Source organism: Parasteatoda tepidariorum, chromosome 2 (genome assembly GCF_982258835.1).
Source record: "Parasteatoda tepidariorum strain Cologne lab strain chromosome 2, Ptep-v5.0, whole genome shotgun sequence".
Taxonomy (NCBI): Eukaryota; Metazoa; Arthropoda; class Arachnida; order Araneae; family Theridiidae; genus Parasteatoda; species Parasteatoda tepidariorum.
Window position 1 is genome coordinate 78901238 of NC_141756.1, and position 144179 is coordinate 79045416.

Consider the following 144179-nt stretch of genomic DNA (forward strand, 5'->3'; position numbering starts at 1 on the left):
CACGACCGAGTTATTGGGCCTTTCTTTTTTACAGAAAAGACGGTCTCATCAGTTTTATACTTAAACATGTTGGAAAACTTCGTATTTCCACAACTGGAAGAGCTTCGCCACATGTCTTTGTGCGACAAGATGGTGCACCACCTCATTGGGGTATCATCGCTCGTAGTTCTTTGAATGACCATTTTCCAGGAAGATGGATTGGGCGAGAAGCTCCAATTCCTTGGTCACCCAGATCACCTGATATAACGCCGCTGGACTTTTTTCTTTGGGGATTTATAAAGGACAACGCTTACAGGAGGATCGTGTCGAACATTGGTGACCTAAAAGCCAGAATTACAACCGCAATAGCCTCTGTGGATGCCGACATGTTCGCCGCTACCTGGCGTGAAATTCACTATCGACTTGATATTCTCCGTGCGACGAAGGGGGCACACATAGAAGTTCATTGACAAGGGTCATGAAACTTTTTGAGTCTATCTAACCATTTATGTTATTAATTTTAATGTATCTTTATTATTTTATGAGTTATTAAACATCAAAATGGGTCCGGAACTTTATAAACACCCTGTATTTAGAACTTGTAAGCGACAGCTACTCTTTCGTATGTGCGTACATTTGTTTTGCTACCCAAAATCTATAAGACTCAGGAACTTGAAAATATGAAGATGTGTAGGAAAATATATAAGGAGTACGATGGAAAGAAAAAAAATTAAGAATCAATTATTAGTTCGGGAACTATCAACTTGTAAACTTATGGTAAAAAATAACACGTGGGACGTCCTTTAGTCCTCAGAAAGGAATTCACAGGTAGGTACCTTATTTATGTCGCAACTAGAGCTGCAAAATGTGCTATTGGCGACTGTCTGGGAAACATCAGTATATTTTTAAAACTAAACTAACTCAGTGGCGCGACAGCCCATTAAGAGGGCCAAGGCCGACTGTGCCCACCTCAGTTTTCTTGACCTTGGGCTCTGGGGTGCGGGAGCATATGTTCCGGTCAGGTGGTCAGCCGAACGCGGAACCCCCAGTGTTAGTTCCCAAGCATGTTCCAAGTACTCATTTTATCGACCCACTGAAGGGATGAAAGGCTGAGTCGGCCTTGCCCGGCCCAAGGATCGAACCAAGGACCTGTGGCACGGCAGCGCGAAGCGCTACCACTCAGCCACCGGCGTATATTTTTATCCGTATATTTTTTATTTATTCAAATATAAAAGTATTATATATCTTTTCATTTAAGACAGTATATTTAAAATAAATAATAATAAATTAAATTTTACTTTATTTTATTAAATTAGAACTTAAACATAAGCATAAAATTTTGATAAAATTTGAAAAATCATTGTTTTTCCTAATTTATTTTCAAAAAATCCATTTTAAGGGGACCCCAAGCCATGGTCTAATGGGTAATCCAGCCCTGGTGGCTTCCCTGCTTTGGCAGCTCGACGACCTGAGCACGAAGTCGATCGCACGATTGTTGTAGTTAATTTACGTCGCACTAGAGCTGCACGATGGGCTATTGGCGACGGTCTGGGAAACACCCCTGAGGATGATCCGAAGATATGCCATCACAATTTTAATCCTCTGCAGAGGGGATGGCACCCCCGCTTCGGTAGCCCGACGACCTGCACGCGAAGTCGAGCACTTAACGGTAGAACAATTTAACAAGGACCGATACTGCGTATCCTCGGTCCCTACGCAGACTGATCAAAGTGGTCACCCACCCGCAGCCTGTGATGCTTGACTTCGGTGTTCTACTGGGAACCGTGTCCTTACGATCAGTTCACAGCGGGACAAAGGAATTAACAGGCAAATCAAAGGATTGAATACGTAATGCCTAATGCGAGATGACTTTGTAATCTAATCATTGGATTTTCACGTACTAAGATGCGATCTTAATTATTCGTGGAAATAGCCTTAAATATGCTAAAATATTTCCGCAGGCGATATTTTAAGTTACGAAATATACTTTCTCTGAACAAACATGCTTTCGTTCAGACGAATTTAAATTATTGAACCTCAAAATATGGAGGCAATCTCTATCTGGAAAATGTCCCAGTTAACTGAGGACATTTTCAGGCTCGGAAAATCTTTCGAGCTTCGGAATTAAGTTTCGAGAAAAAGATTTTTTTGCACTGATACTGATTTATTTTTTTAATTTCGTAACTTAATGGAGATAGTCTGAAAAGGTATTTGCAAGCCAGCTACGATGATCTTGGGTTCTTAAAGCATTACAAACGCATTCAACAAATTATATTTAATTGAATTTTATAACAGTCGTTCAACAGCCAACCCAATTTTGGGTATAGGACTTTTAATGTTCAACTCCGTATCCTTGTAATTTTGGACCAATCCAGAAGACAAGGAAACTCCTGCACCAGCACCCCAGACGTATGATTTGTTATGGAACATGGAGGACTTAGTGACTCGACAGATTTAACGTGCATAGTCTTCGGAAGGTGGGGATCGAACCCAAGACCTCTAAGATATGGGCCCAGTGCCCTAGCAACCAGACTATCCCGTCGCTCAAATTATATTTAAGAACAAAAGCAAGGAATGATGTTCATGGTACAGTGCCATAGAGGAAACAGAATGCAAATAATCCTTTTACATTACTGCACACAGAGCCATCTGTTGGATTTTAGAAATTATTATTATTGTCATTGAGAAATATTATTAACACCTGCTGTGCTGCGTTATGGTAATTCTTACTACAGTGACGGAATAGCATGCACCTAAAATTTTTAAATGTGGTGGATATTTAAATCATTATTCGTAGGATATAATTTCTAAATTTCAATATTCATTCGAAACTACCATTTTTTATCCTTATCAATAATGTATATTTCCTATGAAACTTTTCTCAGCAATTTCAAAAATTCACTACGAGAAACCACAGTTAGAATATTTTGTTAATTTTAATCCCTTTTGATTGGCTTTTTATTTTTATTGGCTACAACATTTTGACATTTCTTAATTGATTTTGTTTGGTGTGAAAAACTTGGTTTCACTCTTCTATAGTAATAAAGCCCACTTTTACATTAATTTACTTTCCTAGCTGTGTCCAAAATAAAAATATTCCTGTTGTATACCATTGAAAAAACAGTTATTCACATTTTCCTAAAGAATTAGGCTTTAAACTCTGCACAATTTACAATCAACTGAATAATATTAATTATTGTCCTACACTAAGCTCCAGAATGGGAAGAGAATTCCCGATTGGATCAAAATCAAGTTATCATTTAAAACTCAAGTTGCAAATAATAATTAAAACAGTCTGTATAAATTTAGACGTAAAGAAAATAAAGCCTACTTCACTTTTTAAGCTTTTCATCAAGGCATCTACAGATTATTGTACTAAAACGATGCATGAAAAACATTGTCTAATTCACTATTTCCGCCATCTATAGTCTCCGAATGGTTTATTTATTTTCACACATATATTATGCAAGCTTGCGTGCTCATTACAAAGTAGGACTTGTGAAGAAAGTTTAAGAACATACATCCCTGTTTACGCTGCACAGGGTTTGGCGGAGTTACGCGGTCTCCCGAACGGCTTTGGCAAAATTCAGAAATAACAGAGAATAAAGTATACGCACCGGCTCACGACGGAATTCGAACCCTCTACCTCTCAACCTATCCTATAACATCACTTTCTGCTGACTTACAGACAGTGCCCGATTTTGAATTACTTAAGCTCAGTTAAGCACTTGTTTGTGTTAAGGCTCTATAAGCGATAACAAGACACCAACTTTATTTCACTATCGTAGTGAGGAGGATGTCTTTCAGCCATCCTGGATGGTCTTCCACAAGCTCTGTTGGCATATGATACTGATACTTAGGTAGCGAATATTTATTTTTAGAATTGCTGGAAGTTTGTAATAGTTATTCATGATTGTTACATCTTGTTAACTTGGGACGGTTTTTCGAAGGCTCTATCGTTGCTTTTTGTTATTGTCGTTAATTTACGTCGCACTAGAGCTGCACAATGGGCTATTGGCGACGGTCTGGGAAGCATCCCGGAGGATGATCCGAAGACATGCCATCACAATTTTGATCCTCTGCGAAGGGGATGGCACCCCCGCTTCGGTAGCCCGACGACCTGCGCGCGAAGTCGAGCACATTACGGTAGCACAGTTTAACGAGGACCAATACTGCACACCCTCGGTCCCTACGCAGACTGATCCAAGTGGTCACCCACCCGCACACTGACCGTAGCCAGTGATGCTTGACTTCGGTGATCTGCTGGGAACCGTGTCTTAACGATCAGTCCACTGCGGGACGTTGCTTTTTGAGAATAATATGTTACTTTCAGAACTGCTGCAAGTTTCTCATGTCATGTAGGTCAAGTTGAGCGTACTTTTAGCTAGCGCCCGGTATGTTTATTATGAAAATGATTCAAAACATTAATATGGAGAAAAGCCAGAGTATTAAAAAAATGAAAAACATCTGCGGTCTTTTCAATATTCAAAAACTTACTCCAATGCTCATAAAAACATGCAAAAAATGAAAATAAAGCATTGTTTTTGATAATTTTCATCTTGGTAAGAAAAATGTCGCCAAACTGGCGATTTAAAAAAAAGTTTAATAACCTTTAAAAAAATAATAAGTTATTTGTCCGTTCTTAAGCACAGATAATTATTTAAAGCAAAATGGCATACATAGTTTAAAATTATAGATTTGCTTCAAGTAAAAGGCATTTAAACTGTGTTTTTTGTTTTAATTTTCGTTAGCAAAACAGCTTTGAAAAAAATCATCTTAACCTTACAGAATAGCTATGTGAAGAAAAGAAAATTTTGTGGAAATGAAAAGTTTGAAATAAATTTTTTTAACAATTTAAAAGTTACTCCAAGAAGAAAGCAGTCCTCAGTCAACACCTCCTAGATAAGAGCAGGCCTCAGCACGGGTTACCGTAAATATCCTTAAGTAGTCCAAACTTAATGACATATTTCGTATTTTCAACCCCTGCGCAGCTTAGTACCCCGAACGTAATGACATCATTCTTATTTTTCATCTACTGCGCAGTTATTTTCGTTAGATCGGACTACTAAATTGATCCGTGTTGAGGCCTTTCTTCTTCTAGGAGTTGTTGCCTCAGCACGGATCAATGTAGTTCAAAGTAACGGACATAAACTGCACAGTGGAGGTTAATAAGTCGTTCGGACTACTAAGCTGTGCAGTGGGGAAAAATAGGAAACATGTCACTACGTTTGTACTACTAAAGGATAAAATTACTTGTTTATGGTAACCCGTGCCGAGGCTTTCTCTCTTCTAGGAGGTATTGCTCCATCACTGCATTGATTGGGAAATATGTGAAAGTGGAAAATTATTCTTTGATTTTTTGCATCTCAAGAAGGAAGGATATCGCCAAATTGGCAATTTTTTAAATATTGAAGTCAAAACAATTAATATAAGCCGTGGACTATTAGAGTTTTTATTTTGTTATATTTATCTCCCATAAAAATATCTTGCAGTTTCCCGGCAACGTGCAGAAAGAGAGTGTAAGAGTTGGGGAAATTTAATAACTTATGTTTATACACGTAAAACATTGTTTCCAGCGTAGTTTTTCACGCTAAATGGAATGAAACTAGCAGATTGGTCATATGGGCTCTATGCACAAACAATACAGTTTTGTGACAGTACCAATTCATGCACATGATAATGCTATCTAGACAAATGAAATAAAGTTACTTTAGGTACAAGTAAAAAGTATTACTTTTGGTACTAAAACCTAACAGATCATCTCATGGTTAGTCACATTTGATGGAGCGTAAATAATTACAATATAAACAATACCTCTTAAATCGAAATATTAGTGTTTAAGTTTATCCCCATTTTCTTAGAATTAATTTAAAAAATTGCCTTTTAATTTAGCATATCAAATTCATTTGCACAATCTATTTTATATAAAATTTTGAAACATCGTAATTCATATTTCCACAGAAATTATAAGCCATTTATTATTTCTTTTAAATAAAAATGAAAATAATTGTAACTATTAATTTCTGTTAGTGACATGAAGGATTTGGGCTAAATTATAAACACACTTTTTGGGTGATTAATTATCATTTTATTTCAGAACGCATCACAACTTAAATTACACAAAATACAGACAAAATTTTAAGAAAATAAAAACTTTGGTATCCAAGCAACAAATATATTTTTCTTTTAAATTAGCTATGGAATGTCACTTAATAAAGAGAGAAAAAATTATTCAATTAAAAATATAATATATATAATCACAATTGAGATGGAATATACGTACATGTTTTTTTAAAAGAGCACAGCTACCTGTGTCACAATTTTTTTTTTTTTCAATTTCTGAGTCCTGACCGCAATCTAAATGTACTACTGATTAAACATTTTCGTACAAAATTCAGGAATGTTGATCAGAGCGCTTCAAGTTTAAAAAAATAAAGACATCATACATGAAAAATTTAACAATAGTTGTCTAAGTACCGATCTCATATGACACAAATCTGCATTAAGCTATTATTTATAAAAAACAATGTTTTCCTTATTGCGTCGTATTTTGTTTTTTTTTACCAGTATCCATTAAAAAACATTCAACATGCAATTCCTTACAAGAAAATAAAAACTTTTCTTCTTATAAAACCCTTAAATAAAAGCTCAGTAAACTTTAAAAATAGAATTTTCTTTTTCCGAATGATTAACATGACATTTAATTTAATACAAAGTGTAATTTAATGAGAAACACTCACTTGCTCATTGCAGGGATGCTAACATATATTTAGAACTTGTTTTTGAAATCTTATTCAACATTTACCCTAGCTAAGTTAACTTAATTTTACATCAACCAAATAAGCGAGACTTTACAAAGTTTTTAAGCGTTATAGTACTCTGACTGAAAGTTAATAACACAAAAATCAATTTTTCTTGTTCCTCATTAAAATTATAGAACAACATTTTTGCCTCAAAAAGAAATACATTAAGCCAAATATGTATCCACTGAGCTCAATTAAAAAAAAAAAAAAAAAAACATTATTATTAATGCCAAAAATTTACTAAACTAAATCAAATGTTTACTTGCTTTTGAGTTGCATTCCTCTTTTTTTTCGAACACTATATTAAATGAATGAATTTTATTTTAAAGAACACCTGCCCAGGCTGTTCATAACATCCTCCAATTTTTTGTGTTACGTCTATTTTGGCGCAATATATACACCTATTCATTACAAAAAACGAATTTTTTAATTTTTATAATGTATTCCCTTTAAAAATCGAAAATATTTTTTTCTGCTATATAATTCATTAACTTAAAAAATATCTTTGTGTTGTGAAGGTGTATATGTCATGCCAAAAAAGTGTAACATATACATACGTCATTTTTATTTTGGAATTACGGTTTAAAATTCTGCAACGATCTATTTCGGAAAAACACAAATTTTTAAACAATTCATTGTTCGTGTTGTTGTTGTTTCATCAGTTGTAAGCCAAATTTAATGCAGCACATTGGAATAACAATTCCAAGCTGCAAAGGAACAGCAATTATTTAAAATAGATGAACTTCTGTAAAAAATTCTTTTTTTCCCTGCTGCAACCCACAAAAAATTTACAATCGTTAGTCATCCCTGCATCAACATATATTAATATGGATTTATTGCTCAAATCTATTTTTCTCAATAAGTTACTAGGAACTGAATTTTGTCCTCAACTACTCACATTTATAGAAAAAAAGAGAAACAATGGGGGTGGTGTTTAAATACAAAATAAATAATTAAATATGATCATCAGAACAAATAAATAAATAGAATTGTACAAAAATAACAGTTATTTGTTAAATAAATTAAGAAAGGAATGCAAAGCTGATCTGCATTCTCAATAAATATGTGAAAAAATAACATCTTTTAAAATTAAAATTATTCTAGAAATTTTAAAAGATTCTAAAAAATGCCAATAAAAAGTTAAAATCTGAATAAATATGAAAATTAAATGTTGAAAGTCAATGTGAAAATTAGGCAGCAGTAAACATTAGGTCATGCATAAAGGAGCATTGCATTAAAATTTTTTAATCTAATAATTCCATGTTAAATAGTATATCTTTCAAGGCAATTCCAGAGTAATAATATTTCCTAACAATAAAAAATTTCAGATAAAAATTTGGACTGGAAGACGTAAGATCTTTAAATAAAATTAACAATTGAAACTATGAACAATGATTTCATATAAATAAAAATTCTCTAAGAAATTTCTATACAAAACATAAATTAAAACCAGCATATCAGAAGCACTATGTGCGAAAAAAAAAGAAAGTCTAACTGCTAAAATTTAACAGGCTGAAATAAAGATATTTTAACAAAAGCCATATTTCAAATTCAAGCTATCAAGTCTAAATATTTTTGAATTTCTAAAAATGGATGATAATTTACGTCATGAAACAAGCGTAAAACAACTTCATTAATAACAAATAATTGGAACAGAAAGTAATCAGTAAATTCTGATGTAATAATTTATAAATTGAATTTGAAATTTGCAACTTACTTTAATTTTACTAATACCTAAATAGAAAAATAAGCTTTCACTATTATCTTACTCGATTAACCATTAATTTTAAATGTAAACAAATAGTTTTTAAAAAGTAGTAAAAGAAAATTGTTGAAATTTTAGATGGACACTCAAGTTGATTCATATAATACACTTTGGAGAAAAAGCATCATATAATAAGGCATGTTATTAAAAAAAAAGAAAAAAAAAAAAGCAATGATTAGTATATTAAAGCTAATCAATTTTAGCTTGAAAATGTATTTAAATTAATACTTTAAATGATTAGACACCAAAAGTAAAAGCTTAAAAAAAAAAGAAAAAAAAAAGGATACACTGTATTTTGCATCTAGCAATTTGTACATTATCTGTGTCCGACTTTAAATAATTCAAAATTTAACTTATATTTAAGCAATCATTAGTTTACAATGGAAACAATTTCTTGTAACTACATTATTGTAAAGTAAAGGCTTTTTGATCATTCTTGTCTTGTGATTATTAGCTAAAATTAGTGGAAATATTTTGTATCAAAAACTACAAAATAAATACAAGACATAAAACTAATAATCACAGCTGTAAGGGGTGACAGAACTCACCAATACAGTTTTTACCATTCCATGTTGGGTCGGGAAGCAATGGGACACAAAGGGTGTTTGTTTGCCGCAACTATGTGGACAATGTCTTTCCGAACAGATTGAATATAATCTTGAATCGCCCACCACAGCTGTAGACATTAGCGAAATGGCAAGAATCTTTTATTGTCAATTCGAGTCCCCGTTGCAGATGTGCAACCTACATTGCAACTGATAATTTATTTGAGCATCTGTTGTTAAGTCTCCAATAATTATCTAGCCTCCATTCTTACAAAGCAGTCACTTTTATTTTATGGCTCTGCAAAATTGTACGTTTTTTGTATTAACAAGTTTTTATCGCCCCTTACAGTTGTGAGTAATAAATTTTGCTACTAAAAGTATATTCAACAAATATTCAAAATATGGCTTAAATTAAAATAAAGCAACTATGAAATTCAACAATCAGGACATTTAAGTGCTTCTTTAGTGAAATACCTTTTACTGAAAAAAAAAAAAACAAACACAGAAGATTCAAAATGATACAACACAAACAGTTTGTTAGTAATGACTATGAATGGTATGAGGAAGAAAGTTCCAGTCTACTTTTATAAACATAAAATAAAAAACAAAATTCCTTTCACACTTCAACTTCCTTTTTTCATAAATAATCAGCAGTAAGCTTTCTTTACTTTAGTGAAAAAAAAAGTACAGGGTGGGCTACTTATCAGGCAACTAGCGCTATTCTCAACGGTGAATATCTAAGACTGTGCAATACTGTTCTAATAACATCGTCCAGAGAGTAAACAGCATTCACTTGGAAGTAGATTTCATTTACTTTTATGTAAATAGAAGGTGTCATAACTATTCTGACAGTATAACAATCATGAAAACGAAGGCACATTCACTTTCAGTGTTAACTCGATGTGATAGATATGTTTGTATTTTCATAACATTAAAATATTTTTTTAGTCTTAAGTTTCAATAAAGAATAAACAAGTATTCAGCACATCTCTCAATTTAACTATGTAAATATATATACATCATTGAAAAAAAAATCAAGAATAATAGAATATCAAATAGAATATTTAAATGAATAATAAAAATATTTATTTTCATTATATTAAGTTGCATAAATGGCAATAATGGTAAAGTTACCATCGCATATGAGTATTTAAGAACAAATGAAGCACACCCTGTACTTTTTTCCCCTTATTTTTAATGACTTTCATATTTAAGAGCATCTTTAAGTACACATTATAACTAATTATATATATACAAATGAATGATATAGCAGATGTTAATAAAAACTATACCAGGCACGCAAGACGACGATTTTCTTTGCTAAAAACAGTACCTCAATCTACAGTAGATAGACAATAGTTAAAAACATTTTTATTTAAATAGATTTAACATAAGATGGAAATGCTAAATTTTTTTAATTTCATACAAAATATACTTTTGCATGGTTCTCAAAATTTCAGGGAGGTGAAACTATTATACTTATCAATGATAAGGAAAAATTTAATAAATAACATACATTTTACCATTGTCACTCTACTGCACAGAACTTTCTTCATTTAAAATTGTGATTTACAGATATAATGAGCATTTTTATACACAAATATTGCATGAATAAGTAAGACACATAGAGTGATAATCCTCATTGAATCTTTCCATAATTTTGCAACTGTTCTATCAAGTTTTGTGTCCGTAACGGGTCAAAACTAAATTATTTCTTTTTTTAATGAAGAACAGTTGAAATTATATAATCTTTCTCCTTGATATAAGGATTTAAATGAACTGGAAACTACATCGCACAAATAAGAGCTCCAAAGCGATTTTCCAAGTGTCATCAACTCTACATGTCTTAGCTATGCATTTAAAAATTCTCCTAATACACATGCATTAACAGATCTCAGAATTTTTACACCAATGTGTCTCTGTGAATTAAATGAAGGAAGAAAAAAAAAAGAGTGAAAAATAAACACAAACAATGCAAACAGTTCAAGCATTTACAAGCAATGTGAATTCATTTTCCCCCTAAATCTGCATGGTTAGTGATATCCATGAAAGAAATCACTTTCCATAAAAAAGAACAGTTTTTTTTATTTTTTAAAGTCCTAATAAAGCTGCATACTTTTTCAATGACAACTCTAATAATGATGTGATTTAAGAGAAATACACAAACCAAAACTAGAGGCAGGTCATAAAAAAGGCACAAGTCCACAAGATTTCAGGTAGTCTTGCTTTTGAAAAAGGCTTCTTTTAGCTCGGCTCAAGTCTCGGCTATGCATTTCCCCACGAGTAGATGAGAAAGCACTGTTCCACGCATGCTGCAGCTGTTCTAGTGATGAAGCAGAAGTGGTAGAGTCACTTCATAGATATGAAAAGCGCAACACACCTAAGTCTAATTCCTATCGCACTACACTTAAAATCTAAATCTAGGCGTAAGACAAACGCACAAAAAACGATGCACATCCACAGGGACTTCATGAGACCAGACACAGAAATACAAGGAAAAAAAATAAACTGAAACTTGTCTTTACAAAATACAGTCTCTGTATTGAGAAGTCACAACCCAAGGCCAGATCTTGACATTTTTTTTTTTTTTTAATGTTGTGTGGAGATATATGTCATGCCGAAATAGGCATTACACATTGTGTATTTGAACTTTTGCTTCCACAAAATAGTAAGAGTTTTAATAACTCTGAAATCTGTCTGGCCTTAGATCAGTGAACCAATAAGAGACTATTTCACTTTCTGAATCCATTTCCTATAATTTTCATAAATTTTCTGATACTAATCATAACAATTGTTCTTAATGTCTGTGTACACACACATAAAAAAAAGGAAAAACATGCAAACTGTGGGAAAAAAGTTTGCATCATTTGAATATGTCTTTAGGTTCAGAATTAATGATCTACCAGCATTTCTAGATCTATGCATTGGAGTTTTAAAGAGCTGTAGCTTCTTTCTTTTTTTTCATTAATAATCAACAATGGATGTCATGTAGAGAATCTCGAGAAATAACATTTTAGGGCTTAAAAAATAGCTTTTTTTTATTATTCTTCGTTCAATATTAAAATAAAAACTTTTTCTCTATAAACTTTATGTGAAGCCAGTTCTTCATCACTTTGAGATATTTTGGAACACCCCAGATGAAACCAAACGATATCGCTTGAAGATGGTGAATCCAAATTTAAAATGTGTGACAAAGGAGTGATGGCATCAGTCGAGTCTGGAATTAAAACATAATCTTAAAACTACTAAACACTAAACAAAAATCTGCAATTTGCTTTAGGAGTAATTATGAAACTAAGTAAAAAACCTTGAAAATTTTATGAGCAAAAATTTGAAATCAAGGTAACTTTTTTAACTAAGATTTATATTTTAGTTATCGACCAATAATAAATATCACACACATATATATACTAACTTAGTAAAAACCTTAAATTAAATATTTTTATTAGCGAATTGCATTATGTAGTTAATATATTTTAAGCACTTTTTACACACCAAGAATATTTTTGAAGACTCAAAATAAATTTCATACAATAACTAGTTGTTGGCAGAGAACTGTATTTCTAATTCTGTCAGTGACCATAAAAACCTTTTACGCATAATTTTAAATAAATTCATTATTGAGTTGCATATTTTATTCTTTAAAATAAATAACTGCTTTATTCAAATATGTAAAAAATAGTTATTTTTTTATATTTACCTCTTACGTCAATCAAAAGTTAGTTTTATCACATCACATTTTAATAAACTATAATTAAAAAAAAAAAAAAAAAAAAAAAAACTAGTAGGAGAACCACTTTTGATGTGAAATTTGTTTTAAATATACAAGATTTCAGTTTGCCACATTCTTACAATTGTTTTCTTACTAATCTAAGTTTAAAAAAAACTGGGTAGAGTGCACAAACGAAAACTAAAGTAGAAAAAAAGTTGAATAATGGTAAAGGAAGGAATAAATGTCGCATTAGCAGTATTTTCCAAATTCAGTTGCAATATAAATTTTGAACTCAAGGAAGCCCACATAATAACAGTCTTGAGTTACACAGAATTCCGAGAATTTGCGAAAAAAATCACATATCCTGTGCACTCAGTTTCAAAATATGGAAAGATAAGAAAAAACTCGGAATTGCAGGGTACATCCATAATACAATCACTCCTGTCGATTCTCAAAATTTACTAACATATTCATATTTTAATTTCCACTTTTTCTTATTAATACTTATTTTATTATTTCCACCCAGCTATCTAAAAAACTGTAGCTTTAATTAACACAATATTGAAAAAAAATAGAAAGAAAAGAAAATATGTACTATTACAACATGGTGACTCATGGAAACTTTACTTATTATATACTTAGGATACCTCCCTTTTTGGAAAATTTTTGTTTAACTTTTTTACTCTAATTGTATTTTTAGTTTGTAGCTAGAACAAGAATGGCAGTTGGTAAGCACGAGTACTAGGTAAGTTCAGGCCATATGGGTATTACATATTTTACTTAGTCAGTATGCAAATACAAAGAAAATCAGGTGCTTTTGTAATACAGTACAAAACCCGTTATTCGGAAATCAGAAAACCAAAAAACCGGAACGAAATTCAATAAATTTTCTCGCAATTTTTTAATTTTTTTTTTTTTCCCTCATAAGATTTTAGGATTTTTCTTTCTTTTTTGAAAGATAGTTACCTTACCATCATTTCAGAAATAAACATTAGTGTATTACCTCATCGTTTTTTCTTATTTTTAAGATTATTTCCAAATTTTTTTTTTTTTTTAGTTGGGTTTAACACTAAAAAAACTGCTTTTTGTAGCGATTCAGAAAACCGGAAAAATCAGTTATCCGGAATAGCGATAGTCCCGATCGCTCCGGATAATCGGTTCTCTACTGTACCAAATGTTTCCAAAACATTTTAAGTAAATTTATAATGATAATTTACACATATACATAAATAACCAAAAAAATATATAAGGTAAAGTATGGTAAGAGAAATGAAATATATATATATATATTATTCTATCATCAACCAATATCCAGTCATTGATTTGCATATTAAAGGAGATACAGGTAATGCAGAGTAAAAGATCTTACTCAAAAAAGAGTTCACTTGGCTTGATTGTAAGCCTGTTGATACATGGCAGACTCATCATTCCCATTGTTTCCTGCAGCGGCTGCCATTTGATCCTGAGAAAGAGCATATATCTTAATTATTAAGACATGTCACAAATTTTGTCATTTCAAATGATGTAGTTTCATTACAAGAGTCTTTTTGAAAAGAAAATATTTGTTACTTCTAATATATTAACAAAAAACTTTTTAAGCTATTTCATTTTTATAGCACGTTGGCTCCCAGAAGTTCCTTTTTTTTCTTCTTCTTCCAAATCCTGCATAGTATTGAGGAAACATTTTTGTATTAGTACCTGTACTAGGATGGTTACAAGGTTTTGATGACAAAAGGGGAATTAGTAATCAAGAAACTTGAGAAAAAAAAGAAAAAAAAATTCAAACTAAAAACACCGGATTTTAGCACAATTAAAATTTTTGGGAGGTCCACATTTTCTTGAATCATAGGCAATTCTAAGAAGTATTTGAATGAACACATTTATGAACACATTGAACAATGAACACATTTATAATAAAATAAGGGAAAGGCTAAGACGTATTTATAAAATTATTTAGAAGAGCATTTATAGAAAAACACCATGTTATTCAAGTAGGCAATAAGGTGTTTTTCTCTATTAAGAAAAAACCATGGGAGCATTTAAAATATTAAGAGTTTAAAGAACAAATACCTATGAAAAAAGTTTGGATGTGTCCTCCCATGTTGTCAATTATGAAATTATAATTCAAAAATAGATTTTTTTTCCCTATACTCTTTTTAATGAAGTACTATGAGAGAAAGTGACTATGTGCCAGAAAATATGAAGGTAGAATGCTGGTCCTTTGCATGCAATACTGTAAAAGGGTTAAAATTATCCACTAAAAAAAAAGATTTTACAAGATGAAAGTTTTAAATGACAGAACTAATAAATGTTTCGCATTTAAGAGGTTTAAAGTGCTTTAAGCGCAATCGATAATAAAAAAAAAGAAAGATTGATTTATTAACAGATAATTCTCATATTACTAAAAATTTTTTTGTATTCTGTTATGCAATCTGTTCAATTTCCCTTTTTTTGAGATTACAGAGACAATGCAAGATTTTCCAAAAAGAAAATAAAAAGGAATTAAATTTAATCATAGCAGTGAAATCTGGGGGAAAAAAACCTAAATATTAAAAAAAAAAAAAAAAAATTTTTGTTTCTTTATTTTTAAAGAATTTCTAAGTGTCTGTATACATTTGAAATTGAAAGTTAAGGATAAAATGAATAAAATATATTATAAATGCATTTCTACCTAATAAAATAATGGTAATTAATATGACATTAATCTGATTTGTTAAAATGAAGAACTTTGGAAAGTTTCAGTTTGCTGAAAAACAGTAAATCTGACAATGTATACATCCGAGACTGAAAAACTATGATTCATTCCAAGCAGCAATATAAATACAGATTTTTTTTTTTTAAATGTGAAAGAAAAGAAACTTGTTAAGGTTATCATTTTAGTAAGTTAATTACTTAAATTGACCACTATACCAAGCACCAAATTTTACTTCTGTAAGAAAAGGAAGCAAAAACCTCAGTAACCTAACTTTTTATGTTGTCCACAACACAAAATTTGTCTAGGGATCTTATCGAATGCTATTCTCAACCTGTCATAAGTTGACCGAAAGAAATAAAACTCTTTCAGAAAATTTTCTATCTCATTATGTTCTGTAATAAAATTTCACTCAATCATCAAACTCGTATCGAAAACTACATCGCAAGTTAACTGTAATAGAAACTATTGATGGCTCTGGAAACAAATAAGCTTGTAAGAACATCAAAATAAATGTTTAAATGCTGAAATGAGTATAATGTTTTAATTGCATGCATTTGTTTTATTACTGATATTTTAAGAAAATATTTAAAAGAAATAACTAACAAAATATGCATATCTGTTTTTAAAATAAATTAGATTTCTATTACATTTAACAAATTTTAGCTAAATATGTAATTAACGTTATTTCTTACGATATATGGGTTTTTGGGGAAGGAAAGTAAACTATTGAAACCATTATTTAAAAAAATTTAATCATAATCTTAATTTCGATTGAAGATATGTAAGAAATATATGAAACTGGTATAAAGAATAATATGATATAATTCAGGGTAGCTGAACAAAATTCCCTGATATATTTTTAAACAATTCCAGTCTATTATCGAAGTATGTACTGACAGTGCTGTGGTCAAAATATACAGTGAACCACAAAAATTTAATAATAATTTATATGTTATATTGCATATTTTATTTAAATTAAAACATAAAACACCACAATAGAGTGAAAAAATGGTAGTAAAGACAAAAGAAATATATCATATAACAGAGAAGAATATTATGTTTAAAAATAATGACATTTAGACTCACTTAGCAAACAAAAAAATTCCTTAGCAACACATGGACTTAATAAAGAAAAAAAAGGAATAAAAATAGTTACTGATAAAACTAAAGGTTCTGTATCAGTTAAGAAATTTTCAGAGAAACAATTTCCTTTTTTGAAAAATGGGTGCTAAAAATAAAACCTGGCTCAACCCCAGAATATATAGTGTTATAACTTATAAGTGGAACAGCAATCCCCATGTTTCCCATGAATTCTTTATAATGAATTTAATTGAATTGAATTCATTTATCAGACCTTGGCGATATAGGATTAAGAAAATAGAGAAAAAAAAAAACAATAACTTATAGGAGATAATAAAACACTATTTATCCCAATAAATTTCTTAATAAAACATAAGAATAGACAATCTGAAGTATATTCATCTTTCAACCTGTTATGGATGCTAGCAACCATACCCCTTTTCGAGCTGAAAGTTTTCTAAGTCACAAAACCAGGGTATGCTATGGTTTTGAGAAATTCGGCTCCATGCCAAATGGGGTGAAAATCAAACTGTTGCGTAATAAATGTGTTTTACTGTAAACGCAAAGGTCGCAAGTTTAGCGATCGCCAATACAAACTCCCTGATTTTTTTAGCAATTTCCAAATTATCAGACATTTTCTCGCTATTCCAGGTAGCGCAGCAATCCCCGTAATTAAAGAGAACAAAATTGACTTCTCCCCTTCAATAAATTGACCACCAAACCAATGCATCATAAATGGTCAACTTACACTGATTTCATTCTATCTCTTGCTTTATGAACAAAATACATCAAGACTTGAAATAAAATTAAAAATAAATAAATACAGTCAGGGTATCTGCTACATTTTAGATTTTCAAATTCATGACTTTCCATGTCTATTTCAAAGAACCTTTCATGACTTAACGAAGTTACTATTTTCTCCGACAAAAACAGAATAATACATTTAAAAAGCATTATAATAACATTAATTAAAATGATAGGTATAACCAAAACTGTTATACTCTGCATCTTCATATTTATTGATTTTAAATTTAAAAAACAGAGTAAAGAAATAGTTGAAGCAATAAAATAGCTGAGCAAATAATTTTCTTTTTTCTGCACAATTATATTCTAAAGATACTTTTCTTGTTCATCAGAAAGGAAAGAAATACTCCTAATTTTTCTGTTCTCATTTTGGAATTAAAAAAATTTGCCAATGACTGGCTTGCTTCAGCTAAAATTTTAAATTGATAAAATAAAAAAGAAAGATGAATAATAATAATTCTGAAATCACATAACTTTAAAAGATGCTTCGCTCTAGAAATGTTTTTTCTTTCATTTTTCGAAAGAACAGCATAATTTTAAAAGAAAATGATAAAAACTTTTCATATTTTAATAAAATATGACTCAGAGTGGGGATGTTGTTACAAATTCAGATATATGGAACATCATGAAATTGGGGAGGGATTCCATTTTAAAAATAAAATTTTTCGGCGACCTAAATCCATGACAAATTTTGATCAATACCAAAATTCATGACTTTCCATGATATTTCAAGACTTTCCAGGAGCGCGGATACCCTGTACAGTAGTTCAGAATACAATAACGCTTATCAAATACATAATATTTACGAATATAACATTTATCAAATAGATTAGAATGTAAGAGAGCATTACCTCGGTGAGTGGCACTGATTGAATAAGATGGGCTGGCTGTGGATAAAGTGCTTGAGCTGAAGGATTCCCTGTGTACGCAGGATGTGCCCCAGTCATAAACTGTAAAATATTGTTATTAGAAACACACATTCAATAGAATATTTTTTTTTGTGTACTTACAAAATTGAATAGCCATGCTTGGCTATTGCAGGTATACATACAAATGGAAAAATCAGTAACAACAACTTAGTTAGCATAAACTTTCTCCCATTTTTTATCTTAAGCGAACCACACAAATAAGATTATGCCCACGTGTATTAAAGCTTAAGAAAGAAGAAGAAAAAAAATCATAAATCTCAGGTGATCTGAGCTTTTATAACTGGACCCAACTTCAAATCAATTTCTTCCTACGGCATGGTCGTGAATTATTAATATGCTTCCAAACATTTTAAAAATTAGATATTAAAATCACTATTTTTTATTGTGAAAAGTGAAAAATTGTTTTTCAAATTATCAAAAGTCAATACAATAGTTTATCTTATATCTCTAGATATGAAATCTAAACATATTCCTTATTTCAGGGGAAAAACATTGGACAAAAAAATTTGGAATATTTGTTTTAAATTTAATTAGGTGTATGTACAAAATGTGTAATAAAAAGCTTAGTCATAGCAATGAAAATACAAATTAAAAATACATTTACAACAAAACAACTACATAGGAAAGATAATACTATTAAATTGCTAATAATTAAAATAGGAGAATATATAAACGTAATTTAAATAAATATATTCTGAACATAATCTTAATTTAAATCAAACAGTAGATTACAGTGAGTCAAAAAAAATAAATAAATTAAAGGGATATTAAACTACAAAAACAAATTTAACTAGACGGCTAGCATTTAGCACAAGGCCTTGAACAAATGTGATATGGTAAAAAATGCCTAGCATACCGACCAGATCAATTTACTACATTAGTCAGGATATTATATAAAATTGTGTTATACAATTGAAAAATGCTAGAGAGAATAGATTTGTGAGCCTAATCAGATTTTTAGGTAAGCATATACAGCAATTCCCATATTTTAAAAGAATTTTAGTTGAAAATTGTAATTCCTTCAAAACTTAATAAAACTAAAAATTTAAACAAGTATAATGTGCTACTATATATCCTCCTATAACAATCTTATGTAATTCAATTTAATAAAAAGTCATTGGTATTTAAGACCTACAGATGTTCCAGATATCTGCATTTGGGACAACTGAGCTGTCATAGGTCCTACAAGTGCTCCATAATGAATAGGATCAATAGATGAAGGGATCATCTATGAAAAAAAGGAAATGAAAAATATAATAAAAAACACATTTAATCAGTCAAAACATTACTTATTTAAATGACAGTATAAAACAAATATTTTCATCTGCAGTATAAAATAATATAACATAGTGAAAGATAATTTCAAAACAAAATACAATTTAAATAACAAGAGTTGTCAGTAACAGAATGAATTTCATACAAGCCAAAGACAAGCTTCAACAGGGAATTTTTTTAAATTAGAAATGTATAAAAAATTTTTTTTATATATATTTTAAAAATTTCTATTTTATTTCCAATGGCAGATTATAGACAGTAACAGCATACATAAACATCGAATGAAAATAAGAACAGAAACAAAAGATGCTGTAACAAAGTCTATTAATCACAACATGTCTGGAGCTTCCCAAAAGTGTTCAGTGATAGAATTCTTGTAAAGTGCAGATCAGCGGAGAAGGTGCGTGGAGTCCATGTCCTCATCAGAACTGCAAAGAGTGCATACCGGGAAAGGAACGATACCAAATCTAGACAGATGTTTCCACAGACAGTCATGACCGGTGGCTAAGCGGAATTCAGCCACCGCTCTTAGTCTTGGGCCATTTCGCAAATTTAGTACGGTAGTCCTCCAAGACTTAGTAGAAGTACGGCCGATAAGCTCTTCATGAGCACAAGTCCTAAAGGTCCTCTTAATAAGCTGTTTGATGGAACAGAAGGGCATAAGGTGTGTAGAAGTCTGAATAATTAAGGTCTACTTTTTTGTTAAGTAGTCTGCATTTTCATTGACCGTAACCCCGCAATGGGCAGGAACCCACTGGAGAACAATGGTTTTCTTAAGAGATGCTAGGTATTCAAGTTGGAGGCGGCAATCTAAAATGTCTCGAGTTAAGGGATTATTTAAGGATGCAATAGCAAGCAAAGCAACTCTTGAATCACATAGGACAAGGGTTTTTTCAAAAAGATCAATATGACAATGTAACTGGACTAGAGCTATTCGGATTGCAGCTATCTCTCCATCAAAAGCAGATCCCTGTTTTATTTTATATATTAACTTTTAAGTAATCCACACCAACTCTAATAACAAAAACATTTTTAATGATAAGTTAAAAATCTGTTTACTTCTAGATAATTGTGTTCCAATAAATATGATCTGCAGCTTAATATTTAATTGCATGTTATTCATAAGCACAAATTAAAAGAAATTCTTCTCATTTAATGGCACTTATATGTGTAAATTAAAATATCAGTAAATATGGATAGCAGTTCAATACAAATGATACCTTTTTCAACATTCATTACAAGTTATTCATAAGCTAATATCCAGAATCAGAAAAAATTCATTCATCTAAGTATTAAGTTATCCCTGTATACATTGCAAAACTCTACAGTTATTTTATATTAAACTTTTCATAAAATTAATTTTTCTTGCTACAGGTTTACGTTGATTTTTTCGCAAAAAGTATTAAATGTACAAATAAAACTTAATTGGTACTAATGGTAGCAGTTAAAAACAACATTTTTATGTTGTGAAACGAAGTGATTTTATCATATGTCATAACTTTTATTAGCTTTGTGTTGGTAGTTAATGTAGATCTAATTGTCACAACATTACAAAATGTGCAAGAATGTATTCAATTTAAAACAAGTTTAAATATTTCAGAGAAATAAAATAAATAATTGACAAATGAAAACCCATATAGTATAATATGAGTATAATATTAAAATAACTTTTTCTTTACAGAAAATAAAATTTTTTTTATATCTTGTAAGGCAAATAGTACAAAAATGTGGCATTGGTAGTTTTTTTTTTTTTTTTTTTTTTTTTAAATTATGTAATTTTTTTAACAATTTGTAATTAACAATTATTATAGGTAGTTTTGGGGTGAAAAACAATTGTAATAACTGCAATCAGCAGATACAATACTCAATATTATTGATTATGAAAAGTAACATTTTACTTGCAAAAAATATACTTGCATTATCTCAAAAATAAAATAACCTGGTATTAAGTAAAATAGAAAATCCTATTAGGACATATCATTAAATTTTAGCCTTCTATTAAAGAAGCTGAAATGTCTTATCCACTAATAGTTGTTAAAAAATTTTTTTTTCTCAATTTGAAGGAAAACTATTTTTTTTTAATTTATATAATATAAGTTATATAATAATATAGTATTAAAAGTAATAAATTTCACAAGCTTAAATTTGCTTAAATCTTAGTCCATACTGCGGGTAATTTATATCTAAACAATATTTAATATTTTTAGTACAAAATTTTTCAAGACTTCCAATATCACTTATATACAAAACAAATATATAGAAAAAAGTATCATTCAATCATCTTTTGAACTAGACAAGCAAGTGCTACAAATTACATAGGAGCATCAAAAGCAAGGGCCTAATTGTAATTTAAGTAAAACCCTATATGTCATTAGACAAAATTTTTTCAAACAATCATTATGAAATTTACAATAAATGATCAAAAACTTACAGGAGTCAATGGTTGTTGCACTATATATTGATGAGGATGAACCCAAGTAGTGCTCGGCTGTAATTGATAAGGTGAAACTGGTGTTGAATAAGACCTCTGGTATCCACTGATTGGACTTACAAGTTGGGAAGTGATTCTGAGAACATACAATTAAAATTAGTTTCACTAGCATTTTAATGAATTATTGATGAAATAAATATTTTGTACACAAAATAAGAGACACTTTACAGGCTAATTTAGATTTACAGCTTGTATTGTCTTTTCTTGATTTAATTTTCTTTTGAAAAACAAATTGAAAAAGATGTGTTATCTTTATAAAAATTATATTACTCAAAGCATTTGGGATCAAAGCTATTTTGCGTGATTGTATTCAGATTAGAATGGTAACACCATTTATTAATCTAATTTAATCAACTTAAAAAAAATAATAAACAAAAGAAAGCTATATATTGCTTAATTTTAACACAATCATTTAAAAAATGCCTCATTGTTAAACTATATAAAATATTTTATTCTTAAATTAACTTGTCAAGGATGAGAGTAGTTAGAAAGTAAAGAAGGGGAAATCCAAGAATGAATATTATATATATATATATCCTGTAAATAAGAATCGCAATGCGCAACTTTTAAATCAGGTAAATACGAAAACCGATGCTTGAAGTTAAATTCGTTTGAATAAGAATCGCTACATAGGGTCTTAAAAACACAGGAATACAAATTGCGAATTGAATTTTCAAACCTCGTAAATAAGAATCGCAATGTAAGATATTTAAATCACGTGAATAAAAATCTTAAAAACGCGTAAATACAAATTGCAATATTGAATTTCAGAAACTTGTAAATAAGAATCGCAATGTACGATATTTAAATCACGTGAATAAGAATTGCAATGCGCAACTTTTAAATCAGGTAAATATGAATATCAATATTTCATATTAAAATCGAATGAATAAGATTCTATAGAATTTCAAAAATGCGTGAATACAAATCGAGATATTTGATTTTCAAATCTCGTAAATAAGAATCACAATGAACAATATTTAAATCGCTTGAATAAGAATAGCAACTTTGAAATCAGGTAAATACGAAAATCTATGTTTGATATTAAAATTGCGTGAATAAGAATAGAAATATTAGCAGATTCTGGACTTAGGATTTCTAAAAGGCTTGCTTGTATTGTTGCTTAGCCATAATAAATAAAAATGTACAACATTTGAATGAGCAAATTAATATTTTCACCACAAATCCGCCACTATTTTTCATTATTTCGCTTGGTTTCGCTCAGGCAAACAGGAAGCAACGACGTCCGAATCACAAAAATACGAGCTGTCTGTCGGAGAAGCCTTATTTTCTGTGCGTAAAAGTGGAGAAAACATCTGAAATAAGTGAAAATGGGAAGGGTTGGCAGCTACGTAGTTTGCATTTTCTGCTTGTCTTTGAAAATCGAAAATAAATATATTTTATTTAAATGACTGAATTTTCACAAAAAGAGGAAATTCGAGAGACTAAAGTGAAAAAAGCAGAAATCCGTTAAAAATTCTCATCCCCAACTTGTACTATTGTTTCATATAGCGGTACTCATTTGATATTCTTTTGAATCGACCACAAAATTGGAATAGTAACTTCATTAATTTACAAAGCTGATTACATTGATTTATATTCTTTAGCAAGATTTGTAAGGTGTTCTTTTAATTCCATTTTAATTTATTTATCTTGCTAAGATAACATAAAACACTTCCTTCTAGCAGAAGTAACAGCAAGTCTGGATAGTTAAACTCAACTACATTAATTATAATAAAAAATCAGCTAATACAAGAAAAAAAAATTCAACATTTAGATTTTTAAGAAAAAGTTATTTTGCTCACATAAAATTATCAACTTTATGCAGTCATGTAATTCTTTTTTGTAGAACTCTTGTATGAATTAAGATAGCATATCATTCAAATTGAAAAAAAGGGGGGAAAAGTTTTGTACGTAAAAAGAAAATCAGAATTCACTTTTAACACAGGTATTTGTATGAAAGAAATAAACATAATCAGAATTCTAATGCAATTAGTATAAAATGAAAAAAAAATGTGACATTTAAAAAATTAATTTTAATTTCACATGGAAAGAATTACTTTTGTATTCATGTAAAAAGAGTAGTAAATTAAGGAGTAAATAAATAATACACAGAAGTGAATAAAGCACCCATTAAAATGTTAATAAAATAAAGAGTATGAGGGGAAAACAATGAATTGGCAATAATAAATACTTTACCCATTCTGATTTATTCCACTTTGGTCATACAGCTGAACTCCCTAGAAAGAATAAAATAAATAACTTAGAAAATTTTTTTTTTTTTTAAAACCAAGCATTTATTATTAAAAGGTTATAAAAATTTATAACTAAAACTGGTTATTAACGATATATGTAAGAAGTCAGATTCTGATAATCATTGGGATGAAAAAGACATGGTTATTTTATGATTGTGCACTGATTCTGTCAGTCTAATTGGGAAATTTATTTAATAATTTCAATGTATGTACAGTTTCTCTTTAACACAGAGAAAACTTTTTTTTTTTTTTTTTTTTTTTTGTAGAAACACAAATGGGCATAAGGCTTTGAACTCAATTCAAAGCAAAAAGGCTAATGCAATCCAATAATAAAAATTTAATTTCCACCTCCACAATATATGATCAATCAATTTGTGGTCTGCAGTCTTAACATCAGAGAAATTTACATTTACTTCCCCCTCAACAGAATTTGGTATTGTTAGAAGACATTTTAATTAAATGTAAACAAATAGATGGCAGTACTAATTTAGCCACACCTTATCCCAACTCTTCATAGTTATTCATTAAAACATGCAACCAATGACTGGAGGTTTAGTGAATACTGCCAGATTAAAATTTTAAACTTCTCAGACAGAGTAATTTCTAAATTATCAGTGTAACATTTTGATAAGTAGATTGTCATGTAATGTTATTTGCAATTTGCATTGTCTTTTTTAAGCACATTAAAAAAAAAAAAAGACTTCAAGTCACATGATCAAATGAATTCTAAATGATTATGAGGATTTAGTTAAAAATGCTACTGTAAATTAGTTTTTATTATATAAATATTAGTTTAAAACATCTCATACTTCAGCTCTTTCTGGCCATAGCCTTTGTTCTTGGCTCTTAAATTGATTTCGTTTTTTGTTTCCTCCATCTGCAAATTTCACTAACAGAGGGTCTTTACTACCTGCAAGAAATAAAAGTATGTGAGAAAGCGGAAAATACTCGTTTCTACAAGTTAGAAATGCATTACCTTTATACCTATATGCAATTAGAAAATAATGTAAGTGTAGGTCTTTGTGAAAATCTATGTGTACATTGTTGTTTTTACAATTCTTTGGCGGTATACAAATGCTAAAGAATTTTAATAATTAAATCAATAACTTAACTTTCATAACTTTTGTTATTTTATTATATTTATCATGCAAATAATACACACTAATAACTTGGATATAAAAATATGAAATGCTTAATATAAGTGGGAAACACTACTGATAAACAATTACTGTTTAATATTAGAATGTCCAAAGAGATTAAACAAATTCATAATTTTTATAATTACTTCTTTGTTCCTATTTCTATTAGACATTGCCAATTGGCTACTTTTTTCAGATTGCTGATATGTTTGAAAAAAAAAAAAGTTCAAGAGTTGTTGGTGAGTTGAAATAACAATATAAGAATAACTTGTAATAATGAGAAAGTAAATCTTAACTCGACAAGAAAAATGTAGCTATAAATTATATCTGAATTAAAAATAAAAAGGATCAAATTGTTTGTCTGGATTAATGAAACAACGGAAAGTGGATTGGAGAACCATTCTCCAGAAAAAACTTAATTTCCAGTGAATTTCAATGTAAAATTAGAACCAAATATTCTTAGTTCAAATACAAATAACTTTAATTACAATTTAAAAAATTAATATGTATAACATTGATTAAATGTAGAAAAAAGTTACATTAAAATAATTTTTTCAAAAATTTCTAATAAAAAGTTTTCTTATGAATTTTATTAAAGGCTTTAGATAGAAAGTGGTTCACAAAATTTGTATTATTTTGATCTTATTAGATGTTTAGATAAATGAAAATTATTGAATTATTTAAAAGTTTAAATTGAATTAAAGTATCTTAGACGACTAGATAAACAAATAAAAATGCCACCTAAGTTCTAAAATATGATTGATTGAATTATTTGCAAATATGCAGGTATAGGACAAATAGTTTCTAAAAAACTCCAGAGTAAAGGATAAATTTTCCTGCAAATTGCAGGTTTTCCCTGTTTCTAGAGTGAGTAGTCATATTGTGTTATATTGCACTCAACTAAAGATTGCAGTCTGAAACATTTTTTATTCTTCTCTAAGTTGAAAACAAAATTTACAAACCAATGTTAAAAAAAATGTTTAATGTTTCTTATAACAATCTAAAATAATAATAACAACTGAACTTGGCAGTTGGAATTATATTATGTATAGAAAATTCTTCTCTCTTTTAATTTCTATACTGTTTCTGAGAAAAATCCATGTTTTCCCCTTCTCCTTATAGTTAAAAAGCAGTTATTTTATGATTTTAAAAAATAGTGAAACGTTTTTTTAATAATACAAAAATTTTAAAACTGTTAATCATAACAATGATTTAAATTCTTAAAATATTCTTTTTATCAGTTTTTAAAATTTTTCAGTATATTGAAGAAAACAGTTATGAAGAAGAAGTAACATAAAAACATGTTTTAAATTTTGAAAATAAACTTCACTCAGAACTATGTTTGATAAGCTAAATATAAATAATAAAAATAATAAACTAAATTGCTTTTAAAAATGTAAACTAAAATTATGACTTAACACTCTTCTCATTCAAAAGCTATATTTAATTTAAAAGCTAATATTTAATTTTTCTTCTTAACTTAAAAAAAGCAAATAATCTAGAATTCACGTAATTTATAATTCAAAGCTGCAAATATCAGACAACCATACAAATTCTAATTCACTTTCAGTATTATTTTATTTTAACTCAGAAAAAAATTACAAATGAAATTGAATATTTCATAAGCTAATAATCAGTATATCTAATGAAAATTTCAGTTACATTAATACATTTTTCGTTGATTAAAAATTGATAAAATGAATTTAAATAATTGATTAAACTTCTTTGAAATAAAGAAAAATTTATACCTGCAAGAAGTTTTCCATTAAATCTGGAAATGATGACTTCACACATTTCACGAGTATCCATCCTAGGGAAAAAGAGGATAACATTTTACAAATAAATAAATAGAATAAAATAAAAATAAACTATAACATACATACGAATTGAAAAACTCACCTGGCAAATCCAACTCCCCTTGAATTCATTCCAGAATCACGCAAAATACGTGTAGATATAACTGTACCATATGGAGACAATATTTCTTCTAGCTCTGTTTCAGCCATAAATGGAGGTAAATTGGCAATGTACAGATTGGTGGGATCTTGTTCTTGTTGCTTTGATAAAAGAGAGGCAAAATAAAAAAATAATTAGCAAAAGCAATTAACAAAATACACTTACTTTTTACAGTATAAGGCAAAGTAAGGTGAACATCTTTATGTATATTTTAAAATTTATATTATGCTTTAAAAGTAAATTGCTCACACAAAGTTACAGTAGTATTTACAATATATTTAGCTGTTTAATACTTTCAAACACTGAGTCCTGGAAAAATTGTGCAGAAATTCTCTTGCTACACACTATTTTCTTATCAAAAGCAAGGGAAAATAAATATATATATGTATATTTATTTAATAAAAAATGTAGGGAAATACCCAGATAACTGTAGGGAAGCCACAAGATAACATAACTAAACTTAAATCAGTGTTTATTCTGTAATTAATCATTCAATTCACAGAATACAATGAACAACATATCTTTGTATATTTCTTTCACCTGTGTCAAACAAATTTTTGGGAAATATTCTTATATTTTTATTAAGATAGGGTTATTTATAGCCATGTACACATACAAGTAAATAATTCTACTGATAAGAAATTTTTTAACAAAATCTTTTAACAGCGTTAGAAATTATTAAAAAAAAAAAGTTACCGATTCTTCAGATCAATAAATAACATACTGGTAAACTCAAAATTTAACATTTTATGTACTTGTACAATTTATAATCATTTTCCTAATAACAGCACATTTATTAGTTTATTTTGAATAAAACTTGATTAATCATAACAAATTGATTTAAAAATAGAATAAAACACTAAATTGGTCCTCAATTAAAAAAAATAAAGTGCTTAAAATTGCTGCTTTATTTAAATAAAACTCAAAAGAATAAACATCAACATTAAATAATAATACATATTGAGCAATATATTTTGTAATTTTGTGTGTCATATTTTAGTCATTCGTAATTTGTCAGTCACTGGTTCCGCAATATACTAGTTCACTTATTTTTCTCGCATGGGATATCATTTTCTTTATTCTATGTATCGTCCATTTTTTTAAGGCGTTCCCCTTTCTTAAAACGACGATTTGTATCTAAAAATTAAATAGATAATTCTATGGTAAACATAAAACTTAACTAAGGTTTGGCAAAGAAGAGCCACGCCGAATATTTCATTATAATATTTACAATAAAAAGGAGTCGTCATTATTCTAGGAACTATTAATGGCAGACACCCTGGTGACCCCACAGACCAGTGATAACTATTTCATAGTGGTCCTAGGAGAAATTCAGTGGTCCTGCATCAGCGGAAAATCAATGATTTCTAGTGCTGTTAACTAATAAAACATTCTTCACCTCTGCCCAGTTAACTTTTCTACATGGACTTAACATAAAACAAACAACTGTTAACTAATTAAAAGTCACATTTAATTCAGGCCTTTATTTAAATAAAAATTTTATAGTAATTTTATAGCAAATAATTTGTTACAATAATTTTAGATTTACTTACATGATCAAACTAAGATATTTAATTTAATTTGATTCTTACAGTATTAAAAATAAATAAGCTTTGTAGCTACACTTTAACTCAACCAATCAAACAGTTAATAAAATTATTTTTAATTTTATATTAAATTATGCCATACTTTAATTACCAGTCAATTCAAAAATGAAGTTTCACTCTAAATCTAACACACAGTTATCACTCAAATTTTAAGTAATAATATTTAAGAAAAAATTATTGAAAACAACTTAGAGCAAAGTTTCTATGAAAGAAAAAAAGATATAAAACCTTGAAGAGTAAAGAAAGAGAAGACAGAAAGAAGAGGAAAGAGCTCTCGCATAAAATTATTACCCGTGTGTAACATACTTTAGCCATTTGAGCTTGAACACCTTGATTTGCTAAAGCTTTAACAGCTGCTTCTGCTGCCACAGGAGATTCAAAATCAACAAAACCATAACCTGAAACATATCATTGTTACTTAAATAACTCTTTAGCAAGTTTATTACATAAAAATTTGCAATCAGCCATTAAAACTTTTTTACCAACTTCATAACAAAAAAGGGGTTATCTTAAATCATTTACCAGCAAACATTATTTATTATTAACCAGCAAACATTATTTATTATTAACCAGCAAACTCTAAAATTTATGTAAATAAGAGAAATTTTAATAAATTTATTTCATTATTCTTTTAAATTTATCAAACTTAGACCTAACACCATTTTACCCTTTGACACCGGTGTCTCTCATATATATAAATTTTTCTGACGCTTTAATTTCAAGCGAAGATATATTTTGGTATGTTATGATTATAAGAAACAGTCAAATTGTTATTAAAAAAATCTGTTGAATTATCAGAATTAAACTTGTACTAAAATATAAAATCCAAAAAGAGTAGTTTACAATATTTTTTTCATTCATATTCAAAAATTTATCAATAACTGATTTTGTAATTTGAAAAAATTTCCAATGATGAATAACCGATTTTGTAATTCGAAAAAATTTCCAATGATGAATAACTGTTTTTCATAGATTTAAATAACTGCGAATAAGTGCAAATTTGAAATATTATTTGGAAGTGAGCGTGTTTGAAAGATTTTACCTTTATTGCAGAAAAAAACACCACTGCATTTCATTACTATAAATTATTATAATGCTAAATACAGCATTTTTTAAAACTTATTTTGGCCTAAATTAATACAAAATAATGATTCAAGCATGAAAAATATGTTTTAAAAATATTCTGTGTCAAATGGTTAATGGTATTTATTTTTTCTTCTTCTTTAAATTGATATGTACATTCCAGACAACCCAATGAAATTGACTTAGGTGAAAAAGAAATGACAATTTAGCTGGCCTTTAAGGTTACCAGAATTATCTCTTCGACATCATACGGCAGTTCATCAACATAATGATTCCAAACGGTTAACAGACAATATATATATATATATATAATTGTAAATAATTCCAAGAACTAAAAACTGCTTAGGTTTATTTAAAAAAAGGGAGATAATGTTTTACAACAATTTCTTAAAATTTATTTAATTAATGCATTAAAATAGTAAATTTTGAATGTTAAATGTTAATTCAAATATGAATTTTAATTGTGATACAAAAATTTTCTTTCAAAAGAAAAAGTGAAACAATATATAAGATCAACTAAAATAAGAGCATATATTAATACTGAATAAAATCTTTAGCTTTACAAACATTTATTTTACATATACATATTTTTAAGTACACAAATTCCTGCACTCTATTTAACTTCATGTCAATTCTTTTAAATGACAGTTCGCAAGAAAGAAAATTATTCAGGATAATATTTTATTGTTCTTGTTCAAAATATTAAAAGATATCCTCAGTATTTTTAATTCAGCTCAAAACAGTGAAGTTTACATAATAAATAATAGTATTTAAGATAAAAATTATGGCAATATAAGAATACGAAATTGAAAAATTGTTTGACTTCAAAATATTGCACATTTCATGATTAATAACACAACACCTAATAAGAAAAAAATTGATTAATTAATTCAAAATTTGATAAATATAACTGTTTAATAGTTTTATTCATTACGTTCACTTTAAAATGAAAAAGTTGAAAAGCAACAGATAATATAAATTTCATTTTTAACATAGAAATCTATACATAATAACAGAATGACAAATTTAGAAATGTATGCAATAATAATGTGTACGAAATTTCGAATCATAAAACAACATTTTTATAGTTTACTAAACTTACCTTTACATTTATTGGTTTGCTTATCGAGTATTGCTTTAGTAGAAATAATAGGGCCATAGCTAAAAAATACAGAAAAAGTTAATTTTAAGTAAAATATTCCTGTTCTTGAAAGAAAAAGTAAAAGTTAATTACAGAAGTAAATAATCTTACAATATTTCAAGTAAATGAGTATTGCAAAACCAAATTTTTTAATTACAAACGCTTGTTAACATAATCAATACTATGAGTTTAATTAATACCATAAAATAAAATTGCATACTAATTTTTTAATCAAATACTGTAAAGTAGGAATACTCAAATAATATGATAACATTTTTTAACATGGATGAGAAAAACTTTTAACTTTATTAAATTTAATTTGTTTCAATTTATACTATTCTTATTTTAATTCTTATAATTTTCTTTCTTTAAGTTTCTCACGTTTTGTCCAATCCTTTTTCCCCCCCTCCAGTTTCTTCCCAAATTTTGGATTGAATAGGCTGGACAAAATACCAAATCTGGTTTAGATTTAATTACAAAATAAATATTTTTTTCTTATTTTAATTTTTAACATCTGCACCCAAGTGAAAAATTTAGATTGGTCACATGTTGGTCATTTTTACTACATTTTTAACCGAATCTGAATACACCTAGTCTGTGCATCTTTGTTCCTGTATATTGAGAAGTTTGTTGCAAGAGGGAAGATGCATTGATAAACTGGCGGCAGTAATTATTGTAAATTAAAGAGCTGAAGTTTTAAAACTGGAATTGGGTAAATGAATCATAACCCAGCCTCACAAGTGAGAAAATGGCCAATTGAAATTAATTTATAATTTTGTTCACTAGTGAAAAAAATTTAATCGCTTTGAAAATTAAAATACAAATTTGTTTTAAAGCAAACATTGATGGCTGGTGAGCAATTTCAGTTTGTAACAAAGTACTACTGATAAAGAAATTATTTTTCAAGAAGCAGCTTTACTTAGTTCACAAGTTGTAAGCAAACAAGGAAATGTGCACCAAGTGTAACAAAAAAAAATCTTGATATCAAACAAAACTGATTGGAAGAACTATGCAGTGCAATGCATTATCAATGCAATGGAAAATTTAATAGAATGATAAAATTACTTGCAAATTTAAATACTATCTCAACAATGAAATTTCATAGAACCTGAAGCCTCTGCCCACTTCATTTTGTAAACCAGGCAAGTGGAGAGATACCCCAGAAGTACTGGACCAGTTAATTTTTCTGTATGATTACATAAGTTAAATTTCAAGAACTATAAATAGTTTAATAGCAAGCAGTCAGGGTGTGTAGCCAAATTATTCAACAAAAATAAGCACCTTTTAAGCACTTTTCAATAACTCAAAAAATATTTTTAAGCATTTTTTTGACAATTGTTAAAAATCATGAAATTTGGAATCATGTCATATGCTTTGGACTGACAATACGACGATTGGGGTTGAATTAATTATGAAAACGCTGAATAGAAACAATCTGAACTGTATCTTTTTGCATAATTTGAAGCGAAAATCAACACAGTAAAGGAAAAATCTCATTTTGAAAAAGGGAAAAGTAAGTACTTTTTAAAAACAGCCAATAAAAAAAGCACCTGGGCTTTCAAAAAGAAAAATAAAAAAAATAAAAAAAAGTAAAAAATAAGCAGATTTAAGCATTTTTTAAAAACGCTACGCACCCTGGCAGTACTTAAGCATATAACAAAAAGAAAAGTAAAGTAACTTTCAATAATTGGAAAAATTTTATGGGAAGTAATATAAAAAAGACTTATTATTACATTATAATTTTCAACACATACAAAACTGCACTATTAAACTTGAATGATCTTATTGACAACAAAACTAAAATTAGAATCTTTTTTTTTTTTTTTAATGCTTTTGAAAAAAAAAAACCTACATAGCATTACAAAATAATTCATAAATGTAATAAAAATGTGTTAATTAAAATATACAGTTTACTGTAGACTCAAAAAAATATAAAAAAACATCTTCAGAAATATGCAAAATAGTAGCATTATTCTTATAATTATTTGATACACTAAATATTAATTTTTTTATCTGTGTCAAATAATTAAAGCAAAAATATTAATATGTACAGTGCTTAAAATAAAAAAGTGAAAAACCATGAATAACTTTGGATCTAACTATCAGATTTTCCAGTACTAGAACTCAATCTTATGGTTTGAGTATTTTAACTTTATTATGCTAATTATATAAGTACAGACAATATTTTGAGTACAGACAATATATTTATATATAACGCCACTAAGCTATTTTAATCTGCTTGCCTTGTTACTATAACTAGTCGAGAAGATCCTTTCTTCCCTAAAGAATGCCTTCGCTAGCCAAGTCTTGGTCCGAGAAATTTAGTGTATAATTTAATGTAGTTCCCTAACTAAAAAGTCAGAAACTGCGGGTTAAAAGAATAAAAATGAAAAAGTCGCTTCTTTTAGTCTTTCAAGGATTAGTAAGGAAAAAAAAAGGACTGTTTTTATTTTTACAGAGGTGTTTTCATACAAATATGGAAAAATATTTGTCTTTTCAAGTTTTTCTTCTTCTTTTTTTGGAAGAAATTTAATCAGAAAAAGTGAAGATCATCAATACATTGCCACCTAATTCTGTGGGCAATCAAAATTTTTGTGTAAAAAGATTCAGTCAAGTAAAATTTATCGATAGAGCAAAGAAAGCTAACTTTAAATTATGAACAAACAGGTCTTACTTACTTCATACACAAATTAAAAAGATCCTTATCAGTGGTGTTCTGAGTTAGTCCACGAATATAAAGGTTAGTTTTGCTAAGCTGTTCAGACTGGGAAGAAGAGTTGAGCCCAGAGCCTGCTGAGCCCATGCTTTGAGTACTAGTGGGTGTACTGGTATTGAGGACGGGAGGAGAAGCAGTGGGACCACGAGGCATATTCTAGTAAATAATAAAAACAAATATTAAGTCACACACAGATATTTTTCTGAAATCAACAGTTACAATTAAATAGTTCATAATTACGTGAATATTAAGAAAGAAATTATTTAGTTGGTTGAGTGCGCAGTTTAATTGCAAAAGAGTTAGAAGTGGCTAAACAAGGCAAAACACTGGCATTATTACATAAATTAATAAAAAAAATCGTCAGTTACACCAAGTCAGAGGTTAAAATAGGAAGGAAATTGAATAATATAAAACATCTAGGAAGTCCAACATAATAACACTTTTTTATCATAAGATTGCAAATTTTTAATTATTACCTACTGAAATTTGTATTGTAAGAATTAAAGAATTCATAAAAGGTACAGATTAGCATTTTTTTAAAAAAATCTTAGAATGCTATTTTATTTAATTGGTCATATTTTGGCAAAGCAGAAGTTTGGACAATCAAGCAATGGGAGTTCATGATATGCACTTAATTCTTTAAATACTTCTTTGCTATTATTTGAATAACAAGTATATAAGTGATTTAACGTTTTTTTCATTCAAGCATAAAAGATACCATTTCATAAATAGAAATGAATTAAGGTGTCACAGTACCCAAAAAATGACCAAAATATCGATATTTTTTTATTGCTTATAACAAAACTTCACACTGTTTCAAATGCAATGAAAAAAAAATTATCTCTCTATCTACATTTTTAAAAAAGTTATGAAAGATTTTAGATTATTCTAAAACAGCAGACCAACTTGATCAGCAGACCGACTTTAAAGTGCTTTTACTCATAGATGATAATTTGTGTTTTAATCTTAATTAAATCCCTAAGAAATTTTTTCTATTTAAGATAAAGCTTTAAAGTAAACTTTTATATCTTAAGTATAATACACTTACTATTTAAACTGTACATGGAATAAGCATTTTATGAGGTATTAAAATTTTTACAGCATGTTTATAAACCTAAGAGGAATTTTTAACCTTTTTTTTTATTTTTTTACAAAATAATCAATAAAAAATTTTTCTAATTGATATATCAACAAATGAATGCACAAAATTGTTAAAATGAATATTGCAAGCACTAAGGGAAAAAAAAATTTTTTTTTTGAAAATATGCAAAAATAAAAAAAGCCTAAGGAACTTAAAAAATTTGAAATTTTTCACTTTTTTTTAAATTGAAAAAAAATTAATCAGTTTAATTATTTTTTGAAGATAAATTATTGATTATAAGTTAAATGAGCATGTAAAACATTCACAAAAGGAAACATTCATTTTATTTTAAAAAAATGCTGCAAGGGTTAAGCTGCATTTATATTTTTATCAAATATTGGTTCAATATTTAAAAATTTTATTTTTTACAATTAAACATAATTTTAATTAATAGATATTTTTTAAAAATTACGAATAAAAAATCGATATGTCATTTTTGTTCAAAGAAAATTAAAGATTGTTAATGGGTTAAGATAGTACTATATAAGTTAATATTAATCATATGAGGTAGAAGGGTGTAGGGAGGGAGAAGGTCCAATGAACCACGCAGTCTCGCAGAGGCTTCCGAGGAATGCAGCGGCGCCCGAGGCCACAAACAAGGACCCATTCATGCCACTAGCAGCCATTCACTCGGAACATCTCCTCCAGGTGAGCTACGGAGTCAGGAGGCCACGCCATTCACAGCACATCTACATTCTCACCAAAAGGGTTTTTATAGCAATATATTACTACATTAAAATGATGGCAACATAGAACTTTGAGTTCGTTATATGCTATAACTTTCAAACCCAGTGGCTTCTAACTTCTAATAAGTAACTTGCAATTTGAAACTAATTCAAAACTAACTGATCCAAATAAAAAATAAATAGTGCAAAATTAAGAGCGAAAACAATTTTATAAATTTCATTTAAAAAAAAAAAAAAAAAAAAGCAAGAAAACGATAATTTAAATTTTGAAATAGTTTTCTATTTTTTTTTTTCAATTTGATAAATTACAAGCTGTATGAGTAAGCATTTCAAGAGAATAAAAATACACGTCAAGATTAAAAAATTAAAATAGAAATTTATTAGAAATTATTTTAATCGAAACATTTGTAATACGGGTTATCCAATAACATTGCATCAAATTTGCCGAGAAAAAAGATAACTTTGTAAACATCCCAGGTTTATTAAATTTTTCAGCTATTATATATTAATGCCATAATAAATAATGTTTTTAAACAACCCTCATGGTTACAAAAAACGATAACTAAAAAGATTCAGATAATATTAGGCTATTTAACTTTGAAAATCCTGTACAAAATTTTAAAATATACATATTTTGCTTTTGAAATTAATGTATTTTTATTTATTAAAATTTTTTTTTTTTTGAAAATTTTTCGGTAAAAATTGGTAATAGGTACATTTATTGGCGTTCTATTTCTGGAAAACCTAAACATCAAATACTAAAATAATCCATTTGATACAAAAGCACTGCTGACTTTTTTTGTTGTTGTAAAAATTACCAAATTTTATTGACGATTGGGTTTGTTTACATGGAGCAGGCGCATTAAAGATAAGTATCATTTTGCCTTGAGGATTCACTAAAAAAATTGAAGATACGAAAACGTTAAACAAATTACAACTTTATAGTATTCCTTATAATTTTAAGACGATATCTGGGCGGTTACGACTCTTAACTGCGTCTTGTTTGTGATAAAAGCGAGACAGTCACCGTCTAGCATGAGTAAACTTTCAAAATCAACAACTTCGCATTACAAAGATGTCTGCGAGAAGTCTATTAGTATTAACAATGTTTTAAGAAACAATCTCTCTTCTTTTCTTCGCTTAAATTCAACACTGAGCTCATTTTAAGTAAAATAGGGAAAATATTTAAAAATCCTATTTTAGTACACTCGCGTTTAGTGCATAGAAAATGCAAAGCACATTTAAAACATTATACACCGAAATGAAATATGAAGGGCCACTTTTTAAACCTTATTCGTGAAATCATCATTTATTCAACAAGAGGTTTCCGTGTAATATGGCTGTTACAAAGTTAGAATTCCAGAAACTTATGAAGTGCTCGGAAACAGTACTAAGGATAAATTTGTTACATAAACATCACAATTGGAAAAAGAGTGGTTTATTACTGCCACAAGCTATTCATAAAAAGAACAAGAAAGAAAAAAATTAAAATTCACGCCACGTAAATTAAAATTCGATTGATGTTCAATTAAATCAAATTCAAACCATCTGATTTAATTTCTTACATTTAATCACTCGGAAGATTTCCTTATTTGAAAGATATTTTCTTTTCTACTCAATTGAAATCACAAAATTAAAATATTACCTACACATTTAAATTTGTTAATTTTCCTTCGCGTACATTTGCAAATCTTAACACTGATTTTGTGGATCAATTTAAAACGCTTCTACGAACCGTTTCAATTAAAGGTTAAAATAAAAATTGTTAACTGACATAAAATTTTTTGCCCAACTCACTTTAAAAGTGAATAAACCCGTACTTTGTTAGGTGTTCAACTAAATTAAAAACTCCGACATAGGAAATATACAGGCAAGGTAAATTACATCATTAATATACACGTTGTTAATTTTATTTTTAACATGTCTGATGAAAATTGTATATTTCTCCGCTACTTTCTTGTGTCCAGTGTTTAATTACATTTATTTTCATCAATTAACCGCGCTTTAGAACCAGAAACGCGCATAAACAGAACATTTATTTATTATTAATGAAAATCATTGTAGTATTTACACTATTCAAATATGAAACTTATTAAGCAAGCCCGAAGAGGAAAAAAAAAAAACAATATTTCCAAAAGCAAACATTAATAAAGCGACTGTGCAAACACATGCAGTACATGACAAGGTGTGATAAAAAACAAAATCCATAAATATAGTTTTCTCCACGCGTTTTCTATCGACTGTTAAACGATAGTACGAAGTCCAATTTGAATTCTGAAGTGTCAGCCTCACCATGGCACACGATAACGATTCAGTTTCGTCATGTTCTCGCTCTAAGTTAATCGAATAATGTAAATATCTAACTTTAGAACGGGATATCACATCATTTTTTATAGATTATAAATATGCAATAAAAATAAGTATTTCAAAATATGCTGCAATAAATAATGGAGAAAAGGAGGATTTTTACACAAGTAATCTTATACATTAACACACAAAGAGATTGAAAGTTAATTATTTTTTAAATTGAAATTACATACTAAGCAGTGTGCATAACCTGCTTTAAACAAGATACTTTTCTCTTTTGTTCGAAAAAAGAAGGAAAAAAAAGCAGTAACACAAGTGTTCCTTCATTAGGATTTTGATTGTTGAAACATGATAGCTTTGTCTACCATAATATAAAAATAACTTTTTTATATTAGAAGTTACCGGACTGTGGTTTTCGAAAGGCTAAGCGATAAATAGCAGAAAGAATGTTCTAATTTGTGTAGAATAAGTACTATCACTTTTTTTTTCTTCATTTAAGTGTTATTTATACATTGTATTTTATAACCAGCGTTTGAACAACTGATCTAATTCCGAGTTAACAACTGTCAGCGTTCAACTCCCTAGAATTGTAATTTTGAACCCAACCCAGAAGACAAGGAACTTCTGGATCAAGCATTAGGTCAAACTAGCCTTTATGGAGAACTTATTGATGGAACTAACCCGCAACTGCATTACATAGAGGGAAAAACCACAAAAACCTTCCACGGGACATCAATGAGCTGTTAAGAACCCTTTAAATATTACGTACATCAAAAAATATGCAAAACGCTATTTATAGGGTGCTGACGAATATTTGAAACGACCCCTAAAGGTAAAAACTAAGTGTCTAGCTAAGAGCAAAATTAAACGACACGTGACTTAAATCGATTTTTATGCACTATTACAGGAATGTTTGTATCCCGGAAAAAAAAGAAGAACTGGTACTAAAAGCATCACACTTAAATTTATGAAAGAGCTTATACAACTTTTAATGATGAACTACAAACAACTATTTTTTCGCAGATAAGTTACAGTTCTGCAAGTACGTTATAGCTGTTAAGGTTTGGTGGTCAGAAACATTTTTCAACATCCGAAAACAAAACAGATAGAAACTGGTGTTTCTGAAGTACAAACAGCCTTGACCACGATAAGCCAAAACTAAATTTACTACACAAAGTATTCTAAACACACACAAGGAGAGGAATTTAACGATTACGTAAAACTAATTAGTAACCTCATTTTTATCGCTCTATTTATTAATAAAAGTTAAAATAAACAATTGCGAACAATAGAAAATTTCAAAACAGTTCGATAACTCACTAATAAACATTCGTATTACTTTTGCGAATATTTTTGTTGTTGTTAATAAATATCATGTGGCAGACAATAAATAAAACATGATATTTAATATTACTATTTCATGCGCAATACATATTGGAGCGATATTTGAGCATTGAACATAGTACGTTCTTGAGACAAAATTCTTTCATGCGGTTGTAAGTTATTTTTTGCCCAATTTTAGAGCTAAAAACAACTGAAACATATTGTTACATTTTTTAAAATAAATGGTAATTCATAGAAATAATAAATAAATGGTAAATAATGGTAAGATAAAATAAATGGTAATTCTAATGCAATTCATAGAAAAACAAAAGTTTTATTATATAAATCTCTCATAAGATCAATTTTAACATATGCTTGTGAAACCTGGACCATATCTTGTACGGATGAGGCTATGTTGGGCTCTTTTGAGAGAAAGGTCTTGAGAAGTATTTTTGGAGGAATTAAAAAAAAAAAAAATGTTGTGTGACTTAGAAGATAGAATCTAGTTTTATTACTCATATAATGAACCTGACATTATTAACTTCATTAAACGACAAAGAATAAAATGGGCAGGCGAGGCGGGCCGAATTTGAGATGGATTGATGGCCTAGAGAAGGACCGTTTGGTCTTAAAAACGAAAAAGTGGAAAACACTAGCAAATAAAGGGTTAGCCTGGAAAAAAACAACTTGAGAAGACCAAGACCCACCCTGGGCTGAGTCATTGACGATGATGATAACAGGGGTCTGTCTAGACATTTTGTGAAAGGTCCGTTTTCGTGAAATTGTGCAAATAGGGTCCGTTATTGCAAAAAAACTTTTTCAAGGAGTTTTTAAATTGTAAAGACATACAAGATTATGCTTAACACTGTAAAATTATAATTAAAAAAATTAAATTTTAAAAAATAAACAACAATTTCTGTTTCTAAATTAGAGATGCAACATACAAATATTTGGTATTTAGCCTATACTGCTGAACGCAGAATATTCATTTCGGAGGAATAATGGAAGAATCGTCTGCCGAAGACAAAACTTAATTCGTTTACATCCATCTTTCTTGTTTTCTACCCTGGGAAGGGTTTGTTCAATTAACAAAACAATAATGAAGATAAACAAATTTGTGAAGGGTCCGTTAATGGACCCAAATTTCTTCTAAACAGACCCCTGGATAATGAAAATAAATAGTTATGCAAGGGACAGTAATTGTAGCCTAGATTTTCAAGCTACCAGGCTCAAAATCAGACTTGCGTAATCATGTTGACGTCTGTTTTTTTTACAGAATATAATAAATCGGAATAAATGCAAGAAATAGATATTGATTTACATTTATCATCATAAAAATTTATATTCCAATTAAGTATTCAACGTGAATCGTTCTAAATTTAATAATGCGCCAAGTTGTTAGTAAGCTGTCGCGTAATACTATAAGATTAACTTCGCCATAAATATGGTATGCAACTTATCCCATTACAACCATGGTTTTATTACATGCACGTAAAATGCTCTCAACTTTATCCCTTACTCAAAAAACCAGCAATTCACACCCAATATACTGAAAAATAAGTACCTCAGTAAAACAGTGTTGCCTTTCACGAGAACAAAACACCTACCTTTTTTAGGAATTGGCGGGGATCACATTAGCTCTGGGTTGATCTACGTAAAATTATAGGGATTATACCTTTCACTTCACTCATAAGTACTAGTTCTCATTTCAATATGAATGTCATACATTTAATAAAGAACTGGAATGACGCATCACATTCAAATGCTCGCTCAATGAAATAATTTTGAAATAGGTTATTTAAAACCATAACATTAAAAACTATATTATCCATAAAACAAGACTTTAAATAAATCTTAATGGTTTTTCCTCTGGAATTTACTGCTTAAAAAAAAAAAAAAAAAAAAAAAAAAAAAAAAACGGCGCAACTGTCATAAACTTTGGTGCGAAGCAGAAATCTAAAAGATTAATTTCGATATTATTGCAAAAAGAAAAAAAAATCTTTAAGGCTTATGGTTGATAGAATACGATTAGTTGCGAATACAACCGGGTACTCGAAAAGCAGTAATATGCCCAACCACGTGGTTTAGATCAGACTTAATTGGATACTTGCAAGCAAAATCAAGTGTGTGTGTCGAACCCGATTGGCTTCTGAATCGACAAACACCATGATTTACCTACGATGCACTTGTAGGTATCCAACTGGCGTAGCCTAATTCAATTTAGGAGTGGCAAAAAGCTTCGTCACATTCCATTTTTTAAATAATCTTTAGCATATTAACTCAGACTATACTGCAACAAGAAATATCAATATGATATTGCATCTATATAAGAATTGAATAACAGTGATGGAGCTGGCGATATGTGAGATACAATGTAAAATATCGATATTTTTTAAAAACATCAACAGTTCGTGGTCAATAGTTTATACCATGTCTTACGATAATTACCAAACACGATATTATCGTGACTTAAAAAAATTATTTACCAATGGAAAAAAAGGGAAATATCGTAATATATTAGTATTTCCTGATAATATATCTCGATATTCAAATTTCGTTATCGGCGGACAACACAGTGAATCAATAATATTAAGAATCTAAGTGATATAAGGAAAAGCCGTTTCAAACTCTTATGCGGAAATGACCTCGACACTGACTGCTAAAAAAGAAAAATTACTGTGTTTTAAATTTTAATCGATAAGCTTTTAGACCTTCTTGTTAAGTAAAATTAAAATAATGAGGACACTGGTTGTCCATAATAAGTCACAGTTTTGCAAAATTAGATACCAATTGTTATTAGACCTTCAACGGAATACGTTGAAATCTTAAAGTATTTTTCTTTTTTTTACCTTTTTCGCAATATTAAAAAAAAATTATATTTCCTTCGGTTTACAAAAATGTAATTATTGGTATTTAAAGATGAGCGAAATAAAAAATAATATTCATAAAAATAATCAATAATAAAACTGCTTTTAATTCTTTTTTTCTAGCATAAAATAAGAAAAAATAATAAATGTTGCATTTTATGAACAGCAAACATTCCAAAATGTCATTGATGAAAGCTAACAAAATAAGAAAGTTGGGTAGATTTATTTTTTTAAAAAATGAAGGGTTAACTTTGGGAATTATAATTAAACTTTTAAATGTTATTTTGCCAAATAGAAACATTTTCTTGCTTCGTTTAAAAAGCAAAAAGTAATAATAACAAAATAAATAGTTTGAAGAAAAAGAGTTTCCAATATGAGAGAATGAAAAAAGTTTCTATAATTTTATATAACCACCAAAAAAATTTAAAATCGGGTTACGAAAAGAAAAATAACACGCCATCAATTTCATGTTGAATTTTTTTTAAACAAAAACATGACACAGTCAGTGGCATACGTTTTTATTTTAACAAACCAAATAAATGCTAAGCCTAAGGGTTTATGTAAAAATAATTTAGGTTTGTTTGTAAAATCTAATGTTTGGAGCACTCCCCCCCCCCCAATAAAAAGGCTCATTGCAGATCTAATTAAAAGTCAAGAAAAGCCTAAAGTTATTCTTACAATCACATTTCTTCTAAAAACAATCTATTCTCAAATCAAACAACAATTTTGAAACCAAATTCCTCAATTCGAGAACCTATCACAAAATCTTTAATAATCTCACCAATTTGATACACGGTATTTGGTGTCAGTTCCGTTTAAAAAATTTAACACATTTGGAATATAACAATAGTTAGTTTTGGCAAAATTCTGCAGATTCGGTATGATAGCACAAATATATAGTTTCGGCAGCATAAATTGGCTTTATTCTTAACGATAAAATACAGCCGATTCTTTTGCCAGCGAAAAAATAACACAATCAAAACAAAATTTCTAAACAAGAAATTTAAATCGCCAGCATCACAAGGAAAAGACGTGAAATGGAAGAATTTGTTACACCAAACTGGTTTGATTCTTTAGTTCCATCCGCAAAAATTAAATTCTTCCAAAACCAGCAGCAGAGGAAAACGATGTTGCAATCTTGAGAATTGTTATGAAAGCGCCTCTACCTTTAAATTCGCAATGAACGTTGAAGTCAAAAGAAAAACCTTCAATCACTGAACTAAAGATTACCATTTCCTTATTTGCGACCCTGTAGCCCAGACGCTACGGCTTTCTTTCATAGTCATTAATACTGATGAGAAAATGTCGGATAGATTTATTATAACCTTTTTCACCATAATATATCCGCGTATAACATTTCATATTATAAAAAAGAGCCAACTGCATGTTATGGAAGGTGCATAAAATTATTATCACTAAATCCATGTTTAGTATGATAAAAATAATCAACTAGAGAAACAAAATATTTTGTGCATTTAACAAGAACCACAAGTATTCTTTATAAAAGAAACTGTTTTCAATAAACAAATTTTAGATTTTAGTTAAAGCGATTGAAACTAATTTCACAAGTACTTTTTTGTTTGTTGAGATTATAAAGGAGTTGGAATTTACTCGCAAATTTAAGGCTCCTATTTAGGTGAGATACTTCCTTTTTTCCTTCTTTTTTTTTTTTTTTTTAAATAGGCAAAAATCTTGATATCGTAAAATAGCCATCAACGATTTTTTGCAATCCGATAATATTAAAGTGTGTTTCATTAATATAAATTTTTAAAAAAATGTATAATATAGGTAAAAATGCAGCATTTACTGGTAGGAATACGTAAATTGTGAAAATAAGTACTTTTAGCGAACAAAGCGGTACATATGAAACTTGAGTTGCGTATTGGAACTGCTATAATTTTTTAATGCTGAATTTGGTAATTGCAAATCAAGATGGATAATACCATTGAAATTTCATGGTTATGTCTAATCACGAGGTTGTGCTGGGCGTTTTAGAGTTACTGCTATAGAGGCTTGGTTTACTATCAAGCGGATCAATTTTCGGATCAGAATTCATTGGATACCTGCAAGTGACGTCATGTGTTTGTGACGAATATGATTTATCGCTTAATCGTGGCATAAGCAAATGCCACGATTTATTACCCAGGCGCGACGTCGCTTGAAGGCATCCAATTGGTGCTTGAAACATAATTTAATAAAAACATGTTTTAGAAAGACGATTATTAATTGCGAGATTACATATAGATATTGCGATATTAATTAGTGACAGTCAAGATTTACCACCATCGTAACTAGTTGCTAATGGCACTACAGTTTTTATACATACATCAATCCTCATTTTCTGCTAAATTATAACTTAGCACAGAACTTTTATTTTTTTTTTTGTTATTAGTTGCCATATTTCTTGATTCAATTACAACCATCAAATTATGTTTCAGCAGTTTCCAGACCTTGTATGTGCTAATTTTTTGCGTCAAGTTTATGATTTTCTCGACCTAATTATCGAATATTAATTTTTCTTCCATAATACGCTCTATATATTTTTCAACAATCCGTCACATGTTTCTCATTCTTACAGTTTCTGCACAGCAAAACAAAATGTAATGTTAGGTTGAACACCAGAAATAATGGTGGCACTTACGATAATTAATCAAAATAAAAATACGTTGGGTCGAAAATCCATATATTTCAATCCCTCAAACTGATTGTTTTAGGGCCGTGTCGACTCAGGGGATAGAGCACTCGCCCCGCCCCCACCGGTGACTGAAATTCGAATCCCAGCAACGGCTGGTTGTTACGAATTACGCTAGTAACGACCAGTGCTGACGTAATATATTCTCAGTGGTAGACGGATCATGGGTTAGAGTTCCCTTACCGTCAGAATAATCGTGGGATACTTTTCGTGGTTTCCCTCTCCATGTAACGCAACTGCGAGTTAGTTCTATAAAAAAGTCCTCCCCGAAAGCAAATTTCTCTCAATACTTCATCCAGGAATCCCCTTGTCTTCTGGATAGGGTTCAAAATAACAATTACGGCTTTTCAAACCAGTATGTCTTCGTAGACACGTGGGATGTTCTGAATACATAAAAATCAGGACAAAATATTTTTTCAGCAAGATCAGGATTATCAAGACAACTACGAACCCTGCAGTTTCACTTACAAAACAAAAAAAAAATAAATAAATAAATAAAGGTGAGCTATAAATATTAGACTTAATAGTTTTGTCTCGTACTAGTTATACCTGCAGTTAATTTATCAAAAAAACTTAAATATGTATATGTACCTAAAATATCTTAGTACACAAGTACCAAATATGAATACATAAAAATGTTGTTGTTTCTAATGCCACTTGCCACACGGGCAAGCCTGCTTGGTGAAACCGAGCAAATTTAAGGCAGAGTGTGCGCTTCTTGTTTTTCAGTGGCGCCATCTATGTCCAAGAATTTGACTTCTGTCACATCATACGTCGCACCCGCTTATAGGGCGGACCCATTCATTCATCCACAGATCGTGATTTTGACCTGAATCAGAGAACGATCGATCTCCAAATCTAGTACCCCCCAGAGGTTTTGATTTGTTATGGGAACATGGAGGACTTTAGCGAATCGACAGATTTAACGTGCATCAGTCACTTTATTACACGGGGAGTCTTCGGCGGCTGGGTTCGAACCCACGAACTCTCGGACATGGGCCCAGCGCCCTACCTACCAGGCTATCCCGGCCCATATACATAAAAATTCATTTATAAAAACCAGCATAAACACGGTATAGTTTCAAACTGTATCCCTCGTCGTGAAATTGCCTAAATACACAGCTTTGTAAATATTTCTTGAATTTTATACATTAGTTAGGAACGTTAAAAAAATACAACTAACTATTAAATGACAAAGTAACAATAAATCTCTGCTGTAATTAATAGACTAAAAACGTACAGAGTTATGATAGGAAACATCACAAGGTTGTCGAGATCTCGGAAAAAAAATTCCAAGGCGGACATAGCAAAACCGCAAAGAGAAGAGAGAGAGAGAGAAAATAAAAAATAAAAACAAGAATAATAAAGAATTCATCTGGTGAACGTTTTTGAGATCTTCCACGTTCAGATAAAAAGCAAGATGAAGAAAACGAGGAAGATCTGCATTTTATCTGGTGATTTCAGATCTTGAATAACTTGGGAAACAATGGAAGACGAAAGTCACAAGGTTCTGGTTTCGCAGACGGGCCATACCAATTTCCTCCATTCATATGCGAAAAAAAAATTAATGACGAAAAAAACGATCGATGAGCTAGAAGATGAAGGGGTTTTTATATTTTCACTAAGTTTCCGCAGGAATGGCGTTGAGATATTTATTATTAACAGTAGATTAATTTCTGCGTTACCCTAGTTAATTTGGCAACAAGAAACCAATCGGCAATTTCCGGGTTGAATTGATCAATGTTAGGGTACAATAACGTCAAAAACCGAATAAGAGCTAAATTTTCAAATTATAACTCAGTCACTATGCACTATTTAAGGCAAGTGATGATTTTTTTTATTTATTTTTAATTACACTTTTTCTTTATTCACACCAACACAGCTCAATTTCAAAACATACAGTTTAGATCAAAATAAATTATAAATTGAAATTTTTTTAACAAATTAATTTACGATGGAATATTATAATGAGTTAAATTTAACTGGTACAATAAGAACATCTAGATTTATAGACTAGTAAATTAAAACAATAAAAATATTCTTATAATCTAAAAATAATAATCGACCAAAATTTGATTCTAGTTTATAAAAATTTGGAATATATAAACGTTCCCAATTATTTCAACTATCACTAAAAAACATAACAATTTGACGATGATTATATTTTGCATGTAGCTCAAAGTTGGTTGTTTTTGGAATTAGCATTTTAATAATTTTAACAGTAACAACAGTACTTAATTCGGTGATCGAAGGAAACAGACTTGTCGGATATAATGGCTGAATGAGCAAACATGAAGATTGAAGTAATCCTTCTTACTTGAGTTTAACCCTTTGAAACCGTATTAAACTTATACACGAGTGTCATGCAGGTCGGAATTAGTATTCATTTAACGAAGTCATGATAAGCTAAAAAGACAAACATGCAACTAACAATGCAGCTAGCTTTGTCAGTCGTGGCTCAATAGGGGAATTTTTTTACTATTAAAATGCATCTGGGCTATTCCACGGTAACTTACGTTACATTCACACAAATTTTATTGCACTGAGAACTTAGCAAACAAATAATACTAATACACATATTAAAATAAAGTGATTTCTTAAAATTACAATCAAGACCAAAAGGAATCTAATTAAAATAATTAAAATTTTTCAATTTAAACAGTGTAAAAATCTAAAATTAGTGTGGTAACTTACGTTACCGAAAAAGGAATGGCATAAATTTGCAATATGCTTGAAGGCAAAATTCTGTTCTTATACAAAAGTTTCATGATTAAGATTATATGTATCATTTTTCTGATATGTTTAAATATTTATTATGGCTAGATTTAAGATTTTATTTCAAAAGTTAAATTAAATATAATTTTTTAAGAGGGTAACTTACGTTACGAAATTCCCTTTGTATCAAACTTTTATTCCAATAATGTACAAATGCAAACTAAGTTATTTAAACAGTATAGTGCAAGGAGAAAAAGTGCACATGAAGTAAATTCAGGTACTTTTGATTCACACATAACTGCAAACTTATTAAGTCCTCTGTTATTAACTAGTACAGGGGGCTCAATTCTTTTCACCGTGTTTTCCTTCTGGTAGAATATTTCGTCTCTTTTTTCTGGCCATTTACAATAGATTCCCACAGCAGCCAGTACATTGGCTTTAAATTCTTGCACTTCAACAGACATTACCACACCAGGACATAACATGTCCTCTTATCTAACCATATATCAACCACCAGCTTTTATCTTGGATACATCATTTTCTTTTTCAACATCTTTCACTAAAAAAAACTTTTCTGGTATGCCTTCTTGTACTCTTAAATGGTGGATCTGCTTAATGCTTTTAATCTGTGGAGCTTTTGAGAATAGACTAGACACTCCACTCATCTGTTCTAGAGACTCACACTCATCTGTTTTTTCTAAACATAAAATAAATTTCTAAAGAATTTCGAAAGATGGAACATTATGAATTTTGCTGCAGGCTTCCTTAGTCAATCCGAACTTTTCATGATACTTTCCTGGAACGCAAACATTTTCTGGAAGTTTGCTACTAAGCAAGACATGCTTTGGACGGAGCTCAAAGAATTTAGTTTTTCCTATTTTACATTCTGGATTTTCTTCCATAAACGTTTGGTGCATTTCTCGAACTGAATGAAGATGCCGTTGGTAGCTTACATTGCATGCATGTCAGTAACTTACGTTACACATATTGAATGGTACACAAAACAATAAATAAGTAATACTTGAAAAGAAAACTATTGCTGCTTATTTAGTGTTAGCCTCTAAGAAAGAAAAAATATTATTCTTACTTTTGTATCACTTGTTCTTTATTACACATAAAAACTTTTTCTACTTTTTGGTAACTTACGTTACATACATTAATGTTTAGTTGAAATATATATAATTAAGTGAATTTAACAACAAAAACTTATTTTAACACTGCACAATATTTCTATTAAGTGCAATAAACAATATTTATTCTTTTGAGAATTTTGAAATTAAAATAATGCTCACTTACTGGTTTTCAAAATCTGACCATGTTCTTCACCCAATTCAGAACAAGCAAATGCCAATGTTCAATGGGTTACAAACACTAAAAAACTAAATTCTCAAATTTTTTTTTTTTATAAATTATCAAACTTCAAACCTTTCTAATTCAGAAAACATCCGAAATGATATTATTCTTATTTGAATTTTTCAATGCTTTTCCCCTTTTTCATGGAATTGCCCATCTTTTTCCCCCCTTTCGTGATCGCCTATTTAACGGACTAATCTGAGAATTTTCCGCTAATCATTGCTAAATCTAGTTTTTATGGAGAAAAATTTAAGATTAAGTATTTATGTTCGGTATAGCTCTTAATTGGCACAGCATAGGTACAGTACATTGGCCAGGTACTGTTATCAGATAGGTACTTACTCTATAAGTTTTTGGAATTTCCACTAATTATTATTAATTTTATAAATTATTATTAATTAATTTTATTATTGGTATTATTAATTTTATAAATAAGAATATTGTCGAGAGCAGATTCTTAAGTCTGCGCGAGACTTTGTCCTTGTTCCAAATTGATAGTAGTTATTCATAAAAGATTCTCAAGCTATTTATTAAAAGAAAAAAAGACCAAAAGAAATTTGGTATCAATAAGAATATTGTCGAGAGCAGATTCTTAAGTCTGAGCGAGACTTTGTCCTTGTTTCAAATTAATAAAAGAAAAAAATGTATATATGTATGTAAAATAAGAGGGTAAGAGGTATTCCAATACCTCAGATAAGAATACTTGTCAACAGCAGATTTAGTCTGAGAGAGATTTTGTCCTTGTTCCAAATTTATAGTAGTTATTCATAAACGATTTTCAAGCTATTTATTAAAAAGCTTTAAAAAAAATAAATAAAAAGAACAAAATAAATTTTGGTATCAATAAAAATATTGTCCAGAGCAGATTCTTAAGTCTGAGCGAGACTTTGTCCTTGTTCCAAACTGATAGTAGTTATTCATAAAAGATTCTCAAGCTATTTATTAAAATGAAAGAAGAAAAAAAATCCAATAAGACCAAAAAGGGCCGGGATAGCCTGGTCGGTAGGGCGCTGGGCCCATATCCAAGAGGTCGTGGGTTCGATCCTCGCCGGCCGAAGACTCCCCGTGTAGTAAATGGTGACTGATGCACGTTAAATCTGTCGAGTCTCAAAGTCCTCCATGTTCCCACAACAAATCAATACCTCTGGGGGTACTGATCCAGGAGTTTTCTTGTCTTCTGGATTGGTTCAAAATTACAAGGCTACGGAGTTGAACGTAAGTAGTCGTAAACCCATGAAATTGGGTCGGCTGTTCAACGACGGTTATAAAATAAAATAAGACCAAAAGAAATTTCGGTATCAATAAGAATATCGTCGAGAGCAGATTCTTAAGTCTGAGCGAGACTTTGTCCTTGTTTCAAATTAATAGTAGCTATTCATAAGCGATTCTTAAGCTATTTATTAAAAAGCTTTTAAAAAAAAAGACCATAAATAAAAGAAAAAAATTTATATATGTAAAATAAGAGGGTTAACTGGAATACCTCAGATACGGTAATTATGTTGCTTAAAGCCGACTTTCAACAGTCAACAGGAACTCAGGTTTAACAAAGAGCTCATTCTTTTCAAATGAGTCAACGAAAACAGCGAGAAATATCGCATTTATCCGTTTCCCTAAATGACGTCAGCAATTGGGCACAAACACACGATACCGAAATCAATAAATGACATGTGAAAAAGGAAACTTACAGAATGCGATCCAATGCAATCAGAAAAACGAAACAATTTTTTTTTCTCTTCTTTTAATTGCTAATGTAAACATCGAAAGTCACTATCCATCATTATGAACAAATATTTTATTCTTTTAAATTGAAAAAAAAAATTATTAGGTCAGTTATTTAACTGCCTTATAAAACAAAACGATAAAGAAAAAAATCAGTTGGAAAAATCTCCGATAAAGAGGGTAATTGAACAAGTAAAAAAAAAACATTGCGTGTAAAACGTAAGAATAAAAAAATCAATAAATGAAACGAATCATATTTTTAAGAAATATAGGAGTCCATCCAACCAATTAAGTTTTAAATGAATACAAGGAAAAAAAAAAAATCCTAACGAGAGATATAACGGTTCATTAAATCGACAGTTATGGAGGAACGGGATTTAGATTTTTGTACGATTTAAAAAAAAAAATAGAGGCTGGTTAGTAGAATGTGATAACTAAGAGCTATGAAATAATTGTTTTTAAAAGGGAACATTATACAAATAAATGAAAAATTTCAAATATGCCAGAAGGATAAAAAGAATGAAGTAATAAATGCTTATACATTATTTTATAGATAACACAAAAATAAACATGACAAAAACAATTATACCCCTTTGAAAGGGTTAACACTTGATAGAAACGGGGAATTAGAGTAGTTCGGCCATGGATATCGATATCAGTTCATCTTCACCCATTAAATAAATAAACCATAAAGAGAGAAGAAAAAGCAGTTACAACTATGGGCTTATTTATAAATAAATTAAGCGAATAGAGAATAAACTCACTTCAACAACTACTTTAATTTTTAAAATAATAAGTGTATATATGACTTTTGATACATTATTTTTGCATAAAAAAAAACACTATGAACATGCAAAAAAAAAAAAAAAAAAAAAAAAAAAAAAAAAAAAAAAAAAAAGAGGGTGGATTCGAATGTACATCGAGGTAATTTGAAATAATTTAGTACAGTAGACGAAACTCTTGCTTAAAATGACATCCTATGAGAGGGTTGGGGTTAAAGTTACAACAAAATATAGACAGTGTCCTATAGGTATATACGGGGTGTTCCGTAATAACTTTCCATTATATACATTTTTAGAATCTACCTCAGGAATTAAGTCAAAAAGTTAACACATTAGGAGTTACGAATTAATAATTAAACGAGAAAGCCGCTATCGAAATCTAACGATTTTCAAAATGGTAAATGAATATTTTATGGAGTAGAAGTATTATTTTTATCTTTTCAGTATTTTTGATTTATCTCCATGCTATCATTGATATATTACAATATCTAAATGAAATAAAAGTAAATATTTTTCTTAGACTAATTGAATTTCTACTTAATAGTTGCTGAAGAGGTATAAAACATTATCTGTTAAGAGTTACTATTTGTACAGATCAACTTGGATACTTGCAACCCGAGAAGAAGACTGCCGAAATCACGTTGTGCATAAACAAGATGGTCGTTTATTATCATGCCGAATCAATTCTCGGATATGATTTAATTGGATAGTTGCAAGCGACGTCACGCAGAGGGTGTCGCACCAAATTGGCTACTGAATTGTAGCATAAACAAATGCTACGATTCAGCAGTCAATCAGTCTCAACAGCCAGGCGTGACGTTGCTAGCAGGAATCCAATTTATGAATCATTTTAAAGATGTTTACTTGATCCTAGTTAAAAATCAATAGAAGCCATCTTCCACTCAGTCACACATTTAAACATTGTACTTATATGCATAGCAATGATTCGAATAAAAATTCACCAAGATAAATTTAAAAATCGATGAAAAAGGCATTCAATTAAATGCCTGTTTAATGAACAAATTTAAATTTTTATCTCAGAACATTAAAATAACGTGCAAGTAGTTATACGGTTTACGAATTCATTCAAAATAATAAACATCTGCACTGCATCTGATGGAATGTACAAATCACACAAAATCTATTTAGAATAGAAAAATATTTAGTAAATTTTTATTATTGCATACTTAAATGTTTTTAAAACAAATATAGCAAACCAAGATCGTATCATAAAACCACATTTTCCTTAGTACTCTGCTCGTAGTTCTAATAGAACAGCCAGCAAACGTGCTTCCAAATAGGACGGCAATTTATAACAATTACGGTAATTTATAAACATTATTTGTTGTTTCATCGCAAATCTAGCGTAAGGAAATAAGCAAGATTAAATTGGCAACGAACATTAATACACGAATACAGGTAGAATTTTTTTTTCAGACCGGAAAAAAAAATGGCTAATTCCAGTTGTTCCTGGAAACAGCGGAGAAATTAGCTTTTTTTAAAAATGAAAATAACCAAATGGAGACAAATAAAAGAGAAAAATTTAAATCCGCTTTTTTTAGTTGTTTTATTTTAAGAATAACCAAACAAAAATGCAATAAACATTTTGACGACACATCTAACACAGGATCATAACAAAAAGAGCGAATTAGAGCTAAAAAAGAAAATTTCAATAAATAGGAACAGGAAGGAAGTACAATTAGTGATTAAGTAAATTTATAAACACGCTTATTATTTATCAATTTCAAATAATAAATTTGATGTTTTATTTTTCATTTTTAAGAAATTTAACCTTACATTCCAAACTAAACAAAAGAATTTTAGCTTTATTTATTTTATTATTATTTTTTTTTGTGGGAGAGAGAGACTATTCTGTTCATTGAAATTCAATTAAAATGATCGATCGCTAAAACCAATCGGTAAGTTCCAACTAATATACGATGTCAATCAATAGAAAACTAAACTAAATATTTGTGAAAAATTTTGCATTTTCTATGGTTTACTTTTTTATCTCTTACAATTGCTACAATATTTTTTTTTTTGCCGTCTGAGAGTCATTTTTCATTCATCACAAACATAGACATTGATGACAGGATTAAATTGAAGGCTGTTTTATGAAATAAAGCTTTTTTGTGGATAATATGCTATTTTTATAAATGCTGTCAGTTTGCAACAGTTATTCATGACTGTTAAATCATGTTTAAGCTACCTTAAGTCAACATTATTATTTAAGTTAATTTTGAAAATGGAATTAATTCTGCACTTATTACATATGAAAACAATTATGAAGAAAGCTCACTTTTTTGTAAAAATGAAAAGCGTTTGCGATATAATTTATTTCATATTTAAACAATTTTTCCAATGCAGCATTACCTGGGGGTCATAAAATTTTTATTAAAAAATAGAATCAGTAATTGATTTCAATAATTTTCATTTAGGAAAAATTGCACCAAGTGGGCAATTTTTAAAAAAGTTTAATAACTTTTAAAATTGTTATATTTTTGTTCAGGTTAAAGCCTGGATAATTCATTTAGCAATAAATTTGTAACAATTTGGTTATATGCAATAATTGCACAAAATTTCGTAAACCTAGCTTAAATATTTATGTAGATAAGATTTTTTTATAAAAATCGTAATTTTTATATTTTTATCTTTCGTTTAATTTTTTTAAAATTTTGTAGAGAATAAGCGGAAAAAAAACTAAAAAGGAAAAAAGAAAAACCTTTCAATTGGATTCAAAGTTTCTAGCAATTTTCAAAGTAGTTTTCATACTTTTTATCAGAAAGCACAAAATGATAAGAGTTTCAATTTCGAGTACAAATTTCATTTTGTACTATTAAACAAGATTTATTAAAAAAAATGACACCGGCTCTTTCGCATGTCTTCTTTCCCTATACAATCATATTTCGGTGTATGAACGTTTATTGTAAGGTATTATCATTTGCTTTTTAATTTCGTCTAATGACAAAAAATAACATTCTCTGAAAAAGAAAAATTGCTTGAAAATTTTTTTAAGATATTCAAAGATTTTTTTCATTAGTTTACCTGATACAATTCACTACAAAGTTATGAAGGGGAAACCCCCCCGCCTCGCAAGCATCGTATAAAAGAACTACGAATCTATAACAAATTTTAAAGTAATAATTTTTCAATTAATATTAAATTGTTCTAAAAAATTTTTATTGAGTATTTTAAAAGTTATAGCAAAAAACTAAAAAATTATTGTTTTTATAAAAATGTCTATATCTTCATAAATATCCAAGCTAGGTTTACGAAATTTTGTGCAATTATTGTACATAAAAACCAAAATAATTCTTACAAGTTACAAATTTAGTGCTACAATTTTTGGCATAGGGTGTTTAAGAACACTATTTAACGTTTGTAATTTATTGTCGGTCCCTCAAACCATTTAAACTTCATTGATATATATGAGAAATCGCATGATCTAAACACTTCTGAAGTTATAAAAATGATTATTTATTTCATGAGAAATATGAGGGGGAAAAAATACTAGTATAGAAGTGTTTCCGTTATTTCGAAAGAGACAATTTAACTGTTACACATCGGTTTTTATTTTAAGAAGCTTTAGTTGACTCATTCACAATATTTTTAATTTAAAAAAATACAGATTAATTAAAGTTAACAAGAGCTTCATATTTATTATCCATGTGAAAAAAAAAGAAAAAACAATACTTTATTTTTTAAAGGTAATAAAAATTCTTCAATGACTCACCGAGAAAGAAAAAGAAAAGGAATATCTTGTAGATAGGCTAAAAAAACTTGCATAAGAAATTCATCTGTAATGGTTTATTCTATGTATCGTATTCAACATTTTGAAAAGAAAAACCCTTTTGTGTGTTAAGCCCTATGCATGTATAATTTTGTAGCCTAATGATACACGTATGTCCTCAAATTATTTATTTTTGCACTTTAATGTTTTTTAAATACTTGGTTTTATAAGTATTTTATGAAATAAACTTTATTTGGATTATAAAATTTAGAATTACTAGGTAAAAATATATATATGTATTCTATGTCTGAAGAATTCGAATAAACTCCAACTTAATTTAATTTATAAAATTTTTTTTAAAATAATTTTATTTTTTCAGGATATTACTGACACTCTGATTATAAACTTTAAAACAACTTGTAAAAACAGTATTTGTCGAATTTATACATGATTTATGGCAAGGGATGGTAATGACTGTTTTTGTCAAATTTATAAAATTAAGCGCTATTAATATAAAATTAAAGTAGATATTTAACGAACATTTGTTAAGACCACAAAAATACATAATTTGCTTTTCTAAAAAATGAAAAACAGCGTCCCTTGTTGAAAGTTTAAAATTTAGAAATTCAAAATCACATATTTCAGGAGAATGACCCATACATAATTTTTAATATATTTTAACAATTATGTTAAAATATGAAGTGAAATTTAAATAAAAATACCCATAATTCTAATAGTACTTAAGAGAACAGTAACTTAAAACTTATGATTAACATTTACTTACTAATATTAATACTTTCCTAGGATTAGTTATTTTTTTTTTTGTTACCATTCGGTAACAAAAAAAAAAATAACTAATCCTAATCTTAGTCGGACACTTTAACTACCTATTCCATAGTTGATAATTAAGCGTTGTTAACTGATAAGCCTAATCGTACATAGGAAAATAATAACATAAAATTAATAATTATTTATTAATATTAATACTTTTCCAGAATTGTATAATTTATTTTTATATATATTTTTCCGTTATTGAATATAAAGTCTTAAACGAACACTAACTACCTACTCCATAGCTGATAAAAAATACATCAATACAAGCAGATGACACATAGAGCTCCATAAAATATAGCACACGATTTAAAAGAACATACCTACAAAGAAGTCACCCAGCACATAAACAACAAATTATAGTGACATTTTTATGGGTTAATTTAGAAACGCTTCAGACCCGTAACGTTGAACCCACGCTGAAATCTTTTAGCAGGTGAACACTAAATCAGGAGAACAAATAAGAGCAAAGGTAGTTAGCCACTAGGGCTTTTTACTTCTCTAAATAAATCCACCACTACTTCAGAAAAAGAAAAAGAGAAAAAACATTTAAGATCCAAGCGACAGATGAGCAGAGCGATAGAATCAAATGGAGATGGGGATCAACTCTTGGGGATTTGCGGCAATTAATCCTTGAAGCACGAATAAAAATTTGATCGAGGACAGTTAACATACAGCAGCTGAGAAACTGTAAAAGTAGGAAAAGAATATTTCTATATGGTTTGGGAAATACCTTTATTTATTACCTGAATTCTCCTTTAATGCGAGTTTTACTCGACCTATATTTCAGTAACCTGTTTTAACTCAATGCGTTTACTTATCAGTTCATAGTTAAGAGAAGAATTTCAAAATTGGAAATAATAGTCAGTAGAGAGTGGGGAAATTAAATAACGGGTTAAAAAAAAAATATACATACTCAAGAACAGAAAAGAATCAAACAAGGCTAGAAAGAAAATAACATGAAAACAAACAAAATTGGTGAAAGCTCACATTTATAAATAAACCCCTGAAGGGTGACGCCACTAGGGAGAAATACATGTAAATAGGCGAAATAAATTACATTAATCCGTTTGATACATAATATCTTTAAACAAAAAGAATAAACTTAAACGCATGTGAAAATTACGTTAATTTAAATTAAGAAAAAAATATGTCAAGTTTCAATTGTTTACTCATATAAAATAAGATGTATATAAAAAAAGAAGAAAAAACCAGAAACCGAAGGGACTTATAAATCAGTGAATAAAATTATATAAAACAGTATAATAACATTATACCTTCAAAAAAATGCATCAGTGGTAATTACATTCATTTAAATTTAGAAGAAAAAAATACTTTCACCATTTTACACACATGAAATAAAATGTAGAAAAACAGACATCAGCGAAGGAAATTATACTAATCTGCATAATAATTATCTGTACATTAAACGTCAGATATCTAGAAAACAATGTATACGAAATTACGATAATTTAAAAAAAGAAAGGCTGTATCAATTTTGAAACTTGAAATTTAAGTACAAAAAGCTATTAATGGGTAGTTTAGGGTTATAAGAAAAAATTCACAATGACTAGTAGTTGCTTAAGGAATAAAACCACTTTTTTCACGATCACGATGATCGGGGGGGGGGGGATGTCAAACGAGATTTTTGACGAGCCACGTGGTTCATATGAAATATCAGATTCATATGAATTAGCAGGACTGCCGTGCAGACGGAAAATGGTTGAGGACAACCTACAGGCATTAACTACTAAAATATATAAATAATTAGTATCATTTTATTGTAATAGGTAGAAAAGTTGAAGAAAAGCTGGCTTATTTTAAAAAAGTTCAGGCCGATCCGGTTTTTTTTATTAATTTTTAGATTTCTATAAAACTAAGATTCATTCATAATAATCCGAGAATATATTTGGTTGTAAGTTGGGATATTGATTTGCATAACCCCAAGTAGTTTAAAATTATTATTCTTCACACTCAATATTTAGTTAAAAGCTTTTTCGAAAGCGTAAATAATCTAATCAAAATAACGTAATTAAGACCATGCTTCTTTTGTTGTATCTCTCTTTTTTCAGAAAGTCTCAGTATTATGATTTTAACGGGGAAAAAAAAGCATTTTTTTTTTGGCTTGACTTAAATTCGTCAACCCTTGTCAGCGCTGCACTACATATATAATTTGCATAGAACAATTATGAAGGGGGGGGGGGGGGGAGAGAAATGTTAGTTTCAAATACTTCGCCAAAAAATTAATTCATTTAAAATAAAAAGTTTTTTTTTTTTTTAAATTAGAGGGGAAAAAAGTTAACATTTAATGTTATAAGCCTGTTCACAATAAATTTTGATGATAAAAGAAAAAGAAAGAAGTAAATTAGTCCATATTTTTATAGAATAGTAGAGGTAAAACAAGCAGGGAAAAAAAAAAAACAATTTTTTTAGGTGATTTTTCTCTTGTTTTACATTTTTAAAGGTTTCAGAAGCCAAAGAACATTCGACGGCGAAAATAATTTTCTATGAAGTGAGATGTTTTTATATCTCTTCCAATTTACGTCATTTTTTCTTAATAAAAAGCAAACAAATAAAAACCAATAGTATATTAAATGCAAGAGCTGTTTAAATCGAATGGGGAAAGGGGCAACCGCAACATCAGCATTTAAAATAAAATACAGGCCAAGGTTCTAACGAAACTGATAACCAAACAATATCTAAATATAACTTATCAATTGAAAACCAATATCTAGACAAAATCCTTTATACGGTTGAGGGTGATAATTTACGTAGCACACGAGTTTTAAAGATAAAATAGAGCTTGCAGAGGTAGTCAAATTTTAACCCTATATTAACAAGGAAACACTTTCAGGACTTTCCTTATATTATCTTATCACCAAATGTGATCAGAATTTTTTTAATATTTATTTTATCTTATCATAGATTCGCATTGATCAAAACTATGAGGCACAGATGTTTTTATAATAGGTGAGAGCATTTACTGGAACTGATAAACTACAATTTCATTATCACGTGAACTTCAATTGGGCGTGAGAAACGAAGCATTCCTATTCTTAACCATGCAGTCACATTTTTTTTTTTTTTGTTGTTGAAAATATTGAACTGAACTAAAATTGATTTTATTTAACACCTCTATTCAATAACGTAAATTTTAAAGCTTTTTTCTACCGAAAAGAAAGGAGGAAAAATCATTTTTCAGTACTGTGGGAAAAGGTTAAAGGTTACTAATACCCAATGGCGTATAAAAACACGAAAATATCAGGTGGAAACTACCTATTTGATTAAAATAAAAGCTAGAATAATTTTGTTAAGTAACATGATACAGTCAGGGGTCTGTCCAGACATTTTGTGAAAGGTCCGTTTTTGTAAAATTGTGAAAAAATTTCTCGTAATTTGTGCAAATAGGGTCCGTTATAGAAAAAAATTTTTTCAAGGAGTTTTTAGATTGTAAAGTCATACAAGATTATGCTCAACACTTTAAAATTATAATTAAAATAATTAAATTTTAAGAAATAAACAGCAATTGCAGCTACACTAAATTAGCGATGCAACATACAAATATTTGGTATTTAGCCTATACTGCTGAACGCAGAATATTCATTTCGGAAGAAATAAAGGAAGAAGCGTCTGCCGAAGACAAAATTTAGTTAGTTTACATCTGTCTTCCCCCCCCCGCATGGGACGGGTTTATTCGACAAACAAAACAATAATGAAGATAAACAAATTTGTGAAGGGTCCGATTAAAAGATAAATTATTTTGTGAAGGGTCCGTTTTTAAGTTAAAATATTTTGTGAAGGGTCCGTTTTTATGAAAAGATATTTTGTGAAGGGTCCGTTAAACGGACCCAAATATCTTCTAAACAGACCCCTGACAGATGAATATCTGAAAATATTTTATAAAATCTTATCAAGAGAAGTAAGGAACGATTGGATATTTTTCAGACTGCTAACTAAATAAACTATTTAAAAAATTAAATCCCTTAACTCTTCTTAGCTAACACTATGTTTTTTTCTTTCAAAATTCAATATACCTGGATGAAATTTATTTTCAAATTTACAAGTCGATTTTTATTTTTTTATTAATAGAATCTAGAACCTTATGTAAGCCTTGATAACACCCCCCATCGTCAGCAGAAAAAAGTGAATCGCTAATCGTTTAATCGCTTGTTTTTATAGAGATACTTTTCATTATTGAAACTTTCTAGTGCCTTTAACAATTTATTATGGACTATCATTTTGTTTATTTCGGTATCGTACAATACAGTATGGTTTTTCCCCCCTTCAGCGTTGTTACCCCAAAAGTATTCATTAACGCGAATTTAACAGATATGAAATTATGTTATCTTTCAGTTAATACTAAATTCGGCAGGATTTTAAATATTTTCTTCCAAATTGTGCGATTCTCCGAGAAAAAAAGTTATAGCTATATCGTTATGATAGATGCTGCTGGAAGCATAAGCAAATTATAAAATTATGATTATAAATTAGCTCGAATGTTAAGTTTTTTTTTAAAATCAAATGTTGAAAAGTGTTTAAATTTTAGTTAACTATGGGATAATAAATTTTTTTAAAAATATTTATTTATATTGAACGAAACGGAAATAATAAAGAAATCTCGAGAGAAAAGAAAATATATGAATAAAAGTCATACAAAACTTTTTCAAACAAACTTCATTTATACGTTTCCATTAATATTTGTTTATATTTCAGATAGTAGAATATTCATTTGTTTGAAACTCTCAATCGAAAACAGACGATTGTTTAGGATAACGAGACAAGACAATAGGTTTCTCAACATTTGTTTTACCATTAGCATAATAGTTGTAACTGACTTTTCCGGCAAAAAATTACTGCTTAATCGATATTTGATCGGAATAAGAAATAGTAAAAGACAGAGTTTTTGCTACATTTCGTAAGGGCTCGATTTTTTCCCCTCCCCCCATCAATGAATTGAAATGGTAATCCTTTTCAATTTCCTTGAACCTTCAATTCTTTTCTAGATGTAGTTTGTTTTGAGGTAGATAAAAAAAAAACTAAAAATAGGAAAAAAGAATTAAACACCCGCATACGGAGACCCATTACACCAGCACATGGAGAGAATTGAACGCAACGAATCGATCGAATCTATTGCTCTTACCACGCTGCCTGACAATTGGACGATTTGCTTTTTAAACATGGATTTGTTCGTTCGCACCCCCCAAAGTGCTAAAATTTCCGTTTCACCAAATTTAACAAATCTTGGCATACACTTAAAAGTCTGAGGAGTTTATTTAAAATAAAAATGACGCAGTTACTTAATCAGTAAATATGAGCCGGGATGTTATTTTGGGGCTTTCTATATTCCTAATGCTATTTTCTAAGATGCAAACAAAACAAAAAATAATAATAATAATTTTCTCTAGCAATATAAAAAAAAATGTATTCAATCGCTATTTTATTATTTAAATTCACTTCTTATATTATAAACAGAAGAGCTTAAATTTCTTTAGTTGGAAGGCTTCAGAAATTAAAGGGACTGCAAACTCACTACATACTGAAAGGGAGGAAGGGTTTTTGATTTGCTTATTTTTTCTGACAAGAGGGGGGAGGGGGTAGTCTATGAGCAATCTTTTCAGTAATTATCCCCTTAAGAATTAAAATGCCAACGAAGGGCCCAGGTGCACCATCTTCCCCTGATCATAAAAATTATTATTCCTAAATTCAGAATTTATTTAGAAAAAGAAAGTTATAACAGTTTCAAAGCAATGCACTAAAAAATGTTTTAGTACTGTTGTATTAAAAAAATAACCAGTATCGATTAGTTAATATTCGATTTAAGTTCGTAAACGAGCTCAAAACTTCTTTAACCAAATAATTTTCAAGTAATGTTTCTATAATCCCTAAAAAATAGACCATTGAAAGTTTCATGACACTATTACTGTATTGTTTATTAGAATCAATTCTTTGTAATATTAGATTTAAAAAAAAAAAAAAAATTATTGTGACATTACAAAACGCCGCCATTTGATATCCGTTACTGCATTTGCTAAAGACAATAAATAAGTGTGCGACCCCTGAATTAATAGCATAAAAATTTTATACACTTTTTAAGTTTCCTTTTCATAAAATGACAGAATTCAGATGCCCGAACGATGTTTGTAGATCCTTGTAATTAGTGAACGGTTGCTGAGTTTGAACTATCAAATTTTCACGATTTTTATTAGCATTATTAATTGAAATAAAAAAGATGCTTGGTCGAAAGTTCAATTCTGTCGAATCTTCAAATTGGTTGTTTAAAATCCAAATTTGCATTTGAAGAAAATGAACTATCATAAAAATCAGCTATACCAGGGTAAATAAGGGCAATTTATTTTATTTAGGAATATAAGGATAACTATGCACGTTGACATGTTTGTAAAAGCAATAAGGTATTTGAAATGCTTAAATATAATCCGTTAACAATATCTAACAATTCAGAAAAGAAAATTTTTTTTAAATGTACAAATGAGAAAAAAATTCGTGGAAATAAACTCAACTGTTTTTCTAGCAATCTGTTGATACTTCAACTGTTTTTAACGGATGTAAGTTGGAATGCAGCCATCGTCAGTTGTTAAGAGAAAGAATAGATATTTATTTATACCTTTCCAAATAAACCTGAAGTCAGAGATTTCAGGAGTTAGGATTTGTTTATTAGAATAATGAATTAATTCTCATAAGCAGAGATTTACTCGGAAGCATGGTATAGATCCTTTTTCTATGGTCATATATCTCTTTTTTTTTTTTTATATGAACAAAAAACTAACTGGTTTATCTATAATTTTGATAAGCTACCAAGACATCACATTACAAGAGGGAGAAGATTAAAGTTACAAGTGGAATTAAGAATTTTGATTGGTTCTTAATTCTTTTTAGTTCAAGTTTAAGTTAATTTAAAATAAATAAAAATTATGGGCTAAATTATAAATGCGGGGCCGATTACCAGTATCATTACTCTTCTTTAGTACTGCCGTTAGTAAAAATTAATATTTATTACATACATGAAAGATTTATTTGAATGCAATAAAGTGGGTTCATATTAAAGTTGGAAAGTTATTAAAAATAAGGAGCCCTTCACAAGTGTTTCTCAACACGATTTATTTGAAGGATCGGTAAAATTTTGTTTCTGATCATTTACAAATTCTCTACAATGAAAATTATTTTGAGAATAAATCTATTCAGTATAAATAAAATTTATATTAACGTGCCGCTAATATAAATTGATAAAAGAATACGAATCTTAGTTCTGCTATCCAAATAACAAAAAAACAAGACCTAGTTATATAACCACCAGGTGTAAAAAGCAGTTTTTTTATTTTATTATTGAGCTACAGAATGGGTTATCAGTAACGGTCTGGGAAACAACCCTGAGAATGATCTGAAGACATGCTATCGCAATTTTAATCCTTTGCTGAGAGAATGGCTTCCCAGCTTTAGCAACCCAACGACCTTCTCGTGAAGCCTAGCACTTACCGGCAGAACAGTTCAACGAGGACCGACACCGCACACCCTCGGTCCCTTTTTAGTCTGATCAAAGTGATCACCCACCTGCGCACAGACTACCGCCAGTAATGCTTGACCTCGGTGATCTACTGGGAACTGTATCTTTCGATTAGTCCACGGTGTGACGTGTGCTAGTAGCCAAAAAATACGAAATAAACAAAAGGAAATAATAACAATGTGACTGCTGTTGCTAACTAACATGAATACGTTAGGCCCGAAACTAGTTACAGCAACACGTAAAGCAGGCACAAGATTCAGTCGATTTCGATGTTTTGTTTCAATATCACCCATTACCAAAACGTATCACAAATGTAGTTTCACAAATATGTTAAAGAAAACTGCAATAAATCTTGATTTTGCATAAAGATGGAGATATTTTCTAATTTTTATGTAGAACTAATGTTCATTAAATTGAGAGTTCAATCCTAGATCAAAAGATATTCAATAAGTTCTGTGGTAGTAAGATTACGAACCCGTTATGTGTTTATTTCACAAGATGAAAAATGTACAGTACATATAGGGGGGAAAAGTCATATTTGGCTATAGTTAAGTTTTCAAGCAACAGGATCGACTACAAAATCACGGGAAAAAAAAATAATCCATCGAGGCAAGGGAATAGTAGCTGTATCTCTAATCTCATATGCAAAAATTTAGTAACGAAAAACGACATTCAAATCTTGTCTGTCCTTTATTTTTAGTGATCTGGGCTGATTTTATACGTTCATCAATTTGAATGTTATTAATGGATACCCCCGGATTTTCGTAAGTCTTACGGCTGAAATAAAAACAGTTTTATAGTAATAAGCGCTTTATTCTTTTCTATTAGAACAGATAACAATTCAACTTTGAAAATTCACTTTCACAAATTTATTCTATCAACGAATTGCCTTTTCAAAGAATATACCATTAGAAAGCTAGGGAGGGGAAGAATGCGATATTTCCGTCTACCTTTATCTCGCCAACGGATCAAAGTTCATTCCTAGCGCATTATTTTCACATGATAACAAACAACTGATCTTAAAAACACTTTCCGTCAAATTATTCATACAATAAGTAAAAATAAGACAATAAGAAAAAAAGGTCTATGATGATGCCATGAATCAGTAATCAATCTTGAAATGATAGGGAAACAAATTAATGCCACCCAATCCTAATTATTGTAAAACACAAAAGACAATTTTTATAGAATGGCAACAAAATAACCAGAAGGGAAAAATTCAAAACGTAGATCTAAATGCGACATTAAGACAACGCGCTCTTAGCAATTAAAACTATATTTGAAACTATAAAAAAATTTTCGGTGATCGATTGAGGGATATTGAATTTTTTTCACTATTTTAAAAATGTGACAAAAACTAACACTTATAATAATATATATAATTACTTAACATCAAACTTGTTGGGTCGTTAGAAAAGATTTCATTTAGTATTAGTAAAATAATTTTCAAGGGTGATTGTGAGACAAAGTGAAAAACCCTGAAAAATTTATGTGCAACATTTCACTTTATACACCATACATGCTTCGTATTAAACATAATTTTTTGAAATAAGATTTATAATTAAATTACCTATCAATGAAGAATATCATACCTTTAAAACAGATAATTAAAGAAAACTCTTACAAGAATCGCAATATTATATTTAATTTTGAAATTGAGGGAATATGAATCGGGATATTGGCTTTTAATATCGCATGAATATGAAGCGATATTGGATTTTAATAACGCATGAAAAGGAATCGCGATAACGGATTTTAAAATCGCATGAATGTGAATCGCGACATTGGTTTTTAAAAACTCGGTAAATACGAAAATCAATGCTTGATATTGCAAACGCAGGAATATTAAAATTTAAAAACTCAAGATTACAAAATAGCGTGAATACGAATCGCAAAGCGTAACTTTTAAATTATTTTAAAACGGAAATCAATGTTTAATATGTAACACTTTCTTCGCAGCAAAAGAGCGTCATAGTCTCACTTTCTGCGCTAAAATTGAAACAAAAGTACATCTTTTAAAACTTGTTTAACTTTAGTTTCGTCGCACTACGTTATTGATTAACTAAAGTTCGAGAACTAACGGCTTTTGGAAACGCGGCATTCTGCGATCTATATAGAGAAAGCATTTGCCTGGCTTTTAATTTTTAAATTCGGAAGGAAGTTAAGAAAAGCTCGGAATACCAGGGTACACTCAATATACAATCACCTCTGAACTTTTTAAAAATTTGGCTGCTTCGCCAACACTGAAAAATATAACTGGTTGTTTTAAATTTAAAATTTTCTAAAATGCATGAATCATTGATTTGTCAAATAGTTTTTTTAAAAAAAAAGACTAATTAAGTTACATGTAAATGCTACTAATCCATTTCTAAATTATTGCAATTTGAAACAAGATAATACTATTTTTTTTTTCTTAAAATTTGTTCACTTTTATTGAAAGAAGATAAATTTAGGAAATGTAAAACTAAATGTCTGAAATTATTTTCAGAAACCTGATTTCAATTGAATATGCATTCTTATCAAAAGTGCGTATAATACACAAATAATTACATTTTTCAAATAAATATTCATAATTATTTTATCTAAATATTTCACAATCCTCGAATTCTCCACAGAATTTGGAAGTACATACATAAACGTGCTTATTTTATTTATTTTTAAATCATAAAATTAACACAAGTTTCGATATTTTAGCTCCTAAAACAAAAGAAAAAATATGCTTATTGACAGTACTTGTCAGAAACTTTACTCAACCTCTTAGAAATGTATGTTTATTCAAGGAAAGTACACTTTTACGCCCTATTTAATAACTGAAATTGTTGCCAGCACTAATTAATTAGCAATGTTTATCATGGGTTCCACAAATCGAACTTTCGTTCTGTTCTTGAAATCGGATGATTCGACTAGAACAAGGGTTATTCAGGAGGATCTTTTTCTATTACAATATGAGCTTGATTATGCAAATTTCAAGTCTTCAACCCCTTTCCTCAATATTTATGTCAAAAATACTTTTTGTCCTCACAATATTTTGACAGAATTTCCCAGTTTTACTATATTATTACATCTTAAAGCAGTGGTTCCCAAACTTATGACTTTTGTGTACCCCTTCTAAATTTTTCTTAACACTGTGTACCACTGACAAAAAAAAAAAAAAAAAAAAAAAAAAAAAAAAAAACAATTGCACAAAAGTTAAAAATCACAGTTGTTGACACCACTAAAATTAACTGTTAACTCTGCAAAAAATAGCCAATAGAAAAATAGGTAATTTCATGGCTAGCTTTGTTTCTGAATAAAATTTGAGACTGTTCATAGACTGCTGCAAGATATTTCGCATAAGAACGCATACCCCCTCTAAACTGCTGCTGTACCCCTGGGGGTACGCGTACCATACTTTGGAAAACACTGTCTTAAAGGAGCAAACAATTATAAATAGAAAGGTGATCATAAAAGCTAGCATCTATTACCTCTCCTCAGGTTTGCACAGTATCAGCAGTTATTCCCCAAAATGACGATAAAAATCGAGGTAAGGAGAACATAATAAATAAACTGAATTTTTAATAACATTTGGTATAATCGTTAGATTTTTCTAAAATTACGGATTCCTAATTTTTGCGCAGATTATTCTTTTTCATCTTATACTATGATTATTTGATATGAATATAAATACAATTTACTTCCTAGAGTGCAACAGCTTGTTTAACATAATTCGGTTTCTTACACAAGAGGCTTACCAAGGATCTGTCTAGGTTTTTCAGAGAAGTACCTATTTTGTGAAATTTTAGTTATAAATTGTGAAAATTAAAAATGATATTAAAAAATCAACACAAAAATATGGATTTGCCGTTTTTAAAGGGATAAAAAAATAAAATTTTAAGAAAAAATATTTTGAGTCCCTCAAGTTGAATTTGCGAAGGTACCGTTAAACGGTAGTAAATCTGGACAAAAAACATGTTAAAACACAAAATTGTACTCACATGCACTGAAATAAAAATGATTTACAAAACGGTGTATGAGACAACTTGATTAATTGAGAAGACATTTGTCTACGACAAAAGAAACTGTCAAAACTAGTCGCTCAACAGAGATTTTAAAGCATACAGAATTACAGCTAAAAATTAAAGATTTCAGAAATACAACTGGAAATTTTTTTTAAACACCCAGTATATTCACTTGATCCTGCTCCTTCAAATATTTTGTATTTAAATGTCAAATCAAATTTCTCAGTTAAAAGACAAAAAGTTTGGTTCTAGGGTAAGAGTTTAAAAAATTCTTTCGAAGAGAAACCCTACAGCGTCTACAAAGTAAGTGAAACTTGCAAAATGTTAAATTGATGTATGTTACAAATACCCACTGTTTTAAATTTTGTAAATTTGAACTGATCTTAAATCAGGCACATTCTTTTGCAATCACATAATAGTGAATGTATTTATGTTAAGAGTAATTAATATTATCTTAACTTTCGCACCATCTTCATCAATATTTCTTTTTTAAAAAAAGACAAAACACAAAAACGATTGTGTTTAGTGATATCATTCAATTTTTTTTTTTTCCATTTTAAACTTTCCTTAACAAGACTTTCAAAAATATACATTGAACCTGTTTACTAAAGAAAACATTAAACCTGTTTACTAAAGGTATTTCTTTTCAATATTTTAAAAGGAAACTACCAATATAATATTTTTCTGTTTTATCACATTGGTTTAGTGGTATAGATCAGTAAGTGTAATATGTACTGAAAGGGGACAGGATTGAGGACAAGAGTTATTTTTTAAAAAAAAAGCAAACATTGTATTTACTCTTACTGATCAAGAGTTAATAAAATATTTAATTGCTTTCCCGAAACACCAATATGAAAGAAAACTAGTCAAAATTAAATTATTCTTTTATATCAAAATTAGACTACTGAGATAAAGTAATTTGCTCTTTGAATTCAATAACACAGGTGATAGTATATTATTATCACAGATAAGTAGCACACAAATGCCATAATGTTATGTAATGTAACTTCCATATTCTCCTTTTTCGTTAGATCCCAAGTTCTGTACCTAATTCTTTATAATAATTTAATATTCCAAATCAAAAGTTTTCAAAGTGGATTTTTTTGAGTTAAAGAGATTTTTCTAATTGCTTTGATATCATAAAATTTGTCAAAAGCTAAAAAATTAAATAATTTTCTTCATTGCAGCCAAATATTCTTAAAATGTATAATTAAATACTGAAAATTAAAACAAATCTTCACAAAAGAAAACTAACTTAAATAAATTTGACTTCATTAACTGCTATAGTAACACTCAGATTTACAATAAATATTTCTAAGAATTTTTATATTCCATTCAATTATTTTTATAATTTAACTAAATGAATACTAAATAATTTCAATTTAACTATTTTAATACTAAAAATGAAATCTTTTCAAACAAAAACTACTTTAATTAGAATCCAATGACTCAAATATCAACACTTAGATAATTTACAGTTAACATTCCTGTGATAAACTATATAAACAGAAAAACAGCAAAGCCAACTTTTTAAAACAAATATAATCATTTCTCCTAAAACTAAGTAAGAAATGTTATATAATAAATTGGCAGCATCAAATCTCAAAATTTATAACTTTTTCTTATATAAGACGACAACTCTGAAAATCACAAAAAAAACGATCTCAAAAATAAATGGATCTTATTAATGCTTTTGATTAATTATAGCTTGAATAATTACATAAAAAACATGATATCTAACAGCAGGGCTAATTTGTTTCGATACGAATTCAATCATTTCTAACAGAACAAAATAAGAAAAGTTACATAATAAATTGGTCACATTCAACTTAAAAATTCTATTTATTCAATTTTTTTTCTACAACTACGAGGATATTCAAGATGGCAACTCTGCAATCACAAAAACGATAGCAAAAAATAAAATTCTTCTATTAATGCTTTTAATTCATTATAAGCGAGAATAATTAAATAAAAGCATCATACTTACTTTTTTAATATAGTAATTCCCATAACCGCTACCCCTGCGGCCTTGAAAAGTGGAATCCCTATAATAATTTCCTCGATATGTTTGTTGAGGTTGCATCACGACAAATTCGCTGAATCCATTGGGAAAAAAAAAAGCACTCGCCAAAAGAGCGATTATAAATTATACAAAAATAATCGACTTATCGCATCACGATAAAACACCGCGCAGTTAAAATATCACAGATAAGACAATTTTTGAGCTGATAGAGTTCAAACGTCACATACAAAATATCCAGATTTGTTTTTCCCGGAACTTTTCAAAAAAACTGGAATTTGATATTTTCCCGACACAAACATCCGGGAATGTGCGTGAAAACCGGCGAAGAATTTCCGTAACTTGTTGGAATTCTTTAACCCATTCGCCTTCCGGGCGCCTGTGAGCATGAAAACGATCGACAGAATGAAGAAAGGGGAAAATATAAATATTTTTTTTCTCTTTTTGAGGTATAATTACTTCGCCATAAAATAAATCAATGTTGGTATTCCGGTATATTACGGGAAAAACCGATTATTGAGCAGAACACACAATATTAATGCTTCACACTTCTAAAAATCCACACGTCTTACACACTCACAGCTGGGTTATTAAGAGGAAACGCCCACAAAAAATCACCGACAATTTTTTCCCTTTAAACGTCACCACGCTCAAAATCATGTTTTATCCTTCTTGTGCCAAGATGTCTTGCTGTAGACCGGTTGTTTCCGCTACACTGCAACTACGATGATGATGCAGCTTAGCAAGTAGCTAAGTTGCTCATTTCAGCACTCAAGAAATTGTACTGAAATTCTTCTCGATTATGCAATTCAAGGGCGTACACCAAAGGGAATAACGAAGCAGTGCTGCCATCTTTTGAATAATCCACTAACTAATAAAAAACATTTGCCTTTTGATTTTATAAATATATTTTTTAATTGGTAAGGTATTAATAAGTAGAATTGTTGCATAATATTTGCAGAAAAAATTATTTTAAAGTAAAAAGTTTATGACATAAAATGAATAATTTATTTCATAAACTCCACTTAATTTATTACTAAATTATGTAATCTATCAGTTTAATTAATTTTAAATTACCCATATTTCATAGGCAATACTTTATATTATTATACCTGAAAAATACTAACTGCAGAAAATATAAATGAATTAAAAATAAAAAGGAATCATGGGAAAATTCATTAAATTTATCTTATCATTTTCCTAACATAATTAGTCAAAAAATCTTTTAATTTTATAAACTACAACACAATAACTTAGGATTTATAATTTTGAAGTGGTGCTATCTTAGTTATATTATTCCATATTCTATTATATAGTTATATATAATAGAATATAGAATAAATGATTTACATGATTAGATAATTTTTTGCATTGTCCACTCTGAAACTTGAAATATGTTGACTAATAACTTTTCAAAGCTTATTCTTAGTTATTACAAAAATTGTATTATGATAAAGATAGAAAAATTTCAAGGAAATGTCGGATTCTTGTAATCTTTATATCATTATTACTTTTATATTTGAGTATTAAATTACAGTTTCAATTAACAAATTCGAGATTACACCTTTTTCTAGAAAATAAACTAAAAGTGTTCGCTCTCTCTGAAATTTTTTTTCAAAGTTTGATACAAAGGGTTTGGAGAATTCTTAATGTTTTGGAGACTACAGTTAATGGAAATTCTGCCATAGATCAACAACAATTGATGTACTTTTATTTTGCAGAACAGTGAAATTTTGAGTTCCATCCCACCCCATTTAAAATTTAACATCTTTAACTTTGAATCCCCTCCTCTTTTTCTTAAAAATTCTCATGTTCTATAAGTGTTTATATAATTTTATTTCACTAGCCATATTTTCTTACTTTAAAAATATTAATTACAATAAAAGTTTAGAAACAATGAATTGTAAGAAAACATTTAATTTCAACTTTTCAAGTTATTAGTTGATCTCTATGTAAAAAGTCATAAATTACTAATTAACATAATTGGAAATTTCGTTTACAGAAAAGTTCTATACATCATATCTCAAAACTTTTGCTCCCAATCTTAAGTTATTAAAAAATAAATATAACTTTTTAAAAATAAACAAATTATTTATTCACTGTTTCATATTTGTAAAACTGTAACCAAATAGCTTTATCATAAAATGTTACATTATAAGGTAATTTTATAATAAAATAGGAGCTGTATATAATGAGGGACTTGGGGAAACTGGGAAAATGCTTCTTAAATTCAGTCACTAGCTAAATTTAAATTCAAGATTAGCAAAAAAGAAAGAAAAGAAGAAAAAAAGCCAAAAAATAACTTACAAAAATATTTTTTTTTGCCGAGAAGTGAAAAAATATTTATCTAACATTGATTGTTTAGATTACATCATTTAATTGCATATTGCAATAATTTTTTTTAGTGAAGAGTTTGATAATTTTTACATATTTAAAAGTATGTTTTTCAGAAAAGGTAAGTGTCGGGATTGAGTAACTCTAAAACCATAAGTGCTTTGACAACCATTCAGATACTTTGATGATATTCAAATTCCCTAAAAATAAAAATATATCAAATTCCCTTATCTTCTAAAAATGAGAAAATGGGCTAACCTGGTGTCCTGACATTCAACCTTTCTCAGAAGGGTGCACCTGCTGTCAACAACTTTGAAAAATGATCCACAAATATTTCTAAACAACACAAACCTACTACACAATAATTATGTACCAAAATACCTTAAATAGCTTTCAACACTTGATGGTGCACTGCACGTTTTTTTTAAAAAATAGCTTTTTGTTATTTTTGATACTATTCCATTCTTTTCCTTGTTAATTCGAAAAAATAAATAAATAAATATTAAAAAAAAAAAAACGAAAATAAGTAAAAAGTTGCTCAAAAAAATATCATGCTCTAATACAATTTTTCAATAAACTGTAACTGTAATAATTTTTCAATAAACTGCTTTGTTCGGTTCTATTGAACCAAACAAAACAGTTTACTTGAAAAATCCAGAATCTTGTTAAATATGGCCTCCTTATAAATGAGTTATGCCGAGTGAAGAAATAGCACTTTTAATTTCAAGCCTTTAAATCAGAATAAAATTAAAAATTTTATAATAGTAAGATGATAAACAAACATTGCACATTAATATCATTATAAAGTTAATAATTTTATGCTCAAGGCAACTTTATTTATATGCCTGGAATTATCTGTTCTGCTCTTATAGACGTCAAGTGTCAAATGATAGTAGATGCATGCAAAACGTTATTGCAAAATCTTTTAAAGAGTGTGGAATTTCGAATTCTTTGTATGGGGGTGAAGAGAATTTTGGGTGGGATTCCTATGGTATGACAGCATTACTAATGTTATTGAAAGTGACACAGATGACGTTCTGGAATTTTTAAATTTGCAGCTTTATGTTAAGTTTTAAAAAGCTTCCATTATGTTATATTTTTTAAAATACCCTTGAATAAATTATCTTAACTTATCTTGTTCTTAATTTTTTTCTGAACATAATTTAAAGGATTGTTTCTGAAATAAACCTTTATATGTAAAGAAAATATGATGAGTAAAAATGCAAAATTACACAGTTATTCACATGCATATTTCATTGTTTATAATGCATTGATATTTCCCAATCAACAAATATTTGATTTTATTACTGGTGCAGAAGTCAACTAACTGATTTTTATAAAATTTTGAGAATTTGAAGTCTACTTATACACTGGGATATACAGGAATCCTTTTTTAATTAAATATATTCGAAAAAGAATGAACACATTAATTCAACAACATACGCATCTTCTTATAAATATTTCTTGCTGTTGTACAATTACTTTAAATCAGTTTGTAGTTCATTATGATCATCATCAGTCATCATTTATGAAATCATCATTAGTTAATACAAGTTTATTTTGAGAGAGGTTTGTCTATTCTTACCTAATACAAAATAATTAAATAATCAAAAGATTTAAAAATATAGACCAGATAATCACAAACTAAAGTACTGCAAATTCAAGCAGGTTTACCATAAATTCTAAACTAAAACCACTGGATGTGAAATTATGAACTTTCTCAAAACTTACAGAAAAAAAAGTTTATGAAAGCAAATTAGAGCAAAATTTTTTAATTGAAATATATATGGAAATCACACGTTTTTATTCAAGGTATTTTACAAAATACTATAATATCTTTTTAAGACAAAAACTTAATTTTTAAATATGAAACAGACTTCTAGAACCCTTTCTTTAACAAAACTGAATTTTTTGCCCATTATAAATATTATTAATTTTATAACACATAAGCATGCTTATAGTATTGCAAGTTTTACTAAAAATATCACCAAATGATTGGGTAAATGCGAATGTAATAAACTTAACAATAATAATAATTTTTTTTTCAATGTAGGAGATTATTTAACGAAGAAAAGTTAAAGTAATATTTGCAAAGAGCATTTAAAAGGGCAGTAACTTTAGAGAAAAAAGAACAATCGATAAAATAATATTTAATGATAACAAATAAAAAAAAATTTAATGAACTAACAATTCATTTCGGTTCTAATGTCAAAAAAGTTCACAAACTTCAAAAGTATTAGGAGAAAATATTGAAGGAAGTGAAGCATCTTTCTTTTATGATACTTTGTTATCAATGATGATTACAGATTTAAAATACTATTTACAAAAGTTTAATACAAGTAAGAAGTAAAACACAATAAGTAAGCTAACGAAATTAAATTTAATAAAGTATTAAAACAACAAATTTTACTCCAGGTACTAAATAAAAACAGGTAAGCAAAATTAAATATTTTTACAATTCATTTATGTGTGTATATTATGCGCACACATGGCAATACTTTTACTTTCGATACTTGTAAATAACAAAAGTAAAAAATACGTATTTATACTTATTTTTCGTAACTTTTTTTAGGAAAAAGTATGTTGAAAAAAAATCATCTTTCAAAACAATCTTTTTCTTGAAATTTCTAAAATATTTTCCTCAATTTTTTATTTATTTTCAATTTATACATTTTATGTATTATATATTCTTTCATACCTAACTTCTTTTTGCAAACACCTTTAAGGATTGCAATTTCCTGAGAGAGGGTGGCACTTAAGAACACTCAATGACTTTTATAGTATTCCAGTAGTACTGAAACAAGTATTACTTATTTTCTAAGAATTATATATCAGTAGTGATATATGGCGTCACATACCTGTGATGTTGAAAGGGAATCGAGAATGGGAAAAAATTTTGCATTTTAACACCGTTATCTAAAATGAATGTATATTATTTTCAGAAATATAGTTTATCCAACCTTTTAGTACCTGAAGACTATAATTATTCTGACATCAATGTACTGTCTACATTGACACCCTGTCCTGTATTAATTATTCTGACATCAATATACTGTCTACATTGACACCCTGTCCTGTATTAATTATCTCTGTGTGAATGTGAGTTTCATAGGCTTGCTTTCACAAATGCTCTTATGTTCCTCATAGAAATATTTCGAAGTAGTAAGTCATGGAAAAGGAAAACACTATTGATGGTCACGAATTTGGATCAGTGGCGGTACAGAAAATAGTTTTGTTTAAGTTACAAATTCCATGTATCTTTGATGTTTGCTGATGTATTTGGGCTTAGGCTACGCCCATAAGAAAAAAAAGGCCCTTACTCCCCTTTTTTATGGGCAAACATTTAGATTAATAAGTGTAGGTTGAGGTTCCTTGTTATGTAGTTTAATTTGGCTTGAGATTAACGGGAGAAGGGTGAGTACCTTGCAGACTTAATTTTTAGGTAAAAAATCTATGAAACATTATAAAATCTAATTGTTTTGAATCTGAAAAGGCTTTAATCCATTTATTTAATTTTGACAAACAATGTTTTAGTCAACCATATGAGTATTTTTCAAAATGATTTTAATAATGTATTTGATGTTACTAAATCGAAAATTTTTTCACAAAATTTAAATTTTTTGCCATTTAAATTTTAAAATATAAAAATTATGCTTCATTTAATTCAAAAATAGTATGCATTAAAATCAATTCTAGAGTTTCATTCTTTTTTTGACTTTGAATAAAAATAAGTTTTCTTTCTTTTTCAAAATTTACAACATTAACTAAAAGTGTACTACATAAATTTAAAAATAAAACTTTTGTTTATTTATTTATTATTTCTTTTTTAGAGTGGATTAAATACATCATATCTATATTATGAATTAAAAAATAGTCATTATTTAAAATTCTAAAATCATGTTTATAAACTTTTATAAAAGCAAAATATAATTTCAATTCAAGAGGTTACCTGAATATGAATAAAATTTATTATTTTGTTACATATTTCTTAAAAAATAAATAAATAAAATAAAATAAAAAAAAAAAAAAAAACTACAATGTTTATCATATTTGTTCAACAAGTTTACAACAAATTCCAAAGTAAAAAGTAATTTCCAATGATTTGATAATCTTTTGAAATTAATATATTTATAAGCAAACATTGAATTTTGATTTCTGTTTTTTTTTTTTGCTGGGTTTCAACATTTACTATTTAAATGAATTTTGTAACATTTTCATGCATTTTAAATGTAAAAAAAATTATTAATTTTAAAATAAAAACATTACTCGTTACTTTTGCTTAAAGTACTTGAACTTTTATTTATTACTCTTTAAAAGTAACATTGCCATGTATGTTGAATGTGTATATTCGTTTATTTTACAGTGTATTATTAAATTGGTAAAATATAGGACTATTTCTAGGCTTGAACATAGAGAAACAATGAATATTTTTTTAAAAATTAAATATCACAAATATTAGGTTAATAAATTTGCCCTTAATTGGAAATATGAACTGGTAATAATTCAAAGCTATGGAACAAATATATCTTAAGATTAAAAAAAAAAAAATCTATTTATCTTTAAATGAAAATGAATAAAGAGCTATAAATCAAATCCTATTATACAGCTTTGTCTCTTAATAAAAATGTATTAATTATTGTATAATACATTTACACGGGCCAGAACTTTCAAATCTTTTCCATAAACTAGTCAGTGATTTCGAATACACTTTTTTCCAATTGTTATTTTTTATGCATCACATAAGTTAAACAATATACCACAAAATTTTTTTAGAAATTTTACTAAAAGAATAATTTACTTTTTAATTTAAAATTAAATTTAATGAAAAAAAAAAGAAACATGACAGCTGAATTTCAGAAAATAAAGGAACCTAAAAATGTGGACTGACATGATTCTGAAGAATTAAATTTTCAGAATTCAAATAGTTTGCAGAAACATCATATGTATAATTGCATAGTTAAAAATGCTAATAAAAATTAAGTTGACAGTCATTAAAAATGTACTTCAACTTAAGAGAGAGATTTATAAATCATTTAGGCCCCTTATCTCCCTTTGCATAGTATTATAAAACTTGAACTAAATTTTAGGATAAGAGGAGGCAGCTATATGATAAACAATTCATAAGAAACATCCTTTGCTTAAAAAAAAATTCCGTTCAAAATCAAAATGAATAAATAAAATTAGCAATAAAAGAAGTATTTTGAGCACCAATAAGTTATAGAAGTCAGTTTTCTGGTCAAAAGGAAAATCTCAAAACAATCTTTCAAGGTTAATATAAAAATCAGATATAAATCTATTAGATGATACATCATTTAACATGATGCTTTCATTGTTGTTTGCATTGTAGTTTTGCTCAATTTTCTTGTTTAATGAACTTAAAAACTATTTGCTTCAGTTATTTTAGTACTCATAGTTTCCTATTGAATACTCCTAACTCCATTTCACAGCATTATTATGAGCTCAGTATATACTTACATATACTTTAAATAATTAATGATCATTAATTTTGAAAGTTAAAAATTTTAGAGCAAAGTAAGTTCAGAAATACAAAATCTTACATAAAAATATATGTAATATAGAAAAATATTTTAAAAATTAATGACGTAATAAAAATATTAATAATTATGCAACATGAATACTATTACTTTCTAAATAATTTTGTTAAAATACTTTGATGGTATTTCTAGAATAAACAGGGAGTGCATTAGTTTTGCATTTGTCAACCGCATAAATTAGCACATAATTAAATTTTTTAATAGATGCAATTTACAATTAGGTAAACTTCAAATTTTGGATTTTTAGACATAAACAATCTTAAAAGAACAGCATTATTCCCAAAGTCAATATCAGAAACATGACTTATTTCAAAAGAGTATAAATCTTTGCTCCAAAATAAATACTCTCACGAGACATCTCAATCTATATTACAGTACACAACTAGTAGTTATAAATGAATGTTGGCACCCAATAAATCAGGGTTGGGTTTTTGCCGTCAAAAACTGGTTTTTGACATGACAGTGGTTAAAACCGTGTTTTTACCGGTAAAAACTGTCAAAAACCTACTGTTTTGTAAATTTATGGCATATAGCAGACAATATATTATTTTCACATAATTGCCTTTATAAATGAATGTTGTAAATGATTGCTATTGATTTTGCAACTATATACATGTATTCTTATAGAAGGATATACATTCATACAGAAATATTATATGAGAATAGTGATCCTTACTTTTATCATTATAGCTTGATTTGCAAAGGATTCAAAATTTTGCACTTCTTAATTGTTAGAAATAAAGAAACAAACAAAAAAGCTTGAAACTATTAATAAATTGAAAATAAAATTTGGCATTTCTTAAACATTAGAAATAAGCTAAACAAATCTTTCAATCTTGACATTCTTCAGTAATGTAATATGCCAAACAAAATGATGTTTGGAAGTGTTGAAAATTTTGTTCAGTATCCTAATATTTTACTTCAAATAAAATGTTTTGATATAATCATGTTGGGAAAATGCAAGAATCAGTTTTTAAATATCTTTAAACAACTTTTTTTCTAATTTTATTGCCCAAAAATGACTGAATTTTAAATTATAAGCAGTTAAACTCGAATAAAAATACAGTTTTACCAAAACTATGGGTTTTTAACAGTTTTAGACGTTTTTGACAGAGGGGTTTTTGACATGACGGTAAAAACCATGGTTAAAACCGTCATGTGTCAAAAACTTGCCAACCCTGCAATAAATAGATAAGATTGTAGCTTGACTTTTATAGATTTTACAGTTTCTTAAAACTGCTAGTAAATTATATTAAAATTTGTATCGAAGGAAGTTTAGATATGGTTATCTTGCTGTAATACATATGAACTAGTCCTGTTGTATCATAGTTTGTAATCTTGAGTCAAGATTCAACTTGAATAATGGTGATTTCTGAAATATATAGCTGAATCTTATAGAAAAACCAAAATTTACTTATAAATTAAAATTATAAATAATAGCTTAACATGCACAACATAATAACAAATACATGAAACATATTATACTAATCCAAATTGAACTGATTCAAATTCGCTGCAAACAAAATAATGCAAAATTAAGTTTCAACAACAAAGAAATTTCTATCATTTTTAGCTTTAACTCCACTACCCAATAAATTGGTGTTAAATAGATAGCAATTTAATATTTACTAAGCCCTTTTAACATAATAATAAATCCTTAAATTTCTAAATCTAAATCCATCTGAAGAAAATTTTTTTTCTCTATTATGCAGAGTCATATCAAAATATTGAGGAATGCATTATCCACAAAATTAAATCGCATAAAGCGAATTAAAAAAAAGAAGCATGAGATTCAAGTAGTAACAGAATGAAAACTCACAGAATTCATAGATGACACAGAAGATGGGGAATAGCATCCGATAGAGGCAGCAGATGATGTCCAAGTGGGAGGAGGAGCAGGAATTGAAGCAGGATAGCGTGAAATATAAGGAGCAATGCATCCTTGGGGAGGGCGTAATGGGTGAGTAGTTTGGATCGCAGTGGCGGGGATCTGAGGGCTTGGGTTGCGAAGAGGTGCTTGATGCTTTGTATACACAGGACGGACAGGCTGCAAGAAAAGCAAGGTTCCCGTTAGAAACAAATAGAGAGTTAAGCAAGCAGCAAAGCTAATTAAGTCAGAAAGAAGATAGGATAAAAGCCAAGTGAAAAATACAAGAACAAAATAATAAATGAATTCAAGAAAAGTTTGAAGTATAAAATGAAAGTCTGGGATTATAAATATAATATGAATACAGATTTTTCATTGCAAAACAATAAATCAATATTTGTATAGAGCTAAACTACAGAGAAAACATATAGCGCTAAACTACAGAGATAACAATCATAATTATTTATTCAATGCTTGATAATTTTATTGAACCTGCTCTTAACTAATATGCTAAAAATTAGCGGGTTTACTCTTAAATGATTCCTCTCACATAACAAATTGATTTCAAAATCTCAATGAAAAATAAAACTTGCCTTCCTCCACTTTTTTCCATAAAAAGTAGGTGATCTATAAAATTATCAAAACTTAGAGAATTGTATTTCTTATTTAATTTAATTGCACATTATTAAGATATTATCCTCTTTTTTTAAGATTTTGAAGTAACTAAATGAAAAGTATATAATTGTACTTTCTTTCTATATAGTTTTTTTTACAATGTTAATTTTAATTAAGCCTTTTAGCTACATTCTAGAATCGTATAAAAATTTTTTTTCTAAACAATTAACAGACCACGAGTGGATTATGGATGAAGTTTTGGAACCACTAACTACACTTTTACTATTTTTGCAGTAATGTCATCTTTACTGCTCTTATTTTCAAAGGTTTCTGCAATACAAGATTACAAACATTAAATAGAAAGCCTTTCATCTTCTCTATAATTATGGAGTTAAAAATAATTGAACTAGACATAGACTTAAAAAGAAAAAAAGATGTAAGAACTCTGTAAAAGGTTGTCTGATATTTTCATAAAAATAACATTTCTATTACCTCCTGTCTGGTTACGCCTATTACAGTTGTCTGATATTTCATAAAAATAAGAAAAACTCTCTATTACGCCGATCTATATTAAAATATTGAGGAATACATTATTTACAAAATTAAATCCTATAAAGCGAATTAGAAAAAAAAAGAAGAAGCATGAGCAAAACAAAAGTATATTATTTCTCCATTTCTCAATATGTCGTAAAATTCTAATACCATGTACTATAATAATATGGAAATTCATTCTTTTCGGTACAGTCAGGTTGACATTTAAATGTTCAGTTTAGACTTACAAAAAATTATATGCTACTCTTAAACTCCTATGAAACATCTGATTTGATACCTGTTGGTTATGATTCAATGAAACAAAGATTTAAAAAAAAAAAATATATATATTAGCCAGATAGCCTAGGTTGAAACAATAGGAATTTTTATAACCTTATTATTCAGCTATTGGAGCATTTTTTAATGTTTACTTAAGATTTTTATCTCTTACAAGCTTTTTCCATTTTTTGGTACATTTGTTAGTTAAATTAGGTGCTTTCTATGCCTTATTAAACTTACATGTGTTAACAATCAATTAATGACACATATGAAATTCACAATGTAAATTTATAAAAATAGGAATGAAGAAGAATCTTCATACATGATAGTTGCCAAGTAACCAGCTGATATTTTTATAGTAGTTTACAGAAGAAGTGAAATTTTTTCAAGGCTTGGAAAATAATAGTTTCACATATAATTACAATGTATAAAATATTGCAATATAAGTAAAAGTTTTTTTTCCTCGTTTTACTTCTTCACTATTTTTATAGTTAATTTTAAGAACAAATTCCTATATGCATAACACTTGCATAACTTTTGAAACTTTTTATTTCTCTTTTAAAGTTGCATTAATGAAAATAGATCAATAAAAACTTTTAAAATGATTGAAATAAAATTACATAAATATATTTTAATAAGATAGTACGACTGATTTGAAGTAAACCATGTTTCAAATCAATACGAGATTACAATGATTAAATGCATTGGCAAATCCAATAATTACATCATTATCATATGAGTATGTAATATTTAAAAGACACAAGTTCTGTAAATGATTAAAAGAAAATGTTTAATTGTAAACAAAATCCTTCAAAAAGCTTAAAACTACATGCAGTAAGTTTCAATTACCCATTTATTAAAAAGGTACATATTGTTAAAATTTTTTAAATATTTGCATAATTTAGTGAACATTCTTTGTTAATGGGGCTAAATATCTCAGATGAACCCTAAATAGACAGATTAATAAGAGAATATGCAAAATAATCACATAATTTTAATGTAATTAAAAGGGAAAATAATGCCTAACGTGTTCTCGAAGACCTATAAACACAGAAAATTTTACTAGCGTGTAATTTTTATTTAAACAATGAATTAATTTTTAAAAAAAAGGAATACGCATAAAAAGGCAGTGTTTTTAATGGAGGGCGGCTTATTTTTATTAAAAGGACAAAGAGGGCACATTTCAATCAAAGGGCAGACATCCATTCTGAAAAAGCTTAGGTAGAACACTGTTGTAAATTCCAAATATATTTCAAGGTGACAAATTTGTTGCCCTTTCGTATGATTTTAGTGACATTTGACAGAAATTGTCGCCTTGAACCCTAAGTATATTTATTATTAAAAGTACCTTGCAAAAAAATATTAGTGCTAGAGAGGTTTGTAGCAGAAACCCGAAAAGATTCTGCCACAGGGATCTGGCTTTTTCTTGTCTTGTAACAGAATATAAACATAAGTAATGAAAAAAGAAAATTTAAGCTTAATTATACATGAAAGTAAAACTTTATGAAACATAATTTTTTTGCTGGCACGCCTCAAAAATATTTTACATCCTATCTTAAATACTATGAATTGATTTTAGCATGATTATGCATTTCGATGTTTCACACTTATCTACCTTACTATCACATCTGACCATTTTAAAACACTTCCGAAATGAGTAGCTTATTGTTTAATAGAGAACAATTCCTACCACACAAATCACCTAGAAGCCACTGAGGTTTAATTCTCCTTTTTTTTTTTCATTTTAATTAACTTTAAAAAGCTATCATAAAAGCACATCCTTATGAAAAATGTGTAAGTTGAACTTAATCTCTTACTACACTAATCGTTTTAATAAAGTACTAAACAGACTAAGGTATCAACCACGAATTTTGAATTCCTTGTTAGTTTTAGAAATAATTATCTTCCTACTATCTTTTTTCTTCTTTATGCTATTGTTCTAAACCAGTGATTCTCAATCACTATGCCGCGACACTTTTGTGTGACGCCAAATTCTTAAAATGTGATGCTAAATATTAGAAATGATACAATAAAAATTATAATGATTTTTTTTATTACGAGTAAAGTTTAAATTAAAGAAAAGTGTACATATATATATAATATTATATATATACTTTTTTAAAAAATTTTCACGCTTTAACAGAGCGAACATCTTTGTCGGCGATTGTCATGTCTCTGACAATCTTAAAATAAGAAGGAAGTGTTTAAATTTTCTTTGACACACAGTTTTAAAAAATGTTAAAATAAGTAGGAAATTTAATGACTATTAAAATAATTAACAAACGCTAAAACAAGCTAAATATTAACTTTCCAACAGAATTAAAAACTAATCATTAAAGTAAGTTATGCAGTTATTAGTTATAAAAGAAAATAAACAAAGGATAACAAACAGAAAAATAAGCTAACAATTAATAATTAGCAAAAAAACTAATTAACAAGAAATCACAAAAAAATAAAAATTAATGTAAAAAAACTAACAGTTAATAACTATAGAAAACAAGCTAACAATTAATAACTAGCAAAAAAAATAAATAACTGTTACTAACTAATAAAAAATTAGTCGAAATAAATAATTAATCCCTTAATAAACGCGCATATTATTTTATTTCACATTCAAAATTATTATCACAGACTATTTAACACAGTGTATTATTGGTAAGTAAACAACTTTTAAACTATTTTTTTCCCCATGTGTGCTGTCAAATTTTGAAATCGTTATAAGTGTGCCGCCACAAAAAAAAGGTTGAGAATCACTGTTCTAAACTAACTGAAATAATTTAGAGGGTGCACTAGAACACACCTGCCAACAGATTTTACTAGCGACATTTTTAAAGCTACGAGTTAAGTTTTGATACATCATGCACAACCATGTAAGTCAAAAAGAGAAATTCAAAATTGGAAATAATATAAGCACTTACATTTAGAGAAGTAATAACTATTTATATAAATCTTAATCAAAAGAAGATTTTTTTTTTGAACCATTATTTATAATTACTTAAACTAAAAATACTCAGCATGCCGCAGTACTGGCAATAGCACCATTTGTTGAAAAATAAGAGAAGAATTTTTGCCATCAGGGGATACTTCGCCATTTTTAATTAATTTTTTTCCCCCAACAAATACGGAGAAATTTAAGAATATGCAGGTAAACAGGGGATAGTTATAAAATACAAGCGCCTTTGTTAAAAAACAAGAGGAGACATGGCAGGTATGCTAGAATATCATTGGCAGGTCATGCATTGAAAACCAGTCACCAGAGTAGCAATAGATTTTTAATAGTTTTAATACATGCATCAGAAACATTTATTTACTAAATTCATAAGTGTATAAGGACATTCCATTTGGCAAAAATAATTCTTTCATCTTTTAATGATAAATATTGCAAGAAACTCACCATCCTGTGAGGCCCATTAGCAGGAACTTTTCGATTCATAGACTTATTTTGCATAGCCTGAGGTGAATTCATCCGCTGTTAGAGAGATTTTTTAAATTTTAATTAAAGGTGAGCAGAGTTAACATAGTTAATTAAGAGCTTAGCTTAACATGTTTAGATTAAAGCAAAATAATATTAAAAAGCAGTAAAAAAAATTGGAACTAAAATAAAACATATTAAATAGGCACAACCCCTAGTTTCTACTTTGTGCATAATAGCTCTTTTATTTAAGCTTTTAAGATACATGAAAATATACTGAATTTGCTTTTTTTTCTAAATTAAAAATTTGTTTAAGAAGACTAGCAATAATTTAACTTGGCAAAACATTTAATATTAAAAAATATCTAATTATGCTATTATAATTCATATATTAATTAAAATATATTTAGACATTAATTAAAAATATTAATAACTCGCCTTTAACATTATTTTTTAAAAAGCAATAGGAGATAAGAAAAAAATTCCAATAGCAAAAATGATGAGCTTCTTTTTCATGATGATCAAAAGACTGAAACAATATTATCTGAACACTGAGTAATTAGAGGATTGATTGTTATAAAATGAAAAGATGATATAACCATTCTAAAACTAGTAAGTTTTGAAGGGTATTAAAAATATACAATTAAAAATTAGTGAATTATCCCAAATGTTATGACTATTTTTACAATTTATAAAAATAATAATAATTGTTTAAAGGATTGAATGCACTCTGAAAAGAAAGCAAAACAACTGCATTTTTTGATATTTTTAGACAATGAAAACTTTTAGCGAAAACTAAGAATTTTTATTTTAGACAATTATGCAAAATTAAAGGTATTGAGGGAAAAAAAAAACTTTTTTCATTCAAACAGAAGAGAGGCAGCTCAGCCTATTCTCTTAAAAAAAAAATAAAATAAAAAAGATTGACTTTGTTGCAATAACGTAGGAAAAAGCTTTATTAAAACAAAGTTAGATGGTTTCCTTTTCTTTAAAAAAAAAAAAGGAAATTTTAATGCGGAAGAAAGGTTTTATTTCTTTAAAAAATTTCCTCTTTTTCAGTGGCCTATGAGTGAGACACCTACTGTGCGTGACCTTGTGGTCAAATGCTGGTTATTGGCAAATTAAAAGATATGTAAAATGACAAAAATAAAAAAAAACAATTCTGTTAAAAGGGTGGGATTGATTAAGAACATTCTCCATCTAGTACTGATTTAGGAAAAAGAGAATTCTGAGGAAAAATAGAATATAAAGATAGGCTTCTATTTTGCAAGCTACACCTTTTACATTTGAAAAATGTTTCAGATTTCACTTTTTGAATCAAAACTTACTAGTTGACATTGATAAGTAAGTCCAATTTTTTCAAAATTTTATCCAAATAGCTCTTTTATAATCACACGTTTGTCAAAATGGTATGTTCTGAACAAACAAACAAAAAGAATTAGATAGATCAGGTGTGAGCCAATATTAAAAATCAGGACAAATAAGAACAGAATATTTTAATGAAGAAAATCAGAACAACTATGAGTCCTGTATTAAACCACTAATGATAATGATATACTAAAACAAAGTATACAGGAAAATCAATTCTAGGCATTGAATGATATTTAGCTATTAGTTATTTTTAATTTAAACATCAAGAAGACGTTGATATTCGGACCTTTAAAATATTAAAGAAAAAGACGAGAAATTACTAAAAAGCTAAAACTATCCAAGAAAGTCGTTGTATAAGGTCAGGTGGGGTTAAGTGGTATTTTTCCACAATTTTGAAGCCTTTTTACTATTTATAGTAGACATGTATGTTTATTCAATTTAGTTATTTTAAGGACAGGAATAAGGATAAAGGAATTTTAAGGAGTTATTTCAGGGATATCCATGAAAAAACTGCCATATGCGTGAAAACTCATATATACCTTTACATATGCTCACTAAATTATGCAATTTTTGAACTCTTTTTAATTGTATATGTCAGTTATATCCCTCTTATCACTTTTCAATTTAAAAAATAAAATTTAAAATAAATTTTGCTTTCAGTGTAAAAATTACTATGTAGAGCTACAGTCAAACAAGTAAATTATTTTTTTTAACAGTATTTCATTACAAAAAATATAGAGCATTAGATACTTTCTAAAGCTAACACCGAAGTAATATATATATATATATATATATATATATATATATATATATATATATATATATATATATATATATATCCCTATCATATAATACTTAGTTAAGCTTAACCATATTCCAACTTTACCCCATCTAAGAAAACCATTCAATTTCGAAACTTATTCTTAAATTGCTATGTATATCAGTTTTTCGGGTTTCTCTACCAATTTGAACTAAAATTCATAGTTTTGACAGGTTTTAATGATATTAGAAGAAAGTTTATACACAGTTATAGCTAACATACTGTATAAGTTGATCATGAACAGATAGTTTGGAACTTCTAAAACTGAAATAAAAATGCTTGCTGCAATCCTAGTGAATGTCTCAAAAAATATCAAATGATTTATCTCAATTTAAATGGAGAAAGTACACGTTTTTTAATACCCTCTTTACCCCATCTGTTCCTATAGAGAATTTCTAGATGAAAAAATAAAAATTTTGGTTTTAATAAATAATTTCATTGATCAAAAAATTAAGTATAGGTTGTCCCTGAGGTATAAGTTGAAAACCACATTCAAAGAATAAATCAGATGTAAAAGTTAAGAAAATTTTTCCAGACAAAATAAAAAAGGGGTATAGTCTACGTTTTTGAGTAAATAAAAGTTAGATGTGTATAATCCTCATGCTTGAAAAACAAAAACTAATTTTTCTACTAAGACTAATGAACAAAATTTATTTGGAAAATATAAATTAATGTACTTAAAATTTCTCCACAAATCAGATAAGAAGCAATCTAACTTTATTTGAAAATCATTAATTTTTACTCATTAGATAATAAGATTAGTTTCTTCTTTAATATTAATACGCAATGCAAATTAAATAGAAAAACCCTCCGAGCTTCTCTCTGAATATTGTTTCTCTCTCCTTCAACTTTGGAAGCCATTCATTAATAGATTTTAGAAGAAAAACCTTTTGTAATAAAAAACTGAACTAACAGTTCAACAGGTGTAACTGTACATTCGAAATGAAAAAAAAAAAAAAAAATATTTTGTTAAAATCAGAGACTTTATTATTTTTTTTTCTTCCTACTAACTTTATCTTGTCCATCTCATGTTGTCTTAATTTTTTTATTTTTTAAAATCCACTAAAACAGTGTTCCCCAACCTTTTTATCACCGCGGACCTGTCAACGTTTGATAATTTTAACACGGCTCGCTGGGGGGGACAGGAGTTGATTGTTTATATTTTAGATTATTTTGATTTATTAATTTTATAATTGTATTTATACAGGCCTTCAAAATAAAATACAGTCACAGCAAAAAAAAAAAAAAATGTGATTTAACATTTTAACTTAGAAGAACGTTAAATCAATGAGTCACGATCGAGAGAGAAGACGAAGTTCTTCATTAGTTCCAATGTAAATTTCGCGCCGCGCTTTCGTGTTTTTATTCATGATATTTACAGTTATAATAATTGTTTTATTTTTATTAAAACTAATTGAACGAGAAAATGCTTGAGGTGGTTTTCTTGTCTTCTTTTTACTTTTTAAAACATTAAAAAATTAATGTCACTACCTTCGGGGCTCCCTTTTTTTTAAATAAATAAAATTTTAATGGAACACAAATATTTTTAATTTGGGGTTTAAACCTAGGAATTTAAATTCAGTTTAAATGAAATGGGCGGCCCAGTACCATTTGATCCACGGACCGGTACACTGTTGGGTTGGGGATCTGATCCCGGTTGGGGAACACTGCACTAAAAGACTGAAAACTTTATATCACTATGGTCATCATCATGATAGCATTTGATTAAGTAGAATAAAAGTAAATATAATAAAAAACAATAACAATAAAATAAAAAAACATTTATTATCATAATCATGAAATTTTTTTTGGTCTTGTTTTTGATTTCTAACTTTTTATTTAAAATATTTTTTATATATTAACTTGCTGAATACCCATTTTTCGTACAAGTCGGAAAAAAAGTAAGGTAATCGATACATCAGTATTAAACAACACTACGAAATCCTGCGCAAAACTAAAAAATATACACCAACACAATTAGTAAAGCTAAAATGATTTTATTTTTTAAATTTGTTTTTGTATTTCAGTGCCAGTATATATCACTGCCGTTGATACTAGTCTGATAATTTTTTAAACTTCTCGTCAATGGTCAAGTATCATATCTATCTCCAGTTATTATTTATTGCTTTTAATATACATTATTTTTAATTTCCGTATGCAATTACTTATTTATTATTAGTAATTAGTTGTTTCAGAAATCAATAATAATATGCAAATTTTCTCTGTTTTTCCTAAATGATTTAGTACCATTTGTATGATTTTTCTACCCAATTTGTATGAATTTCTACTGTTTTCAATTGTGGACAAACCACTTGATTTAGATTTAACCAATATTACTGTTCACGTTTGCCTTTGGATAGATAAAATTGGAATTTGCTTATTATTGGGTAATTACTTGATGAGTTATACTTTGATTTTTTCTCACAAACATTTGAAAAATGAATAATTCCCTGCAATGAACCAGAAGATTTTATATTAGTATAATTATATGGTACATTAAACGAAAGATAAATAAGAAAAGATAACCTGTATGATAATCAAATAGTGAAATTATTTTGTTTGTGATTTCAAGTTTTGTTTGTATAATATGATCCATGTTTGGTTCATTTGCATTGAAAATATTACCGAAATTTAACTTTAAAGGATTCTGAATCAGCGTGTGTAAAGTTTATTATATTTTTAGATAAAATATATGGATTAATCAACCTTTATTAATAATGGATATGTGATTTATTAATCATTTTTTTTAACTCTCAAGCAATTTAATTTTAATGGAGAACTTTAAAACAACTAATATCTCTAAATCCTCTATTGGTGATTATACTATTCTAATGCTTTGGTTGTAAAGATTTATTTTTATCTAAAATTTCATAAAATTATGTGACAGATAAAACCTGTTGTTTTTATTTTTCATGTGGATTATTTTATTCATTCTTTATGGCGGCTAGTTCCACAACTATTGGACTTAAGTTATTTGTGCACAAGTGATCCGGCTTTTAACACTTAAGTATATTTTGAATGTTTAAAATTTTAGTATGTTAACTTTTAGTTCGGTGTCATCGGGAGTAATTCTTTTTGCAATTTTTCTCCATTGATCAATTCAATTGTTGCTATTGATGAATCGATCTGTTAGTTATTGAAGATGTCCTACTTCTCATTTGTACTGCCAGTACAATACCAAATTTATTATTTAATTACTTCACAAGCCACTAATTTTTAAATAAATTAATCATTACTCATCTCTCTTACTAATTACTAAATAGTTCATCACTTTTAATTTTAGCACCATCTATAACACTTAAATTAAATATTTAAAAACTAAATAGTATGATCATCTGTTCTCAATATGGGTCACCTTGGTACAGTTGCTTTCAAACTGCTCAGCAAGAGGTAAATGTTTTTTTAAAAGTGCTTTTAAATTCTGGCCTTGATTGATGTTACTTTAAAATTTTTAAATCTATTTAGAAAATTATATTTTTATTCGGAAAATATGAAAACAATACGGCTAGAACTTATAAGTAAGAAAATTTAAGACCAAAAGACCAGTAACTAAAAGGTACTAGTCCATACACATTTTCTTTGAACTGCTTACATATTTTTTATAAGATTTCTCCAAAAAAAAAAAAGAAAAAAGGTTAATAAAGCGAAATTGAATGAAAAACTACAATATAGAGAAAATTTAAAAAGTAAAGCATTCCTTTGTGGGCCAGGGAGTCATGGAAGTTGAGGTTTTACATTTTTACAAACAAGCTCCTAGTTACCACAGAAGATCTAGTTCCAGTCCTTCTTAATGATGGCTTAGTGATATAACCAATGAGTTTGCTCACATAAAATTTGCAATATACAAAATTATGATGAAATGCGCTATTTTGTTGCAAAAGCTTAGACCAATGCACGAAAGTGAAAATCAGAACAGCATACCATCATTTCACATTGATAGCTGGTTCTGGAGATCATTTATTATTACTGTATGTCGGTTCAAGTCAAATTTTCAAGTTTCTGATGGATCATCATTAATTTTGAGCCCTAATTGCAATTTTTGAAAGAAACTTTTTATCATTATTTCTAATGCAATTTCTACAATTATAATTATTTTAAATTGCAATTTTTACAATTCCGAATAACAAAAAGTGTGCTTTTAACGAAATTTCAAAAAGTGTTTTCCGAATAACAAAAAGTGTTTTAACGAAATTTCTCTCAACGGCTAGAAATTACAAAGAAATTTAGCTATTTCAAATAAATAGGCATTTTATAAATTTAGATTAATTTTAATTGAATTTTTTTCTGTAGTTTGCATTTATGTTTTCCCACATAAGGATGAAGTTCAGATTGGGCACAGAGATATCTAGAAATGAAAAACACACTCAAAATTGAGCTGTTTCATGTTTTATTTAGAAAATCTGAAAGGGAATAGGTTGTTATCCTTAAAGTAACTGAGAGTAATTAATTCAGAAAATATTTTTAAAATTATGATTCATTCAAAAACACGACGTCATTCAGACTGCAAGGAATTTTTGGTGTTTCCTTAATGATTGACTTTTAAAAAATATTACCCTTTAATTTCAGAATATAATTATCTTTTTACGGCACTTTGTGAAAAACAATTTCTATGTCTTAAAATTAATAAGAGAAATCTATATTTTTTAGCAAGTCTTTAGTCAATTTTTTTCAATTGATACCTAGAAAATTATTTCTTAAATTTCTCATTGTGATGGAGGAAAAAATTCATTTTTAAAATGAAGATCTACTGATGTGTGAAAATAAAGCAAAATAATAATTAAAAAGAAATTTCTTTTACATTCCATTGATGGGTACCTAATAAAAACCTCAGATAATAAAATAAACTTATTAGATTTTTTAGCATGTCTTCAGTCTATTTTTTAATTGATGGCTAGAAAATTATTTCTTTTATTTCTCTTTGTGCTCGAGGAAAAAAAATAATTTTTAAATATAGAGCTATTGATGTATGAAAACAAAGCAAAATAATAATTTAAAAAAAATATTCTTTCACACACGAAGGATGAATAGAATATAAACTGAGTAAATGATTTTTACCAATCAAATATCGTAAAATAAAGCTGAAAATATAAAAATCCATAAAATAGCTTAGCAATATACCTTTTTGTCATCATATTTGCAATCACCACCACCGTTGCCCATATTGGTGACAGCCTGCATAGCACCTTGCACTTGACCTTGCTCATTGCCGTTGACAGCACCCATGGGTAGGACAGGGACCATTGCAACAGGGATAGCTGTCCCTGGGCATGCTCCAACTAACAGAGGGGCACTCATACCATTCATATGCTGAATCAGTTGATTTCTCTCATCCTAAAAAACAATAGAATAATCATTATAAAATTACTTTAAATGCGTTTAACCCTTAAACTTACTAGCTCTTAGTGCATAGTTGCAATATAATTTTAATATTGAACACCTTATTCTATTGGAAAACAACATTATGGTCTCAGGAATGAAAGATACTTAGTGTGTTCGGATAAAATTCACATTATGACAAGTTTCAGATGATAAATAATTATGATAAAAATATACCATTCAAATTATAGTTAATCGGATAGATAAATTTACATGATTGAAGAGTAACACATTTAAATTTTTTAATCAATTAAAACTTTAAATAAGTAAAAATTTTAACTGTATAAAGGTATTCAAATATCTTCACAATTATTATTATCTTATAAATTCAAATTTATATAAAGGTATATAGCAGTTGTCCCTCAATCTCAAAGAAAGATGGGAAACATTTCAGCAAAGTATAAATGTTTACTTCCTTAAAAAGCTTAAGCTTAAATTTTTTTCCCCCTTGAAAATTTCAGTTTTTCAAATAGATAAAATGAAGGTAAGTAGAGCGTACAATGATGAGAAAAAAAAAATACTTTAAGATTACTCAGGGATCTGTCTAGGATTTTCTGTGCGGTACCTATTTTGTGAAAATTTAGACATAATTTGTAAAAATTAAAAATTATGTTAAAAAATTAACACAAAAATGTGTTAAAAATATGGATTTTTCGTTTCTGACGGGATACAAAAATAAAATTTTACGAAAAGGTTTAAGGTTGAATTTGTGAAGGTACCGCTAAACGGTAGTAAATTTGGCCTGGACAGACCCGTTACTGGTAAGCAATATTTTAATGTTTTAAACTTGGGTTAACATTGAGAATATTTAGCAAAGATAGCTTACATACAAGACAAAATAAATCACTGGTTAATTTTTTACAAAACCAATATCTATACATTTTAAAAGTTATACTATATTCTAGTAATAAAGTATAATGCAAAATCAGTAAAATAGAAGTAATACTTAAAAAAAAAATAATAATATTTACAGTTAATTTGTGAAGAGTATACTTGAGTCAAGTAAAAATTATTTGATATATGTTTTGGATTCGATCCAATAATTATAGATCAACCTCAAGATAAGTGATAGCATGTAACTCTATAGCAAAAATCTCTGTAGAAATCTGCTTAAAAATGGAAAAATTCTAATATTTATTTGCAGATCTTGTGATTAGATACTTGTATTTACTAATTTTTAAATTTGTGGCACAAGTCACCGAGGCATTAATTTTGCTACTGGGTTATGAATCAACTTAATAGAATATTTTCCAGTTTATTCATAACCAGCTAAAATCAACGATAAAAAAAAGTCACCACTAATAGCTTTTATATCTTTTTAATGTAAAGAGTTACATAGAAGACTGTAAAACTAGTTTGTAGAATAAACAAGTTCAAACACAATTTTGAATGAGAGCAAGGTGAAAGTTTTATTTCAAAATTTGCAGGAGCTTGCAAAAAAAGTTTTAAACATACATGATGTGTTTAATATTTGCCTTTATAAAAAAAAAGATCTAACCATAATATTGGAAAGTTTCGAAATCGATATCTGAGTTAAAATGGTTGCATGGTTATGAGGACAATCCGGCAGTAGCAGATGAGGTGCTAAAATTACAATAACAGATAAATACTGAATGGAGTACTTAATCTAGTTCTAACCTCAGTCTTAGTTAGAAGTTAATTTTCAAGCTAATCTGATTAAGCAATACTAAAATATTTATTAAATTGGACAGAATTTTGAAACTAAATATAGTATGCTGTGAAAAATATTTCTGTCATTGTTTTTTTTTTTTTTTATTAGCTGTGCACCATCTTAAGTCAGTGTTAGCATATTGTTAGAGCATCAAGACTAAGTTTATCAATTATAATTCAGGTTTAAATTTGAAATTTGGCATATATTAGTGACAAGGTAAGAAGTGCTTTATATGGATTCTTTTTTCAAACGTTAGGTTTACATATTTATTATTGATCAAACTATGTATTACTTCTACTTAACACGACTATATACCCTTTACCTTAAAATTATACACCCTTTATAATTTTAACATTATTAAAATGATATAAGCGAAGCGTTTTTTCACTATTATTCTTATTATGTAACGACATCCTTATTAGCTATTGCATGTGACATTTAGACTTAGAATTCATTGTAAATACAAGTAATAAATAAACAAATAAAATGTCTACAAGAACTATTATGAATTTTAAAACACAATGATCACGCTCTGAGCCAAATGGCTTCAAAATGCACCAGAAACAGTAATCCGGAAGTATAGGCGGTAAAGAGCCTGCAGCGCTCCCTAGTGTAGAAAACACCATGCATAGCTTCTCGGTTCAGTAAATTTTCCTGTTAAAAATAGTCAAAATTTTTCTTCCTTTTATATTCTTATTTCACTTTAAGGAGATATTGAATCCTCATTAATTTATTATTCAACAAATAGAAAGATTACCTTACTTGTAAATAGAAAGACTACCTTACTTGTCATAATTTGCACTATCTTAGAACTAATTTCTTACCATTTATTTATTCTCCAAAACGGACTTATTAGTCACACATCATTAATTTTAGCTTCAGAAAAGTACTAATTGCTGTTAAAATATAATTAAAGAATTTATACTCTAAACTACTTTTGCCTGAATCCTGGTATTTTTAAAAATTTACAAACTTAAGAGAAACATTAATAATTTGTTGTAATCTGTGCTATGACAAGCTTCTAAAACTAGTAATAACCCATGATTTAAAACAAGTAGGTCTAACTTAACTCAATAATTAAAAAAATTTACTAGTATTACTAGTATTAAGTTATTTTATAAAAGGTCTCAGATAAGGATAAATAATAGTTTTTAATATAATACCAATAAAAAGTCATGACATATGTATTCTTGATGCATGACATATTTTTGAAGCATTACTTTAAAGAAAACACATTTGTTTCTCTTCTTATTACAACACCTTACATAAATTAAGTTTTGTAAAAAAGACCTTGTCACAGTTTTCTATTAAAATAGCTACAAGGTTTTTCTTTAAAAAAAATCCCAAATCTGTAAACAATATTTCAAAAAGATTCTAGCCCAATAGCTATCAAATTTAGCTAAGACATTATATCCAAGTACAAATGACTACAAACGCTCTACTGAATTATTATATTGAATACACAACTTACCAAATAAATTTATTATTAATAGGCAAACTTAATTATAAATTATACTACAGTAGAAAATAAAAATTGCCAAGAGTATTTTATGCAACGCTAATCTAAATTTATTCTAGAAAATATTATCAATTAAAAGAGTTAGACAATTAAAATAGTGCTGATAGACTACTCTGTATTTTTCATTATTAATACTAAAAAAGTGCTTATGAATAATGAAATTATTTATAAATAAAATTATGATAAAAAACAATCAATTTTATTACATTCAAGCATCGTAATAGTCACATAAAATATGACTTTTTAAGTAATCAAATTGTGAACAGCTATCTAAATTTTAACTTATATACATTTTAATAACACAATAACAATAAATTATACTAAAAAGATAGCTGATTATGAGCAAATAATAAATGATCAATTTTTTATTGCAACCTTTTAAAAAAGTTTTTATCAGTTCTTTCTTTAAGGTTTAATGTAAAATAATGCTTTGGACGTAAAAAATGTTGGTTTCTATCATTGTGACCATAATCTTATTTAGTCAACTAATTTCATTTGTCATACTAATACCTACAGCAATACTAATAATTAAACATATACTCAGAAAAACATGCTCCAAATGAGCAACAATACACACTAATAATACAGGTTTTACAATACACACTAACAATAAAGGACAAATTTACAGAAAACGATAATTCAATAGAAAAAAACAGCCCTCGACATAAAAAAAAAGCATTACAAATAGCTTATAAATTAAAAGAATAAAATTTTTTTTTATTTCAATAAAAACTTCCAACACATTTTTATATTTAGGAAGTAGATCTTTAAATAAAATTGAGCCCGGATTAACTAATATGAGAGTAAACAACTAATACTAGTACCTACCCTCATACTAAAACTAGCTGAATATATTTTTATATTTATTTCGCAAATCAAGGATCAGAAGATCACAATTGTATAAAGCAATGAGCCAATGAAACAAGCTGGATCTTAGAATAGTTAACAGCAAATGATTTATAATTTATAAAATTTTTCGGTGATTCATCGGCGGCTTATCGTTATTATTGGTACAATAGGCCTAACAATCAGAAACTGTCAGATTGAGGAAACAAAGATCTAAACTACTGTTTAGAACATATTTGATCTAACTACATCTTTGAAGTATGAATAACGAGGGAGATATGGTCATATCTTTTAAAAACAAACAAAATCTGTAGTTTTTCAATAAAAAATCGGGACACAAACATTAGACAAATTTACAATCAATACACAAAAACACTAAGAAGAAAATTTTAGGATTGTAGAGCGAAACTATTTGACAGCGCTAACATAATTTGTTTCCGGCACAACAGCTGCACTGATAAGTTACTTTTTTACACTAGAGGGCAGAATATGCAGATATTCTTAAATAAATATATATTAATAAAACAGTAAATATCATGTAATAAATCTTAATCTAAGTCTATTCAAAAAATGTATAAACTTTTTTTAATTTTACTTCAGTAATGAGAAAATTAATGTCTCGCATGTACAGTGCAGTTTCTAAATTCCGCAGATGCGTTGATTATCGTTTTCTGCTATTATCAATAGGTGGCGCAGTCATATAACGTACAGATCGTAGCGTTCAAATACGCCATCTGGGGAAAAGGCCGGTTCCATGTTTGACCCTTCCCTCTCCGCCTCTTCTCAGTTGTATAGGAATATGCTTTGATATTTTCCCCTTCCTTAATATTTTTTGTATTTAACTACTAAAAATATTTTTTTAATATTTGCAAGAAGCTTTCTTTTAGAACTATGTTCAATGTAATTTTCCGTTCCATGTAGTTTCCAAGCTTAAAAGTTTTTAATATGTTTGAAAATCAAGACAGGAGCTATAGTTAGTTCACCAGGAGTTGGCACTTTGCTCTGCCTTTATAACGTTGTATCCGACTATACTATTTCGCTATTTTTGGGAAAAGGGTATGAATAATCCTGAACAAGGTTGCTATTTGTCTATCATATGACAAAATTATTCATTTTGCAATCTTATGGGCATTTTGTAAACATTAAAAATGTCAAAAATTTGGTACTTCTCTCTTTTGAGTGAATAGTCTGTTTTTTTAGACATTTTGCAGGGAAAACAGCAGTTTTTAAATTTAAAATATATTTAATTAGCTAGAATAACGAAATGTATAATAGCAGATGATGAAGTGTAGTAAGTGACTGAAAAATAATTCACTGTTTGCGTTTGGCGCTCATTAAGGGTTGTCTCAATTTCAAGGGAGGAGATGTTTCTCCTCTTACTCCTGCGTTCCTAGAAGGACTCTTTGTCTTAGGAGGTAGAGCCAAGTGCCAACTCCTGGTGAGCGAACTATAACGTACTTCCTTCTTCTATGACTCTCCATACGTTACTGGTGAAAGCATGCAAAGTGTTGCCATAGCTAGAGAGTTCTGCTCTACGCCACCTGCAGCCCATTTCGATCCTCAGTTGTGGTGATCAAAAAAGAAAATGATGAACATGTTAAATTTAGCTTCTCCAATCACTTCACGGAACGAATATCATCCTTACGTTTTCTCTGTTCAGTATCTCTAAGTAGCATTTCATGCTAATTAATTTGTAGAGGACGATATTTTAAATTATAAACATCTAACAATATTGCATAAGAATAAAGGAACGTTGTCATTCATCGATAATAAATATGCATTTATTTGCGGTCAAAATTAGCTACAGTTGGCGCAGAGCAAAACTTTCTACTTATTATGATAACAAGTCTCAAGCTTTCACCATTAACTTGTGGAGAGTCATAGAAGAAGAAAGTACGCTAGTTTCTGTCTTGATTTTCAAATAGAATAAAAACTTTTAAGTTAGGAAACGATATAGAACAAAAAACTGCACCGCACATACCTCTTAAAAAATACGTTGTTGAAATTTCAAAAAATATTTTTGACAATTAAACACGAAAAATATTAGAAAAAGGTAATACTTTCCTATACAACTGAGAAAAGGAGGAGAGGGAGGGTCAAGACATAAGACTGGTCTTCTTCCCAGATGGTGTATTCGAGCGTTGCCATCGCTAATTTCAAACCACTTGAGAATGTCACGTTTATTTGCTCATCCTATTATAATAAATTAACTGTATTCGGTATTTCTTTGGCAAGATGTTTTTGCTTAGCCTTCCTGTGGTGCAGCTCATTAAGGCGTCGCTCGCACAGCTAGATAGAGAGCAGGCAGTTCAATCCTATTAATTTGGAGGCAGGCAAGACAACCGGCATGTATGCTCACAAAATGCACGTTAAATCTGTTGTGGTTGAAAGTTCTCTCGTTGGTCATGTTGTGGTAGTTTGGGGAGAAAAGGTAAGAGCTCCAACCCTGCCCACCGCGTCTGGTCGGTCTAAATTAAGGGGCATTTCTGCAATGGCCGTTAATATATGAATGGGCAACTGAATGTAAACAATAACAAGCATCCTAAAACCAGAAGAAATGCAGAAGACTTCAGGTGTATCCCTTCTCTTATGTTATGTTTACGAAGCAAAGTGTGAATGGTTAGATATTCCAGAAAGTTTTATTATTGTGATTTAGGTTTAAACTCTGGGTCAAAACTATTTAGGTGCAAAATATAGTGCTTGTTATTTGTTAAGTAGCTTAGTATGCTGTTGGCGTTGTCAAAATTCGTTTTCGGCCAAAATAAAACAGATTACACTAAAGTTAAAACGAAAGGACGCTTTATACTGTAAACTCTATTGGTATATTAATGCTGGCTGACGCTCTGTTTCAAACTTAGGGGTAAAAATAAATCGGAAGTAGTAACTCGGAAGTTAAGACGAATAGCAACCCCCTAGTGTCAACTGTGCTTAGGTATACATACCGATATAAAATACTGTTATCATCCATATTGGTGGCTCAGAAGGTAGAGCGTTCGACTCCCAAAGAGGTATCCCAGGTTCAAAACCCAAGTGACCCAGGTGAAGTGAGCAAGTTAATACGAATTTTGCCCTCAGTTTACATCAGTGGTTCCCAACCTTTTGTGGACCATCGCCCCCCTCTTGGGGTTGGCTGACACATATCGCCCCTTTCTCTTTTTGCTCAAAAAACCATTCATTTTTGTTTGTGAGCAACCAAACACTGAAAATATGCTATGTTATTTGATTTTAATTTAAATTGTAATGCAAATAAGGAGGCACATTTATTCTGTCATTTTTATTAATTAAAAAAAAATTGTGCATCTTTTTTTTTCAAAAAGAAATGATATTTAAGACTGAATAATCAAAACAAAAGTGCATTTTTTTTAATTCATATTTTAATGTAATCAAGAGAAAGTTAAAACTTTAACAACTAAAATTTGGGAAAAAAATGAAGAGTGAGAAAGTACATTTTTACCACTTCAATGACTGCTCTGTGCTTGGTGTATTTCAAGTTAAAGTTTGAATGTCAGGTTTTATGCTCGTCAGATTTAAACGAGGGTCTCCTTTGAAGCAAATGTCCAACCTATCTCTTTGCTTTGTGAGCAGCTGGAAAACAGAACTAAATCCTCTCTCCACTAAATATGTTGATGGGAATGAGAGGAGAAGTGGTTCAGTTTGTTTCCATAATTGTGAATAACAGTCCATTTGCTTTATCCAAACTAACTCGTAACCGTATTTTTTAAAGACGACTTTAGCCTCACAGTCATACTTCAAAACTAAAAACTCAGTCTGCAAAGAGGAAGTGAGCTTATCCACAACTTCAAAAGAGAAAGGATCGAAAATTCAATCCAGAATTTCTAATTTCATCAAATCTTTAAATCTTGATTCCAAAACTGGTCAAGGTAATTAGTAAAAATTAAGATTTCATTTTCGAGAATCTCGATATCTGCCATTGAGCACTTTTTAAGAGTTGGAAATGGTATTAGCTCTTTGCGATCTATGTTTGACTTGTAGATATCAAACTTGGTGATGAATGAAGATATGATTCCCTTAACCTTGATAATGTTCATTTTATTTCCTTGAAGTTTTCCGTTGATTTCCTTCATTTTTTCAAAACTATCAGTGAGGTACGCAGTTTCCAACTTGCGTTGCTTCAAACTCTCACTTAAAACAGGATCAGTGGTGTCGAGAAACTCAGTAACCGAATCCAGCAACTCGAAGGAACGGCTCAGTTTCCTTTTGAAAGCCATCTCACAGCTGTATGTAGGAGTAGGAATTCGAAATCTTCATCATTTTCATGGCAAAGTTCTCGGAACAAACGGTTATTAGGAGAATTAGTTTTTATTTTACTGATGCCAGAAATAACCAATTTTTCGCAGCCAAAAGTTGACGATGAATGACATAATGAATGGTGAGATAACTTCCGGTACTTCTTTTTTAAGGTGACCCAGAAACCCAGTATGACAACCAGACATGGTTGGAGCACCATCTGGTTGCACAAGCACTTACATTTGTGAGGGGAATTTCGTTTTCCTCAAAATAATCTTTGACCAATTCAAAAATCGACGATCCTTTTATATCTGTGTTCAAAGTTCTTGTAAACAACATTTCCTCGTTAATCTCCTTACTCTCATTTATGAATCTCACGTAAGCTAAAACAGCTTTGTTATCTATCACAGTTGATTCATCAATCTGCAACGCAGATTTACCTTCTTTCAAAAATTTGAGTTTTGATTCAACGTCGGCGGCCATCTCGTCAATACGCCTGGAAACAGTATTATTGCTCAGAAAAACAGAGTGACTTATCAAATTTCCGCCTGCGATACCAAAACGTATGACGAAAACGATCCTGCACTTGATTTTTTTTTTAAATTTTTAACTATCATAATTCTTTGTCTACGCCAGAACCATAAGTTTCATACATATTTTCAATTTCAATCTCAAATAGCTTTTGTTATTAATATTATTAGCAATTTTTATCTTTTAAATACTCGTTGCCCCCTGATCGCCCCCCTATGGATTATCGGCCCCTTGAGAAGCTCTATCGCCCCCTTTGGGGCGATCGCCCCCAGGTTGGGAACCACTGGTTTACATCAACCACTGTGCTGACGCAAAATAACATTAATGGTAGATGCATAAAGTGTTAGAATCCCCTTTCCGTCGGGCAAAACGTGAGCGATACTCATGGTTATTTCCTCCCTGTGGAACACAAATGCGAATTAGTTCCCTCAAAAAATCCTCAACGAAAGAAAATTTGTCCCCTCGCTTGATCCAAAGCCGCGGTGGCACAGAGGATAGAGCGTTTACCTTCCAACGAGGTGAATCGGGTTCGAATCCAATCGAAAACTGGTCGATATGAATTCCGCCCCCGGCTCGCACCGACCACGGTGCTGACGTAAAATATCCTCAGTGGTAGAGGGATCATGGGTTCAGAGACCTCTGACGGTCAGACTAACCATGGGAGGTTTTCGCCGTTTTCCTCTCCATGCAACGCAAATGCTGGTTAGTTCTATCAAAAAATCCTCCACGTAGGCAAAATTTCTCCCAATACTTAATAGTGGAGTTTTCTTTTCTTCTGGATTGGGTTCAAAATAGCAAGGCTACGGCTTTGAACATTGGTAGCCGTAAATTCAAAATTGGGTCAGCTGTTCAAGGACGATTATAAAATAAAATGCTTGATCCAGGAGTTCCCTTGTCTCCTGGGCTGGGATCAAAATTTCAAGGTTACGGAGCTGAACACTGATGAATGTAAACTCAGACTTCGGCTTGCTGTTCTGTTAGCTGGTTTCAAATTAAAATAAAATGAAACCATCCACAGAGCCCTAAAAACAGAGCTAGGTGTTTGTTGGTTTTATTGGGTTAAGGTCGATTTGTCAGCTTTTTATAAATTTTCACAATGCGGAAATCAATGGAAATTTAATTCGTATTAGAGAGTGAGTGTCAAATTCTAAGAAATTATCCATATTTTTCAAGAAATATTTGTAGAAACATCTTTAATTGGGCTTGTTTAGTCCAATGTATGCTAAATTCAGAGCATAGATTTCGATAACATAAGGGAGAACAATTTGTCAGCTTTTTATAAATTTTTACTATGCGGAAATCAACGAGAATTTGATTCATATTAGAGAGTGAGTGTGAAATTATAAGAATTTATCCATAATTGTCAGGAACTATTTAAAGAAATATTTTTAATTAGGCTTGTTTAGTTCAAACTTGCCAAATTCAGAGCATAGATATCGATAACAATTAGTCAGTATTTTATAAATTTTTACGATGCGGAAATCAATTGGAATTTTTATTTCAATTTATATAGTGTCAAATGTAATATAAATAATAATTCTTCACAAATAAAAATTTCAATTGATTGTGAGAAATTATGGAATAATTATAAAATTATAGGAATTGTGTGTGTGTGTGATTGTAATAAATTATCCATATTTGTCAAGAAATAGTTATAGAAATATTTTTAATTAGACTTGTTTAGCCCAAAGTATGCCAAATTCAGAGCATAGATGACGATAAGAGAGGACAATTAGTCAGTTTTGATGCGGAAATCAATTCAAATTTGATTTATATTAGGGAGTGAGCTTTAAAACGTAAGAAATTTTCCACAGATTCCAAAAAATAATTTTAGAAAGGATTTTATGCTTTTAGGCATTTTTTGTACAAAATATAGGAAGCTCTGAGCATAAATATCGCTAACATAAGGGTGGACACTTTGAATGCTTTTTATAGTTTTTTATTCTAAACTTAAAATTTCCAATAATATTAAGCGATTAATGATGCTTTTTGGGAAACAAATCATTATGCTTACTGTAAATTGTAAAAATAAAATAAAATGAAATGAAATGAAATAAAATGAAATAAAATAAAATAAAATGAAATAAAATAATTAAATTGAGATCTTTATTTACAAGTTTTGCACAGAGAATATAAGCAAATTGTAAAATTAAAATAAAATGAAGTAAAATAAAATAAAACAAAATAATTAAACTGACAGCTTTATTCAACATGTTTTGAACAGAAAATATGTGCACATAGTTTCTATTGTACTGTAAATTGTAAAAATAAAATAATTAAATTGACAGCTTCTTTTAACAAGTTTTGCGCAGAGAATATGAACGCATAGTTTTCGAGTTTCTAGGTGACACCACAACTGAAACTCAGATGCTTTAATTTTTTTCTTCTTTTTTTTTCTTCTTTTTTTTCTTCTTTAAATTAAGACTGGTAGAATTTTGTCACGATAGCAATAAAAGTTCTCTTTTTCAAATTCTAAAATTAAATTACCTATTTTTTTCATTTTTTTTTCAGTAAATTTCCTCCTGATTACAATTTTTTTTTTCAGTCAGAAAGTTTGGTGATTAGAGAAGGGATTTCCTATTTCGACACAGTTACTCGATAAAATCTAAAGCTTTAAGTCTAACGAATTGTAAGCCTTCCACGAAAAGTTAAGCTTATAAAGAACAATTATTTTTTGACAAACAGTTTTTCTTCCAAAGAAAATAATGATTTTTTTTTTATTAAATCAAATGAAAATTAAAAGCTTCTACTAGTTAAATGTCAACATTAAAAGAGAACTGACAGCTGTAAAATTTACCAATTGATTACTTTGAATTTTCTTTTAGTTCCGCTTCCAAAAGCTTTGAGAAAACTTAAAGTCTGCATTACAAATTCAGAGATTAGTTATTACCTTTTTTTTAACTTTAAGAAAAGTTCAGTGCTGTAGAGAGTTTTCTTTAACAATAAATAAATAAAGTTACACATTCATTTTAAAGAAGGTTGGAACGGGTCGGAATGTTAGATCGTTTTCTCAGTTTTTTCTTTAAATCCTAATTAATTTGACACGAAAAGTATATTTAGCAAATTTTTTTTTATATGGATGAAAACAAGCAGAATTTATAAAAACGTAGATTTGAACTTTATTTTTTCATCTTTTTTGGAATTTTGTCATCGGATCACTAGTTTACAGTTCTTACCTCTACGTAAATTTTATACTTTTATGTTACTTCTTTTCAGTAAAAAAGTTCTTTCTACTCAAAGATTTCTTTTTTAAATTTTGTATATATCGTGAATTTTTCTACCTAAAATGTAAAGAAATCTGGTTAAAAAGCAAAAATAACAAAAAGATTACTAAAAATGTTTTTTTTTTAATTCATGAAAAATAGGGATAAACTTAAATGTATAGGAATGTATAAATTCTAATTATGTATTGCAAAATTCATTTAAAAGGAAATTGATAAAGGTTAAGAATTTAAAGATTAAGGCCTAGTATAAAACGTTTTTAATTTTCTTTGCTTAGCAACAGTCTTAAAGTGATGTACCCTAAGTCTTATGAGTAGGGAAATATCGAAGTAATTAAATTTTCAGTTTTCACAAAGCCATTCAAAACGTTTTTTTTTGTAATATTTATAATAGTATACATTCCTGACTATTTTAGCCTTAATATTTAAATTTTTTTAAGAAAAATTTGTTTTTTTTTTCTTCATAAAAATCGTTATATAAATTCCTTTTTACTTTATGTAGCTATTCTCAAAGATACTCGGAAAAAAAAATTAGCTTTTTATTTTACCTTAAAAATGGTTCAAAAATCTTACTTCGATAATTAGCTGCAGTCCCTTTATTTTGTTTTGCAAGATTTAGCAGAAAAATATTTTTCTACATTTTTGTAATTTCGAAATTTTAGATTTATTCCATCACCGTCTTTTTGAAAAAGAAAATCCTCAAAATGAAATAAAATATAATAAGATACTATGAAATAAAATAGAATAAAATAATAAACAAAATAAAAATGAAATAAATAATAAGCAACTGACAGCTGTATTCAACATGTTCTTCACAGAAAATAAGTACGCATAGTTTCTATTGTACCGTAAATTGTAAAAATAAAATAAAATAATTAAATTGAAAGCTTCTTTCAACAGCAACGAAAAGCGAATTCAGTAAAATTTCTTATGATAACTAGTTTAAAAATTGGTAGGCCTTTAATTTTATTTTGCAACATTTAGAAACAATTTTTTAAAAACATTTTTGTAGTTTCGAAATTTCAAATTTATTCCATCGTCTGCTTGAAAAAAAATTCCCAAAATAAGAAAAGCAAATTTAGTAAATTTTTTTATCATAAAAAAAGTTTAAAAAAGTTTTAAAAATTTAAATTTGATAAATCCCCGCCCTTTAGCACTTATACATTCATTTTATTTGTTATTTTCATTCATTCTTTCGTTATTGAAATTTTATTTTAATCGAAAAATTTACATAAATTAAAAACTTGATTGGAAGAAGATAAAAGAGAATAAAAAAAAAAGAAAAAGTATTTTCTTATCTCCATTGAAAAAAAATTAGAGATAACATAAGTGCTGTTTATAATTCTTGGGAATAATATGAATTCAAATAACTCATTTAAGAATTAAGTATTCAAAAATTTGAAAAAGTTTGTAGTTTACAAAAAAATTTTTAGTAGAAAACTGAATAATTCATAATCAGATTTTAATTTTTCTTAATGCATTTAAATTCATGATTCAAATCTTGTGTTATTTTCATAATTTTTCTTAGAGATTTCTGGTTGGGTTGACTACGTTAATAAATAATTGCAATAAGATGGATTTTTTAATACCTCAAGGCAGACTTGAGAATTTAAATTTTCAGTTAGTAGTCAGAGGCTAGTTGTCTCTTATTTATGACTTAGTAGTCACGTTTTTCTCAAACCTGATGAGTCGGTGACTGCTGACTGATATCAATCAGTGCTTTTCATTTAGTAGCTACTTTTCGTTAACTGTTTTTTGCTTGGATTAGAATTTAGTTTTTAAAAAAAATTCAGAAATAAATTACGGCAATAAAAAGTTAATTCAACGATAAAAACTATGTAAAAGTGAGACAAAATTTAGTTAAACATACTGACTTTAAGGAAATTTATGTAAAAATATTTGGGGAGGCAAAATACATTTAATGATTACAACAACTTTGAAATATGTGAATTGTTAAGAATTCTCCTTCCACTTGCACCACAATCGTTGCACCACAGATTGGTGAATTCTCAAGGATTAAAATTTGGAATGGGGACATTGTACAATTTGATTAAAATTCTGTTTTCCAAAGTTTCTCTCTATATTAATGTACTTTTATCATTAAACTATGTATAAAAAAAGCGATGGGGAAAAATGGCTTGTTTTTAATTTAATTTAATTAATCTAATTATTATTATTTTTTTTGACTCGCCACGTGGCGCATGGTTATTTTTAGGTATGCCTCAAGGTTATAAAAAAATTAAAATAATTGAAATCACTACTGCTTTAATTTGTTTTCGATGTTTAAAAATATTTTAATATTCAATATTTTTCTAAAATTGTTTTAGTTAATATTCCTTCCTTTCTTTTTTTTTTTTCACTTTTCAAACTCAAGATGTAACATGATGACCGAGTAAAACTCTTGTTTTCATGAATAATGCAGCAAATAATTAAACTATAATCAAGTATAATAACAGATAATAGAAAATATTTAAAAACGTTGCTTAAAATTGTTCTTTTTTATTGAGTGGTGTTTCGAAACTTCAGAGATTCGATTAAATATCCAATTACTTAGCTGAATGAAAGTCATTATTAAAATTTTTTCATGTAACATATCTTATAAAAAATATATTGTTCTCGTAAAATTATAGAAAATTGCACAAAAATAATCTTTTTTCTTATCCTTTAATTATTATTATTATTATTAGTTATCGACTTTTACGAAAACTAGGCTGTACCTACTCTCGAACTTTACTGCATTTCAAAATATAATTAAGTACAAAATATAACACGCTGCATTTCAAAATAACTGCATTTCTTAAATCTTCTGACTTAAAATTAAGGGAAGAAAAAAAAAGAAGTTTCATTTGTCTTTTAGTTTTAAAAACCATCTCTGTACAATTTAACAAGCCGGGATGGCTCAGGGGCTTAGGGGTAATTGTCAATGTGAGGAACTGGATTGCCATTGGCGGAGTGAAGCTCACCCAGCTTCAGATCGATGAGTACCAGCTTGTCTAGGACGTAAAGGCGGTCTGTGCGCATTGCTGACTACATTGCCATAATCATGATATTGGTCACAAAATTGTGCAGGCATGACCTCCATGATACTTCTGTCCCACAACAGGTTGTAACTGGTATGCTTTATTTTTACATTTCAATAGAATGTCTCGTAAATTCTAAAAATATACATTAAGAGTGGTCATAACGGAACATCCCTATTTAAATTTTTACTTTCAAATCATTTTCTTGTATTCGTGTACTTCACAATATCCATGAAAATAAATCAATGGACATAAAACTTTGTAAGCAGAATTCGTATCAACATTTGTATCGAAATCAAACTTAGGTCACCATCATGGGAGGCGAGCGCTCAATCCCCTGAGCCACCGCGACTCTCAATTGAAGTTCATTTTCATAACCGGAGTTGAACAGTTGACCTATTTCTGAATTTACGAATTTACAATTGTAAATATTCAACTCTGTATCCTAAAATTTTGAACCCAATCCAGAAAATAAGGTAACTCCTGGAACAGGCATTGAGACAAACTAGTCCTTGTAGAGAAGTTATTCATGAAACTAACCCACATTTACGTAGCATGAAAAACAAAACCTCTCACGGTTAGAGCGATGGCAAGGAGATTCGGATATTGACGTTATTGAGGTTGTTTGACGTCAGTAGTTTGGTCTGTTTCAATTGAAGTTTGTAACATTCCTTCATATTACGTAGAGAATTAAAATCAATTAATTCTTTTAAATTGCTGACTTTTCTTTTTCTCAAAGATGCCAATTTCATTATTTTTAAATTATGTCAATCATTTCGACCGATAACAACTCCAAGAATATATTTTAAAAAAATTTATTTTTGTCTTTGGTTTCTTATAGAATCAATGTTTTGTTTCGAAAATGACCTACATTTCACGTTCACCTTTCGCCATTTTGTTTGAAAGGAAAACTTGAAATCGCCGTGACTTTACCTTTTAAACCTGTGCAATAAGCAATTGTAAATGCATTCTAAATAAAAATAAAACTTTGGTACTTAGCTGCAATTGAATAGTTTAAGTTCTAGACCTTCGCCTCTTTTAAGATTTAATGTTCGATTGACAATTATTTCCAACTCAAAATCTAATTATAAAAGCGCAAATTCTTTATTAATTCATGGTTCTATTAATCCCTTTTAACGGAATAATTCCTTTTTGACCTACTGCTTTCAAAGTTGAGGAGTCTTTAATTAAATCGAAGAAGTCTTTTGCATACGAGTATTTTAAGAAACTTTATTTTCAGAAGTTTCGAGCAATTTCGCATATTTTTAATAGGCTTTACATTTTAAATAATAGTCAGATTTCAATTATACGTTTTCCAGTAAATTTCTATTTTTAGTTTCATTGCCGTACATAAAGGAAAAAAACTACACGAGTTTGACTTTTATGTAAAAAGTTGTATAAATTCAATAATTTTTAAAAATTGCTATCTCTTAAATTTGTTATCGTAAATCTTTCTTTTTTTTAAATTTTTTTATTTATTTGTATTTTATTCTTTGTTGGTGGAGTATTTTTATAGGCATGTTTGTGCCATGTACCATGGTATGTTTCCTTAATTAACAAAAAAGGCGGAATATTTGTTTGTTTGTCATCAACATAAAATGAACAAAAGTTACAACGGTATTTATTTATTATCTAACGACATTTTCCTGTAATATTTATTTTTCATCCTTTCTTCTTATTACTTTTTGCTATAATTATGCTTTTAATTTTGGATATTAGTCCAAAATTATTGTCAAGAATTAAAAGCGTTGTTTATTTCATAAAGTAATCGCATGATATTACATTAATACGTAACTTATTAACGATAAACGTATAAAAAATACATTATAACTTACTATTTAGAATTTCTTAACGGTGACAAAGTTATAATGGCTATTAAAAAAACAGTTATAACTACCTCAAGTCAAGATGTATAATTAAAATAATAAATGCAAAACTGTAAGCCTGTTTTTGGAATTTTGCACGTCGGAGGTAAGGGACACCGTGTCACAAAAATGTAATTTTTGAGAAGAGAAGATTTTAGATTTTTTTCCGACTCTATTATAAAGTTATTCGAATAATAAAGTAAGGTGGTCCATGTCTAACTTCACCTTTTATTATGACAAAACATAGTGTACTATACCACAAGATAGACAAGAGATCCCTTAAGAAAAATCTACAGCATGGGTATAGTATTAGCTTAATTTTATTTGATATTTTTATTTTATAACCGACGCTGAACAGTCGACCCAACTCTGAATTTACGACGTCCAATGTTCAACTCCACAGCCTTGTAATTTTGAGCTCAATTCAGAAAACAAGGGAACTCCTGCATCAAGTATTAGGAGAATTTTGCCTTCACGGAGGATTTTTTTGATTTAAATAGCCCGTATTTGCTTTTACATGGAAAAGAAAACAACGAAAACCTCCCACGCTTAGTCTGATAGCAAGGGGACTCTAACTCATGATCCATCTACTACTGAGGATATTATACGTTAGCCCTGTGATCGGTGCGAACCGGGTGCGGATTCATAACAACCAACCAGCTCTGGGATTCGAACCAGAGTAGTATATAGCTAACCTTTACATCTACAGATTATGAAGAGAGATTTTGAATGCTGATTAGATTTTTTGACGACTTCTTCGACGTCTCTTTGTAGCTCTTCCCTAATTTCTCCATAATTTGTTTACCCAAAATGTAAATCAATCATAAATCAGTTCTATTATATTTCCCTTATTATTTTTAATTCAAATGTTAATGTCTTCTACAGAAAATAAAATAGCTTCATAGGTGTTCTTTTAAAAACAACACATTTATTGAAATCTAGTTTGCTTTAAATTTTATTCTCATATTGTTGTTTACTTGTTCGATATTTATTTCTTCTTCGTTTTTTCACGTTTCTGTATAATATTTTTTAATATTAATATCATGGATTTCAGAGTAATGCAAGGCAAACAACAAGGTTTTGGTAAAACATCAAATTAGTACGATAATAATTATTAAATATAAATTATGAGTTTGTAGTTTGAAAGTATTTTTAGCTAGCTTTATTATAATAAATATAGGAATTTATTTTAAGCATGCATTTAATAATCTTTATTCGAATTGAATAATACTATGAATCTCCTTATGCTCTTAAAAATTAAAATATCTAACTATAATTTATCAAGTATGATTGCAGAACCAAACAAATAAAAACTATGCAGGTTCAGTTTAAATTTATTATATGAAATTTTAAAATGTATACAATTTTTGTAAAATTACTTTTATTTAAAAAAAAAGAAAGAGAAAGGAAAGAAAAATATTCTGAAATGTTAAAAAATGCAATTATATTTCATAAAAAAAATTTATGGAACATTTATAATTTCTAAAATTTGTTTTATAGCGTATTGTTTATGTAATAATTAATGTAAAATTTATTTATATTTATTTAATTTATTTAGCGTATTATTTTATAGCGTACAAGTTTGCGTGTTACAATAAGTATATAAGTATAACGCGTTGTTAGAAAAAGAAAGTATGTTCTAATTTAGGACAGTATTATTATTTTTAACAGATTTTTCGTTTCTATTTCTCAGCGCATTTCCATTTTCAGTCAAAAAATAAAAATCAGATGTTTAAATATAATGGAAGTTAACCATTAAAATAATAATAATAATAAAACGAAAGGATTATAGAAATAAATTTTGAGAGATAAAGTTTAGTTTTATTTCCATGGCTTCATAAACATTATTTTTGAACTGAATAAACATTTAACTGACAGGAGGAAATATCTGAAATAAATAAGTTCTAAGATTTCAATTTATGCAGACTTTTTCATTTCATTCTAAAATAAAAGAGAGCGCCACGTGCTAAATAAATCTGCTTAAAATTAATAAAAACGATTAAAAAAAGGTTATCCAGATTAATTCTTTGCATAAAGAAATGGAACTTTTTTATTAGTATATAAATAGAATTAACCGCTAATAATAATTTTCAAAAACAAAGCAAACAAATATTTAAGAATCAAGTAAAATGTTTTTTTTAAGGAATAGTAATATTAAATTATAACAAAGATTTATCAAATTTTGGATCATACCAAGCTCTTAAATTTCAAAATTAAATTTACTAAACGTGCAAGCTGAACAAAAATTTCTAATTCAAAAATTCAAAACCAAGCAGTTTAAATACAATCTGTGAGATTAAAATAAAAATATCATTTAAATTCAAGTAATATAGTAAAAGTATTTTTGATTACCCTTAAAAAGATTTTAACATCGGAAGACTATTATTTCATAGAATAAAGTTGAATCCGAATGAAGTCAGTGAATATATATATATATTCTCAAACACACAAATAACATTACAGTAAAAAAATTTAAAACCTTAAGAATCACTATTGAACAAAGTTGAAAAGATGAAAACCAGTTCGATTGTCGAATGAAACTTGAAGCAAATTCTAATAATAACCTTTCATCTCAACTTGCAGCAATCGAACAAGTTTTGATATTTCTTATCTCACCTTCCTCAATAGTGATTCGTTAGGCTTTTTCGTTAGTTTTTTTTAATGTTTTTTCCTCTCTTTAATCTACATTTGTGATACCCTAGACTGTATATTTTTTTAACTTAATCTTTGTCAAGGATTCTAAACATTTAATTGAAGATGGGACAGCCTGTTTTAAAAATTGTGAAAAAATTTTCAAGAAAAAAAATTATACGCTGCTTAAATTTTTTGTTGTTTCATTTAATTTGTAGGTCTCAAAGATAGTGTTTAATTTTTTTCCTGCTAAATTTAGTTAGAGTTTGGTAAAATGAATCATCGAATTAAATCGAATAATTGAATTAGTTCACTTACTGATTCAAAGCCTTTATTGATTCGAATAATTTATTGATACTGACTTTGCAAATTCATTCTTTCATTACTCATTGTAATTATTCAGTGAACAATTCAAAATCATTCAGTTTGATTTTTATGGGAGTTATGCATGAAAATAACCTTTTTAAATAAACATAAAATAAACATTTTAAAAGAAATATGCTTGATTTCCTTGAAATTAAATGATATATTTTTTTTTGGTATTGAAAAGCATTTTACAAACACAAGGAAACATTCAAAATAAGTTATAAGTAAGTAGATCAAATGCCGATCTTTTAATTTTATTTTATAGAAATAGATGGCGTCACAAATAAAATGCTAAATTTTTAACTTATTAATTTAATTTTAGTAATCCATGAGAAATAAATAAAATATTAATTTAATTCGATAAACATCAGTTTAAAACTATTAAGCTTGCATTTCTTAGTGGATGTAAGAACTAAGCAAGGCAATTAAAATCCGATTTTGATGCTATTCAATAAATTATATTAGCTTCATTAAAATTAATGCTTGTGATAATTAACAATTAAACGAATAAAGAATTTCCTGTAAAAATCAAATACAAAATATTGATTTACATAACAAACATATACTTACCAAATATTACTTACCAAATCTTTTTCCGTGAGGTTTTGAATTTCTGAAATTCAATTTTATATTTGTTAGTTTCCCAAATTCTTTTACCCACTTGTTGCAATCTTTGAAATTCTGAAAACATTGCTTCTAAGGCAAATAATTTCATCTATAAGTAAAGAAGGCAGTATCTCAGGGAAAAAATTTCAAGTTTGGAAAAACAGCTTTAGTTCGAAATCGCTCAATGATTAAAATAACAAGTATTGCAGATTGAAATAGGCATACGTCACAGAAGGCGCTGCCGAGAAATCTAATCAACGCGCTTAAAATCTCCCTTCACAATCTGTAGATGTAAAGGTTGGTTCCATGCACCCGGGTAACCTCATTGGGAGGCGAGGGCTCTATCCTCTGAGCTACTACACGGCTCTTAACTTAGTTTTAAAAACAAATGGACACGGTATCCCTTACCCCAGACGTAAAGAATTAACTTTTCGTACTCTAACCTATTTCTTATTAATTTCTTTTGCAAAAAGCATTTAACAAGTTTCTTAATTAACCAAAATTTAACAGGAATTCAAGAAAAACAGAATTGCAGATAAAACGGCCATGGTTACGAAGCAAAATGATTAAATTAAAATTTCTTCATTTTTGAATCAAGAATCGTTTCTAAATCTGCATTAATATAATAAAAGATATTAGGATCTTTTAAATGAATAATTTTTAATTCTGAGGTAACAATCTTAATTGGTAAGAAATAAAAATGATCGCGTAACAGTCGAGAGTATTAGTGAAATTATATAAAAAGAATTGCTCTAAAAATAGTCCAACAGTGCTTTAATTTTATTTTACTTTTGTTTTCATAAGTACTTCCACATTTTGAGTAACTTTTTATTTTCCAATGCCCACCTGGGGAAAGACCTTTCGTCAATGCTGGAGGGCAGATTTGTTGGCCACTCTTTCAGGGGCACCATATTAGGTGGGTCAACGTGGCTCCCACAGTAAGGACAGATGGTACAGAGAACGAAAGAACATCCATGCCCTTCCCGGGATTTGAATCCAGAACCTTTCTGATGCAAGGCCAGTTTCTTGACCCCTACACAATTCGGTCGGCGTTTTGAGTAACTAAAATTTATGGAAATTCAGAATTATAAGAGACGCGAGAAAAAAAAAGAAAACGAAACACACTAAGTAACAGCAGATCTAATAATCAAATTTTCACGTAAGATCTTAAATTTAATGACTGAAGAGGGTTGCTATAAGGGTTGTTGTTTCTAAATAAACATGGCTTTTTTTGGCCGAAGTTGGAGAAATATGGTACCAGAAGGTCAGGAGAATGGTCTTAAGTTTAAATCCTTTAACGCTAATTTTGCTTTTTGTGTATTTCGCGATATTTCGAGAACTTTTAAACTGAATTGAAAAAATTTTGAAAAAAATTATTAAATCCGTTTAGCCAAAGATATTACCATGCAAAAAATTATTTTTAATAATCATTAATTATTTTCTTATTATATGTAATAATAGTCCAAAAAATTAAGAATTATAAAAGGACACAAGTTTTTAAAGACATCTTAAAAAATTTAATTTTATATAGCAAAATACGAAATTTGATCGAAATCGGTCGAACAGTTTCTGAGAAAACGAATTTTTTATATGCGACTTTCTTACGCAATTATGGGAGGTTATTTATAATTTGATTTTTTTTTATTGGGGAGCGCAGTCCATGTCAAAAGCATGCTAAAATTTGAATAGCCTTTCAAGGTCGGTAATGCTGCAGGGCGAAAGTACAACATAATCAAGAATTCTTAATTTACAAAACTAAAAACAAATTTCAGATAATTCTTTCTTTTTTTTCTTCTTGTAATAAAAGCTTTTGTCCGAATCGAAACTGAAAACGTAACAAAACGCATCTTAATCTCATTCTTATTAAAAATCAAAAATACATTAGCAAAGAAGCTTTAATAGGAGAAGTATTAAATACGGTATACATAGAAAGACTCCTTCCGAAAATGATGTTCCGATACAAATGGATCCTAAAATCTTGATAAGCACAAAGGAAATTATAACGACAAACAACTGAATCTAATATAATTAACCCGAAAGAATAAATGTAGTAATTAGATAAAAAGAACAACGATATCTCTGAAATCTAATAAAGTATGTAAGGGAATTTCCGATAAAAATCTCTATGCGAGCCTGAATTTATATTAAAGTTTGGTATTTTACTAATAAAACTTTGTGACACGAAACTAATTCATTCTTACTTCCAACTTCTACGGCACTTTGTCGAGTTACTTGGAATTACCTTTTCGAATAACTCGGATTAAAGTTACTGCATGATGCCGAAATTGGCATTAATTGATTTATTAGCAGTGTGAATGAGCAACAACAAGAATATTTCGTTGAATTATAATTATTCAGGAGGTGTTTTAATCTCTTTGAACAATTTCAATGGTATAATTAAATTTATTATAAGCGTTTAGTTTAAATAATTATTAACTAATATTAATAATTAATAGCTATTAAATTATTTGTTATGAACTTGAAGCTTTTTATTTCAAACTTCCAGACTACACTGTAAAAATTTCCGAATCAAATGACGGTATAAAGTACGGGCATTTTGGGGGCATCATCCGTAAAATCCATTTTTAACGTAAAATATTATACCGTAATTTTTACAGTATTATTTATTTATGGTGTTTTTACGGTGATTATCATTGTAAAATTATGGTATATCAGATTTTTTGTTCCTTAAAATGTTTCGGTAAAAATTGATTTTACGGCTAACGTAATTTGATACTTTCATGACGATCGCCTTTAACATATATTTTTTAGAATCCTTGCCTAAAAAGAAGTAAAGAAAAAAGTATGCACGTTAGAACACAAATTTATTTTTAAACCAAGACGAAACAAAAACGCTATCCAAATCTGCTGAATAGCAAGTGAGAGAGTAGAGATGAAAAATATTAAAACCAGTTTGATTGTCTGGGTTTTGCCCGCGTTCTTAATTTTCCTTACGCTTAAATATTATTTAGAGACCCTAAATATATTGACTTTTTTTACTTTATTTTTCTAAAGATTCTAAAAATACATTTCAAAGGTGGCCTCCTTGGAAAACCCCGCATGATAAGTGAATTTGGGACTATGAGTTAAAGGTTATTTAAAAAAGTAATTTTGAAACAAATTATGATATTAAAATTTACTGGTGTATTTTTTTTCTTCAAGTAATGTAAATGCTTTTCAGTTTCGTACGATAAGTTCGCGAAAGTATTTTTTCCGTTGTCCGATAATCTGACTAAAAATTTCTTTTAGATAAGGATTTAAAATTACAAGGCTTTTGAATAGAACATTGCTACACTACAAAAAACTCCAATTCCGGTAAAAATTATCGGAACTTAGGGTCACATTAATTTTCTTTGTAAAATCCATTTTTACCGTGAAGTTTTACAGAATAAAAAATCTGTTATATTGTACAGTACTGTTATATTGTACAATTACAGTAGTATTTAATTAAATTCACTGAATCACTGTAATTGATAAAATATTGCTGTCAACATTACGGTATGAAATATTTCGGTAAAAATGGATTTTACTGTAAAATGGATTTTACTGTAAAATAGATTTTACTGTAAAATAGATTTTACGGATGCTGCACTCAGGGTGCCGCCATTTTCCATCGTAATTTGTTCCGGAATATTTTATAGTGTAATTTGCTTTTCAGCTTTTAAAAACTTAACTTTCATAATTTAAACACGTCTTTTCTTCGTCCATAAAATAAAGTATAAACTAAATGCTTTAGTGATTAATTTTGCGATTTTTTTTCTCCAGAAAATTAAATTGAGAACAGGGTTGATTCGGTTAGCAAAGTTTTGAACTTTTTACAATGCTTATTTAGTTTTTTACATCGAAATTTATTTTACTTAGTTAAGAAAATTTCTAAAACAATTCAAATTTCAAATACTAATTCAAACTTCAAAAAATTACATCATTTAACCATTTTATTATGATGAATTAAAAAAATATGATTATATGTAATTTGAATACTTATTATACAATATCTATTAAATACTTTATACTTGAGGCAACGTAAGCTTAATTAAGGATGATTTTCAGCATAAATGTGATGAAAAATAAGCCATCTCTATGATTACGATTTATTTTATTATCACAAACTAAGTGAAAAACAAAGTTTAACGACAAACAAAAATTGTTAATTAACTCATGTTACGTTACTTTTCCTAAACATTTTATAAAGGTTAATATAAAATTTAACAAATAAACAGTTACAGCTTATAGTTATAACAGTTTATAGCTATTACAATTACAGTTAAAGTAATAAATTTTAATCCTATAGTTTTATAGTTTAATCTATAATTTTATAGTTTTTAATCTATAGTTTTATAGTTTTTTAGTTGAAAGGGTTGTAAACTAACCCTTTATCATAACAAAATTAGCCCATTTTTATTCAAGTCACAAACTTTCGCAAAATATTTTGAATAATTTTATTAAGCGTGGTACATAAAAATTTTTAATTATCACAAGTTCACTATCCTTTATTGTTTGAGCACAATTTTTTAACACTAATAATATTTTGAACTAGTGGGCTGCGCCCTCTGCTCGCTTACGCTCGTCAACCCCCGAAAATTTCTATGCAATCTTATATGGTTTGCTTCGCAAACCAAGTTTGCTTCGCTCGCTACTAACTTAGGTACATTGCAAATGCACAAAATTCTAAGAATTCAAAACAATCATTCAAGTCGATATTAGAACTTTTTTTTAAAGAAAAATTACATCTTTTTAGTAAATACTAAGTCATTAAAATAAATTTGAATTCAAATAAATGACATGTAATTCGTTAAACCTATTAGAAATGTGCTATAGTATAATTCGTGATATAAATCAAAAATCGTCAAATAAATTCGTAATACATAAATTCGTGAAAAAAAGCGCTTTCGACAACATACTAAAATAGAGATCTATCGACAAAGACTACTCACTTCTGCCTAGCTTAATAGTATGAGATTGCCGCAGCTGATGCTCTCTGGTTATTTCAGTTTCCGTTTCTAAAAGCACGATATGTTGAGGCACCTCAGCTAGATTTGGCATGTGACATTTTTAGCGGCAATCATTGGTCGATTCGCCGTGTAAGAGAAATAGTAACGTAAACAAGACAAAGCAAACGTTGCCACCGGCGGAAAAGAAATACAGCCAAAATTTGAGAGCCACGTAAGAGAATTATATATATTAGATGGTAATACTTAATGTGGCTAATAAAAACTGATAATTAATGCAGGCTGCATTAACCAATTATTTTCTAAGTCGAAAATTCTTCAAAATATTTTTTTATAAAATTCAATGTGGTAAATAAGAAATGCTAATTGACTCAAGTTGCTTTAATCCATTACTGTCCGAGTCACATTTTTTTAAAAATACATTAAGTATTAAGTACTAGTAGTTTAATAATATTAAGTGCGTTAAATAAAAACTGTTGAATAGCGCAGATCACATTGAGTTCTAATTTTTTAAAGGAAAAAAATGTATAATAATATAAAAAATGTATATTTCGAGGAAACAGCCGAAAATTTAATTAAAATAGTCTTGTCTGAAAATAGATTCTGTTTCAGTAAACAAAAATCCTATGATTTTTGACAGCATTATACACTGCTGGACAATTGCTAAGGACGGATAACACTATCATCCATAGCAACCACAAAATGAAAGGAAGCAAAATGTGGAAAATTAGAATAAGTATGGGATATAGTAAGAAGAGTTATGCGTATGCAAATTTTTTTTCCACGTCTGTTCATCACGTGATAGCGCTGATAAGAGCTTTAAAGGTTTTGACGTGTGTGGAGAGTTGTTGTTTTAAGTCAAAGTTTTACAGGAAAGATTTAGTTGACGAACTTGATATTTCCCGCATGCCTTCCCGATATCACTTAGATGATTTTAAGCGTGGCCGAATTATTGAAAAGATCGAAGAAGGGCGAAAAATAACAGATGTTGCCAGGGAGTTCGACATCGCTCACAGCGTTGTTTCACGGCTGTGGAAATCATTTAAAACTACTAGAATGTGTAGTAGGTGGCACAGGGGAGGTCGTGTTAGAAGTACAACGCCTGCAGAAGACAGATACATCGTCCTATCAGCAAAAAGGAACAGGCGCACCATAGCTCAGCAGGTGGCAAATCAGTTTCTTGCTGCCACAGGGATGCAGATCTCCCGAAAAACTGTTGCCAGACGTTTAAAGGGAGGAGGACTATACACCCGCAGACCTGTTATGTGTGTCCCATTGACCAGACAGCACCGTACTGCCCGTTTGCAATGGTGTCGTAAGCATCACAATTGGACTGAACAGGACTGGGCATACATACTATTCTCATATGAGAGTAGGTTCAGTCTGTCATCGGATTGTAGACACCAACTGATCTGGCGCGAGAGTGGTACTGGTTATCGTCCAAAAATTATTCAGGAAAGGGACCGATATCCGACATGCAGTGTCATGGCGTGAACCGGCATCATGATCAATGGCCGCACGCGCCTACATGTGGTTGCGAATGAGACTATGACGGGCCAACGATGCATTGATGAAGTTCTACTTCCTCATGTTCGTCTTTTCCGTGGTGCTGTCGGTGATAAATTAGTTTTTATGGACGACAACGCAACATGTCATGGAACACTCGCTGTTCAGGATTGTCTAGACAGTGAGGGTATTCAACGCCTCGCATGGCCATCACGTTCTCCAGATCTAAATCCCATTGAAAATGTTTGGGATGCTTTGGGGAGGCAACTTGCTGGTCGAAACTATCCTCCGACAAACAAGAACACCCTCATCCGTGCACTGACAGAGGAATGGGATAAATTGCCTCAACAGCTGCTGGATAATGTTGTGCAAAGTATGATACGACGTGTAGAATGTTGCATCACACTCCACGGTGGACATATGCAGTACTGACACCTTTCTTCAAGTTGCCTGCTGACATTTAGATGCATTGTTCCATTTTTCCGTACGCAGCATCAAATTAATATTTTTTTTCTTTCAGATGTTTCATAGCTTTTGTACTTTCCAGAACAATAAATATTCTTTATTCTAATGTCTGAATAGTGTGGCAACTATATTTTATCCTACTAGGCCTCGTTATGCTACATTGCAATTTGTGATACGTCCTTAGCAATTGTCCAGCAGTGTATTTTATCCAATTGAAAAAAAAATTATTTATCTGTCCGTAATTTCTTTACATAAGACTTCCTTACCTTCATCTCTATCTTTTTTTACCTACTTCTTTATCGTTCTTGCATTCATCTTAATATTTTTTAGATTCTTCTTTTTCTTTCTTACTTTCTTCTTTATCTTTTTTGCCATCTTTTTATTTTTCTTATCTTCTTTATCTTTCTTAAATTCTTCTTACCTCCTTCATCTTTTTTACCTTCTTCTTTATCGTACTCACATTCTACTTTATCTTTCTTACCTTCCTTTTTTTTAATCTTTCTTGCCTTCTTTTTATTTTTCTTAAATTCTTCTTACCTTCTTCTTTATCATTTTTACAGTCTTCTCTATCTTTTTTTACCTCCTTCTTTATTTTTTACCTTCTTCTTTATTTTTTACCTTCTTCTTTATTTTTTTACCTTCTTTTTTATCTTTCATATCTTCTTTATCTTACGTAAATTCTTCTTACCTTTATTACCTTCTTCTTCATCTTTTTTACCTTCTTCTTTATCTTTCTTATCAAAGGGAATTTAATGTAAACCAAATAGCAAAACAATAACTACGCTTTTTGACATTCTTGTTAAAATAGAAGACAAGTTTTACATCGTTAAGATTAATTTAATTCTTTAAACAACTGCAGTCCAAAACAGCTTCAAAGGATGAAATGAATTCATTTTTCATATCGCTGAAGAAATAAACAGAGAAGAAAAGCACTGTGCACCCAGAAAACTCTGAAATGTATTAAAATTGACAATGATTCACTAGCAACGTCGGTAGATCAAAGAAATTCAGATGTTTGCATATTGAAAATAACGGTTTAAAAATTAAATCCTTACTCTTTAAAAATATGAAGGTAGAGGAATCTGTTTACAAGAAATCTTTCGTTGTATGCAGTAATGAAATAGTAATGCTGAAAACTTCTTGCATGAATCATTAAACAGATTCTATCAGATCCAATCTTTCTAACTTAAAATGCTTGTGATATTTTTTTCATAAAGTTGTTTGAATGTTTTCATTTAAATTCCCTTTCAGTTAAAAAAATATCTGTCAAAGAGGTTTATTCAGAAATTTGAGTATCCCTTAAGATGAAAAATATTTTTTAATGGTTACGAGTAGATTGGAATATTTATTTTCGTTTCAGCCTTTCTAACTGTTTTTCCTTTTTTCTATTTTTATAGTCTATCAATTTTAACGCAGTTGACTTTAAAGTACGTGACATTTGACAGAGAGTTATGATGTTATGCCAATGAATATAAACCATTAGACTTTCAAAAAATTCAATATTGTAGTTGCTTTTTTTTAATACAGCACTCGGAGCGTTTGCAGATAATTGAAGATAGTAAAATTTTTTCCCCAGATGGTTTTTGTAATGATTTATTGCCTTAAATATGTCGTATAAAGTTAAGTATTTTATAATAATCAATTTATAATTAAATAAATAAGTAAAGAAACTAAAGCGGTATATGATGTTATTTGATTAAAAATTTTCATTCGCTTGTAAAATGTACAAATTGGAAATAACAGTCGACATATGTTTCAAGCGCTCAGAAAGAGACTCCCATTTTCAAGACTTAAAGGACATGAATAAGAAAAAAAAAATGATTTGAAGTATAAAACGTTAGGTTACCAACGAAAAAGGAAAATAGTGGCGAGAAGCAAAACCTAAAAAAGATACAGAACAAGAAAAACCACTGTGACAGAGAGGGGCAAATTAAGGACCTTTTCCCTCATTTGCAAAACGAAACGTTTCTAACGAAATTTTAGAAACCATTCGTTCGATTACCATTTTTTTACTGTGTGTGCAAATAAGTTTCCACCGTTTTCTATCAAAAATTAGCAGTTTATTGTAAAAAAAAAACGGTACATTATCTTTTATTTAAAGTATTCTCCATTACTAGACACGTCTTTTTCCCATATTCCAGGGAGCATTCGGATACCACGTCGGAAGAACTCTTCATCTTTTGAGGATATCTACGATCGATCTATTTCTTGGTTTCTTCAAATGATGTAAATTTCTGTGTGCCATCGACTGGACTAGGTGATAATCTGAAGGGGCAAGGACTGGTGAATACGGCGGATGGGGTAAAACTTCCCATTGAAGTGCTTCCAAAAAGCAAAATCAATTTTCATGCAAAATCGACGTTCAATGTCTCTTGTTTGTTCGTATGGAACCCGACTTCTTTGTTTTTAGATAATTTCCAATGATTTTAAACGAAGTGAAATTGCTTGCTGAGTCCTTTGTCATGTAAGAACAAGTTCTATTTGCGTTAGGGACGAATCTTCTTTCAGTAATTCTTCCAAGTCCTTGTCTTCGTATATTTTCGGCATTCCACTGCATTCTTTGTCTTCCACGTCAAACTCACTGTCTTTAAACTTCTGAAACCACTCACGACAAGTTCTCTCACTCAAAGCAGCCTCATCATATGCTTTTCCAAGCAATCGATGAGCCTCAGCTGCAGATTTCTTCAAATTAAAGAAGTAAATCAGAAGTTCCCCCAAATGACGTTTATTTGGCACAAAACTTGACATTCTTGCACGAAATTAATTACGTGACGCAAATACGTAATCACCGAAACGTTAAGGTTATGTTGTTGCCAAACTTACAATAAGACGTTTGACATCAGTCAATTTCTACATAAACTTCTGGTAGTGTCATTTTGTGACGAATTGCGGGAACTTATTTGTAGATCTAATATTTTATTTTAGAGAATAGAATTCTCTCTATAATGATGCATTGGATTTTTGATTTCATCAGTATTGAATTTTTCAAAAAGCTTGAGGACTTTTCTTTTCCAAACAAAAAAAAAACAACTAGTTTTACATTTATTAATGATTACAAACTCGTTTTGAGACAGTTATGAAAAACTATACACTTGAATGTGAAAAAAAAATAGATTTAACGGAATATGTTTCATAATTTATATATATATATTTTTTAATGCTTCACTCTTTATGGAGTTCGATGAAGTTCGACACGTACCGTCTAAAACATAAAATGACACTTTTAATTTGATTGCTTATTTTTAATCCATTATACAAAAATACAAAACACTACAAAAATACAATTCCACTTCACTAGTATATAAGACATGTTAACTCGATTCCATGTTGGGGTATCTTGTCATAGATGTCGACTATCCCCATATTGGTGACCTTCGGACGTGATGTAAACATGCCTACCTTGACAGAAACTCCGATATGAACACGCCGATCTTGACAGTTACACTCACTTCAATCTGAACACGCCTACTTCGATGGATGATCCACATAGAACAGTTGACTTGCTACATGTGACTGCTACATTATCCACCTCCTCGCGCTGTTGCTACTCAGTCTCGATCACACACAACGTCGGCCTGCATAAATGGTAACCCAGGAGCGACCACGACCATGAAACTTGATACAGCTCTCACAGTCAGCACTTAAATATAAGGTGATTTTAATACAGCTCTACAAGCTTCTCACAGAACAGCAATGAATCAACTAGTGGTATCCGTTCATCGAATTCTATCATGGATATCATTCTGGCCGGGGAGTACTGTAGTGTGTATACCACTGCAAAAATACTGTTCCAATTCACTAGTATATAAGACATGTTAACTCGATTCTATGATGGGGTATCTTTTCATAGATGTAGGTTGACATAGTCGAAAACAACTCTCCCACAATATCTTGTTTCAGTTCGCTACAATCATGTAAATTCTTTTAATTTTAAATTTTTAAAAATGAGATTGGAAGGTTATAATTTTTTCCCTACAGATTGTAACAAAGTGTAAACTTTCTTAATCATCTAATAAGAAATCGTTCAAGGTTCTTTAAAAGTTTCTTAATCTGCGACAAGAATTTTAAGAACGAGTTATTCGATTGTTAAAATGCCTTTGGATTTTTTTTAATGCTACTGAATTCAGCGCTCAAGAGGAAAAATGAATATAAAGAATATTTAAAATGGTTGGTTAAAGAGATAAAATGAAGTACTTGAGAAAAGGATGTTCTTCTTCAAATAGCGTCAATGTACTTTAAATTAAACTGAAAGTACAGGCGAGAGCAACCTATGCATATTTATAAGTGTATTTGAAATTCAAAGTGAGCATTTCTTCGTCAAGGTTGCAACTTTTTTTCTTTTTAAACATAAAACGAACATTTTCTCAATTTAGATTTAGCTAACGGGTTTTTAAGCAGACGAAAAACAATTTTCAGAGCAAAACTTAAGACTATTGTCTCGCAATGTTTAAATATGGGAAAATTGTAATTGGGCGCGTTCAAATTCACAATTAAGTCGACATTTTAACATTTTAAGTCGATGAAACTTTGTCATTGTGGTGACAAATTTACCATAATATTTTTTTAGTTCGATTGAAGTATATTTAGGTTTTTAGAAATAGCTCTAAAAAATTTTATATGAATCAAAAATGTAAACTTTATTATTTTTTAAACCCTAAAAATGAAACAAATGTCAGTTTTCTAATTCAAAAGTGTAAAGTTTAGAATGTTAACTTTACACTTTTGAATTAGCTAGCAATAATAACTTCTGAATTAGTAAGTTAGCAATAAATAAAATATATTTATAAAATGCCATAGTAAACTTCCCAGAAAATTTTACGAAAACCTTTATTTTCACTGTATAAAAATTCTGGATAAAATTACTGTACCGTTCGTAAATTGGATTTCATGGTAAAATCCATTTTTAGCGTAAGATTTTGTACCATAATTTTAACAATAATATTTATTTAATTACAATGATTTTTACAGTAAATATTACTGTATATATAAAAATTACGATACAGCACATTTTTTATTCTGCAAAATTTTATGGTAAAAAGTACTGGCGTGCTGAGTGTCGGTATTTTTTACCGTAATTTAAAACGGAATTTATTTTTGGCAGTGTAATCCGGAATCTACATAATAATTTAACCTAACGATTCGATTGAAAATTGTACTTATTAATGAAATTAAAGTTAGCACACTAATTCTTAGAGATCTGAGCCGCGATGGCTCAGGGGATAGAGCTTTCGCCTTCCAATGAGACGAACCGGGTTCGAATCCCAGTCGATACAAGTTCCGCATCCGGTTTGCACCGACCACTGTGTTGACGTGAAATATCCTCAGTGGTAGACGGATCATGGGTTAGAGTCCCCTGGCCGTCAGGCTAACAGTGGGAGGTTCTCGTATTCTTAGTCTCCATGTAACGCAAATGCGGGTTAGCTCCATCAAAAAGTCCTCCACGTAGGCGAATTTCTCCCAATACTTGATCCAGGAGTTCCCTTGTCTTCTGGATTGGGTTCAAAATTACAAGGCTACGGAGTTGAACATTAGTAGTCGTAAACCCATCAAATTGGGTCGGCTGTTCAACGACGGTTATAATATAAAATAAAATTTTGGAGACCTAAATGTTGCATTTCAATTATAATTTTTCTTTCATTATTTTTTTTAAAGTCATGTTGTTTACCGAAAACTGTTTTTCACTGGGCTCTAAATGTTTGCTTTTTTCCTTCTTAATTTGACTAAATATTTTTTGGTAAATATTTGACTAATAGGACTATTTTTTTTTATCGATTTGAAAACTTGAATTTTGAAAAACGTAGCCTTACGCGATACGCTCTTCTCAGTAACCATATTTCCTATAAAAGCCGTGTTAAAATAAGATTTAACACTTTGCACAACTTATGCAAGCCATACAAAAAAATAATTGTTGGTATTTTCCTTTTTTTTCAATACCCGCTTACGTTGAATGTACTCTTAACTATATTTCTGAGATGGAGTTCTTCTAAAGTATTAAAAAAATTATTACAATACAAGACACCAACGACGATGATGAGGAAAACTTTCTTTAAAGACTAAGTTGATCAAAGGAATCTTTTCCTCCTAACTCTTCTCCTTAAGAAAGAAGTTTCTGCTGATGTCCTAACGTGATTTTTTCCTGTGGTTCCTAAGCAACGATACTTGAAGTAATTTCTCTAAAAACCGTAGAGCGTTTCCTAGTAAGATTATATGCCATATTTTAGAGATTTTTCCGGACTTTGAAATACAATTTCTCTATTTTTTTTTCTCTTGTAGTTCGTCATTGTTTTAGTATAAGCTTTTTTATTGAAGATGTTGCGTTAGTATTGTTATAAGCTATGCTTATTCAAGTTTGACATTTTTACTTCAAACTGCTACTTAGCATAGTTTCTACATAGGTACTTTACAAGTTTTAGGAATTAACTTATGATAACAGCACAATGCATAAAAGCATCTTATTGTCCTCGTGGTTATTGTGGTATTTTATACCAGAAATGCGGTCCTGCAAAGTTTGATTACGTAGCTTATAATTATAATGCCCCAAATCCATTAACTCTTACAATTTTAAAAGTAAGCAATCAAATGTAAATAAAAGTATCAAATGTTTGTGAGCCACTGACTTAATGGAAATTAGTAAATATAGATTTTAATTTTATTTGAAATTTCCTCATATGGATCGGTATTGAATATTAAGTATTATTATTTAAAAATTAGTACACAAATTCAGTTTTTTATTAACTTAATTACTTCAATTTCAAATACTTAATAAGCTTGTCTAACCGTTCATTCTTAGTCCTTTAATTAAGTTCGAAAAAAATCAGTTTTGATTCACACTTGTAAGGTATTCAGTGCTTATTCAATTTTTATTATTTTTTTATAACCGGCGTTGAATTGCCAACACAATTCTGAGTTTACGATTATTAATGTTCAACTGGTTATTAATGTAATTTTGATTGTATTTAATAATTTTTGTAATTTTGAGCTGTATGGTTATTAATGTAATTTTGAACCAATTCAGAAATCAGAAAAACTCTTGGATCAAGCATAGAGACAAACTTGCCTTAGTGAAAATTTTTTCAATGGAACATCAAAATTCTACATCTATATTGACTCAAAACCTTCATAACATCTTCTTCATTTGCGTTACATGGAGAGGAAAACCAGGAAATCTTCTCCCATAGCCTGACGTCAAGAGATTCTAACATAAGATCCGTTCTAAACTGAGGATATTAACTGTGGTCGGTGTGAGCAGGGAGTGGAATTCGTATCAACCAGCCACTTCTGGGATTTGAATATGGGTTACTAAATTGCTCAATCAACTCTCTATCCCCAGAGCCACCGTAACTCTTTGTAAGGTATTCTGTAACTGTAATGCAATCATTCAAAAAAAAATAATGTCAAAAATTTTCCAGGATTATGCAAGATATTGCAATAAATTAAAATTTAGCACAGTAATTATTTGAATTGCCAGATAATTTATACTGAAATAAGTTTGTTATACATAAAAAAAATATTACTCCTTTACAAGATATAGATGGATTCTTTATTTCGCAGTAAAAAGAGTTTTATTGAAAGAGATTTCTATTTTTTAGATTAATAAGAAGTAAATAAAGAACAAAAGTCTAAGACTTCTGGATTTCTGTAATTTATTTTTATTATTTTAAGCAAAACTTTGAAACATGTTAGAATAAAAGGAAATTTAGTAAAATTTTTTTCAGTTGTTTTAATGTAAAACAATATATTGATTAGAAATTCAAAAAAGAAATTGAAAGAAATTTAGTAGATTCCTGTGCTTTATTTTATTTATACTAAAAAAATCGGTATTTAAAAAATAATAGAAAGAATTGAACACATAAATCTGAGATTTCTAGATTTTCTGAATTCATTCCAAGAAGAGTTTTTTAAGATACTGAAACAGAAATGAAATTTTGTCTAATGCGCGTCAATTGTAAAATAATAAATTTATTAGAAAGTTATTCTTCTTGTTGTTCGTTTACGTCGCACTAGAGCTGCACAATGGGCTATTGGCGACGGTCTGGGAAACATTCCTGGGGATTATCCGAAGACATACCATCACAATTTTGATCCTCTGCAGAGGGGATTGCACACCAGCTTCGGTAGCCCGACGACCTGCGCGAGAAGTCGAGCACTTTTCGGTAGAGAAGTTTAACGAGTACCAATACCGCACACCTTCGGACCCTACGCAGACTGATCCAAGTGGTCACCCACCCGCACACTGACCGCTACCAGTGATGCTTGACTTCGGTGATCTGCTGGGAACCGTGTCTTAACGATCAGTCCACTGCGGGAAGTTTAAAAGTCCACTGCGGGAAGTTGTGCAAAGTTTAAAAAAATATTTTAATATTTAACCACTAATTTAAATTCTGTACTCTTTTAAAAAGTATTTATTAACAAATTAAAAAAAACTTAATTCACTCTTTAGATTAATAAAAGTAAATGTATGTAATTTTGCATTTTAGTTGAGATGTTTACTAACTAAAAACCTAAAACGAGCTAAATATTTAAGTTTTATTTTCACTTAACCTGTAAAATAATTGATGAATTACTAAGCCAAAATTATTTTTTTAAATTTACTCTCTGACAAAGATGAATTTTAAACTTTAATGTTCAGCATTCTATTTCCATATCTTATTTCAGAGAAATTGCATACGAGAACAGAAATAAAAAAATTTGATCCTGAATTTTTACAAATAAAAATATAAATATACATAATTGTAAACCTTCAAACCGCAAAATGCGACAACATAAATCGAACAATTTTTTTAAAGCATATTTTAAGAAAACATATTCCTTAGGAATTTTCTTTTAAAGTAAAATATAGTATAAAGACATTTTTATGGTCCTATAAATTTCATTTCGTATCTCAAATGAATCACAAGAAATATAAAATTTTCTTAACAATACTCATAATTTTCACATCTATTTCATCAATTATGCATACAATATATATATATATATATATATATATATATATATATATATATATATATATATATATATATATATATATATATATATATATATATATATATATATATATATATATATATATATATATATATATATATATATATATATATCTATTATGTAATAAAAATTTTATTAAAAAATTGTTTCTTATTAATTCGATAAGTAATTGTTAATATTCAAAGAGATAAGGTAATTCATTTTATTTTAATTCGTCTGCCAATGTCAAAAACATGTTTATTTTAATAAAAGGAATATTTTATTCCATCAACAAATTGCTTTGTAGGGGGAGAATTCAAAAATAGATTTCTTCCTGACATCGAAGCTTTCAATCGCGCGTAAACTATTTTTAGAGATATTTATATGTGGTTTCAGCTTGTACGATTATATTTTTTTCATGTGTCCTTCACAAGTTAAACATTGTATAAAAAGGAATTTTTTGGTGAATTTCAGCGATGTTTAAAAATAGTCGCATTAATAATACACATTCTCTGACCTTCTCAGCATATAATGCTTTATTATTTTTATTATTACTTTATAAGCAATTGCTTAGAACATTTCATACTTAAACGAATCATTTTTCTTTGTAACACTCATTTTTTTTTTATTTGTAAATGAATTCTTACAAACATTAAAATATAATATGTAATTTTAAATTACGCTTGGTAAAATATGAAAATAAAACAAGATATTAACTGTAGTCTGTGCGAGCCGGGTGTGGAATTCGTATCAACCAGCCACTGCTGGGATTTGAATATGGGCCACCAATTTGCTCAATCAACGCTCTATCCCTAGAGCCACCGTGACCCTTTGTAAGGTGTTTAATTGTGGCAATGTTTCTTCACTTTCAGAAAGGTGTAAATTTTAGTGTGTTTATCATGTTAAGTAAGAATCTGCGCAATAGCATAAAATTAATTTAATGTATCTGAGATAGGGACTGGATGTTGTGAGGCAGAATTGGGAACTTTGCTATTATCTAGTAGTCAGTTGTAGCAATTTTTACAGTGGCTAATCTTTAAAACATGTGTTCACTTTTTCAAAGATTGAAAATAATAAATGATTTTAAAAAAAAAACTGTTGATATTAATTATGCAAGGAATTTCTATTGAGGCATTTCTCATTTTAGAAAAAAACATTGTAAGATTAAAATCTAAAATAAAGAACAATTTAAGAAAAATAAGCCTGAATTAAAGTAGTTTTTAGAAATATCATGAAAAATTCACAATAAATCTATGTCTGTTTTTTTTTTATTTCATTTTATAACCATTGTTGGACAGCCGACCCAATTTTTTCGGTTTACGACGACTTCTGTTCTACTTTGTAGTCTTGTAATTTTGAACCCGATCCAGAAGATAAGGGGACACCTGCATCCAGAATTGGAAGACATTTGCTTTCGTGGGAGCTTTTTCATAGAACTAACCGGCATTTGCGTTGCATGGAGTGGAAAACCACGGATACCATGGTTAGCTTAATGGCAAGTGGATTCTAATTCATGATCCGTCTACCACTGAGGATATTTTACGTGGGCACTGTGGTCGGTGAGAGCCGGCAGCGGAATTCGTATCGACCAGCTATAGCTGGGATTCGAACCCGGTTCACCTCGTTGAAAGGCGAACGCTTTATCCCTTGAACCATCACGGCTCTTATATATAAAAATTATAGAAAGAAATGAGCAGGGGGTGCATTTGTGACGAAATAAGTGACGATAAGGTGACAACTGTCAGACGAATTTTTAATCACCATTGACCGATAATTTTGGGAAATATACTGCTTTGATTAGTGTAAACAAGGGTAGGGGATTTTAAATTTGTATCTCCTATTTGTCAACAACTTAAGTATTTAGATTTATCTAGTTAATGCATCAAATCTTTCAATTATTCTCAGTGCTAGACAATTGATGAGATATTGTCTATCGAACTAAAGAACTTCCTTCGCCAGGAGCGATGTCTGTAGTTCTGACGAAGTTAAACCGTTTTAAGAAGGGGTGTGGGATAAAGATTTAGGGAAGGTTTCCTCTCCGGTCTGCAAGATAAGTCCCTCTTCATAATGGCCTTCAACTTGTTTCCATAGCAACAGGCAGCCGATACTCTGAGGCGTGAAGAGTTTTTGGGTGACATAGGCCGTACAGTTCATTTGCCAATAGGATAAACGTGGTTGAAATTTAGGTTTTTTCACTTTTAATGAAGTTAGGTTTATGAAAATTCTATTTGAAAGGCGAGTTTTACCTTGTTTGGTCATGTAATTCCCTTGTCTTCCGAGTTGGGCCTAAAGTTTGAGAGTTATGGATGCAATGTTTTCAAGTTACCCTTTTATGTTTTCAAGTTAAAACATAATAAGGATATTTGAGTAGTCAAGAAGATGTTGTTGATTTTGATCACCGAAAAAATTTATCTAAATTAGATCAAATTCACAAACCTCTAAAAAGTCTAAAAAAAAAAAAGCAGGTTCTGAAAAAACTTTGCTTAATGTTAAACCAAGACATTTTAACAACGTGAACAGGAAAAGTCTGAACAGCCCTAATTTTGGTGTAGGTCTTAAAGGTCTTCTGCCCTGGCTCATTGTTGGAATTCCTCAACTGTTCATTGGCGTAATGTGATATGCAAGTTTGCATCTATGGACTCCATAATTGTAATCTAGAGTGGTTTCAGGAATACTAGTCATGTGATGGAGGAATTTTTTGTGATAGAAGAAAAGTATTACTTTATTTAACAATTTATTAATTAATTTATTTGTGTTAAGCTTTTAATAGAAAAACTTTGAAGAAATTAACTTCCACAAGTGTCCATTGGCATAACGTGATATGCAAATTTGCTTCCATTACCTCCATAATTGTAATCTAGAGTGGTTTCTGGAATGCTAGGCGCGTGCTTGAGTGTCATTCCAGTGATAGAAGAAAAGTATTAGTTTATTTAACAAGTTATTAATTAAATTATTTGTGTTAACTTCTTAATACAAAAACCTTGTTCCTGATAGAAAACCTTGAAGAAACTAAACTTCCACAAGTGTCCATTGGCATAACGTGATATGCAAATTTGCTTCGAATGCCTCCAAAATTGTTATCTAGAGTGGTTTTTCGAGTACTATGCAGTATTAAAAGGTAAGGATAGAAAAAAATTATTAATTTGTTTAACAATTCATTAATTCATTTATTTGTGTTCAATTTTTCATGGAGACGCACATAACTTGAAGTATTAATTATTCTTTAACATTTATCAGTGTATTTCTAAAAAAAATTAGATAGGATAATTTTTAGGGATTTTTCAATGGATTTCCAGACAATTAGTCTTAATGAATTACGGAAAAATTGCGACTTAATGTGCTACGATCGAAAAAGAAACCCGTAATAAACAAATTAGATAGGATAGTTTCTAGAGATTTTTCAATGGATTTCCAGACATTTAGTCTTAATGAACTATGGAAAAATTGCGGCTCAATGTGCTACGATCGAAAAATAAACCCGTGAGGAATAAATTAGATAGGATATTTTTTAGAGATTTTTCAATGGATTTCCAGACATTTAGTCTTAATGAACTACGGAAAATTGCAACTTAATGTGCTACGATCGAAAAAGAAACCCGTAATAAACAAATTAGATAGGATAATTTTTAGGGATTTGTCAATGGATTTCCAAACTTTTTGTCTTAATGAACTACGGAAAAATTGCAACTTAATGTGATACGATCGAAAAAGAAACCCGTAATAAACAAATTAGATAGCATAATTTTTATGGATTTTTCAATGGATTTCCAGACATTTAGCCTTAATGAACTATGGAAAAATTTCGACTTACTGTGCTACGATCGAAAAAGAAACCCGTAATGAGATAGATTAATTAAAGAAATAATATTTAGTAGATATTTTTTGTGGATGACTGGCAGAACTTTTTACAGCTGCAGAGTAGAGGTAAATATAATATTTTGGATTTTCCTTTTTAATCCTCTACTCTTCAAACATTTGCTTCTTTTATGTCAATTTTTGTCAGAATTTCCGATGAAATCTTGGTAGAAAATCTTCTTGACTTAAATCCTCGACCCACCGTTATTTCAAAATTTCAAACGTCAGTTCCGAAAAGAGATTTTATTCGCATTCTTTTGTATCCTGTGTTCAGACACAGGAAAGAAATGAAAAAAATATTTAAAAAAATGTAAGTCTTTTAACTCTGTAACTTTATTTTTATACAATTAAATTTTAAAAGAAATTATAATCTTAAAGGATGCATTTAAATAAAAATATATTAATTTGAAATTTCTCTTTGCGAATATTGAATACGAAATTAATTATAATACTATGATAAAGAAAATTAAACGTAAAATAACGCAGATGACACCAATGACCTCGGAAAAAACCAAAACCACGAATACATTTTAAATCCAAAATTTCAAAAATTAGAAAAATGTATGACAATTTTATTATTTATGACAAAAAAATTATTATAATTATTAGATACATAGGACTTTTCAAATTCGACAATATTTTTTTTGAAATATTTTGACACATTTTTGTTCAATTTTGATAAACCCTTTTTGACAGTGTGCATTTATGAATCAAAATATTAGCATGATAAAATTAACATAACTGATATATACGTAATTGTGTCAGCAACTTTAAGCAATAATTTTGAAATAGAAGATTTGGTAAAAAAATATAAGTTATAAATTCTAAAGCTCAATTAATTGAGCACTGGCTGAAATGTAAATTTTTTTTATTAGTAATAAAAAACTAAGCATGTATTTTCGTTTTATTTAATGTACTAGTTTTTAAATTTAATTTACTAGATTTACATGCAATTTTGTGTTTAAAATGCCATATTCAATCTATAAAAAGATTTTTCACCTTTTTTTTCTACTATTTAGATTTAGGGTATTGGAAAAGTAAAAAATGGCGGGCAAAATTTTTCATCTTCAAATAGTGGCACTCTTCTAAAAAAAGTAGGCCATATCTTCTTTAAAGTTATGTTTATTTGCATTTCTTAATAGTATTTCGAGTATTTATACAAATGGTGATAAATGATTTATTTATTTTAAGTCAAAATAGTTAGTCTAGCTCTTAGGAAATTAAAATGATAAAAACCACTTGTAAAGGATTAAATGATTTTGAAGGATTAATATTTCATTTCATGGCGTCAGCTACTTCTTCACTGCCATGAATATCTTTATAAAATACTAGGCAATTCGACGGAATAGGATTATTATTTATTTGTCTTACCGCGCGGCTTATCTGCTTTTGATTGATATATCTTCCAATTTCATTTCAGAACTCGATATTAAACTAAACTTTTTTCTCCGAGTTTTAATTCAATTTTAGAGAGATTTTTTTTTTAATAAAATGTAATATTTAAGTTTTTATTTTTAATATTGACTGATAAAAATTATGCTGATTTCAGAATATGTTATTCAGAAAACGCTGAACTAGAATACTTCAGAAATCGGTTTTGAGAATGAAATATTTTATTTTATACAAATAACGATTTGACTTGACAGAAATGCGTGTATTTTTAATAAGCAAGATATTTTAAACTCCAGTAAAATTTGCTCAAAAAGATTCATGCTCGAATTTTGTTTTTGTTTTTGTGTAAAGCTGGAAATGGTTTTAATCGCTTTGTTTGCATCGAATTGAATTTTGCTTTCTAAGTTTACCCGATTCTATCTCGTAAGCTTCGCACTTGACACTACGGAATTTAAATATTTTAGCCAAGTTTTAGCTTTTTAGAAATTAATTCGGAAATTTCGCTTTTTGCAAACTTATACGCAAAGCAAAAAAAAAAAAAAAAAAAAAAGAACTTGAAATATCTGCGCCAATACAGTAAGTAAGATGTTAAAAAGTTATATATATATGTAGTTATGTTTCAGTTAAAAAGGTTTATTTTTCTAAAAGCATGCCAAAAATTTATTTTTTCATATTCAAAAATAAAAAATGCATCAATTTAGATCATTATTCCGTATATTCCTATTCATTTTAATCTGTAAAGAAAAATTAGACCAAAGAAAAACATGTTATAATTCATTATAGCCGTTTGGCGACAAAAAAACTTACCAAATTTAAAAAAAAAAAAAAAAAAAAAAAAAAAGAAAGAACAGGAAACCTAAAAATTAGCTTCAAAATTACTTCCATTTCAATTTTCCTCTTGGAGAAACCAAAAATATCTGTCCATTGTTATATATTAATGATAAAAAGCTTCCAATTTATGCACTAACGAATTACCACTTTTCATATGATATCACTTTTCATATGATTTTCATATGATATGATATCACTAGATAATTACGATACAAAAAGTCAGACGTTAAGGGATTGTCTCTGATTCCATTGGATTTGCAAAATTGCGTGGAACAATCCTTTTAACACTTTGGAACAAGGCAAGAAAAAAAATATTCCTAAGCTACAAGGAGAAAGAAATATCTAAGCCCTAGAATTTAAGCTGAATTTTTTATATATTTGTTAGTTGATTGAGCTGCTAGATGGAGGATGATTCGTATTTGTACATATTTAATCTGTGTTCTTTCAATTGATTACGTAAAATATTATTTTAAGTATTATTTTAATATTATTTATGCGCATGCACTAATAGAATAATTTTCCTCATATAGTTAATAGCAATAGTTTTATTACTAATCAGTTTAAGATGTATTATAATCAAGTGCTGATAATATAGTACAAGAATATTAAATGTTTGTTAATAGCTCCTAAACACACACATAAGCATACGCACACACGCACGCTTCTATTTTGTAATCTGGCAATTTTGTTGCAAAAATATTTTAAATCATTTTTGAGAGATGCCGGCAAATGACAGTTTCAAGGATTGGAGGTACATTACCGCAAACAATCATACACTATACGGTATTTAAACCATTCATGTGGCTGTTGTTGGTTTACGTCATACTAGAGCTACACAATGCGTTATTCATGGCAGTCTGGGAAACATTCTTGAGGATGTTCCGAAGATATGCCATAAAAATTTTGATCCTCTGCCGAGGAGATGACTCCATTGCTTCGGTAATCCAACGAACTACCCGCGAATCAGTAGAACAGTTTAACGAGGAATGATACAGCATACTCTCGGTCCCTTTTCACACTGATCAAGGTGGTCACCCGCCCGCACACTGAGCGCAGTGATTGATGCTTGACTTCGTTGTTCTACTGGAAACTGTGTCTTATAGATCAGTCCAACTGCACAGCCCATTTGTTTGGAACTTTTCCCGTTCATATGGTAATGGTTTCTTAGAAATTCTTATTTTCAAAATTATCGTTTTTATTGCCACACATTTAGAAGCAAAATCCAAAACTGAAAAGCAAATTTAATGGAATAGGTGGTTTTCATGCCATGATCGAAGGTATCCTGATAAAACTATAAACTTTTACCACATTTACCAAAACTTACAATACGTTATGAAACCATATTTTGTTGTTAATTTTACCAAATTCATTCCCTAATGCTTTGGTAAAAATTCCGAGCTTTCAAGTGGTCCTATGGGGCAAGAAAAACAATAACTTTTGCCATATTCTAGTAGTTTTGACCATACAGTTCTTTTTAGTGTAACAGTGATCTATTAAAGTAAAGATAAAGTCTTAATACCCTAATAATGGTATTTTACTAGGTGTCCAATTTGAGTGGAAAATGGAGGGAGAAATGGAGCGGATGAGGTAGACATTTTACGCAAGACCAAGAGAGCTACAAAATAGCTGCAGAACAAATTAAGAACATGTATTCTTGAGCTTTAACATATATTTTTATAATTGATAGTTGTTATAATTTGATAAAATTCATGAATACTAACACACGAAAATTGTTTTAAAAATTTTATAGTAAAATTTAAATAGATATAGTGGTTTTTTTAAAATTCATTTTAAGCATTCCAACTTAGTGCAATTAAGTAAATGCATAATAATCTTCCAAAAGCATTAACATTATAAGTACTGTTAAATTTTATTAAGGGTAAATAGTTTTTATGAAGAATTTAAAAAATAAATGTTAACTTCTTCTGTTAAAAAATGTAAAAAAAAAACAAAAACATTTTGTTTAGTTTAATGTTGATGCTTCGTTAGCTTTTTAATTTTTCCACCGTAGTTCAATTTCTTGGTACTATCAATCCAGGTTTAACCTTTAAATTTATGTTACCTTTTAAAAAAAACTAATTAGCCCGATATTAGTAAAGTTTCTAATTTGAAGTTCCCTAATTAGAATGAGATAAAAAAAACGTTATTATCTGTAATTAGATATAAAAGAAACGATAAGAACAAAATTCTAGCTTTCCTCAAAATGTTTCAAAAGAGGGAAAAATATTTTTACTAAGCTAAAAAAGAAAATTGTTGCTCGAATATTTTAGAAAATTGTAAATAGGAACATTTTTTCATGATTTAGATAGATTTCTATAGTACTTATATTTCGAGAAATATTTTTTTACAAGCAATGCCTATTTAGGTTCCTTGATTTCTTTGTTGATTTTGTCTTAAAACTTTCTGATAAAATTCACTTTTATTATTTTTTGAAATTTAAATGATCTTTGATTCAAACATGAATATTTCTGATACAAATAATATTATAAGTCATCTTATTCATAAAACATAAAAATTATTTGTCTAGTTCAATATTGCAAAGTTTTTAATATAAAAGTAAAATAAATATTGCATATAACTTATTTTTTAACTGTAGACCTTTTGCACAATTCTTATTTCTTTTTTGATATTTATCATAATACTTGAAAGAAATATTTTATGCTGAATAAATCAGAATAGTAGTTCCTATTTGGAATATAATAATTTTCTCTGCTTTGTGATGAGTTTAGTTCGAATAATTATTTCTGAAACAAAACGCATAGTTAAAGTTATTTTGTTTTTTTTTTGAAAATTAGTTTTAGTTAAGTAAATATAATAATGATAGTAATAGTAATGATAATAATGATAAAGCTTCGGGATTAGTATTTGTCTTTAAACAATGTTGCAGGTGGGATTTTAGGATAACTAGCTTTTAACCAGATTTTTAATAAATATTTTAAGTGACTAGCGGCCCACCAGCCTGTGTAAGGGGCACGGAAGTGTCCTTGCATCAGAAATGTCCTAGGTTCGAATCCCGGGCAAGGCATGGATGTTTCTTTCTCTCTCTCTGTGTTCTATGTCCTTTCTTTTTGTGCGCGAATGGGACCAGCCCTATAAACGGGTTGTGGTTGTGTGAATGGCATGGCAAAAGTCGAATTCCTGGTCATAGATGGCGCCACTGAAAAGCAGGAACAATCGAACCCCCACTGCCTAAACAGGCATAAGACAAAAAAAAAAAAAAGAAAAGAAAAAAAAAAAAGTGACTAGTGGAATCGGACTTGAACATATATTTTGGAACATATTCTTTTTTCACAATAGAAATCTAAATTTTTGACTGATACATACTTCTCTCACGTGACTTAAGAAAGCTTTTTTTTTTAACTTTTGCTGAAATTTTTAAATGCAAAAGCTTTTTTACATAAAAGAATTGTATAAAGTAAATTGAAAAGTAATTCCATTTGACTTTATGTCAAATTCAATTACTTTACAAGTAGTTTTCAATTATTGTATGTCAACTTTTTTCTTCAATGTTCTGATCATGTAATGAGCATAATGACATAAACATTTGATTCAACATAATATAAAACATAATTTTATAATATAAATTTCATATGAAACTTTAATTTTACATAAAAATGCTAAAAAATAGTACTTTTGTTCATACTTTTTTTTTCTCAGTGCAGTAATGTGTTATTAGTGTGGTAGTGTGTAAGCAATGCAGTGTAGTATATTAGTTGATGGTAGAGACAAAGATTTTCAAACATAATTACTATCTTTCATTTTTTGAAGATTCGAGCATGAAATAATATATAATGATGCAACTTTTTTTAAGGAAGGAGTTGTTATCTTAGTTTCAATCTAAATGACAAAGGACAATTAAATCGATTGCCACACTTTTGGCAGCGTGGATCATAGTTTTAACAATATGTCGTCCTATAAATCAATCTGTTTTGATAATCTGTTTCGTATGAGTTTTTGGAATATTTTCTTTGCAAAAGCAAAATAAGATTATTTGTACAGAATCTCAATAAGGTAGAGCGTAATTTTAAGCACAAATTTTTTTATTTATTCCCTCTATTATTGTTATTTTTTTCTTTTAATATTGTTATTTTTTAACAAAAATATTCTTGTAAGAAAAATCTGTATGGGCAGTTATAAAAAAATCTATTGGGACTAAAAACTGGAAGAGTAAACTGAAAAAGTAACTTTAAAAATATTTTTTCGATTTGAATTTTTTCCCGTTTTTTAAATTGTAATTTTTATTTTCTATTCGGAGTTAATACATTTTTTTCTTTCGGGTACCGTTTAATAATTTAAACTTATTTAGCATCTGGAAAAATTTAAAGAGAAATAATGGAAACAACGATTTTTTGATTTGAATTTTTATTTTTCTGAAACTATATGAGGCGCATTCGAATAGTTATGATTTTGTTCTGAATTTTTTAACATGAGAAAATTATTTTAATTTTAGAATAAGTGACATGAACGAACAAAGTGGTCTCAAAAGAACTTAGCAAGTAATTCCAAGGGTTGTTGAGTGACAAAAAGTAGAGAGCGTGGCCTTTAATGTATTTAAAATGAACAATAAAAGACATCTAGGTACAAAAATCAGAATATTAAACAAGTCTTAGTGGGAAAGAGTAAAAAAAAAAAGAAAAAAAAAGTGGAAAGTAACTGCTACAGCAGTTTCGAGGGTTGGCGGAGCAGGAGTGGAGACCCCCTTAGTTATAAGAAAATAATTATTCTTAAACTAATTTTAGCTATAAATTATTAGATATAGGCAGGTTCAAAAAATTAAATTTAAAACCTCGATCTAACTGAATTGATACAAATAAATTGGAAAAACCATTCAAAAATTTCAGTCAAAAGATAGAAGCACTCAAAATTAAACTAAATTCAATCTAAAATTAGTTACAAATGTTTAGAGCTGATTGAGATTTGTACTTAAGCTACTATCTAATCGTTATGAATATCTTATTAAATACTGATTTGGTGCATTCAGGTTTTCCTTTAATTGAAAACAATTTGCGAACGGGTTTAATTATTTCGATCGTCATTATTATAATCTGTCAAAACAGCAATTCCAAATTAATCTATATGCAGTGATATGTGATTAAAATAAATTGTTCGAAATCATTTCATATATTTTGCAAAAGTTAATTTCATTTAATCCCAACTTTTATTCGTTGTAATTAGTTTCAATTTAGAGCGATGCAAAATATATATCACGTAGAGAACAAGCCAATCTTGAACAAAGACAAAAGACTTTATTCACGGCACTTAAAATTAAACTAATTCGCGAGCCTCAGATGCAAAATTACTAAATACACAAAGTAGAACATTACAAAGTGTTTATTGATACTTCGTGGTAGTAAACTGCCTTTGAAAACAGTTTAAATAGTTTAGATAATAAATGTCAGCCGAATTCTTTTGATCCAATCTTATATGACGAAAATTATGAAACTTTTCGTGTTCGCAAGAAGCTTATGTAAATGCCTCAAATGAGTTATAATTAAGTTCGAAAACTTTGATTAAGCGTCTTTAAAACTTAATGAAGTTTGATAAAGACTCTGGATGCAGATTAAATAGCTTCGGAGTATTTTATAGCGTGGGAGTCGGAAAAATTCTTTGCTTTTATTCATTTGGATTAAAACTCTGATGTTAGTTATCAAGTACCTACACTGTTAAAAAAATCTGTTAAATGCACAGAAAAAAACTGTGAGCTAGTGTGACAGTATTAAACTGTTTTTTAGAAAAATTAAGGTATTAAAAAACGGACGACTGTTTAAGTATATAAATACTGTTATTTTAACCAATAAACCATGTTATTTTAACTTTATTTTAAGAACTCTGTTATGCGTATTAGAGAAAAGAAAACAATATAACGAAGCCATGTCAGCATTGTCGTCAGTTCGAACCGAGAGCAGAATTCGTACGACAAAGTCAACGCTGAGATTTGAACCCGAGTCAAGTCTTAGTGAGGCGAGCGCTCTGTCTCCTGCGCCACACCATCGTTCCGTTATGAAGAAAAATCTTAAACTGTCTTCCTCTTAAAAGTGTCATTTATTAAAGTCATATTTAAGTGTAAAAACGTTTAAAACCATAGTGGCCCACATTTATTAAAATATCTGGTCATTTAAGTTATCGAAAAATTATATCTAAACACAGATAATAATCAGCTAGAATATTAATTCAACAATAAAGTAAATCGCAATTTTATTTATGCGATGTTTAGAACGATAAAATAATTGCTGAAAAGCAAGAGCAAGTATAGAAAATAATCTTAAAATAATTTGGAAAAAAAAAAAGAGAAAGTTATCGTACGGTAAACAAAACAGCATGGCAAAAACTAGAATTTGAACTGACAGTTTTAATCTGTTTATGATTAGGGTGAATAAGAGAGAGAAACTTTTTTTTTTTCGAAAAATAGCTTTAAACTATTAAACATATAAAAAAAATCTATTAAAAATAAAAAAATCAGAAAAAAGGGAATTTTTCGCAGCGCGCGGGTACGATAAAAGAAAAAAAAATCTGTATTTATCCTTAAACAGTTTTTTTTTTTGTTAAAAATATGCATGTTTCTTATAGAATTTTCTGTTACTTTTTACAGTGTATTTTTTAACTAATTTATAGTGAAAACAATATGCACATAAAAAAACTTTCGTTTTAGTTTTATTCTTATCTAATCTTTGTAAAATGTTCCTTTTTTATAAACATTTTATTCAAACATATTTCTTTTCTTTTAATGTTTTTTAATTCTACGGGATAAACTTATTATTGGGAAACTTTTTCTCTCAAATTAGTCAAATTTAAGTCTCAAAATTTAATTTATAAGTTAACTTACATAATCGCATAAGTTACCACTAAACTTATTTATGCAGAAAGTTGCAAGATGGAATTTTTTTTATGTAAGGTAGCCTTACATTATTAATTGTTCTGCGATGTCCGTGCAAATCCGCATCTGTAATATATTTATTATCTCACGTTATAAATTTTTCATAACACATCTGTTAAAATCTTGAACTAGTTTTTTTATTTTTATGATTTTATTGATGATATGATTACTGATGTTATGATTTCAACTGATGAAATCATAAGAGAAATACAAAATTGAGAAAAATAGAAAATGCAGTTCTTTTTCTTCCATGTATTTTAAAGTAAAATACATACGAAAATCAACTTAAAAATCCGATACCTTTGTAAAATTTCTAGAAATTAAAGACATTTTATTAGCTTTTGACGTTTACAAAACTAATAAAATTGTGTTCAATGAAAAGTGTTTGAAATTATCAAAAATACACTAAATTTTTTTTAAAATTCTTAGGTTGCAAAAAATAGTACCAATTCGTAGGGTTCGCACCAGCAATGGAAAATTAGAGATTCAGTAAGACCACCTAGGTATTCTAGTGGTCTAAAAAATTAATATGATCGACATACTTGAGAAAAATCGAACTTAGCAATTATGAAATTCATGTTATGGATATGGTACACATCAAAAATTATTTATTGCTATCCCATAAAACTAATTAGACCCTATGACTAAGCCTATTTTCAAGACTTGCTAGACGTGAATGAGATGAAACAAAAGTGATTTGAAGTTGTAAAGTTGCCAACGAAAAATAATAGTGAGTAACAAAATTAGATAAGTCACAGTAGCTGAGAGAGAGATACAATTTTTTCTCTCTCGGCTGCTGTGGTATTCCTAGTTTTGTTTCTTACCTTTATTTTTCATGGGCAACTTTCAGTTTTATAATTCAAATCACTTTTGTTTGATCTCAGACACGACTGGAAAGTCATGAAAATAGCCGCCAGTTTTTGTGCGCTCGGAAAAAGGCAAATGTTATGTCCAGATTGCAATTTTTTTTGAAGCGAATGAAGTTTTCAATGAAGTACTATCTTACCGTTTCAGTTACTTGGAATTATCTATTCAATGAAAGAGTGATACTAGGCACATATAGGTTAGATTAGACTAATCGGCAACAAGTCATGAGAATAGATAACCAGGTTCAAGTACATGGTATAGAAATTAATTAGTCTGGCATCCCTAGTTCACATTTGATTTATTTACGAATGCATTTTTGGACCTTATTTTCAACGAAAGAGGTTTATTATAGGGGGAAATATGCTTGCTTTAAATATTTGTTTTCAGATCAAAAAGAAAAGTACTTATTAAGGCATTTCATTTAGACCCTGAAATTATATCATGTGATATTTTATCTGATAATGAAAAAGAATACATAGCAGGATGGAAGTAAAATTGATTATGAAAATGCTGCAAAACAAAGGGCAACTTTTATATTATTTATTTATCAATTTTCTGTGCTCTTTTCTTTTGAATGTACCAGTTTGATCTGATCGCTGATATCAACTATGGCAGAAGAAATTATTTATCAGAAACTTTTTGCGTTTTTATCTCATTTTAAACCATAATACCATCTAACTTCAGAGATAATTCTACTTCTAAACATTTTCACATTTCAGAGATAATTCACACTAGTCTAATTCATAAATGTAAGTACTCAATTTATATTCTCGTTAACTTTTTATTCGTCTTTTATAATCACGATTTGAATGATAAAGATTTTTGATCGCGTTTAGTCTATTTTAAGAAAGTTTTCACTAAGTCAAAACTATCTGCCAACAGACTGACTTGCTCAGGTTTGCCATATACGAGTGTAAGATATTCATAATATATATCATAGTATTTAAAATTAAAATTTTTCTTTTTTTTATATTTAAAATCAAATATATATTCATACATATATTATAGTATTTAAAAATGAAAATTGTCTTTTCTTAATTAAAATCAAATATGATTCATCTAAACAGTCAGTTCATTCATTTTGATACGAACCATTAGATAAGGAATTCTCGCTCCAATAGAATGTATAAATAGACCACCCAAAAACAGAGCTCCCTTCAAAAGTTTATTTGTTATCATGTATATGCTTTAATTTTGCATAAAAAATTGTTGCCTTCTTATACTGAATAAGAGGCCGGGCAAAAAAAGAAATGTTCTTTAAAAAGCTTATTTCCTCTAATAATTGGAAAACACTGGAATTTTGTTCTGGAATTTTATTCTTAAAACAATTTTAGATACTTCATATTTTAAAAAAAATATTATAATTAAAGAATTATCTATTTTTCAAAAATTTAGTATTCGAAAATAAATTCAAAAATTTACATTATGAATAAAAAGTTACGCTTGAATTCTAGAAATGCTTATAAAAGCAATTTTGAGGAATTCTTTTGTTAAACATAAATTTTTCATGATGTCTTAGTCAACTTGTTTATAAGTAACAGAATCTGAAATGTGAAAACTTCATATGCTTTAAAAAATTGAGAAGACGGTAATAAAAGTCGACATGTCTCAAGCACTCTAAAATGGCGGAATCTAATCGTACCGCATACTAATTGCCATTTGGCTCTACCAGGGACTAATATAGGAACAGGGACTTATACCTATGGGCTCTACAAGCTATTTGTACGAGCCATTGTTGCGCAAGCGCAATAGACACATCAGATCTATCATTTGAAAGGCTTAACTAATTGTAGGTTCTGCGCCATCTATACTATATATATACATATATATATTTTAACTTCTGTCCTTTTTTCTATAAACCGCAAAGAATAGGGGGCGTTGTTTTTATGTTTATTCTATTTCAGTTGTGTCTTGCAATCGTATGTGTTATTTAGTTGTTGGAGTTTTTAATTTCAAGTAAGCTTTCGTTCGTACTTTTGTATGTGACTTGTTTTTATTCTACTGTATATGCTTCTGTATATTAAATTGTACTTTATGTTGTATTCCTCTGTGTTTTTTTTTTGTATATTATGCATTCCAGTCTTTACCTGAACTTTGGCAAAACTTTTGGCGGTACAGAGAAAGCAATTTTTG

General features: G+C 28.9%; 2 protein-coding genes across 11 annotated transcripts in view; one reads left to right on the plus strand and one right to left on the minus strand.

The window, feature by feature from the left end:
• Nucleotides 1-12042: 12042 nt before the first annotated feature.
• Nucleotides 12043-96594, minus strand: shep (RNA binding motif single stranded interacting protein alan shepard). 8 transcript variants are annotated; one of them, XM_043041892.3, is made up of 16 exons: nucleotides 96451-96594; nucleotides 91561-91773; nucleotides 84234-84308; nucleotides 79367-79594; nucleotides 33938-34131; nucleotides 31221-31279; nucleotides 29342-29433; nucleotides 27372-27529; nucleotides 27221-27282; nucleotides 25143-25243; nucleotides 24278-24318; nucleotides 22019-22154; nucleotides 19448-19540; nucleotides 18235-18333; nucleotides 14174-14266; nucleotides 12043-12309 (listed from the first exon to the last, which is right to left on the minus strand). In XM_043041892.3, the coding sequence occupies exons 1-15, from the start codon at nucleotides 96478-96480 to the stop codon at nucleotides 14186-14188; spliced, it is 1662 nt and encodes a 553-aa protein (XP_042897826.1). In that variant the 5' UTR covers nucleotides 96481-96594; the 3' UTR covers nucleotides 12043-12309; nucleotides 14174-14185. The 8 variants fall into 8 exon arrangements, with proteins under 8 accessions (XP_042897826.1, XP_042897824.1, XP_071033815.1 ...); XM_043041890.3 differs by having other exon boundaries at nucleotides 29327-29433; XM_071177714.1 differs by lacking the exon at nucleotides 96451-96594 and adding an exon at nucleotides 95838-96306.
• Nucleotides 96595-142079: 45485 nt separating this feature from the next.
• The window catches only part of LOC107446366 (sulfotransferase 1B1-like), a 4664-nt gene continuing 2564 nt past the window's right edge, over nucleotides 142080-144179 (plus strand). Inside the window, exon 1 of one of the 3 annotated variants that reach the window (XM_087157579.1) lies at nucleotides 142080-142795. The gene's annotated coding sequence lies outside the window, so the exon portion shown is untranslated. Of the gene's footprint in view, nucleotides 142960-143888; nucleotides 144003-144179 lie in introns of those variants that run through there. The other 2 variants (XM_087157580.1, XM_087157581.1) reach the window with 2 other exon arrangements.

What these genes read in the sequence shown, in the direction of transcription:
- shep (XM_043041890.3), bottom strand. Translation starts at nt 96,480, where the DNA reads ATGCGAGACATTAATTTTCTCATTACTGAA. An exon ending in GCAAATATGATGACAAAAAG is followed by an intron (nt 84,309 to 91,560) that starts GTATATTGCTAA and finishes TCTCTCTAACAG; the next exon opens with CGGATGAATTCACCTCAGGC. An exon ending in AATCAGTGCCACTCACCGAG is followed by an intron (nt 14,267 to 18,234) that starts GTAATGCTCTCT and finishes GCTCTTTCTCAG; the next exon opens with GATCAAATGGCAGCCGCTGC.